This window comes from Microcaecilia unicolor, chromosome 3, assembly GCF_901765095.1.
Source record: "Microcaecilia unicolor chromosome 3, aMicUni1.1, whole genome shotgun sequence".
Classification (NCBI taxonomy): Eukaryota; Metazoa; Chordata; class Amphibia; order Gymnophiona; family Siphonopidae; genus Microcaecilia; species Microcaecilia unicolor.
The window spans coordinates 119381930-119526108 of record NC_044033.1 but is presented as its reverse complement, the minus strand read 5'-3'; the positions used below and the strand labels follow the sequence as shown (position 1 = coordinate 119526108).

The 144179-nt window shown below is 42.9% G+C and overlaps 1 protein-coding gene across 1 annotated transcript; it reads left to right on the top strand.

Moving 5' to 3' along the window:
* Positions 1-79472: 79472 nt before the first annotated feature.
* JAG1 (jagged canonical Notch ligand 1) lies at positions 79473-142547 on the top strand. Its single transcript, XM_030196331.1, has 26 exons — positions 79473-79863; positions 80333-80638; positions 104840-104891; positions 111763-112014; positions 112493-112553; positions 122082-122212; positions 122450-122569; positions 123210-123323; positions 123936-124049; positions 124687-124800; positions 125239-125285; positions 125980-126153; positions 126533-126683; positions 127960-128124; positions 128777-128890; positions 129478-129591; positions 129709-129822; positions 131147-131263; positions 132940-132967; positions 134768-134853; positions 135994-136107; positions 136202-136311; positions 137079-137315; positions 137560-137691; positions 138105-138255; positions 140601-142547. Exons 1-26 carry the CDS (start codon positions 79786-79788, stop codon positions 141059-141061), a joined length of 3657 nt encoding a protein of 1218 aa, XP_030052191.1. The 5' UTR covers positions 79473-79785; the 3' UTR covers positions 141062-142547.
* The last annotated feature ends 1632 nt before the right edge of the window (positions 142548-144179 follow it).

Sequence of the window (144179 nt, the reverse complement as noted above, 5' to 3'; positions counted from 1 at the left end):
CACTGACCTAGGGGAAAAGATCTTCAGGGAAGCGAGTACCCCAGGGAGCGAGAGAGAGTATCTCAAGGAGAGACAGAGAGAGAGAGAGACGAGTAAAAAACCTTGAGGGAACCACAGTGGAACCAAGAAAGGTCACCTCTCAGAAAAGCTGCTAGCACATGACATGCAAGGCACAGACTGAGCCTCTCACACACTCAGCCTGTCGGCAGGGTTGCCAGGTGGAAAATTTTTTTCCCACCCAAACCAGCCTAAATCCAGCCCAAAACCCGCCCAAACTCAAACCCCGCCCCTGACAACCCCCACCCCAGCGTCATCACCCCCACCCCCGCCGTCATCACCCCGCCCCGCCATCATCAACCCCGCCCCCGCCATCATCAACCCCACCCCCGCCGTCATCGACCCCGCCTCCCCCGTCATCGGCCCCACCTCCCCGTCATCGGCCCCGCCCAGAACGTCACTAACCCGCCCAAAACGTCACTAACCCCGCCCCCGCGGCCTAAAAAACGCCTAAAAAAACGCCCAAAAGACAAAAAAGAAGCCCAAAAACCCGCAATCCGCCGCGGGCAAAAATTTCCCACGGCGGGTCGCGGTAAACCGCCCAATTGGGCGGTAAAACTGCCCACGTGGCAACACTGCCTGTGGGGGCAAAGAAAGAGGGCTGGCCTTAGCTCAGAGCTAACAACAAATAGAAACAAGCTCACAAAGAGCCAATCACTGGACAATGCAACTGTAAACAGGGGGGGAGGGGAAGGGGAAGCCCCAGTAAACTGTTGTCTATAGAAATAATATTCCTATTAAATATACACAATAATGCCCTCTGCCCCCATGAATATGGGGATGGCACAGGGGTACATAGTCCAACATGTCTCATGTTTCACAAACTGCTTTATCAAGGATGAACCCCCTCCCATTTAGCCAGACACATCCTGCCGACAGCTTTACTCTGTCAAGATGACGGTCCAATGACTACCAATGATGACTTTAGTGCTTAATTTTTGGTGGTATGAGTTTGATCCATTGAGTTGCACGGCTGAGGTCTTGCTAAACCTATAAAGTTGTTATGTCTTTTTTAAAATCCAATAAATTTAATAGTGGTGGATAGTATATTGTTGGATTTAAATACTTTTTTTGCCATCAAGTTTGAGTTTATCTGTACCTAAGTTTTAAGCACGTATATACCTAATTAGGCTATTTTTCTGTAAAAGAAAGTAGGCACATGTATTACTTTGTAGAATAGACTCCTAGCAGATAACCCTGTTATAGAACTGCACTCTATGGTATCGATTCTGTAAGTGGGCGACTTCTTATAGGCTCCGTGATGACACATCTGGGCAGCCAGATTCTCTTATAGAAAATTAGCATAACTGCTATTGGTGTACCTTACATTTAAGTGGCTACAGTCAAACCTGCCATAGACCTGGTGTAACTGCGGCTATTACACATAGCTCTGATATCTCTACCATGATATTACTATGTATTTGTCATACCGGAGCTAGCGATCGCCAGCACAGTGCTATGTAAGCCACATTGAGCCTACAAATAGGTGGGAAAATATGGGATACAAATACAATAAATAAATAACTGTTAAATAGCACCGATAAAGACATGCATGGTCCATCCAGTCTACCCAGTAAGATGAACTCATAGCATGTGTTGCAATGTAACATATATATATTCTTGATCTTCATCTGTCTTGCCATTTTCCAGGAAACCCTTTGAGAACTTAAGGAATATATATTTAACAGGATTCAGATAAGTTTGTTTCCTCTTGTCCTTTTTCCAGTGCATTTTCTAGTATAAATGTGGCTGTAGTAACCTCAGTTACACAAGATTCAGAGTCATACCAATAGGTTCTATATTGTTTGGACACACACTTCACATTAGTATTTTGATTAAAATTGTAATTTCACATTTTAAAAAACGGGGTAACACGCTAGAGAGTCAAATATGATGTATGGAGCATGTTAGTGAGCCGCTTTGCGGCCAGACTCACTAAGATCAGCTCTACTGTGGTAAACAGCCCGTACTGAACCCTCTGTGTACCCCATCACTAAATTATTTAGAATTAATTTTCGATTCTATATATTGTCGGTGTGTGCCCTCACAAACCTGTTGAAGACATTTTGGGATTGACTTGCTATAAGTGAATTTGATATTGTTTCTCCCATTGGACTTCGTTTCTTTACATTGCCATTTTCAGGGTGCAGACCATAGAAGTCCGTCCAGCACTGGACATAACTTCCTAACTACTGGAGTTGCATTCAAAGCCCACTCCAGCCTATCCAGATCTGTCTAGCCATAATCTGGACAAAGACTGGAGAAGTCTGCCTGGCACTGGTGTAATTTCCCTATTATTGCAGTTACCATCTATGCACCGCTAAGTTTTATTTTGATTCCATTCTTTTTGCATATAGGAATCCTTAGTGTTTATCCCATGCATTTCTGAATTCCATCACTGTTTTCATCTGTACCACTTCCCATGGGAGGGCATTCCAGGCATCCACCATCCTCTCCATTAAAAAGTATTTCCTGAATTACTCCTAAGTTGACCCCCCCCCCCCCCCCCCTCCTCTCTATTTATGTCCTTTAGTTCTACCATGTCCCTTTCTCTGGAAAGATTTGTTTGCATATTAAAAACCTTTCAAATTTTTTAAACATCTGTATCATATCACCACTATCTTCCTCCTTTCCTCTAGGGTATACATATTCAGTTCCTCGAGTCTCTTTGCTCCAAACCTTAAACCATTTTTATTGCTTTTTTTCTGAACTGCTTTGAGTCTTTTTACATTCTTATCAAGATATGGCCTTCAACTGTTAGTTACTGGGAGCTCTGCTTATGTCCTGCCCATGCTCTGCCCATGTGTACACCCCCTTACACTTATGGGTATTCTTATAGAACAGCACTTAGGGTACTTACATGCATAAGTGCTACTTTCTATGCATTTATGCATGCAAAGGGCTGTCACGAAATGCCTAGACACCCTCCTGGAGTTACCCTGCAATCACTTAGAGAGTCTATCCCCAGCACAGCTCAGGTCAGCCTACACCTGCCGCTTGTGCTCTAAACTAGCACCCTCCTCCCACCGAGTGGGTCACAACTGCTTCTGGACAAGTCTCCCACTCTCAAATTATCCCCAGTGATTTCTAGGTCACTGGAGCCACACTCTCAGTGGTCCCACAGTTACCAGAAAGCACTCACAGACCCAACACACAAACCACCATGATTATCAGTCCAGACAGGCAGAATGAACAAACAAATGTGTTTATTCTCACACTGAAACAATGAACAAAAATGTGCAATTAGCAAACAATAACAGGTAACTGAAATATGAATCAATTATAACACTAACTAAACATCTATATACTGTCTAAACAGTACCTGGGAAGGTCAGGACATATAATTCACTGAGCTTCAGCAAAGAGATCTGTTTCTCTTTCCTCCCAGGCTAAAACTAAAGTAACAGCCAGCATCTGTTGGGTAGTTTCAAACTCCAGGCCAATCAGAGCCCAGAACAGTCAAGTTTCAAATAAAAACTGGTTACATCACTACAGGCACTTCCTATTATCTATGTGCCAACTAAACGAAAGAGAAGTTGGTCCTGTGTAACAGCTTTAAGCATAAACATGCACCATCTGCTAGCTAAATAGGAGAAATACACTTTAGCACATAATCAGTGCAGGAAAATATCCAATACAATTTACAGGCTTAAAACACACTGTTTCTTCACAAGCGGTATGTAACTTCAGGTACCTAGTTACAGAATATCCTTCCATGCCTTTTCATCAATATTTGGGCCCAATGTCCAAAGCCATTTAAATGGTCAGGAGAGGAACCTGGCCATTTAAACAGTTGCCTGGGGCTATCTGGCGGCACTTTTAACTGGTTAGTACTGCTAATATCCCCACATGTCAGCCATCCTCTAATGGAGATATGATAGAAGTCTGTAAAATAATGAGTGGAGTGGAATGGGTAGACGTGAATCGCTTGTTTACTCTTTCCAAAAATACTAGGATTAGGGGGCACGCAATAAAGCTACAAAATAGTAAATTTAAAATGAATCAAAGAAAATATTTCTTCACTCAACGTATAATTAAACTCTGGAATTTGTTGTCAGAGAATGTAGTAAAAGCAGTAAGCTTAGTGGGGTTTAAAAAAGGTTTTGGATGGCTTCCTAAAGGAAAATTCCATAGACCATTATTAAAATGGACTTGGGTAAAATCCACTGCTTATTTCTAGGATAAGCAGCATAAAATGTATGTACTTTTTTGGGATCTTGCCAGGTACTTGTGACCTGGATTGGCCACTGTTGGAAACAGGATGGCGGGCTTGATGGATCTTCGATCTGTCCCAGTATAGCAATACTTATGTACTTATGGGCTAGGTTAGGGGTAGGCGAAGAATGGGTAGAGGGCAAACTTAGCCAGTTAGTGGTGATTTTCAGTCTGCTAACCACTAAGTAACCACATAAAGTTATGAAAGTAAAAAAATTGTCCAGTGAAGTTAACCGGGTGCCAGTCTGAATAATGGCCGGCAGCTAGTTAACTTCTGAGTGACCGCTGAGACCCAGATGTTCAGTGCCTGGAGCTGGGCATGCTCTGACACTGACTATCCAGGGTCAGTTCAGCCCACGCCTGTGAGCAGCTCAGATGCCGCTTACTGCTGTGGGCTGAATATCGGGCAGTTTATATTTATCATTATTATTCTGATGACTACTATTTCCCAATGTAATCCAGCCAAAGAAGAATGTGTAAAAGCAATGAAGAAATCGGATATACATTATTCCTTTAGGAAGTGAAATAATGCTTCAAGGTGCAGACTTCCACAACCAAGAAGAAGTCAGGCAATGAAAGGAGGAAACCTATCTGAAGTTTTCCATTCACAGGGCTCGACTCATCCACAATCAGGAAAACTTTGCCAACTTTGGTAGATTTTTTTAAAACCACCACCTAGGTTTCTCAGGAGAAAGAAAATATCTTTCATTCTCAGGACTCTCTGTGCAGAGCAATTAGCACATATGTAAATGAATGATATCAGTCCTGGGAAGTAGGTCCACTGCAAGAGTTAAGGGCATCACTGGAATGTCTATAGTTGACCTTTCTCCTGCTTAGCATAAATATCTTATTTTCTGGCTGAGTCATTTTATTTTTAGCCCAAGTTTCAGATTTTTTGACTGCTGAAACTTGGCAAAGCCTAAATATCTCCAGCTATTCCTTCTCTAGAAGTCAACAAGAATTTAGGTGAATTTGCACTCTGTTATAACAGCAAGGTGAACAGGGCTTTCTACTTTATGACAATAAACATTGCAAATCCAAGATGCGAGTAACGAAACAAAGGCACTGCAAATTCTGCAAGGAAACTCAGGGCCCCTTTTACCAAGCTGTGGCAAAAGGGAGCCTGCGCTGGTATCAGCGTGTGTTTTTGACACACGCCAAGGCACTCTTTTACTGCAGCGGGTAAAAGGTAGGTCTTTTTTTTTTTAAGAAATGGCCATGCGGCAAGTTGCCGCACGGCCATTTCAGGGGGGAGTCCTTACCACCACCCATTGAGGTGGCGGTAAGGGCTCCCACGCTAACCCAGCGGTAACCATACCTCTGGGTACACACCGGCTCTCCAAAAATAAATATTTTTTGTAGCACCAGATATGACATGCACTGGGGGTGGGAACTACCACCATGCTGCTATGGTAGCCCAGAAAGAGAGTGGGAAATGGACCAATGACTCCAGGAGAACGGGAGATGAGATTTCAAAGAACCCGACAGTAGCCTACGTTGTGCTTACCGCCGCTTTGTAAAAGGGGGCCCTCAGTGAAGCTTTGCATCAGTCATGTTTCTAAATCTATTTGCCTACTACTTTATTATTATTGAAAGAAAAACAAAAGAGAGATCTCTGTCTTTCACTGAACTCTGACAGCAAGCATGGTTGAGTGAGTCAAGACCTGGGGTCACCTTCTAGAAACAAGACTGCAAAAAGTCACGGGAGAATTTCCAGTCTCTTACCTGTTCATCAGCAACTGCTCATGCATATTGCAACTACACACACACATGCATGGACGCACACACACACACACAAGATGATTTCTAAGGATGTTGTAGAATATTCAAGCATTACAAGGACCTGCACAGATGAATGCATTCCAATAAAACACTATTCTGGATCCAGAGCTCTCTATATACTTTTTTCTCACAGTTCTCTCTCTCTCTTTAATTCACGAAGGCCACAGTCTCTTCAGGGCAGGAACAAGCAAGAATTTAGAACAGAGCCAGAGAAAGGTGCAGATAAAACCACATGTTTGTGCTGAAAAAAGGCCAAGACAAAGCTGAATAGAGATCTGTAGATTTGTTCCTAATGCTCCAAAGTCCACACATCCCTGTTTATCATATAAGCTAAGTGGATGACTTCCAGTTGAGGAAAAATGAGGCAAGCTATGGTTTGAAATGGCATAGATAGGTTACTCTGGAACTGCTACTCCTTTCTTCAAAAGCTGCTTTCTTTCTAGACAACAGTATTTACTGACTGAGGGCAGTTAATGTAAGTTATCCTATTTAGTACCTGCTTTAACATGTTAATACTCATTAAATGCAGAATTTGTTACTTAATGTTACTATATTAAAAACATGTTAACTCATGTTTTCAGTTACAATCTCTTAAGCATTGTTTAAAAAAAGCTAAGAATGCAAGCAAAGCTGCTCATTAGTATTGAAATTGCTTAACACAACCTGTGATAAAATTTTGCAATCCATGATAAGCAGGGCCGATGTTAGTCATGCAGGGACCCAGGGAAGAAACTGGGAAGGGGCCCCCAAAGCCTTCCTGCAAGTTATGTCTCCTTCAGCTTGAGGCAGATTGGGGCTCCTTGTGACCCCTGTGGTATGGAGGCCCAAGGCAATTGCCCTGTTTGCCACCCCCTAACACCGGCCTTGATGATAAGCTTTGGATAGTTAACAATCCCCAAGCTCACAATCATATACCCCAAGTATGCTGCCCTACAGAAGATACACTCACTTCCTAGCCCCAACTAGAACCTCACAAGAGATACAACCCCAGTATGAAAACCAACCTCTGTCAATAAAGCACACCCACAACATGAAGAACTCAAAAGATCTCCCATGATTCCAGTCCCACCCCTCTAGTTCCATATGCTCCCTGTAGCCCCCTCTTACCCCTTACTCCCATAGGGCTTGCTCAGATATCCAATGGCAGGATCAATGTCCAGTTGCTCCTGAGTCCTGCCTCACCAGAGGCAAAATTGAGCTGGTCAGCCTGATGCTCTCCTTTGCCCTTCTTAAGATTACAAGTCAGGGGATGGTGTGCTAACTTACCCATATGTTTTGGGAAAGTTAACTACATCTTTTGAGGTGGGCATAGTTAACTTTCTGAGACTTAACCCAGATTGTGATAAACATTACAGCTCAACTTTTTTAATATTAATGGACTGATCTACATATATTTAGATGCAACACACAGTTCATTATTTTTGTCTCACATGAATCTGATTTTGCAATAATAAATTTGGTATTTAAAGCAAGTTAATATACCAACTCAGTTTAGTAATTAAGCTGTAAGGCATCCCTCCCATTTCTGTATATTTCGGAAAAAGACCTTGCCAAATCAGGCCCTTAGCAACTCTAGCCCTGCCCTAGATTGTTGATTCCACATGTTAGTTTTCTTCACTATTTGGGAATTACTAAGATATTCTTGCATTTTGTTCCAACATAGGCAACTGCTTCTCGGGATCCAGTTGAAAATAATCTGGCTTTCCTGGCCAATACATTTCAATCAGTGAATGAGCAAACTAATCAGCCAGATTTAAAAAAAAAATTGCAGTATATATAAATATGGAAAGAAAATATTTTTTCTACTTTGATGGAAAACGAGAATTCTCCTGTAAGTCTAACTTGGCATAGACAGAGTAAACTTTGAAAAATAGCTTAGAAAAACTTCTTATTTATAATTGATGGAGGTTGGGCGAATGAGGCTTTGATTTATCAGCATTCCTCTTTGAATCTTTAATAGAGCTATTCATTAAAAGTGGAATTAATATAATTTGTTTTGAGTGAGCCACTCCTTTATTGATTAGATTACATTGACTCCCCATTAAAGCCAGGATCTCGTTTAAGATATGTACCTTTATATTCCAGATATTGCGTGTTTCCAGATATTGCTGTTTTCTATAGGGGTTATCCTTAAAGAAGCTATAAGTGAAACATGTGCCACGTCGGATGTTAATTATCCCTAAGCCAACACTGCAAAAAAAACCGCCAATATTTCAGGTGCATACAAACATTTCTCTTTAAAACAAGCATTTAAAGCATTTAAAATGCTAAGGGGCCCTTTTACTAAGCTGCATAAGGGCCTATGTGTGTACAGCATGCGTCACATTGGCACTACCACCTGGCTCGCGCGGGAGCCAGGTGGTAATTCCAAATTTGGTGCGCGCCAAATCCCACGGTAGAAAATAATTTTCTACTATCTACTACAGGCCGCTTACCCGGCAGTAAACAGCAGTTGGCGCGCACTGCATGCTTACCGTACAGGGAGCATGTGAGACCTTACCGCTAGGTCAATGGGTGGCGGTAAGGTCTCAGGCTGAAAATGGATGCATGCTGGTTTCAATTTTAGCGCACATCCATTTTCCGGCCCCTTAAAAAAAGGCCCTTTTTCCTAGACGCAGTAAAAAAAATGGCCCAGTGTGTGCCCAAAAGACATGCTCATACTATTGCAGGCCACATTTTACTACGGCTTAGTAAAAGGGCCCCTCATAAAATAAAAGCTTGTTTAAAGGTATAAGGAGAAGGTGTAGACTTATGATTGTGGTGTATAATTCGTTTTGGTAAAGTATAATACCAGACGTGGCACTTCTAAGGTCATATATACACAGTCCTATACACCCAAGCTCCTATCCACTCTTATTTAAACTCAATCAACAATGTTTTAGGGAGTAGTGTAATGGATCTGTCAGATCTCCATGTCACCACCATTCAGGCTATATACGTGAGCCAGGCACTTTCTTATGGTGGGCATGTATTCGTCATTGATCCAATATTTTTTAATTTTAATTCTTAATCTTTTAATCTTTAAATTTTACCCTTCAATTTTTTAAGGATTTCATAATTCAAAGTCCATAATAAAATTTACTTAACTTGCAAGAATCTTCAGTTCTTCAATTCTTTTATCTTACTGTCTTTTTTTCAAAGTCATTTCTTATATCAGAGATGTTCATTAATCCGACATGAACTCATGTTTCGCGCCACTTGCTGTCTCAAGGTACATCTCCTCTAAAGAGCTTACGGAGCATCCAACGCTCTATTCACTGTTATAGGATTGTGTATATATGATACCTCCTCCTTTGAGAAAAGATTGATACCGAAAATAGTGACTTCTAAGGTCATTACACCAGATCCCTTAAGCATTATCAATGCCTGGAGTTCATATATGGTGTGGTCGAGATTATATGAACCATTTAATAGAAATAGCCATTTAATAGAAATATCTTCACAGGGACCCTCTCATACTTTGTTCACCAACTTTTAAAAATGTGGTATATAAATCAGTACTTTCTGCCGATTTCACTTATATTCATTACATTAGTTAATATAACAATAATCAGTTGATAATCTTGTCTCTTTTCTCTATTGCAAATCTATCAGTATGTACACTATTCGTAGTTTATTTGCTAATCTGTTACTCTCAGCCACTTCGTCATACTAATTCACAATTGTTGAAATTCAAACTCTGTACTTTTAATCTAAACTGTAAGCCACATTGAACTCTATTTTGTTTTCGGTATACTGTGGGATATAAATGTCATAATAAATAAATATATAGTACCATGGCAGAGTAAGGCATAGGCAACTAGACATATACCTAGTCAATATCAACGTGATTTAACCAGCCAGAGACTGCTTCTGGCCGGTTAATTTGCCTGTCCGAGGCTAAACGGTCATTTTCCGCAGCACTAAACCAGTAAGTGCTGCTGAAAATAACGGTTAGCACCAAATTCAAATCGGTTATTTTGGGGGCTGTTCCAGGTGGCAGAGTCAGCACTGGCCTCTTAAGTGCCAATTCTCAGCACTTAAGGGCCTCTTTTATCAAGCCGACCTAGCAGTTCCTGGTGCGGTAATAGCCGACAAAGCCATTCACTTTGAATGGACTCCATTTGGCATTGCGCATGGCAACCGCTAGCAAGGCTTGATAAAAGAGGCCTTAACCAGCCAAAGGTACCTACATCAATAGAACCACATAAGTCCATCCTATCTTTATGTGGTAACCCATAGCCGGTTAAATGCTGAATATTGCATTTAACTGGCTATGTGTTAGCTGGCTCTGAAAACACAGAAATTTAATGCCAGTGCCCAGACATGGCTGAGTATTGAATTTCTGGGGGGGTTTTTACCAGTGGCAGTCAGCAAAATGCTGTTCATCAGCAGCAGAATATTGGGCCCCAAATGCTTAGGAGGGGCCCTCTTACATGTATAATTCAATAGCTTCCAAGGGACATTTTTGCCTGGTAAGTGGAGGGATCATAAGAACTTAAGAGTAGCCATACTGGGTCAGACCTAGCACAGTATCTTGTTTCCAACAGTAGCCAAACCCAAATCGTGACAACATTCCATGCTACAAATCCCAGGGCCAGCAGTTACTCCCCATGTCTGTCTCATAGCATGGGGAACTTGTCCAATCCTTTTTATTAAACCAGATACACTACTGCTGTTACTACATCCTCCAGCAAAGAGTTCCAGAGCTTAACTATTCACTGAGTGTAAAAACATCATCAACAGAATGATATGAAATGGCGTATTATTGATGTTATTTACGAAGGGTGGAAGGGGTAACCTTGAACAGAGATTAAACTATAGTGAATAATTTGGGATTTTTACATTGAACAGAATAACCCCACAAGGATTAAATGCTGAGTTAGAATGGATGACGTTGATCTAGCCGGGGTATCTTGATTGGTGGAATGGTTTGATCAATTGCTATAAATCAGCTGCTAAAAAAAATGCCGCCACCATCTTTATCGGGTAAGAATCAGACATTTCCAATATGGTTGGCAGCTACATCTCTTTGGTAAGAATAATTTTTAAAAGAACTGAACTACAATTATTACCAGTAGGACTGGGTTTCAATGTGTTTTTTCTTTTTAGGGGAAATATCCTTGAAACAGCCGAGCGGCCAAACATGATGTCTTGTCGGACAGCTAATTCCCCTTGGAAGCAATCTATGCAAGCTAAGTGCACTACTTAAGTTTGTTTATATATAAAGAATGGCTATCTTATGACAGAAATTTTGACATGCTAACAGAAGTAATATAAATACAAAAAATATATAACCAATAAAAGTTTTAAGAAGACCGGTGACAATAGGAGCATTGAGGCCAAGATTATAGAAGAGCCCCACAACTCCGGTGGACTGAGGTCTTCTAAACCAAAAAACTAAATTGTAGATAGCACAAGCCTTAGCACAAGTTTTATGTAACATAGAAATATATAGGCGTCTCTAATGTTTATCACATGCTTATTTTTAGTGCACGCTAAAAACGCTAGCATGCCTTTGTAAAAGGACCCCTCAATTACTTTGTCATTATGAGATGCTAGCTGAATGCAGATCTAGCAGTTCCCATACGTGTGCATTGTGCAGAACCAGAAGGATCAACCTATACTGGGATGGGTATTGAAAAAGCAGGACTGGGCTAACATCATATGAGGACTTGGCACTGGGATCTTAACTGTATTTTCCTGGATTTAAATTTTCTCTTAATGAATCAGTTATGCAAATAAAAAAAACCCCAGGCTCTGAAAGACTTTTTATGCAAATGTATTTCCCCAGGTATAGTTAGATGACTTTCTAAAGTAGTGGAAAAGAACAGAAGTTAATGACTGCATGTCCTTGCGATGCTCGAGAGAGGGGGATACGCCAACTAATAATAAATGAAGTTTTACATGTTTTTCTTGTGTTTCTACAGCCTGCATTTTCTCATTAATTCAACCTGTGTTTTACTACTTATGTAAAGCATTCTTTTTGTGGTTCATTCTAAAGTAACATCTTGCATGTGACCATATGTAAAAGTGCATTTTATGGTCCTGGTAATCGCAATGTTTTTCAAACTTTATTGCTTGAAGGCATAGAGGGAGCTGAAGCGGAAAATCCTAGTCAGTTTCTGATCATTTAAACTAGTTGATTGCTATTGAGTAGATTCAGTTCCTGTGCTGGGACTTTTGCCTTTTATGTAGATTACTAAGATAACATCTTTTCACTTAATTAACCCTTCAGGGGGCCTGTGAACAAGACATCGTTAGAGGCTAAGCCAATTATGCCTTAATACCTTATTTATCGGTATTAAATAGCACATATCTAATCTAAAGATAGCGCCATTACCCACATAACCATACAGAAAAAGAGGCTGAATTAGCAGACACATTTATTTATTTATTCATGACATTTATACCCTACATTAGCCTGAAATAGACTCAAGTTCAATGTGGCTTAAAAACAATTGTCGGATTTAACCTGGCTACTGAATAATTCTGGGTTATTTCCAGTCCCCGAGACACCCCCAGACCAAATGGAGGTATCTTGAGCACAGGAAACTCCCCAAGGCTGCTTTTAATACATTCACCCCATATATCTGAACTCCTTACTTACCAGAGCTGTGTACTAGCTCATAAGTAGCCAAGAAACACATACTAAATATAGTTAAGAGTATAAGAAGGTATCTTTATTTCTTAGGCACCAAGTATAATTACAATTAGCCATTAGTCTGCAGACACAATTTACAGAACATTATTTATCATGAGAAATACCATTCAATTGGTTATAGAAATATAATTCCCCAGTTGCAAACAGGTGCTATCTGGGTTTTAGTCTTTTATGATTTCTTTTACCAATCAAAGGTGTACATGGGAAAGCAATTGGGTAATTTGCCAATTCTGAGGTGCTGCATTTGTTTCCCATGGAGAGAGAGTAGCCATAGCCACCCCTCTCTAACTTGAAGCAGGAAGTACACTGATTTTTATAGGTTTACTCAGGATATGAATAATATGACAGTAAACACATCTGATTGGATCTAGTTTATGTCATGGTTAACACTGATTGGCTGTGTTAATGAGTAGCTTTATCTCGTGAACATGTTCTCATCTTTAGCTTGCTTAACCACAACCTTTTGCAATTCCCTTGCACCTGGCTGTTCTGACCATCATATTGCTATATCTTCCTGAGGAGCCATTTTGTACTGTTTCTCAAAACCAACTGTTACCACCAGGTTGAGCAACTCTGAAGTTCAAGTCAGAGACACAGGCCTGTAAGTTTTTCTCTCATTTTGGATCCTGAACCAAGGTCAGGCCTGGGCTGCCAAATAATTATATACTACTGCCGTCCATATGCACAAGTTCCATCATCTTTTTCCAAAAAGTCTGTCTAAAGTGAACAGTATATTTCATATTGACTAGCCTCATGTTTGGATCAGAGATAGCAAAGCAGCGTGCTGGCTAAAACCCCTTAAGAAGTTTCTTTTGGAAAATAAAATATTAATAGGAGAGAAGCACTGTTCCCTCTAAGCTGAGCGAGAGTCCTCCAACTGCATTGTTGCCAGTAGGGGGTGGTGGTTCAATATTGTGTTTTCAATCATTAAGCACATGTAGGTTCCCTGGAGTCCTGCAGAGCTTGCCTGTCCCTCATTATTGAAAATGTGATACTGAAACAGCACCACCCACTGGCAGAACTGTAGGTGGAGAACTCTTGCTCAGTGGTGGAGATGAAAACGGTAACGGAATTCAAATATGCGTAGGATAAACATAAAGGAACCCTGTTCAGAAGGAATGGATCCTCAGGAGCTTAACCGAGATTGGATAGCTGAGCCAGTAGTGGGAGGCGGGGCTGGAGGTTGGGAGGCGGGGATAGTGCGGGGCAGACTTATACGGTCTGTGCCAGAGCCAGTGGTGGGAGGAGGGACTGGAGGTTGGGAGGCAGGGATAGTGCTAGGCAGACTTATACGGTCTGTGCCAGAGCCGGTGGTGGGAGGCGGGGATAGTGCTGGGCAGACTTATACGGTCTGTGCCAGAGCCGGTGGTTGGGAGGCGGGGCTGGTGGTTGGGAGGCGGGAATAGTGCTGGGCAGACTGTCTGTTCCCTGAAGAGCATAGGTACAAATCAAAGTAGGGTATACACAAAAAGTAGCACACATGAGTTGTCTTATTGGGTAGACTGGATGGACCGTGCAGGTCTTTTTCTGCCGTCATCTACTATGTTACTTAGAGAGAACAGTGCTTCTCTCCTATTAATATTTTTATTTTCCAAAAGAAACTCCTTAAGGGGTTTTAGTCAGCATGCTGCTTTGCTCATATGCTGTCTGTGGACTAGGGCTACAAAAGACAAGAATCACACTTTGCCACTGATCCTGCCACCATCCTCATTGTCTTCCTATAAACAATGCAAGGCTTTTAAAATTTTTAAGTGTTTAGATTATCTATGTGACTGAGTCTATAGAACACTGTGCCTCACCCTTAAGAAAGTTCCTTCTATAACTATCCAAGACCACCTTAAGAGCACAAGTCCTGCCCTGGGAGGAAGTGAGCTGGGAAGGGTGGAGTTGAAACCAGGGAGTTTAAAGGGAAAGGCCAGGCACAGGCAAGAGAGGTCCAAGGAGGAAGAGGAGAAGACCCAGCGTATGTTCTGACTGAATACATCCTGAACATTGTGAGCGGGCTGAGGTAAGCCCTTGTTTCAAACTATGTTTTGTAAGTTTGCTGGAAGTCTGGCCGAAGTCAGACCTGATATGTAGAGTAGAACTGAAAGGCTGTATTTGGGGCGTGGCAACCCCATAGCTGTGGACTGTGTTTGAACCTGCCGTCAGAGGGTGGTTTACTGCTGTTTGCGGAAACCATTGGGGTTTTCCACGTTCTATGCCTCGGGCTCTGTGAAGCAACAGGCCCGAGAGTACATGACAATAAATACTACTAACTGTATTAGTGAATCGCAGGGATTTGCTTTCGCTTCTACTACTCAGTTCTGTGAAGAAACAGGCCTGGGAATTTCTGTTCTTGTGAATAAATGCTTAATTTTGCATTCTACCTTTTTGTCCAGCTGTATTATTTCCTCCAGCCATGCCCAACCCCTGCTCATGATCTCACAGTCAAGTTTAATTAAATATATTCCTGACCCACTCATCACTAAGGGATGACTTAATCTCTTCATGTGATCCATTTCCTTGAAATCTCCACAGAGAAATAACGTGCACATATAGGCCTGGATTTAGTCTCCTACTTATTCTTATCATCTCTCTGTATCCATAATACTATCATTGTAATCTCTCTGGTTAATTTGTTAGCCACATTGAACTGGTTTAGGGATATAAGTACCAATAAATAAATTAATAAAATAATAAAATTCAGCACCAGAAAAAAATGGTGCTCGGTATCTATATATATAAAAGGCAAGACCAACGTTCTATGAAGCCTCCAGCCGGAAGTGTGAAGCGCCAGAGATATCCGGTTTCCCCATGAGTGAAGGAAAACAGCACAGCACGAAATCCCTCTCTCTGTAACAGTGAAGGACTCAAAGGGAGAGGGGAGAGAGATGCCCTCACTCTCTCTGTAACACAAACACAGAACAGCAGGAAACTTAACACTGAAGGACTGGACTCCAAGGGGGGAGGGGGAGGGAGAGAGGGCAGAGGGCAGGGACACACACACTCCCACATGCACACTCTGAAGAAAACCTTGCTAGCCCCCGTTTCATTTGCATCAGAAACGGGGCTTTTTTACTAGTTATTCTATAAAATGCTGGGACATACACCTGCTGAAACCACGTGTAATTCCTGGTGCCCAATTTGGGTACACATTCCTGCTATGTTCAAACAAATGTTTGAAGCACCTCTGACCCACCCATGCTCCTCCTATGGCCATGCTCCCTTTTCGGTTGCATGCCATGGGATTTGGGTGCCCAGTGTCATAGAATAGTGAGCAGCCAGATGCACACGCAAATCCTAACTGGTAACACCAGTTAATTTCAATAATTGGTTGTTAGTGGCCAAATTATTACTGTTAATTGGCTTGTTAACCAATTAAGTTGTGTGCATATCTCAGGATTGCGTCCAAATTTTGGCGTGCAAATTTGGGTGACCTTTATAGAATCCAGGGGATTTGGGACAAATGGAAACACAGAGAGTACTTTTATAACAGGGCACTTAGGGGCCCTTTTGCAAAGCTGCGGTAAGCACTATCACATGTTTAGCGCAGCAAAAAATGGCTCACCACGGGGTGCACCAGTGGCGTAGCCACAGGTGGGCCTGGGTGGGCCGGGGCCTACCCACTTAGGGCTCAGGCCCACCCAACAGTAGCACACACATAGCTGTAGCTGGTGGGGATCCCAAGCTCCACCAGCTGAAGACTTCCTCCTGATAGTAACGAAAATGCTACATTCCACAGTACAAGCACCTGCACATGCTCAGTTTTCAGTGCATGCCTGCTGAAGACTGCCAAGGTAGAAAGAAACGTGAAGTGGAGGGAATGCTTGGTGCCCATCCACGTCTTGCCTAGGTCCACCCAAAATCTGTTGTCTGGCCACGCCCCTGGGGTGCACTGAGGCATTCTGCTAGAATGGAGTGGAGAAATAGCCTAGTGGTTAGTGCAGCAGACTTTGATCCTGGGGAACTGGGTTTAATTTCCACTGCAACTCCTTGTGACTCTGGTCAAATCATTTACCCCTCCATTACCCCAGGTACAAAATAAGTATCTGTATATAATAATATGTAAACTGCTTTGATTGTAACCATAGAAAGGCAAGTCCCATCCCCTTTCTCCCTAATTTGGGGATGTGCGCATGCTAAAAAATAACATTTATTTTTAGCTCTGAAGGCAGAGAGTTGACATGTTTTACGCTAATCTGTTAGCGCATGGGCATTGTCTCACATTAACTGATTAGCACAAGTTTAGTAGGTGAGTCCTTGGTGGAAATAGAAGCTCAAACTCTAATGGCCATGCACTAATGGGAAAATTAGCGTATGGCAATTAATATGAGAAAGAGGAAAATAGGTCATTTTACCCCAGCAGTAATAATGGCCTTAGAACACAGGGGAATGACCCGCATAAGGATGTGCTAAAAGCCACTTTTTTACTGTTTATTTATATATTCTCAGTGATTGCTATACTGCAAGTTGTCCATGGAGGTGGCTATGCAATTTACAATTCTAAAAACAGCTGAGGGAAGGACTAAGAAACATAAAAAAAGAGGTGACACAATCAGGAGGGAGTGTTTAAAGCCTCTGTGAAAAGGAAGGTTTTTAGCAAGGGTAAGATGTTTGAAGGTGAAGATGAGGTGGAAGAGAGTTCCAGAAAGAAGGTCCCTGAAAACTGAAACTAGCTTCTCTAGAGATAGTAAGATGAATCGAAGGAAGAGAGGGAACTAATAGAAAGTTTCCAGATGAAGAACGAAGAGAACGGGAGGGTGTGTAAGGGGTAAGCATAGATGAAAGATATTGGGGGTCAGAGAGAAGGCAAGACTTAAAGACCAAGTCAGAGAGAAGGCAAGACCAAACAAATCTGTTTAAACTTAATCCTGGAACAGACTAGCAACCAGTGTTGTAACATAGTCAAAGTGTTGTTTGGTAAAAGGGCCCCTTAGGCTGCCCAGGTATATAAGTCCATATCTGGCACCTATTTTTAAAAGGCAACATATACACTTACACATCTTTATAAAAGCACCCAGGAGAACAGAAGCACACAGTTGGTTACAGTTTTTATTTGTTAAGTTTTAGTCACACTGATGATGATATAAGGTGGTTCAACCGGCTTCCTATTTGGAGGTTCACCTCTGAAGTTCCATACTTCTTTCTATAAAAATCTGTTAAATGAGAGTTTGGTAGATACATAGTGGTAAGTGATATTGATCAAGAGATCTACCATAGTATTTTGTACAGTGATATATATGCCATCGGGATACTTAAAGAATATTATAATTGTTAATCATTTATAGAGTTTGCTATACCGCTTAGTTGTAATCAAATGTCAGATGATGAGCCCGGTACTCGGACCAGGTTCTGCTTGGCAGCCGGACAACCCCGGGTTTCACCTGCACTGACTGCCATTCCCCAGAGGTTGAGCCCCTAGGTGCGGGCGGCCTGCAGGACTTACGAGACGGAGCTGGAAGCGGGGTGGTGAATGTATCGGCCAGGTAGGCAGCAGGCAAGAGAGTGATCCAGGTATAGGCAATGTCAATAGGCAGGCAGCAAGCAGGGGAGTAATCCAGTAACAGGCAATGTCAACAGGCAGGCAGCTGGCAGGGGAATAATCCAGGTACAGGCAATGTCAATAGGCAAACAGACAAGAGAGTAATCCAGGCACAGGTAAAGTCAATAGGCAGGCAGCGGGTCAAGAGAGTAATCCAGGTACAGGCAAAGTCAGCAACGAGGGACAAAGTAGAGAAGAAGTAAACTACTGAGCAAGTAACACCTACCAAAGTAGAAGCCAAAGCATAGAGTCCAGGAAGAGCTCAGCTGATAAAGTGCTGGCGTCTGACATCAGCAGGGACCAGCAGGGAGGAGGAGCACAGCCATAGGACAAGAGCAGGGGAAGGAGGAACCAGAAGACCAATAGGAGAGAAGCAAGGGAAGCCAGACAGAGAGAGAACAGACAGGTGCATGGAAGCAAAGCAATCAAGGAGCTTGGAAGCCAGACAGAGAGAAAGAGCAGACCCAGGTGCATGGAAGCAAAGCAATAAAGGAGCCTGCAGCCATAGAAGAACTACACACACATGGCTCAGGGCTGTTCCAGTCAAGTGTGTGTGTCGACAGGACCCTGTGCAGCCTGAGGACACCGCTTGCGTTGAGGTAGGGGACATGAGATCAAATCAAAGCAGCTTACAATTAAAATTAATAGGTACAGCTTGTAGGAAAGAAAAGAATCTGAAACTCAAAACACACCGCTTCACACACACTGTGTACTACAATGGATGCAAGACACGCTCTAACCCCGCAGTATCGCTTGTAATTCTTCTTTCTTTTTTTATTTTTTTATTTTTTATATTGTTTTCTCTTTTTCTTCTTATTATCTTTTTAAGTGGAGAAAAAGGCTTCAGTATCGCCACCCAGCCAGCCAGAACTTAACCGACTATAAGGCATAGGCACGGCACACCATCATTTCGCCACAAAAACTCCACAAGAGTCAATCTGCGCATGAAGTACTGCTAAGCATCTCATGTATCCATAGCACACAGGATTAATATCTGTACATTAATTTCCTTTACAATTGAATAATATGTGACTGCTGCCAGTTACTTAACTTAAATACTCATCGAACTGGCTCTGTCATATCCATCTTCACCTAACAGGGAATTCCCGTTTCGCTGTCGCTACTTCAGGGGTTCACTATTCTTGTAAAGATTCACATATTTCTCATCAGTTGCCGCTCATGGACACAATAACACTCCTGTGTCGCCTCTGCTGCACTCCAAAGTTCCTCGTCTTTGGGATTCTGTCAGGTACTTGTGACCTGAATTGGCTGCTGTTGGAAGCAGGATACTGGGCTAGATGGACCATTGGTCTGACTCAGTGTGGCTATTCTTATGTTCTTAAGTGTGTGTTTTTATATGCTTATCCATAATTTTACAATACAAAGCAGAGAAACATCCAAGACTAGTTCAAAAAATGAGATAATAAAATAGCAAAGGAAATATTCAAAGGCTTAGTCCACATCTAGAAAACTGCAGTAGGTTAACAAACGAGCTAGAAGTTCAAAAAGGAAAACAAAAACTCAATAAAGCAGAGCAAACAATACAAGTATTATCATATATCACTCCAATAACCTCAAACTATAACATTTCAGGAAACCTGCTCAGTAAGTATCGGTTTATCAGAAAGAAATAATTCTAATTTAGAAGAATCCACAAAGTGTAGCTATTGTTCCCATACTGAACCAGGCACGTGCAAGGAAATTTAAGGAAAACGTTGCTCCCACAGCTATAACTATGGGTTTCAGCTGTAAGAACTGCTTTCTACGTAATTGCATCTGCCTGGACACATCAGGAAACATATAGATTTGCTGACCACAGAAAGGGACAGATTTTTTTGAAAAATATAATTTAGAAATAGTGTGTATGTGTTGGGGGGAGTCAGTTTCAGAGGAAAATTTAACTGTGAGGATTCCAGAAACTGGGATAAATCTAAGCGTTCTACAGGAGTAGACACAACTTGATCCATTTCACCCTCTCCTCTTATCTGGATTGAGCTTCTTTGAACACAATAAATTGAGAAGAATCATAAAAGATCTACAGCCACTACTCAAGGAGGATGAATTACTGAAAGAGATATTCCCAGTCACACCAGTGCTTGCCTTCCGATAGCCACCTAATTTGAAACAGAAATTAGTGAAAAGCAAACTCCCAATACAAATTCAAAAAGAAGAGAATTCAAATCAAATGGTCTTGTTTCTCACCAGCGGTGGGGGGGGGGGGGGGCTTTCACTCACTTGCTGGGATATGCAAAAAGAAGAGAATGGCACACATCCCTGCAATATGCCTAGCTGCAAACTGTGCCAATACATCTCACAGGATTCTACAATCACTCACATCGGAAAAACATTCAACATAAAGGGATCCTTTACATGCTCATCCTCGAATGTGGTATACATCATTCAGTGCAAAAGTCTGAAGGGTGCTATATTGGAGAAACAAGTCAGATGCTAAAGATGAGGCTTAATTTACATAGATATAATATTAAACATTCCAATGCTAACCAGGATGCCACCTCGGTGGGACAGCACTTCACAAACCCAGAACACTGCATCAATGATCTTATGGTAAGAACACTAAAATGAAATTTTAAGACAATCCAGGAACATAAGACGTTTAAAGTCAAAATGATGAAATATTTTGACACCCACCAGACAGGACCCAACAAAGATCTACTGCTTTGTCACCCTCTTATCAACCATCCATCTCTCCCTGACTCTCATCCACCCAGCTCTACCTGTTTCTCACCTAACCTACCCGTCCCTCTTCCTGCAAGACCGTCATTGGAATGCTTTTGTGTTTCACTTATATATTCTGATATTTGTCATCATTTGCTAATTTCCGATCTGAAGAAGGGTTACCTTTGAAAGCTAATCAAAAGATGTATTAAGTTAGTCCAATAAAAAAGGTATCATCTTACTTTCTTTTCTCTGTTTTGATTTATTTCTCTTTATTACCTTGAACATAATATATACTCTCAATAGTTAAAATGTCTGTATGAGGGTACACAAGAATATTTTTTAGATACATTTTCAGAAGCTTTGAAGAAGCCAGATAATGAGTTTCTGGAGAATTAAGAGGCATATTTTCAAAGCACTTTGGGAGGCTAAGTTCCATAGGTTTCTATGGAACTTTGGGAGGCTAAGTGCTTTGAAAATGAGCCTCTTTGTATCCTAAGATTTTTAACTCGTTGCTTATTTTCCAGAGCTTCCAAGTGTGAATGAATCAAGCAACTGTCCTTAAAAGCAGAAACTGCAGTAGACTGTAAAGTAGCAACAAATTGTTCAGTCTTTTGTAATGCTGTTTCAACTTTCATAAGTCTCTGATCCATCTCTTTCATCTTAACTATACTTTCTTGAGAGAATTTACACAACAAATGAATCGTCCCTTCAACCGATTGATCAATCCTCTTTACAACTTGCCATATATCTTCAAGTGAAACCACTTTATCAGATGTAACAGGAACTTCCTGAGAAGAGTCAAAGGAAATTTGGACTGCCATTGGCAAATGAGCTAAGGCTCCCTGCAAGCGGAGGTTCCTAAGGATTCTTCATTGAAAGCAAGAGTCGAATAGAGTCTGCATACACCAGAACAGACTCATTTCCGACTGAAGAAGTCATACCTGGTTGAGGAGGTGGAGTCCATTCAATGGAAGAAAGTGAAGCCTCAATAGGAGAGGAGGTGCCCAGTAATCCAGGCATTACCGCAACTGAAATAGGAGTCAATACTGATCCATCGGACCTCATACCACAGAAGACCCGACACTAACACCTTGGGAGCCCTGGACTTTCCTCTTCTTACCTATCACTGGGAAGATACTCTCCTAGCCCTGCTCCTGCTCCTCTTGGCTCCGAAGGAACTCCAAAATGGGTGTGGCTTGCCCCTTTGGTCATGCACCAATGGGCATGCAAACATGGGCCGCATACTGTGGATCTACCCTAATGATAAGGGACTCCAGGACCCAGTGCCGATTTCAGAAGGGAGAGCCTGTGAAGTGCCTGCTCAGCTGTTCCAGAGATCACTCACAGTGGTTTTCTGCAGCTCTGAAGAACTGCAGCTCTGTCCTGATGATAAGGGACTCCAGGATCCAGCACCAACATCAGAAGGGACGGCCTGAGAAAGTGCCTACTCAGCTTTTCTGAAGATCACTCATAGCGGCTTCCTGCTGCTCCCCTTATGTTCTTAAGTGTTGGGCACACCCCTAACCTGCCTATTCCCCTCCTACATCCACATCCTCTTGTAGTTAAGTGCAATAAAATTTGCACACTAAGGTTACAAAACACCAACTAACTGCAATTACGCACATAACTGCAAATTAGTGCCAGTTATCATAAATTAACTCTAATTATCACTAATAATTGGTTGCTAGTGTCAATTAGCAGATAATTTGTCAGTTAAGTTACGTAGGGTATTCTATAACCTGTATGCACAATTTTGCAAACTAAGCGTAAAATTGTGTGCTCAAGATTATAGCATGAGGGGTAATTCCCCTATAGTTTAGCCCCTTCAATATGCTACTAGAGGAAACTCTTGAAAACATTCATGAATATACAAAATACGAATAAGATAGTGGCCTCCCAACTTTTCAAGTTTTGGCATATTTTGTCTATTCATTAATGTTTTTAAGAGTTTCCTCTAGTAGCATATTGAAGGGGCCAGACTATAGGGGATTATCATACAAACGCATAGATTATATGAGGGAGGACAGACTGATTACAGGCCACATGGGATATGGACATTATTCATGGTGTAGTAGTATGATCATGGGGGTTGAATGGATTCATCCTTTAATCTGATTTAAACTGACAGCAAGAACTAACACCACTTGTGAATCCAATTATGTAGTGTACTTGATGCAATGCTCATGTGATCTAATCTACATTGGGAGAACTTCTTGGCCATTAAACATAGATTAAGTGTACACAAGTCTTTTATTTTAAAAGAGGTTATGACAATTGCTCTAGTAGCACATTAGAAGGATAAAGGGCAACATCCTACTGACCTCAGATGGTGGGTCATAGATAACATTGAGATGGGGTGGAAGGGAGGGAAGGAACAAAGACCACCTTTTGAATTACAAAGAACAAAAATGGATTTTTATGCTAAATGCCATTACTCCTTTGGGGTTAAACATGGAGATTGATTGGGATTCACTCATATGAGCTTCCATGGTGAACTGATTGGCTGGGAGGGTCAAGTGTCAAATTTAAACAAGGCGTCTCAGTGAATTAGGTGCCATCTTGAAAAGCATTTAAAAGGGACATCTTTGGATGGTAGGCGCCACTTTGATAGAACATGCAACAATGAGCAGTAGTTTGCAGTGAGAGTGGGAGAGTTGGAAAGGTACGAGACAGAATAAATTATTTTAGTATTGTATTATAAATATGATTTTATATGTTGCAGGACTGAACCCTGAAGCAGCATTGGTTGTGAAACATGGCCCATGTCAGCAACTGGTCCATCAAGATATGTTTATTTCAGAGATAATTAAAGTGTGAAGAGTCAAGCCAAAATGTTTTAGTATACGTATGGTCTTAGAACACAATAGTGTATTTGAAAGCAATAAAGAGCTAGTGATGATTCTGGTGAATCACAGAGGTGAGTTCCCCTGTGAAATGAGTCACCAGCTGAGGCTCTGTTTGGAGAATGTTCCTTCACATGCATAAATAAGGGCCCTGTTTACTAAACAGCATTATAGATGCGTTAACGTTTTTAACGCACGTTAATCATGCACATGCCTACAATATCCCTATAGGCGCCTACATGGTTGGCACGCGTGCTAAGTGTAGGCGCTCTAAAAACACCAACACCTCTTAGTAAACAGGGCCCCAGGTGTACTAAAAATTCAGTAGAAATACAGCATTTGGATACTGAGAAGATTAGATATTGAGGGGTCCTTTTACCAAGCTAAGGTAAAAAGGGCCCTGCGGTAGCAGTGGGGGCTGTTTTTGCCATGCGGCAGGGCCCTTTTTACTGCAGCAGGTAAAAAGCCCCTAAAAAAGACATGGGTATGCAGTAAGATTATTCTTACTGTGTGGCTATATGAGGGGGGGAGCACTTACTGCCTCCCATTGAAGTAGCAGTAACGGCTCCTGCAGTAACTTGGCAGTAATCAGGCAGCGCACGGTGCTGCTTGATTAACGCCGGGTTAGTTCTGTGCTAGAAATTACAGAATTATTTTCCATAGTGCCAGAAATGGCGTCTGCTCAAGGTGGAGCTACCACCAGCGGCCACGTTGGGCTGGCGGTAGTTCCAGGTTGCCACATGGCAACCCTCTAGTAAAAGGGGCCCTGAGTGAGCCTCCACTTAAGTTAATGGATTACAGTTAAGTGTGGTGATTCTATAAATTGAAGTCATATTGAAAGATAGAAAGACAAAGATAGATAAAGGATTTTCCACATGCAAAGGCTTTTCAACACACAGGAAAGACCTTCTATAAAATATCCTTGTAATATGCACACATATAAGTACATGTGCCAATAAGATGATGAATACTTATACACATACCATATGTTCACAGGATGCATAATTTGAGCAGAGAAGGGGCAGCATTGCAATTTATTTATTTATTATGATTTATTTACAGCCCTTTTGAAGAAATTCACAAATTCACCAAGAACAATCTGGACATAGGCAATAGACAATGACAGCAGAGAAAATGCACCCATGCATTTCATGAAACATATCAGTACATAAATAGGGGACATGTACACATTTCTACCTGCTCTGAACCACATGCAAATGTGTGCATCTGCTCTTACACACTATTGAGGCTGGATCAGGGAACCTATTATAAAGATACATAGGTACCTGGTATGCCTTTATAAAATAGGCTTCAAATAGCCATCCTTTCAGACTTGTCACTCAGGTTCCTTGTTATAAAATCAGGCCCTTAAGAGGTAATAATCAAGCTGCTGACACTGGTAAAAATTCCATGCATAGTTTGCATCAGTAATCAGAGCAACACTGCATGGATTTCCATCTGCTTTCCCATAGATGCTCTTTCCAAGCAAAACAATGAGGATAGTTTTAAAAATTCAACGGGTTGATATTCAAAGTGATTTAACAGCCCAGAAACGGCTCCTGGTCAGTTAAAAATCTTGTTCAGGGCTAACCGGTCATTTTTAGCAGTTCTTAACCAGTTAGTGCCATTGAAAATGTTCAGTTAGTGCCCAATGTCAAAACCAGCTATTTTTGGGGTGTTCTGAGGATGGAGTTAGAACTTAACCGCCCAGCATAACCACATAAAGAGTACCGCATAAAAGTCAGGCCTATATTTATACGGTGCCCCCATAGCCTGTTAATTATTGAATATTGCACTTAACCGGCTATGTTTTAGCCGGCTCTGCAAACCCAGAAATTTAATGCCGGAGCTTGGATATGGCCCGGCATTGAATTTCGTGGCTAACGCTGGTGGCGGTTAGCAATCGACCCTCTGGTCTCCATGTATTGATGCCTTTCTGACCTAACGCTGACCCAGGAAGCACTTTTGCAAGATCTGGGTAAAACTATATGTACTGCAGAATTACATACCTACATGTACATTAACAGAGAATAGGCAAAATTCAAAAGGCCCTGTCCATGGGTTAAAGACTGTTTTGTCTTGTTCCTGTGAAAATGGTCTGCATCGTTGCTGTAATTTATCAGTTTCTTGTTCCTTCCCATATAACAACTATCTTACAAACATATGCAGTAGGCATGTTAGTGTAGCTAATATATACATAGCAAGATGCCTCGAAACAAAGGGATCAATATTCAACCTGCGGCAGTGAGTGTTTCTCAGACCACTGCCAGCTTTATACCCAGATTTTCTATGCCAGGCTGTCAGTGCTTCCAGCATTGAACATAGAGACTCTCTGATACTTGGGGCCAGAGGGCATAACATTGGCTGAGGAAGGATTTGTGTGGGATATGAATAGGTAATAGAAAGATTGGGAGATAAGTGGAAAATGGTGTAAGGGAGGTTAGGGAATTATATGAAGGAAAGGAATTGGGTGATGGGGAGAAGGTTAAAGGAAAAATGGCTTCATAAGGATGTTTGGGGTGGGGCTTGAAGCCATGGATAAGAATCTCTAATTGAGCTGGAAAGTGGTTTCTTGTTTTGGGAAAAGGGATGACGGTGGGAGGTTTTTTGCTGGAGTTTTTGTCCCACCCTGCTCACCCATGTGGCTTAGTGGTAAGGGATCATATGAGAAGGGGGTTGGGGGTCGCAACTTAGCAGCGGGAAGAAGTATGTTCATATGCAAAACATTTTGATATAATTTTCAAATGTGGAGGACAATTGAGGCCTTAGCAAGGTTAGCCTCATGTATGGTACCACCAGGAGACAGCGGGTCGTGGAGGGAAGTTATGGGGAAGTTATTATCGAAGGAAGTAACTGGGCAGCTAGTGTGTCACCATCTAGCTGCAAGGGTTTGGAGAAGTTTGTTGTGATCTGTCCTGTTTCTGTTATAGGTGAGCCCTTAGGTTCCCTGAGGCCCCGCAAGACCTCAGAGGACAGCCGCGCACCCCGAATCTTCACCCGCGGCGACCGCCGTTCACCAAGGGTTGAGCCCCCCAGCTGCAGGTGGCCAGCAGGACTGCTGGAACTGCGGGGTGACGGCCGGCCTGGCTGGTAGTCAGCAACACAGTCTCTGAAGGGCAGCTAGCAAGGACGGCTAGCACTGAGGAGGAACACAGTCTCTGCAGACAGCTAGCAAGGACGGCTAGCACTGAAAAGGAACACAGTCTCTGAAGGTGGCTAGCAAGGACGGCTAGCGCTGAAGAGGAACACAGTCTCTGAAGGTGGCTAGCAAGGACGGCTGGCCTGAAGATGGAACCAGTCTCTGAAGGTGGCTATCAAGGACAGCTAGCCTGAAGAGGAACACAGTCTCTGAAGGTGGCTAGCAAGGACGGCTAGCCTGAAGAGGAACACAGTCTCTGAAGGTGGCTAGCAAGGACGGCTAGCCTGAAGAGGAACACAGTCTCTGAAGGTGGCTAGCAAGGACGGCTAGCCTGAAGAGGAACACAGTCTCTGAAGGTGGCTAGCAAGGACGGCTAGCCTGAAGAGGAACACAGTCTCTGAAGGTGGCTAGCAAGGACGGCTAGCCTGAAGAGGAACACAGTCTCTGAAGGTGGCTAGCAAGGATGGCTAGCCTGAAGAGGAACACAGTCTCTGAAGGTGGCTATCAAGGACAGCTAGCCTGAAGAGGAACACAGTCTCTGAAGGTGGCTAGCAAGGACGGCTAGCCTGAAGAGGAACACAGTCTCTGAAGGTGGCTAGCAAGGACGGCTAGCCTGAAGAGGAACACAGTCTCTGAAGGTGGCTAGCAAGGACGGCTAGCCTGAAGAGGAACACAGTCTCTGAAGGTGGCTAGCAAGGACGGCTAGCGCTGAAGAGGAACACAGTCTCTGAAGGTGGCTAGCAAGGACGGCTAGCCTGAAGAGGAACACAGTCTCTGAAAGTGGCTAGCAAGGACGGCTAGCCTGAAGAGGAACACAGTCTCTGAAGGTGGCTAGCAAGGACGGCTAGCCTGAAGAGGAACACAGTCTCTGAAGGTGGCTAGCAAGGACGGCTGGCCTGAAGAGGAACACAGTCTCTGAAGGGCAACACTCCGAGATCCACTGTGTCGGCTTCTGACATCTGAAACGGAAGCACTGGACCCTTCCTGTTCCGTTGTTTAAATCTCCCGCCAGTCCATCCCCTCCCTGGAAGAGGAGCCAATCCCCCCGGCCCTGGCAGGCAAGGAGCGCCTGGATTGGCCAGCCTGCCTTGCAGGCGGAGTCTCCACTTCAATGCGCCAATCCGGCGTGAGTAGGCGGAGCTTGCTCGCTGGTCCGCCCCGGGCCAGGGAGACGACGACGACGGCGCCGCCATCTTGGCCAGCGTGTTCCCCTCTCCGAGGCCGGCGTTCGTTCCAGCGGGTCGCCGGCCTCGGGCCGACCCGCGGCAGCGCCGGCCCCGTCGGCGGCTCGTCTCCGCCGCCCTGGACCCCGCGAGCCCCGCCAACCATCGCCCCCCCCCCCCCCCCGCGGGAGCACAGGTAAGGACCCGGGACGGGACATGATCAATTTGTGTGTTAAAGAATTTGTTGTTTGTATGTTTAATAATAAAAAGCTGCTTCCAAGGTTTTGCCAATTAGAATTAACTGTGTTATGGGTTTTATTGGAATGTTTAGTGAATTGATGTGGCAAATGGGAGTGTGAATGCCAATGTTACTGGCTTATGATGAGGTGCTGGCTAATATATGGCCGGTTAAGTCGATATTCAGAACTTATCCGGTGATGGGTTGCTTGCAATAACATAGGACTGTGTTTTATGCTGTCACATTTATGTGCTTACTTTGGCCGGTTATGTGCTAAATATCAGCATTTGACCCAAGTGCTGACTCTGCCCCGGAACACCCCCCAAAATAGCCGGCTTTCACTTAGATGCTAACCACTAATTTTCAGTGGTGATAACTGGTTAAATGCTGCAGAAAATTAGCAGAGAGACCTGAACAAGCGATTTAATCAGTCAGTAGCCATTTCTGGCTAGTTAAATCGTTTTGAATATTGACCTGAAATTTGATAGGCCCTTTCACCTTCTTCATTTCAGATGAAAAGCAGCACTTTCCACCTCCAAATAGACTATACTCCTGATGTGTTAAACTGACATGAGTTTATAAAACATAAGAAGTTTTCAAGGTATCTCCATACTTAATTTAATCACTTTGGCAGCCATAGCAAAGTTCCAACTCAATCTGCTCTTCAGGTCGAGTTAATAAATCTTGTGCTGACAGAATTCCCATTTAAAACATTCCATTTTAGGTAAGGCATCCATCGTTGTTTTATACGTTCGCTCTTGATTTTATTTTCTCTTCTTTTTATAATTTAGATTCTTTTTATAATTCAGAAGAACTGTAACTATCAGCAACTCGTTAGGAAGCGGATTCGACAAGACAAGATCGAAGTGTCTTTATGGAATAAAATTTTACAAGATCTCAAAATATTTCATTTCAGAGCCTTGGCTGCTGTACAGTATTTAGTAACACAGAGCCAGTTTTCTTTGTACAGATTAGTCAACAGCAGGCTCATTTGTCTAGCATTTCAGAAAATATTTTCCCACGTTTATCCTACTGAAGTTTGAAGGGTGTAGCTGACAGCATAAATGTACCCTAAGGTGAAAATCCCTAAACATTTCCCTTGGTGATCTTTGAGTCTGGCTATTAGAAAAGCACATGCCTCCAATCAACAGGCCTCAGTGGACCTGCTAATTATGCCCTAGACTTTTGCAGGAGCAATAAAATGACATTTGTGCAGCTTGACTGAAAAGTTCGCATTTCTACAGTGGTGGCACTAATTTGCAAAAGAGCTGGAGTTTTATACCTTATGCCCACACAGAAAACAAACAAAAAAAGCTTTAACAAGAGGTACTTGTAGATATTCCTATAAATTCTGCTCTAGCAAAGTGAGTATTAAATGCTGAACTTTCTCAATTGGAGTAATTTTTCATGCTTGTAGTAGTAAGTGGGGAATAATGGGGGGGCCTCAGTTTCACATTAGGGAAGTTGTTTCTGTGAACTCTATGCAAATGGATAGTAAATTTCTCAGATAATAAATCAAGTTTCCTTATGTTGTTGTGGCATCTCTTGCTGAGACCTGTAGAGATGCTGGCTGCCCCCTCATTCAAAGACAACAGGCCTTTACCCTGCAGGATAGGATCTGTACAAATCCTTCTCTAAGCACCAAAGTCCATTAGATTTTAAGGCTTCTATAAACAGCAAAAGCACTCTGGGTAGTAGCCAGCATCCTGCTGGGAAGGGTACATGGTTTCAACCTCACTGACATCTGCCACACACACAAAGAATGAGAACTGATCAGAAAAGAGTTATGACTTTCCCATCAGCAGGGCCAGTGTGGTCTTTGTTCTGGAGAAACAAACCAAAGGCCCCTTTAGACCTACATTGTAATGAAAGACCAAAAATAAATTGATAGCGTTATCAAGACACTAGATTCCATAGAACTTTACATCAGAAAATAATTCGCAATCACCATTGTTCTCAAATCAATTGTATTGTAAATCCTACCTCTAAGCCTGTGTGACTTTAGTGCATGCCTTCTTTTAAAATGTTCTTTTTAATTTAACCTCTGTATGCTGAAAATGCTTCTTAGGCAAACAAAACATTAAAAACAGGAATGATGTTGCTTTCCCATGCAGTCTTTTATTAATTTTCAGCACTGAGAGGCTCAGCATGCAACACTGCTCTTATTTTGATAACAAGAACTGTATTATTGTAAGTGACAAACTAGCTTCAGGGTAGTAAGATGTCAGGTTTTTTCCTGAGTTAATATTTTTTTCCGACCTGGCTCCAACAAGCATGGGAAAAAGCCCAATAACTGCAAGAATGAATGTAAAAGCACAAATATCAAAGAGGATATTGAATTAAATTTAAGGGGAAATAAATACTTTCAATTTTATATAGAATAAACCTTTTTAAGCTAATACTTTTCCATTTTTATTTCCTGTGGGTACAACCTGATCTTAAGATGTATTGCAAAAAAGTAGGTGTGAATGAATATGAATGAGATCTGTTTGCATACAAAGGAGGCAGTGTATGAAAGTACTCCTGATGTACATATGTTGTAAATATCCTGAAAGACTAATTGGCTTTGTGAAGAATGATGATTCACAATCAAATTTTTTTTTTCGTATTGATTTAGCTGTAAACCAGTGATTCCCATTACCAACTAGGTTTTCTGGATATTCAAAATGAATATTGGTGAGTTATATTTCCATATATTATTATTATTATACTAGTAAAAAAGACCCGTTTCTGACACAAATGAAACGGGCGCTAGCAAGGTTTTCCTCGGCTCCCCTGCAGCCACCCATGTCCAGCGAACCTCCTCTCTCCCCTGCCCTCCCTCCAGCCACCCATGTCCAGCGAACCTCCTCTCTCCCCTGCCCTCCCTCCAGTCACCCATGTCCAGCAACCCCCTGCCCCCCCGCAGCCACCCATGTCCAGTGACTCTCTTCTCTCCCCTGCCCCCCTCCAGCCACCCATGTGCAGCGAACCTCCTCTCTCCCCTGCCCTCTTTCCAGCCACCCATGTCCAGCAACCCCCCTGCCCTCCCTCAAGCCACCCATGTCCAGCGACCCCCTGCCCCCCCTGCAGCCACCCATGTCCAGTGACTCTCCTCTCTCCCCTGCCCCCTCCAGCCACCCATGTCCAGTGACCCTCCTCTCTCCCCTGCCCCCCTCCAGCCACCCATGTCCAGCGTCCCCCTTCCCCCCATGCAGCCACCCATGTCCAGCGACTCTCTTCTCTTCCCTGCCCCCCCTCCAGCCACCCATGTCCAGCGACCCTTCTTTCTCCCCTGCCCCCCCCTCCAGCCACCCATGTCCAGCGACCCTCCTCTGGACATGGATCAGCTGTGAGGCATTTTTCCCCCGGGTTCTGAAGTTGACATCATAATGGCTACAGTGATGTCAGCCTGATCTACGGAGCCTAGCAGACCAACTCAGAATGAGCCACGGTTCCAGGTAGCAAGTCAGAACGTTGGAGGTGAGAATTATTATATAGGATATGGGTCTCTAGTTTATGGAATTGTATCTCAAGAAGTTTTTTAGGTTAATATTCAGTGTGATTTAACTGGATAAGAGGGATCCAACCTGCAGGAGCTGCCTAAGGTAAGATGCTACCTGAGGCAGGGATGAAATGCTGCCCTCACCCCTGGGCCACAGTCTGTCATCTCCCTCTCCCTCTTCCTTCCTCCACCTCCTTCCCCAAGTTTGCCTTGTTTTCCCATTTTCCAAAACCTGTTGCCGGCACCAGCCTCTTCTCTACTGTGCCCCCATCTCTGAGGAAACAGGAAGTTACATCAGAGAGGCGGGCCACTTCAGGTGGCCTAATGGTAGGGCTGCCACTGCCTACCTGGTTAAATCGTACTGAACTGGTTTAATCCAGATTTTCAGCAACACTTACCTGGATAGGGAGTAATTCTACATAGGGTACCCTAAGTTAGGCACCTAAAATTAGGACACTCAGCTAGTATTCTATAAAGGCATGTTTGCATGCACAAACTGTTGTAAAATACTAGTGTAAGGCCAACTTTAGGCACAACCACTTGTGCCATGTATGTGGCTGGTGTAAATGGGTATGCATAAGCTGAACTTAATTAGAAGGCTGAAACATTTGTTATCATTTGCTGACTTCAGGACTGTGTTACAGTGTGTTATTACTCCTTTATTTGATTACTGCAATGCTTTGTATCTTGGCTTACCTACTTGTACAATTCGTTCTCCACAAATAGCTCCAAACGCTGCTGCTCATTTACTTACAGATTCATTTCGCTTTGCTCATGTTACACCAGTACTTAAGGAGTTGTACTGGTTGCCCATTCATTGGAGGGTTATTTAAAGTCTTGACGTTGATTTTCAAGGCTTTGTGCAACAATGTTCCAGTTTCTACTGCTAGTTCTCTGAGAATTTATCGACACTCTCGAACTTTGCATTCATCAGATAAACTTTTACTTGACATCCCTTCTTTTCACCAAATCAGATTATCTGAATATCATTATTCCATTTTATTATACGGAGAGTGCAAAACAATGGAACTTGTTATCTCTTAACTTACGAAGTATGACTTCACTTTATCAATTTCATAAACATTTGAAAGCATTTCTTTTTATTCAAGCTTTTGTTGATGGTTAGTGAAGAGTTTTTTATTAATATGCAGAAAATTGATTGATACCCTTGTACTGTGCAAGAGTCCATTTCTCACGTTGAGTGTGAGTATGTGTTATTACTAATTTTATTGTAATGCAATGTTGTGATCCACCAAGAGTTGTAGGATTGTATGGGCTAGAATTTTTTTAAATAAATGCTGCAGTTGAGTGTGCAAATGGAAGTATTCTATAAAGCATAGGCTAACATAATGGGAATGTCCATAACTCACCCCTCCCTTGAGAACGCCCCCTTTGCAGATATGTGCAAGAACACTTAGCTGCCCACTTCTAGAATAGCACTTAATTGCCCTTATGCGCATACCTGCCATTTTATCCCGCTTTGGTGCCCAAGTAGATACGTGGAATGCCCTCCCACGGGGAGGTGGTGGAGATGAAAACGGTAATGAAATTCATACATGCGTGGGATAAACATAAAGGAATCCTGTTTAGAAGGAATGGATCTACGGAATCTGAGATTGGGTGACAACGCCGGTAATTGGAGGGTAAAACCGGTGGTGGGCGAACTTATACGGTCTGCGCCCTGATCGTGGCTGAATAGATATGGATGGGCTGGAGTGTAAATTTTAAGAGGCTTCGATGTTAGCTTCAGAACTTTTAGTACAGGAACAATGCTGAGCAGACTTTTATGGTCTGTGCCCTGAGAAAGACAGGGACAAATCAAACTCGGGTATACATATAAAGTATCACATACCATGTAAAATGAGTTTTTCTTGTTGGGCAGACTGGCTGGACCGTTCAGGTCTTTATCTGCCATCATTTACTATGTTAAGTACCATTATCTCCCATTTGTGTGCCTACAGTTGGGCACCTAACTTAGAATGCCCTATATAGAATTACTCCCATAATGTCACTGAAAATCAAAGCAGACCACCTCGGCATTATCCAGATAGTGCCAGGGTGGCCCAAAGGTAGAATCTGAGTGGAGCAGGGGGGTTATCCATGCACTGCCAATATTCAGCTACAGTACCAAGAAAGCTACCACAGTGGTACCCAGATAACTCCAGCCACCTAATCCTCAGATATTCAACGCCCTATCCAGGTTTGGCCCAGTGCTGAATATCCAGATATAGAAAAGCCTGTGGCAGCCAGTGTTTGATATTGACCCGATTGTGAATGTCCTGAAAACCCAGCAGGCTGTGGGGTCACTAGCACAGGTTTGAAACTCACAGGTTTAAACAGAAAAGTTAATCGATTTTCTTTTTATATCTACTTTCCCCTCAGACTATACTGAAGAAGAAAATAATTAATAACTAGATATTGTAATATGTACCATGTTACTTATGTATATTTAGCCCTCAACTCCACGACCATGCAGGGTCCTTTCCTGAAGAGATAGAAACTTCTCTTAGGCTACTGCAGGTGAAATCAGCACACAAGGCTAGTTTGGTGATTCTCAGTATCAAAGGTAGCTTTATTGACAATTGCATAAATGAACACTGAAGGTACATAGCCCAACCATGAGATATCCTACAGATCAGATACTCAGGTTCAACTAACGTTTTTCTACTTTCATAGGCTGATAGGTTCTGAAATATAGGCCAGGAAAGGAAGGCTGCTGTAAGTCATTCCTCACTATTTTCAGAAGGTTTCATCATCTCTCATTCTGCACCTATGGAAAACCTCTATTGAGATAAGGTCCTAGGAGTTTCTTTGTCTTCTACCTCCTAGTTTCAAAACGTAAATGGAAAGAAGCTGCAGCTGAGATAAAGTAGCCTCTACCTCGTGTATCCATGTATTAAAAGTTTGTGCTGAAATGTGACTTAACCCTTTACTTTGATTTGAGGCTTTCCGCACACATTGGTGATTACTAAGTGATAATTAACTAAAAAGTGATTCTAAGTTAAACATTGATTTCTTTGTACCTCCTTTTATTCATGTCTTAGTCGACCTTTCACATCATACACTGAACAAGAAAGGAAGAAAAACATGCTAGAGAAATGTTATTTGATTTGATGGTAGAAATGTGAATTCTTGTTTATTGGACTTTATTGTAATAGAAGCTATTATACAAAGAAATAAATATTTTCCTTTCCTAGCAGGAAGTTAAAGTTTACAAGCTGAATGCTTTGTGTATACCCATCACCTTCCAGAAATTTAAAAAAATTAGCAATATCAGAATCTGTTATCTTACATCAAGTAGTAGTTATTCCCCTAATTCTAAAAAAGTCGCCACAAATTGCATGTGCAAATTTGGGTGTGTGCCCAATTTGCGCATGTAATGTACTTGAATAATGAGCTCATTAGCACCAATAATTAGCTTTTTAATAAGCAATTATTGGTACTGATTAGATTTAATTGGAAGTTACACATATAAATTTAGGCACAGGATCTGCACCTAAATTTTATATAAAAAAAAAAAGAGCACGGAAATGGGCGGGTCATGGGCAGAATGGGGGTGTCCCTTGCATTTATGCGCATTGTTATAGCATATGAGAAATATGCTCCTAATTTAGACATGTACACTTGTACCACATTTCAGTTGGTGCATATGGCTGCACCTAACAGGCACAATTCCCGGATGTCAGCGCTATTCTATAAACCGCGCCTAACTTTAATTTTAAAGAAAAGTCAGAGCTGCAGAGAATGGGGAAAGATCTGTAGTGGGGGAAAACATGTGGAGCATTCATCATGGAATTATGTCCAGTTTGCGTCTATGTGTATGTCTGTGTCTATATTTGGTTTGTATGCTTTTTTGTGTTGATTTGATATGCCACTCAATACACTAAGTGTCAAAGCAGTTTACAATGTGTGTTGGTGTATATGTCTGAGTTTTGTTTGTGTGTGTGTCTAAGAGGAGTAAGGTGGTTTGAAAGGAGCAATCCCATATTTCTACTACTACTAATCATTTCTATAGCGCTTCTAGACGTACACAGCACTATACACATGCAGGTACTTTCTCTGTCCCTAATGAGCTCACAATCTAGTTTTGTGTTTTGGGGTTTGTTTGGGTTTTTTTGTACCTGGGGCAATGGAAGGTTAAGTGACTTGCCCAAGTTCACAAGCAACTGTAGTGGGAATCGAACCCAGTTAGCCAGGATCAAAGCTACTCCTCCTTCATGATTGTTATAAGTCAGCGAATCAGTGTTTCTATGATGCAGAAACAAGAACTGCTCCTCCTGTATGCATCAGGTCATTTATGAAGAACATTATTTCCATAGAACCCTTTGTCTGATCTAGAACCATTTCCAAACTCAATATGTGTTTTCATCATTTTTCCATTTACACCAAATTTAGCTCTACTCTATTACCATTTTCAGAAAGTTATTTTGCTCCCAGATAGACCTACAGAAAGATGGACAGACATTCTTGGCATCTGATGTACAATTCTTTTTCAATGTTCCATTCGGTCAGAAAGAATAAAAAGGCATGCTTTCTAGTACTTGTTGATCTGACTTCCAAGCTCAGATAGGGGTGTATCTGGTCAGACAGATGAAAAGATACAATGGTCTAGAAAATAATATACCATAAAAACTAGATAAAGAATTTTAGATGGAGTGATATTTCAATGGGAGCCAATGCAAGGTCCTTAATGTAGAAGTGAACCTGTCAATGTGTTTGGCACCTGTCAATAAACAGTATCTGTCACCATTAAAGAAATCATGCAAGTACTGTAGTATATTAAAAAGCTACAATAGATTCCCAACTGAAGGGCCCATTTACTAAGCCACGGCAAAAAGTGTCCTGCAGCAGTGTGAGCGCATCTTTTGGGCGCACGCTGGGCCAGTTTTTGCCGTGTCCTGGAAAAAGGGCCTTTTTTTAAGGGGTAGGAAAGTAGACGGGTGCGTGTCCATTTTCAGCCTGAGACCTTACCGCTACCCATTGACTTAGCAGTAATGTCTTGTACACTACATGGCATAGGTGTGCAGCGTGTGTACACTGCTGTTTACCACCGGGTAAGCGTTGTGCGGTAGAAAATAGAAAATATTTTCTACCATGTGTTTTCAATGCACGCCAAATTCAGAATTCCCACCTGGGGCACCCGGTAGCTGGGCAGTAATGCTAATTTGATGCATGCTGGATGCACATAGGGCCGTACGCACCTTTGTAAAAGGGCCCCTGAATCCAGCATTAAATCACTAGCCACACAATGTAGCCTCAACACAACATTGCAAAACATTCTGGACCGACAACCAGTTGGCATCAACTGGAGCCATAATTGCAAACAGTTTCTAAGATGCAAAAGCTTTATTAAGGTTTCATCCAAAATGAAGTCAACCAATTAGTAGATTCCTGTTCGGGGTTTATTAAGCTTTGAAAAAGAAGCAGTACGGTTGCTGTGTTAGTCCACTTGAATATGCAGAAAAAAACTATCACCTTATATTTCTGTGTTTGCTGACTGCTTATGCTTGTAAAGAAAGTTGCTATACCTTAGTAGCCAGGGAGAAACAATTCCAGACTTTGATAATTGAAATATTGATACAAACCTACTCTGTGCAAGTGTAAAGAAATGGACTTAAGAGAGCACAATGTATTTTCCATGAACAAGGGCCAGTAAAGTAGGTAAATCTTAATATGTCTGGGTCTTGTGAAGCTTTGGAGCTTAGAATCTTGGATTATAAGCAATTGCATAGCTAGGATTGAATGAACCCTGAGTGGAAAAATTAAGATGGGCTCCCATAATACTCTCTCTCCCAAGGTAATGGGGACCGGGAGAGAGGGGAAAATCCCCTTCAGAGCTTTAGTGAGAGGGGTAGGGGTGGAATGTGTGGAAACTGAGGGGTATTGAGTGTGTATGGGTGGTTTCAGGGTTAGAGTGTGTGAGGGCTAGGAGTTTGGTGTATTGGGTGGGGTGGCACATGTGGGGGTGTAGGGAGATATCTAAGACAGCAGGGGTATATGGTGTGTCTCTGCTGTGGGTGACATATTTGAGGTGTGGGAATAGGAGCTATCTCCCAGTCCTGGTCTTCACTGCCCCCTCCATGAGGTCAGGCAACCAATAACACAGTTGAACATCTTGGGCTGCCATGGGGCCAAAGTCTTGTGATATGAGCTGTGAGAAGATCTTCAAGTATCAATCAATGCAGTCAGAGATTAAGAAAATATGGCAGAAAGATATAGAAATACTCACCATCATATTGGGTGCTACAGGCTTTATTAAAATGAGTGCTATAGAAATGATAAGTAGTAGTAGTAGTTTTCAAGTACACCTTGACAAGTGTCTATACATGCTATAACTCTTGATCTCCAGAAGCTCTCATTGGTATGATGCAAGTACTATGGTGAGCATTAGCAGTCAATCTGAGAGACCAATATCATACTCCACATTCCTTAATGTAGGAGTGAGGTTCATTGCTATCATGGTATGCGCAAAACTAACCCATTTGTAGACATTGCCCCCAAAACAAACCTTTATAAAATAACCCCAATATAATTAGTTTCCATTCTAGATTATAATAGTTACCTGTTTGGGAGGGACTAGAACATAAGACAATATGCTATGCCAAACTAGGTCAGACCAAAGGTCCATCTGGACCAGCATCCTTTCTCTGACAATAATGAGCCCAGGTTACATATACTTCACAGGAGTCCAAGGAGTAGATCCATTGCTTGTTGTTCACACCCAGGAATATGTCTACATAGCTAATAATGATTTATGGACTTTTCCTCCAGGAACTTCTGTAAACCTCTTATTAAACCCAGCTTTACTGAATCCATTGACCACATCCTTCAGGAATAAATTCTACCACTTAATTGTCAGCTGAATGAAAAAATACTTTCTCTAACTGATTATAAATGTGCTACGCATTAGCTTCATAGAATTTAGCCTAGTTTTAGTATGAATGGGAAAGGTAAACAGCCATTCGCTGCTGCCTATTACACCCCATTCCTGATTTTACAGAGCTCTGTCATATCTGCTCTGAGTCATCTCCAAGCTGAAAAGGGGGAGTTGTTTCATTCCTTTTATCATTGTAGTTGTCCTTCATCATACCTTTTCTAGTTCTGTTACATCATTTTTTTTAAATATATATATAGGATATCCAAAATTGCATCCAGTACTCAGGGTGCAGTCATACCATAGATTTATATAGAAGCATTAGGGTTCTCTTCCTGCCTTTCCTAATAATACCTAACTTCTATTTGCATTTTTGTCTGCAACTTTACACTGAGCCGAGGATTTTAATTTATAGTCCACAATGGTGCCAAGAACCTTTTTCAAGGTGGTGGCTCCTAATATGGAACCCAGCACTGTGTATCTATAGTTAGGATTATTTTCCCTGTATGCATCACTTTACACTTTTCCACATTAAGGGACCCTTTTACCAAGTGGCGTCGGCACGTGGGATTGCCATGTGCCAAGGCCACCTTTTACCGCAGCAGGTAAAAGGGCATTTTCCCAATAGAGGCAGTAAATAGCCATGTGCTACTTAAAAAATTGGCACGTAGCCATCTACTGCTGGAGCCCTTACCGCCTACTCTTTAGGAGGTGGTGAGGACTCTGGCAGTAACTCAGCGGTAATTAGGCAGGGCGCAGCTCTGCCCAATTACTACCAGGCACACCTACTCCACACCCACCGATTGGAAAAAGGGAAGGGAAAGGGAAATGGGACTTGATATATTGCCTGAGGTTTTTGCAACTACATTCAAGGCGGTTTACATATGTTCAGGTACTTATTTTGTACCAGGGGCAATGGAGGGTTAAGTGACTTGCCCAGAGTCACAAGGAGCTCGGGCCTCTAAAGTACACTTTTCCACAATTTACTTCTGCAATTCATTTATAATTTAACAACTTTGAATATTTATGTGTCATCTGAAAATGTAATGATCTCACTCCTGTATACGTGTATTTAAAAGCACTGGTCCCTGTACAGAACCCTGAAGTATTCTACTATTTACTCCTATCCATTGGGAAAAATAATTATTTAGTCCTAATCTCTATTTCCTATTTTTAAATCTTTCTCCAATCTGCAATAGGACATTGCTTCCTATCCTATGACTTTTTAATTTTCCTCAGGAGTCCAATATCTTCTGAAAATCCAGATACATTATATCAACTGACTCATTTTTATCCACATATTTATTCACACCTGCTAAAAATCTAACAGATTGGTAAAGCAAGACCTCCCTTGCAAAATGCAGGTTGGTTCAGCCCCATTAGGTATTTTAAGCTATGTCTATCCAAATGGCCAATAATTTTGTTTTTCAGAAAACTTCTACTATTTTGCCGAACATCAACATCAGACACATCAGATTACTATAGTAGTAATAGGTCTACAATTTCATTTTTTTAGTTCGTTCAGAACTCTGGAGTGCATACCCTCTGGTCCTATTGATTTGCTATTCTGCGTCAGTTTGTTCTATTACATACTCTTGGTTCACTGTGCTTTGCTTCAGCTTCTCTGAATTAGCACCATTAAGAAAGTTTCTTGTATGTATATGTTCTCCATATCATCCTCAGCAAGGACTGAAGCAAAGAAATCGTAGTTTTTCTGCTATGACCATGTCCTTCCTGAACACCCCTTACCTCTTGGGCATCTAGTGGCCTTATCTTCCTCACAGAGTTCTTGCTTCAAATACACTTGAAAAAGTGTTTAGAGTTTTTGCCTCTATAGCATGTTTTTTTTTTTTTTTAATTCTTTTTCAGTCCACCTCATTGTCAATTCTCATGCACTTTCCTATTTTCTTCATTTGGGTCTGCTTTTCATTTTTTGAAAGATGTCCTTATGGCTTTAATAGCCTCTTTCACCTCACTATTTAAAGAGGATTGTTCATGGCTTCTCTGGGATCAGAGAGGAATGTTGGGAAGGCAAATTTTAGATGATTTTTGTTTTCTGACCATCCCTTGAACAGGAAAAAAATAAGACATAGGAAGTGCTTAGATGGAAGGGGGTGGCCCTTTTGACCTAAATCACTATAGGCCCTATTCAGTGAGGGTTTTCTTTTGTGGTCTTTTTGTGCAGAAGGGAAAAAGACATTTTAAGCCTCTCTTTAGATAAAATTCTCCTTCGTGGGCTTTTCTTGCTTTGTTTTGCCATTAACATACCATTTGGGGTAGGCATGAAGACACCTTTCACCCAAGCTTTTTGTTCGGACTTTTTGGTTTTTAATTCAGCCACTTCCAAATTGCTTCTCATCCACCTCTAATTCCATGAATAAGAACTAGTAGAATAACTCCATTCAAAGAATTCAGTCTCCATGCACAAGGCTAGCTTACCTGTGCTAACAGGTAAAACATTCAAGATTCAACTGCTAAGAAAAAGGTACTTTCTCTATACAGTACAGGAGTGTGGTAGCCGTGTTAGTCCACTCTTAAGGTTATCAATAGAAATCAAACAAAATAAAACATGGAAAAGAAAATAAGATGATACCTTTTTTATTGGACATAATGCAGTACAAAAATGCATTTCCCTCAGCAGGTAAGCTTTACTAAAATCAATGTTAAAGCTGGGAAAGTACTCACAGAGTCATTATCAGATCACCAGATTTCCACGTTATCAGTTTTACATGCCATTAAACAGCAGATTAATTCAGCTAAACTCAGCAAACACAGAAAGGGTCCAGTTCGGGGCCAGTGGAAACACTAGATGAACTAGGTAACTGCCTAGAGCAGTGATGGCGAACCTATGATGATGCCTTCTTTCTTCCCTTCCCCCTCCCACCTGCATGACAGTGGCATCCAGTCTGGACATGGAAACACAAGAAGTAAAAGGGAACAAGAGGGTATACAGATGCAGTACAGCATAGCTGCACAGAAGTTGCATGCTTGCAGAGGGCAGCTCCATGTTCCCAGCATGGCTGCAAAGGGTGCAGGATATTTTATTTGCAGCAGCATCTTGCTGTTGACTACAATCCATCCTTCAAGTTATAAAATAAAAGGCCACTCACATGCATAGCTTAATTTAACAATTGGCTGTAATTAGAGTTAACAGACATTTATTGGCTATTATTAGTAATGAGAGTTTGGCATACAATGATGTCATTTGGAGAACCATAGGAGTTAATATTCCGCTAGATAATTCCAAATCATATTTGTTAAATCTACTCTTATCTTTAATTATCAAGTTGACTGTAACTAATTGGAAGGATAACTCAACAGTGGGTTTCAGTCACTAGTGAAACATGATATATACTACATATAAATATGAATGTGTGGCTGCAGAATGGAATCAGCTGCAGAAATATTGGTTACTATAAACACCATTTGCCAATATGCTAATGATACAACTCTGTTCTAAGAATTGGCATAAATATAGCAACCTGGGTCAGACCAATGGTCCATTTAGCCCAACATCCGGCTTCCAACACAAGTACCTGGCATAAACCCAATTAGTAGCAACATTTCATGCTACCAATCCTGGGGCAAGCAATGACTTCCCTCATGTCCATCTCAATAACAGACTATGGACGTTTCCTCCAGGAACTTGTCCAAACCTTTTTTAAACCCAGATACGCTAACTGCTGTTATCACATCCTCTGGCAGCAAGTTCTAGAGCTAAACTATTCTTTGAGTGAAAAAACATTTCCTCCTATTTCTTTTAAAATTATTTCCATATAATTTCATTGAGTGTCCCCTGGTCTTTGTACTTTTTGAAAGACTGAAAAATCAATTCACATTTACCCGTTCTACTCCACTCAGAATTTTGTAGACCTCAATCATATCCTCCCTCAGCCATTTCTGTTCCAAGCTGAAGAGACCTAATCTCTTTAGCTTTTCCTCATATGGGAAGAGATCCATCCCCTTTATCATTTTGGTCGCTCTTCTTTGAACCTTTTTTAATTCCACTATATCTTTTTTGAGATATGTTGACAAGAATTGAACGCAATAGTGAGGTCGCATCATAGCAATACAAAGGTATTATAATATTCATGGTTTTATTTTGCATCCCTTTCCTAATAATTTCTACCATCCTGTTTGCTTTCTTTGGTCGGCGCTGCCACATACTGGACAGAAGATTTCAGTGTATTGTCTACAGTGACGCCTAGATCTTTTTCTTGAGTGCTGACTCCTAAGGTGGACACCAGTATCAGGTAACTATGATTTGGATTATTCTTCCCAATGTGCATCACTTTTCTTTTGTTCACATTAAATTTAATCTGCCAGTTGGATGTCCATTCTTCCAAATGTGTTCACTTTGTCTTTGCTTTTAATTACTAATGTGAACACTCAAAGAAAAGAATCAAGGACAGAAACCCACAGTGGAGCTGGAAGGGTCGGAGAGCAGCAGCTGCTGACCTTCATGGGGTTAAAATAGTAAGGTAGTAAATGTTAGCAGATAAAGACCTGCATAGTCCATCCAGTCTGCCCAACAAGGAAGCCAGAGCTGAATCTGGCACTCTGCACAAGTTCACTTCTTCATGATTTAACACTAATATACTTAAAGGGGCATTTTCAATATGACGTCTAAGTCCAACTTTGGACATTTTGCTAAAGACATCCAAAATTCAAGTGGAGAATATAGCCATTTTACTACTACTACTACTACTACTACTATTTAGCATTTCTATAGCGCCACAAGGCGTACGCAGCGCTGCACAAACATAGAAGAAAGACAAACACAAAAATGTCTGTCTTTTTTTTAACATGCCTATTTGCTAGATGTTTTGTGCTCTGTGCGTTTATCTTTTTGTTCCATTTTAAAAAAAGGCCAAGTGAAAAACACACAAAATTAAGCCATTAGGATGTAGGAGGAGCCAGCATTCTTAGTAGACTGGCCATACAGACATCCCAGGAGAGCAGTGGAGCACCCTAGGGGGCACGGCAGTGGACTTCAAATAAATGCTCCCAGGTATACATCTCACCACTGCTCTCTTATCTTGTCTGCTAAGCCCCCCCAAAACCCACCCAAAATTCACTACCTCTAACTGTACAATACTACAGTAGCCCTTATGGGTGCAAGGAGCACCTATATGTGGGTCCAGTGGGTTACTGGTGAGTTTTGGAGGGCTCACAGTTTCCACAAGTGTAACAGGTAGGGGGAGGTATGGACCTGGGTCCACCTGTCTGCAGTGCACTGCACCCACCACTAGACTACTCCAGGGACCTACAACAACATAGAAATCTATATATTTTTTGTAAAATTCACCCATATTGTGACTACAAGTAGTGCACAAATGCCCCTTCATGAATTTACACTTGCTGTAAAGGTATAAATATACTTCATATGTGTACATGTTCAATCATTTTCAGTATTTATATACAACTTAGACCTAAGCAGTTTACAGTTTTCATTTTACAGGTATTGGGTCTGTCCCTAGTGGGCTCACAATCTAAGTAGTACATTGTACTACTTTTGTATCAGGACCAAAGGAGGGTTAAGTGACTTGCCCAGGGTCACATGCAGCTGCAGAGAAAAATGAACCTGGTTCCCCAGAATCTCAACCCACTGCTGACCATCAAGAAGTAGCGAGAATCGAACCCAGTTCCCCAGGTCCACAACCTGCCCCACTCCACCCAAACTACATACCCAAGAATGCCTGTGTGCAATTGTATAAAAGTAGGCTCTGTCCTTCAATGCAACTATTTTTATTCCAGTCTACCGAGACACAACTTTGTAAGAGTCTGTTTTTCATGTGCTGTACACATAGAAAATGCTTTATAAAAGTGATCCTCTTTATGCACACTGTGGGAAACACAGAGCTCCCTACAGCAAAATGTTTTATCCCAGGACAGATTTATAAGAGATGACTAAGAAAGCGTGGCTAGGCAGATTCAGCCAGACCAGTCATCTTAGCTCTCAGCTCAGTGAGAAAATGAAATGCATAGATCTCCGGGCCTCCCGTATCCACCATAGCTTTTCTGTTGCTGTGAAAGTGATGACTTCTCTGTGTTGTTTGGCCACTGGCTCCTTCCACAGGATAGCAGAAGAGATGACTGGCATCAGCCACATCTCTCCATGCATACTGTAAAGCGGATCCTCTTTTCTCCTGGGGGATGCAGCTCTTCCAAGAAAAAAACAAACCAACCAAAAGAAAAACACACTCCTGTATGGCTCCCCTTTTTCTCAAAAACAAATATAATGAAGCTTTTTATTGAATAGGAGGAACGTCCCTCCTTCTCTCAATTGCTTCTCCCAAAACACCAAATAATGCTACACAGGGTAGGCTTCAACCGCTGCTTTCTCTCTTGGTCCCCTGGAGAGTAGCAGGAAAAGGAAAAAAAACACACTGCTCAATTCAGCCTTGTTTCTTTAACCCCAGCTCAGTCCAGTCAGGCTTTCAAATCACAGTTCAATTTTAGCCAAGCTTTTAAACACAGCTCAGTCCATCCAGGCTTTCAAAACACAGTTCAATTTGAGCCAGGCTTTAAACACAGCTCAGTCCAGCCAGGCTTTCAAAACACAGTTCAATTTGAGCCAAGCTTTAAAACACAGCTCAGTTCAGCCAGGCTTTCAAAACACCGTTCAATTTGAGCCAAGCTTTAAAACACAGCTCAGTTCAGCTAGGCTTTCAAAATACAGTTCAGTAATGGCTTTGCGCGGGCTCAAAGCCTAGGGTCCCACCCTCTTGGTCAGTCAAACTCCTACCTGACCTCCTCCCGCTTGACCCGGCTTGGCCCCGCTACTTCCTTGGCTTTCGCTGAGCCAGAGCTGAAAAGTCCATCGGCTCTTCCAGGGTGTTCTCCGATTCAGTCAACTCCATAGGGCAAGGCTCACTCTCTGCCTCTCTCTCCTCAGGAGCCCAATCCATATTCTCCTCGCCCCTCCCTTCTCCCAGCTGCTCACCCTTTCTTTCATTAAAGCTCTTTGGTGGCTCTTCTTTCTCCACCCACCTGTTCCACCACCTTTTCCACCAGGTTGGAGAATCAGCCTTATTCCTTCCCCTGCGGCCCTCCTCTGGAGACTCCTGGGAATGCACATAGTTTCTCTTATCCCCGGTCTCCCTTGGGGCATGCTGGGAGTTGTAGTTCCTTATTTCTAGTTTTTTTCTGGGGAATGCCTGCCTATACCGGGGGTATTCTGGCCTAACCCAGGGTTCCTTTGGGGCCTTTCCTACATACTCTTTACAATACCCAGTCTAACAACCATACTTGCCTACACTCCAAAGCTTTCCTCAATTCAGATACAGTTTTCATCTCCATCACCTCCAGCGGGAAGCCATTCCACAAATTCACCACCCTTTCTGTGAAGAAGTATTTTCTCGGGTTACTCTGAGTCTGTCCCCTTTCACCTTCATCCTATGCCCCTTCATTCCAGAGCTTCCTTTCAACTGAAAGAGATTCACTTCCTATGCATTTATGCCATGGAGATATCTAAATATCTCTATCATATCCCCCTTTCTTCCAAAGTGTACATATTTAGATCTTGCCTATCCCCATACGCTTTATGACGAAGACTACTGACCATTTTAGTAGCCACCCTCTGGACCAACTCCATTCAAAAAGCCAGCACCGCACTAGCAACTTAAAACAGGTAGGGCCAAGGAACTGGACAAGACGTGGGCAAGTTGGAGGTATGGTCAGGAGTGGCTGCTAACGGGCAGCTTGTTACTGTGCACTAGCTGTCACGATTATTTATAGGGTCACCTCAAGAGAAGGCGGTACATGCAGAGTCACTGCTGGCAATCCAGTAGTGTGGCCAAACCCTAACCACAATCAACTCTTCCCTGCTCCACTTTTGTTCCCCACTCCCCATCAGATTTCTCCCGCTTTGATCCTCTCCCACCTCTGATCAGCACTCCTTCCACTTTGATCTTCCTGGATCTGATCTCCCCACTCCAATAACCCCAGATCCACTCCTCCTATCCCTCTACCTTTAATATGATCCCTCTTCTAATCCCCCACCCCCAATCTGTTTCTCTGATTCCCCACCCCTCCATCCGATCCCCTCTTCTGGCCTTAAAAACCCCAGTTTGATCCTACAATTCCCCCTCCCAACCCAACTCTCCTCCACCCACCCAAAGGTCTTACCCAGAAGTAAGCTCTGGCGGTCCAGTGGCAAGGACCAAGAGCAGCCTCCCTCTGCTCCCTTCCCATCTGGTTCCAGGTTCAAAATGGCATCACTGACCCCTAGCAGTAGTCTTGCCGGGGGTCAGCCTTCCAGTTAAGTTAGTTCCCAGGGGTGAGGGAGGGTTGGGAACAGGTAGGAGGAGCTTGTTGGGGTTGGGGTCAGAGGATCAGATTGGGAGTGAGGAAATTAGAAGGGAGAATCAGATAGGGGGTTTTGGGGAATTGGAGGATCAGATTGGGGTGAGGGGATCAGATTGGGGATTTGGAATATCAGAATGAGGAATCAGATCAGAGGATGGGAGGGTCAGATAGAGGGGATGAAGGATCGGAAAGGGGAGATCAGTGCTGGGGGCAGTGAAGACATAGCACTGGCACCTCTGTCATGCTGACAGAGCTCAGGCTGTGTAACATTCTTAGGCTAGTAGAGCAGAGGGCCCATGCTATCAGCACAGGCATGTAATGCAGTGCCCATGCAGTGTTTGTCCTATTCAGTAAATGCAGGGCACACCTCTTGAATTTACTGAACTGGCTTTGCACCTGCCCCCAGTTAATTTTTGCTGTTAATGCACAGTAAGTGCAAAACCCTACCTCGCCGCACTTTAGTAAAACAGTCCCTTTGTCTCTGTTTCTAGGAGGTAACGCTTACCCCCTCCCCTGTTGGTTATCAATGCCATGCTTCCATCTATCCTGTGCCTCAGTACAACCATGTAGCACAAAGTTCCCTCCACACACACACATTACCCAATTAGAACAAACTTCAAAATAACTGAAAAAAATGTTTATTGTGCTCATAAAGCTGAGATGAAAACAGCACCAAAGGTGTCAAGCATCATATCTCATGAATTTGTAATCATCACACAAGTCCTTTTATATTTCTTTTTTTATTTCAAAAACAAACTAATTCATAGGCAATCAGTGATTCAGACATATGGGTAAGCTAAAAAGGAGCAAGCCTGTGGCAGGGCTAGGGTCAGGTGGGCAGGGTTAGGATAGAGGTGGAATGGAGCAGGGCAATGCAAGTTATAATCCTTGGGGTGGAGGGGTGACACCTATGTCATCAGTAAATGGACAGTAGGTCACTTTCGAACACAGCAGAGAAGCAACCCTCCACTGTGTCACTCTGGTGCAGCTACATCAGCTGCTTCATTGCCTCCCTTAGGCTCGGGGAGGCTAAACATTCCCAGCCCCAACTGTGAACTTCCCCAGGTCCCCTCCCTCTCACTGCCACTGTTGCAGGGCCCATTGTGTTATCTCTATCTCTACCTATTGTTATAGATAGAGCATTTCTTCCAAGAATGTTACTTGTTCAAGCACAAACTAAGATATCCATCCTAGAGTCCTATATGTTCCATCTTTGCATATACCCTACGTTGTCTATTAAAATGTTTTTTTGTATTGCGTTGACAGTGTAATGTAGCATACTATGCCTTACCTTGTCTGTAATTGTCTACTGCTTGTGTTTGACTTATTCTTGCTGTACACTGGCTTGAGTGAATTCCTTCAAAAAGGCAGTAAATAAACCCTAATAATGTGCACATGCCAATAAGCAATGTCCTTTTCCAATTTCTGGATAGAACTTTAACAAAAATTAGGATGTCTTCGTAAAGAACTTTACCAAAAATTAGTTACTGGATAGGCAATAAAAGGGAAATCCTTTTTATATGGAATAAGATTTGCCAGACAACTATACAGATTTTGTGGCTCTGTCTACATGTCTAGGCAAGAATAACTCTAGAACATTTGACTTCTATCCCAGCTCATAGAACGGATAAGGCCCTGGCCTACAGAAAACCTAATTAAAGCCGTAATCTGTTCCACTGCATTGTTGCCAGATTGAGTGATCTAGCATTAGACTATGCCTGAATAGTGAGCGGTAATAAGACTGATAGAAACAGCTTAAGTAATTGGATTGCTCTATGGTATTGAATGTCTGACAACAAAAGATATCAATCTCTATTCTACCACTGAATCTTTGTTCCTGCAATGAATTCATTTAGTCATGCACACGGAAGCTTGTGGTCGCTGCAGGAGAAATGGCAGGCTGGGGACACAAAAGGAAGGCCATCTGATGATGAGCATGGGGAAAGCGTCCAAGAAGTTAATTACGGTGGACAAAAGGAGCAGACTATGACTTGTTGATCATTACCATAATCACATTACTACACTTTTCTCCCATTCCCAGCAGAAGACGTTCCTTCCATCCAACCACTCCACATGCATCAGACTGTACCACCTGAGGCACGAGCACCTGCTCTCCCGCTACTTATGAATTTTGCATTTCTTTAGTCATTTGCAAGTTGTGCCTGTTGCCAATGTCTTCTTTCTTTTGGCAAACACCAGATAGTGGCAAGACAGAAAACATAGTCGAGCTCTGCTAGGAATAATAATTGTTGTCACTTATCAGATGCACTGCTTACATATTGAACATCTCTTGGTGCATTCAGCTATGTTTATTTTGCAAGGTAGGGCAGAACAAAAACAAGTGTGCATTAATCATATAGTTCGATAGAACATGTTTACAACTTTAAGAGAAAATTTTTTATACAATGCTATCTAATTTTCAGGGAATATCTTTTAGAATGTTAAAGCAAGCAAATAATCTGGCATGATATTTTGTCAGCCTTCCTCTCTCATGGGTCAATATATTCAAAGGGCTGCAGTGTTTACATATTTTACACATACTCTGTGCTAATATCCACAGAAGCAGCAACACTGACTGTACATATAAAGTAGCCAGCAGTGCAATACACAGCCAGCCAGCCAGCCAACAATATTCAGCTGCTCTCCATATAGCTGGTATAGATAAATTTAGAACAGCCTTTTTGTGGGACTATAGGTATGTGGATAGTGGCTGACATCGCTGGATATCCCATGCTCCATCCTGTCCAGAGGCGGCCTGTAAATCAGCAGTACCACCTGAATAAGACACTTATTTGTATTGTGGTTGCCACCAATGGGGGTAATTCTATAACTGTGTGCGTATAAATAGGCAACCAGAGGGCTCCTGACTGGTACAAGCATAACAGAATATATACATACTAGTAAAAAAGGCCCGTTTCTCAAAGAAATGAAACGGGCACTAGCAAGGTTTTCCTCGGAGTGTGTATGTTTGAGAGACTGTGTGTGAGAGTGAGAGAGTGAATGTGCGAGTGTGTGTGTGTGTGTGACAGAGAGAGAGTGAGACTAGGTGTGAGTGTGTCTGTGAGAGAGAGAGTGTGTGTGTGAGATTGAGAGTGTGTGCCGGGGGCCCCCCTTCCTCCCAGTTCCAGTGTCCCCCCCTCTCTCCGTGTTCCAGGGTCATCGTCCCCCCTCCCTCCCTCCAAGTTCAAGGGTCACCCCCCCTCCGTCCCTCCAAGTTCTAGGGTCGTCCCCCCCTCCCTCCTTCTGAGTTCCAGGGTCGTCCTCTCCCTCCCTCCCTCCCTTCAACTTCCAGGGTCGTCCCCTCCCTCTGACTTCCAGAGTTGTCCCCTCCCTCCCTCCCTCTGACTTCCAGGGTCATCCCCCTCCCTCCCTCCGACTTCCAGGGTCATCCCCCTCCCTCCGAGTTTCAAGGTCCCCCTCCCTCCCTCCATCCCAGTTCCAGGGGCGTCGTCCCTCCCTTCCTCCCTTCCAGTTCCAGGCCCCCTCCCTCCAATTTTTAAAAGTCATCTTCACTTACCAAGTCAGGGTTACGGCAGCGGCCAGCAGCGGTAAAACTCATGCAGGCTCGGCCCTTCTCTCTCTTTCTCAGCTGTGGTCCCGCCCTTGCAGAAACAGGAAATGAGAGCAGGACCACAGCTGAGAGAGAGAGAAGGGCCGGCCGCCATAACCCTGACTTGGTAAGTGAAGATGACTTTTAAAAATCGGAGGGAGGGGGCCTGGAATTGGAAAGGAGGAAGGGAGGGATGACGACACCCTCATGCGTGTGACGTGCCCTTCCCTCTCACTGTTCCGCCCTCGATGCCATCACGTTTTTGACGCAAGGGCGGGACAGAGAGAGATGGTGACAGACTGACGAACCTTATGAACCCTTCACTTCAGTGTGCCACAGTCAGCTTCAGAACGTTGGAGGTGCTTTTTATTATAGTAGATGAATGTGCTTAGATGTGAGCATTTACGCCAGCCGTGTTAAGTGAGTGTGCCAATGTGCCAGAAATATTGGCATAACTTCTAGGATTATAAAACTTATGTGTGTACATAAGTACATAAGTGTTGCCATACTGGGACAGACCAAAGGTCCATCAAGCCCAGTATCATGGTTCCAACAGTGGCCAATCAGTACCTGGCAAGATCCCCAAACAGTACAATACGTTTTATGCTGCTTATCCCAGAAATACGCAGTGGATTTTCCCATTTTAATAATGGCTTATGGACTTTTCTCTTAGGAAGCTGTCCAAAGCTTTTTTAAATCCCGCTAAGCTAACTGCTTTTCCCATATTTTCTGGAAATGAGTTCCAGAGTTTAATTACACGTTGAGTGAAGAAATATTTTCTCTGATTCATTTTAAATTTACTACTTTGTAGCCTCATTGCGTGCCCCCCCTAGTCCTAGTATTTTTTGGAAAGAGTAAACACATGATTCACATCTACCCATTCCACTCCACTCAGTATTTTATGTACCTTTATCATATCTCCCCTCAGCCGTCTTTTCTCCAAGCTGAAGAGCTCAAGCCATTTCAGCCTTTCCTCATAAGGAAGTCATCCCATCCGCTTTATCATTTTCGTCACCCTTCTCTGTACCTTTTCTAATTCCACTATATGTTTGTTGATTTGCGACGACCAGAATTGCATACAGTATTCAAGGTGCGGTTGCACCCTTCCCATGTGTATACTAGAGAGTTGCACAGGGACAAATTTCAACCATCTTCATCCGTCCCCAATGGAATCTAACACATACCTATTCGTACCTGCTAAGATCCATTCCATCCCCACCCACCCCTGTAATTAATCTTCTCCATCCCTACTTGTACCCGCAAGAGTCGCCGCTATTACTTACTCGCTTGCAACCCTCCATTTCCTCCTGACCCAAACAGCTTCCCCTGATTTTTAGGACGTTATTCACTATTCACCCAGGCCCTCATGATCAAAAGCAAACTCTGGCACTAGAGGCTGTTAACGCCATACTAGCACCAGAGTTTGCAGCCGACCCATGATCAGAGCCCTCGAGCGCCTGAAACAGCGCACTTGAGGGCTCTCAGCGCAAGTAGCATGCAAATGCATGCTAAACAGGGCTTCTAGTGCAATTAGCTTGCAAATGCATGCTAATTGGCGCTTAACGCATTCATCCCCAATGATCAGCGACCAGTGCGCCAAAGATTGGGTCGCTGGCCGCAGCAAAATCAACGCCAGCTCCGAGCTGGCGTTAGATTTTGCGGATCATTGGGGAGGAATGGTGAGCCCTGTTCAGCATGCAGTTGCATGCTGGCATGCCCCCCTTCCCCCCCCCAAGGCAAACGCGAACAGGGGCTGGAGGTCCGGTGGGTCTCCAGCCCCCGAAACCCCCAGAAATCATCGATCCATCAACAGGGGGGTGGGGGGGCTGGAGGTCCGGTGGGTCTCCAGCCCCCGAAACCCCCAGAAATCGTTGCTCCATCGGTGTTGTCCTTAAATTCCCTGGTGGTCCGTGGTGTCGTGACACCCCCCTGGCCCTGTCCCGGCCCCCTCCCAGCCCCCCTACCTTGTGTTGGAGGAGGGACGCAGCCTGCCTGCCTCCCTCCTCTTCCAGTCAGTCGACGCCCAAAATGGCGGCGCCCAGCACCGCCCACTGCATTCCAGGATGCAGTGGGCGGGGCTACAGACCATGTAAGGGAGCGATTCCACCGGACCTCCAGCCCCCACCCCCCGTCGATGGAGCAACGATTTCTGGGGGTTTGGGGGGGGGCCTCGTTGTTCGGGCCTCGGGGCAGGCTGTTTGACAGGTTTGGGCTTTTGACAGCCCAGACCTGTCAAACAAGTGCGGGAGGATTGTGCTGAGCGCATGCTCAGGCGCAATTCTCCCGCACTTCAACATGATAATCAAAGATAATAGCGCTGCTTAGATTTGTATGCATTATCTTTGATCATCGATGCAGAAAAGCCCTGCGCTGTCCTGGCGCTATTTTTAGGGTGCTGTTTGGAACAGCGCAGGGCTTTTGATCATGAGGGCCCCAATGAGCGTTCCAAGCTTCAATCTAATGCTCCAGCTGCATCTCTCAGTAAATTCCAAGCCTCATTCTGGCATCATCAGAGATTTTGACTACATTCCTGAGCGAATCCAGTGACAACTTCTGCCGTCCCAGCGGGAATCCCTCGGCAACTTCTATCCCTGCAGGAATCCCACACATTCCGCAAGATTCCTGTGATCTCCATTCCTGTGCAGCTTTCTAGTATATACAAACATTTGCAAACTACATGCATGTAGTTTTACACTGTGTGCGGAAACAAATGGTACCCCTTACATACTTTCAAAATACTTTGCAATTGTTTAATCACTTAGGCCCCCCCACACACACACAGCAAATGGCATGCGCCAGGACTGGAACTACCGTCACCACCCGCATTCGGCAACCGGTGGTTCCATATTAGCGTGCAGTAAGCCCATGTTGGGCTTACCGCCGCTCTGTAAAAGGACCCATGAGTGATGAGGTCAGAGAGGTATCCCAGATAAGCCCCATATTATCATTTTGTACTGAATGTATAAAGCACTGCAAAGAGAAGAGAAACATGAGCATGTTTCTAGATGGCTATAAATAAGGTTTTTTTATTATATTATATTATATTTTATTTGATTATAAACCACCTTGTGTACCAAAACAAGCATGCACAGTGACTGAAAACAGAACGGGGCACCAGACAATGTGCGACCAGCTTGGGACAAATGCTTTAGCTGCTGGCGGCGGGGCGGACGTGGCAGCGGGAGGGCGGTGGCGGGTCAAAATATGCCCCACCACCACCTTGGGCTCTGGCCCCCCTCCCGTCGAGGTCTGGCTATGCCTCTGCCTTTTACTAAGCTGTGGTAAGCACTAATGCGCGCTTACCGCAGGGTACAAGGCACTACCGCGGAGTGCACTCAGAGTAAAACAGTATATAGTCAGAGGCATTTTGGACATAGAGTTGGGAGTTTGGCAGATTATAAAGTGAAACTGCAGCAGGTGAGGCAAAGGGACACAACAGCAAAAGAAGGATCATGTGGCAGATGTGGGCGAGATGACGGATTTGGACGGTTTGCACACATAGAAAATAAAAGTGGAACAGAGTTTAAGATATTAGACCCAAGAGTTATAGAGGAGACAAATCAGATTCCAGAGGTGCTCCAATTCCAGGAATTCAAAAAAAGAAATTTCCAATCAGTTTTCAGATGGCAATGGTGAGCATTTAGACCAGCAAGCAAGAGCTTCTCCTGCTTGTTTAAACCATGCTGAATATCCACCCCTTTAATTTTAAAGTAAAACCAGTTCCCATAAAATTACATGGATTGGTACAGCTGACACCAGCAATCACAAGGACTGACTGTTGCTTCGGGCACGAGCAAATATATTCACTGGAGAGAATCATGTGATGCACAGTTGCTTGCTGGGAAATTTAGCAAACAACTCTGAAATTCTCAGCCAAATCAGAGAATGAGGCAACTGGAGCATCTCTGAAGGCAACACTCTCTGCATGTGACTAGAAAATCCTACAAAACAGGAAAGAATGTTTACTCCAGACTCCACATTTCTCCTGGTATTTGTTAATTTATTTATTTATAAAAAATGAGATAAACCTCCATTCAAGTCAATAAACAAATCAAGGCAGTTTCCAGAAAATCATGACAATAATATAGAAAAAAACTTGAATAACATAAAAACAACAGAGAATCCATTTACAGTCATAACATACATTATGCTATGCTATGCCATCCAACCATATCCCATTATTCAGGTTCAAAGCAGGTTACATAAATTCATAATTCATATATAACATAATACACCTCACCACATCTAACATAGATTATTCTAATGTCAAACTTTTTTTCAAAAACTCTTTTCTGAAAAACTGCATAAGAAGAAGTTAAGTGAATGTCTAATGATAATAAATTCCAAGCTTCAACCACAAAATAACAATAAGATCTTTGATGTACCCAATCCTAATTAATGGAAAAGATAATGGTAATCGATCATAATTACGATTTCCAATCTGTCTAACAACATCGTAATTATATTAGGAAAGTTCTCAGGCATATCCTCATGCAAAGTCTTAAAAGCCAGGCAACACAAGTTAAACTTAAAACATAGATCCACAGGGAGCCAATGTAGATCCAAAAACAAAGGAGTAGCATAATCAAATCTTAAGCCCTGATATATCACACTCTCAGCTGTGTTTTGTACAGTGAAAGTTTCCTTATAAATTTTACTGACATTCCAGGAGTTGTAGTAATCTAACAAGGACAAAACAGTAGATTGAACAAGCACTCTAAAATGTTGCTGAAAAACCAGGAGAGAACTAAGCGCAATAGTCTCAATTTAAAAAGTGATTTTTGTATTACAGAATTAACCTGTTTTTCCAAATTCAATGAAGAATCCAGAAAAACACCCAGCACTTTAGAAGTTGTTTTACATTTAAAGCGGTTTACAATGTATATACAGGTGCTTATTTGTACCTGGGGCAATGGAGAGTTAAGGGGCCATTTTACTAAACCGCATGTCTACGCACGCCAAAATGGAGTTACCACCCAGCTACCGTGTGGCTCTTGTGGTAATTTCATTTTTGGCACGCGTCCAATAAATAATTTTTATTTTCGGACGCACGTATGCCAAGTGGCATTTGACGCATGTAGGTCATTACTGCCCGGTTACCACGTGAGACTTTACCGCTAGGCCAATGGCTGGTGGTAAGGTCTCAGACCCAAATGGATGTGCGGCAGTTTTCATTTTGCCGCATGTCCATTTTCGGCAAAAATGTTTAAAAAGCATTTTTTACAGGTGAGCTGAAAAATGATTCTGCACTACTGCAGGCCATTTTTCAGTGCATCTTTGTAAACGGGCCCCTCATGACTTGCCCAGAGTCACAAGGAGCTATAGTGAGAATTGAACCCAGTTCCCCAGGATCAAAGCCCGCAGCACTAACCACTAGGCTACTCCTCCACTCCAAAACCAGAATAAGTTCTTTCTGTAAACCAACCCATAGTAATTTCGATGTCTCCATATTAAGTTAATGCTAATATGTCTGTAAACCAACCCATAATATTTGGGCTTCTCCATATTAAGTTAAAGCCGATATGTCAAAGACCACTGTCTAACCTATTCAACAACCCCAGACAATCTAGTAAGAAACAAGTTCATAACTGGATTGGCAGGAATCAGCAAAAATATATCATCAGCATAACTAAGTTGCCATAAAAACTAATCAGAAACCAAATCTAAGTGAAGTCTTATACAGATTTCCCATCATCTCTCTTCTCACCAACTCAAAGCGAAATGCAGCCTGATAACATCAGGTCTTAAGTGCTTTCTTAAAAGCAGTGAAGGAGTGCTCCTGATATAAATATAAAGGTGAAGACTTGCAAAGAGACAATGCCCTTGAGTACCTGCCTTATTCCCAATTTATGCCCATGGTAAACTCCACAGACATTGTTTCTTTTATAAGAGACTTGCAAAGAAGAGCTAATGTTATACGTGTGCTAGGAGTACATTTTTAGGAACAAAACTAAAGAAAGCATGCAATGTTTGGCCAGGCTTTTCTAATGCAAACAGTTTGCCTAATCTTATTCATTAGTCATGTGTTAGGCCAATGTTGCAAAAGGAAGGACAGAATGTTGAGGTAAAGTTCAATATATAAGATGAAAGATTTATTTAACAAGCAGAAGAAGATAAATGAAAACACAAATAAAGGTGAACAGGATATGAGTTTTCCTGTACAGCTTAGTTTATTTCCCATAGTTATAACAAGAACTTCGAAATGCATCTCCAAAACAGAGTTGTGGACCTGAATGCCCAGATCATGTGTGTTTTCAGCAACCTTGCATTCGGTCTCTCTGTAATATGAAGAAACCTATCCGTTTACAAAAGCCCTCTCATCCCACTGGACTTGTTTGTTATTTTATGAGTTTCTGCATCATTTGCAGAGTTTGCTTTGATCTGCATTCCTCCTGGATGTGTGGTTTCCTTTTCAGCCACCAAAAGGAAAACTGTTTTCTTTGACATTTTGCTTATTTTGAAACTCTGTTTGCCCGGTGTACCTATTTTTAATCAAGATAGCCAAAACACAGTTGCTTATAGAAGCAACTTTCCACCATTGGCCGCTCTACCGAGGAAGCCTGACTTTTAGATAGAATAAATGTGGCTTCCTGTGAAATCAGCCCTTCACTACTTGATTGCTACTATCCTCCCCCCCCCCTCCTCCACCTTACAAGGGGCATGAAGGACTTAGAACACTAGAATTTTCAACTGGATTAATTCTTTCAAAAGCTAATAGCTCTGCAATGAGCAGGGACACAGCAGCTGCTCTAATTTGAGAATAAAAGAATGCAGCCTTTGTTACAGGGTCTCTATCTGCTATTGATCTGAACCACTTTCAATCCCTCTTTGGTTCTATTCAGAGCAATATTATCTGCACAAACTGTCCCTCAATATGCTGTGCTCCTTCAGGATGACAGCCTGAAGCCTGTTCTACTGCTACCTGTTGCAGTGAAAGCCATTGTAGACCCAAGGCCCAACAGATGGGTCTCACAAGTATAACCAGGCCTGCTGAGGTCTGTCTGCACCTCCTCTTACTTTTGTGATACTCACTGGACCATGCACATTAAAATACTATGAGTTCAGAGATTCCATAACAAATGTTCCTATAGGGTGTGTAATGAGTTAGGATTGTACATGTGAACACATGGTTAGAGTACAAAGCTGAGACCTAGGGAAGCCCGGTTCAAATACCATAGCTGCTTCTTGTGATCTTGGGCACGTAACACTCCATTGCCTCAGGTCCAAAATTAAATTGTAACCCCCCCCCCCCCCCCCCCCAGAGACAGGGAAGAAATTACCTAGTTTACCTAAATGTAACTCACCTTGAGGCTTGAGCTAGCTGTGAGATAAATCCAAATTTTAAAAACGCATGAATCATTAGAAAGAGTCAATGGATCTGAGGAGAAATTACTAGGCCTCAAAGATATCAAAACTGCTGTGAGATTTTTAAAAATGTATCAAAACAGGCTCAGGTCAGATTCAGCCTGCTTGAGCAACAAGAATATTGCCTTAAAGGAGGGCTAGTGTTAGCAGGTGACAACCAAGGCAATTGCTCTGGGCCTATATGTCAGAGGGGGCCCCAAGCCTGCATCAAGGAGGCCTAGACTGAAGTTGGGCTTTGGGCCCCCCTTCCCCAGATAAAGATCCCAAGAAAAAGGGGAGGACAGAGTCTGAGAAAGAGAATAGGCAAGGTCCTGAAAGACAGGGAAAGGCAAAGCCTTAGAAAAGGAAGAATGGGGACTAGGTGAAGGAAGAACAGACCCTGAGAAAGGGATGGACAAAGCTAGCTAAAAAGAGGATATTTACACCAAGGTATCAGCTATGTAGGTTATTGAATGCCACTAGTGTTGAGCAAACTGCTTCTCTGTGTTCAGATAATAGTAATTTGTTGGCTCATTCTAAGGAGTAGAGGTCTAGTTGCATGGTTAATAATAGCAAACTGAGAACCATAGAATCCTGGTTCAAATCCCACTGCCACTCTTTGTTTTCTTAGGCAAGTCACTTAACCCCTTACTGCCTCAGGTACTGGTAAGCCCTGAATGTAACTTACCTTGATCTACTACTGAAAAAGGTGTGGGTAAATCCAAAACACCTCCCCTGTGTGAGTACTTGCTAACAATCTATAGTTACCATTAAAGTTAATGAATCATTAAGGTTATTAAATATGCAAACAAAACTTGTAATATTCTTAGATGTGTGTTTTAGCTCACTCCTTGTATAGGGGAGGACAGGGTGGTGTATAACTGGGGTGGGGAGATGACATAGAAAACTGTTTTGGTCATCATTTGTCTGTTGTTGTACTGTTGTACTTACTAGGTATATACTACCTTGTATATTGAAATGGTTGTTGATGACTGAATAAAAAATATTTAATCATAAATTTGAAAACAAAGCTGATATTTAGCCAGTAACCCACCAGACATTAATTTCTCTACTGAAGTAATGTTGTGATCAGATAGTTCTAGGTTTACAACCTGTGGACATTTTCAAATGATTTGGATGAAAAGATATATTAAATTAAAAGAAGGAGAATGGGACTCAATATACCATTTTTCTACAGTTTTTGCACCCACATCCAAAGCAATTTATCTGGGGTGATGGAGGATTAAGTGACTTTACCCAGAGTCACAAGGAGCTGCAGCAGGAATCAATCCCAGTTCCCCAGGACCAAACTCCGCTGCACTAACCACTAGGCTACTCCTCCACTACAATTCTACCTCAGTTTTCCAAATGTCACTTTTCATTCATATTTAGGGGTAGATTCAGTAAATTGTGCCCAAAGTTAGGTGCTGGTATTCCACAAAGGGCGCGCTGAACAGAACGACCTTTACAGAATACTGGCTTAATGCATGTAATACCCCATGGTATGGGTATTACTAAGACAAGCAGTTTAGACTTTTCTAGAGTTAGAGTTTTCAGAGGCCCTGGGGGCTGGGGGAGGAGGGAGGTCCCTGCCAGTGGGCTAGAAAGTTGCGATGTCCCTGGGTGGGAGGAAGCCAGTGCTGAAATAAGCTTCAGAGAGAAAGTGTTTCCCTGTGGAAAGTGGCAACAAAGGTGGTGTAAATGCTGACACCTAACTAATGGCAGTTAGGTGTATTAACGACACTGTTCTACATCCCGTCTAAATCCTGGAAATGCCCTTGACCCACCTGTTCCCTTCCTTGGCCATGCCCCCTTTGGAGCTGCGTACAAGAGACGTTTGGCACTCAGTTTGCAGAATAGGGGCGTCAGTTACATTCAGGCCACCGGGGGGGGGGGGGGGGGGGCAAAATTCCCCAGGCCCGGCCTCCAAGGGGGGCCCAACGCTGGGGTCTCTCTCTCTCTCCTGCTGCTGACAGACTTTGAGTGATCATGTCCCAACAGGAGCAGGAGAGAAAAAACTCTGATGCCGGGCCCCTCTCCAGCGCTGCTCTTCACTCGCCTCTACCGCTGTGCTATGCGACTGCTTTTCCCCTCAGGCGCATGCTCGGTTTTGAAACCGAGCATAAGCGACAAGAGAAAAAAGCAACCGCAGGGGCAAGGCAGGCATGGAGTGAAGAGCAGCGCTGGATTCTTCCGCTGGTGGAGCCTCGGGATCCCTGCCAGCTCCAAGGTATCTCAGTTGCAGCAGTGGTGATCCTGGGAGGAGGGGGCAGCAGCGGCGACAATCCTGGGGGGGGTGGAAATCTGGGGGGGGGCAGTGGCGATCCGGGGGGGGGGTCAGCGGCCCTACCCTGGACCCAGGCCAGTCTCTCGGTGGCCCTCGTTACATTATGATTGAGACCACAGTGCTTAAAGATCCATAGACCAAAAGGGAATATCAATTGTTAATGAACACCACCTGTTAGTCAGAGTATGTGGTGTATTGTATGGTATGTCCCTGCCAGAAGGTCTATGTGGGACAGATATCACAACATTTGAGTGTCCATCTGGTGGAGAACAAAAGCACAATCAATACTCAGAAGACAACATCTCCACTGGCAGTTCATTGTGTAGCTGCAAATCACACTTTTGAAATGCTATGCTGTGTAATATTACAGCAGATAATACCATCTTTTAGAGATGGGGATAGTCGACGTGTTCTCCTACAGCGAGAACAACAATGGATCTTTCATTTTAATTCTTTGACCCCATCTGGATTAAATGCCAAAATTGAATGGTGTGATTTTTTTCTAAAGCATCGCTTAAGCTACTGTTTCTTTAAGCCGGTTTGGCTTGCTGATTGGTGTATTTGTGCGATGGCGTCTTGTGGTTTGGACTGTGGCTGCCATTTTGCTCTATTAAGGTGAAATGGAGCTAAACTGAAGTAAGCATCATTTTGAAAATGGTTTATGGAGCTGTTTTTGTGACTTTATCTCATTTTATTTTTATTTTTCAGATCCACGACTGTTTGACCCTGAAGCAGCTATATCGAAATGCTGGCCACCATCGGTCATGGTCTGTGTTGGATTTGGAGAAAGACATTATGCAGCTAAATATTTCTAAGTTTTGAAAAATTGTAGAAAATTTATATCATATTGGGAGGTTTTTATGCCGATGATGAAGAAGTCCTACTCGACCAGCTAATTGTTAACTGCTGGGAGCTTCTTGAGGTTTTTCCTTTCTTTTGCTTTTTCCAATGTTTACATTCCTTTAAGAGAACCTACATTTATAATATTATTGTTGTTTGATGATTTGGCTGTCATCCCAGTGTGTTGCTTTTTAGTTGAATACTGCTTCAGCTTTAACATAGAAGAAGTTGCCCTTGCATGAGATCCAGTCCCTAGTAGGGAGGTTTAATTTTGCTGCATAAAGTGATTCCAATGGAGCGTGTTTTTTTCACACCATTTAGCGCTCTTATCAAAAGATTTGTGAAAAAGGCATCATAAGGTTCACCTTTCAAAAGGGGTTTGGGAAGATTTGCAATTGTGGCAGGAGGAGTGGCCTAGTGGTTAGGGTGGTGGACTTTGGTCCTGAGGAACTGAGTTCAATTCCCACTTCAGGCACAGGCAGCTCCTTGTGACTCTGGGCAAGTCACTTAACCCTCCATTGCCCCATGTAAGCCGCCATGAGTGGGAAAGCACAGGGTACAAAAGGTTTTTGGTTTATTTTAATGGGGTGAGAATGTGGCCTCCAGTATCGAATAGTGATTTACAGTTATTCACGGATGCTTCTGGCAGCTATGGATTTGAGATTTATTTCCAGGATGCATGGTGTGCTGAGGTGTAGCCAGAGTGGTGGAGAGATCAGGGATGGTGTGAGAATGTGGCTTTATTAGAATTGTTTCTTGTGTGGGTAACTGATGTTATGGGGTAGCCATTTATACAACCAGAGAATGATTCTGTTTAGTGACAACAATGCAATTGTGGAAGCAGTGAACAAACAATCTGCATGTTGTGCCTTGATGGTGGAATTATTGCTCTGTATTTTGGGGAGATGCTTATCTTACAGCGCTAAATTTTAAAACTCTATGTTTGATTTTCAAGGCCCTCAGACAAAATGGGCCAGAGTACTTAAAAAAGTTAGCCCTTTACATACCTTTGAGACTTCTAAGGTCCTCTCAAGAATCATCACTATCTGTACCCTCATCAATAGAAATTGTGCGATATGATACCTGTCAGTGAGCCTTCTCAGGAGTAGCCCCACGCTCTGGAATTTACTCCCAGAGGGGCTACGTATAACTTGAGACTACCTCAGGAAGTAGGTAAAAGCCTGGCTCTTCTCCCAAGCCTTTAATACATAGGGTGGCTGACTATACACTCATTCTGTACCTGAACTAGCTGCTACACACACTGTAGCTTAGATCAGTTCCTTATCTCTTGCTATATAAAGAACTTGCCTTGAGTTTAGCTAACCATCTAATTATCCCAACTGACTCTGTACCACGTATCTTGTTCCCATGACATATCTGCACTTGGTCCCTCAGCTATATAGTAAACTGTATTGTAGAAAATCATTAGCATCATATCTATGCTAGTTGAATGTTCTAATGCATGCTTATTAGGTGTATCATTAGTATTATGTTAACATTGTATTATATCTCTGGTATTTGAATTCCAGTGCTGTTAAATATATTTTTGATACTGTTTCACGGTAATTCTATTATTAGGTTTCAATTTACTGTTTTCAAGTTTACCTCATTTATTGTATTTATGTTTATACTTGGTTATTTTACTATTGTTCTGCTGTTAACAAAATTGTAAGTTTTATGTTAAACTGTACCTGCTGTACACCGCCTCGGGTGAATCTCTTCATAAAGACGGTTAATAAATCCCTATTAATAAATAAATTTTGAATAGCAGCTTGGGTGCTAGGCATATTCCTGGGATTCATAATGATTTGGCAGATGCTATCTCTCAGTTTCAGTGGGCTCAGTTTCATGCGCTGGCTCCGGGAGCAGGTCGAGTGTCGACGAAGATACCTGCCTCTTTTTGGAAGATTTTCACTGCAAGTCCCACTTGGGACAGAGAAAGGTACCTGCATGTAACAGAGGTAAACCGCTTTGGTATTTCCACAGCAAGGCAGTATATCAAATGCATGACAAATGTAGAACATGTATTTTGACAATGATTATTTATTACACTTATATTTTGCTGTTCCAAATCAGGGGCAGACTGACAGTGACCTGGGCCCTCGGGCAGTGAGGGTGGTCCAGCCACTGCCTGCTGCCTTCCCACTGCCACCACTGCGCTGCTGCACCCCCCCCCCTACTGCCGCAGCTGCCACCACCCTCTCATATACCACAGTCCCCCAAGCCTCAGTGGGCCATTCCTGGTCCTACCTTGAAGGGCCCTGGTGGTCTAGTGGCTTCTTCAAGGGCAGGAAAGAACCCCACTCTTTCCTGCCCACTATTGCTATTCTGCCTGGTGCAGCTGTTTTTTCAAAATGGCGGCTAAGACTTCCCACAGGGTCTCGACTGCCTCAGAGAGTTTTGGCAGCCATTTTTAAAACACGGCGGCAACAGGCAGAATAGCAGCAGCGGGCAGGAAAGAGTGTTGTTCCCCCCCCCCCCCCCCCCCCCACACACAGACCACCAGGGCCCTTCAAGGTAGGACCGGGGGGGGAGGGGTTGTAGTATGCGGTGGCAGCAGCGGGCAACCAGGCAGAGCCTCTGGGCCCTCAGGTACTGCCCAGTTACCAGAATGGTCAGTCTACCCCTGTTCCGAATAACTGATATAGCAGAGCAGAATACATCAGAAATAATAATAGGAAAGGTTTTAACTTATGTTCTGAAAGCGGAAGACCACCCTCTTAATTGTATAACACTGTGCATCCAACTTTGCAACTAACGCACAAAGTTGCACATGGAAGTTACAGAATAAGGGTAGCTGCACGCATAACTTACGGTCCCTTTTACTAAGCTGTGCTAAGAAATGGACTTGGCACATCCTTACATGAGTTTTTTTCCCCACATATTAAGCCCATTTCATGTGCGGCCAAGATAAACCTTTTTGCATTTGTTTCATTTATAGCTGCCCACTACTGTTACCATTATCATGCAGACATTAAAAAAAAATTAATGTGGAAGCCTTTACCACATCCTATTTAGGTGGTAAGGGTTCCTGCATTAACCCTGTGGTAAACAGCACACACTAATGTGCACACACTAACTGGTTACTGCTCCCACATCCACTCTCTGCCCATTCTCTGCCTCTGACACACACCCTCAAAAAATACAAAAAAATAAATTCTATATAGCGCGACTTAAGTTGCACAAGCAAATCTAGTCATATTCTGGATTTGTGTGAGCAACTTAATTAGTTAACAAAACCAATCAGCGGCGAAAATTGCCACTTTACAAGCAATTTTTGACACTAATTTGCATTAATTAGAATTTACACGCAGAACTCTCTAAGCGTATTCTATAATGTGCTGCACGTAAATTCTAAGTCGCAAAGTTGAAAAGGGGGCGTGGCCATTTGCTTGGAATGGGCGGGTCGTGGGCATTTCTCAAATGCATGGTTATATTACACCAATGATATTTAATTAAAACGTCTTTATATTAACTGGTGGTCCTGTTCCTGAAGGTTTCCTGCTGGTCTCACTACTCCTCTGTTTCGCATGCTACTTAACATCATCTCTCATACTGTCACCCCCTCCATCCGTCATATCCTCAACCTCTCTCTCTCCACTGCAACTGTCCCTGACACCTTCAAGCACGCCGTAGTCACACCTCTCCTCAAAAAACCATCACTTGACCCTACCTGTCCCTCCAACTACCGCCCCATCTCCCTCCTACCCTTCCTCTCCAAAATACTTGAGCGTGCCGTTCACAGCCGCTGCCTTGATTTTCTCTCCTCTCATGCCATCCTCAATCCACTTCAATCCGGTTTTCGCCCTCTACACTCGACAGAAACAGCACACTCTAAAGTCTGTAATGACCTGTTTCTTGCCAAATCCAGAGGCCACTACTCCATCCTCATCCTCCTCGATCTATCCGCCGCTTTTGACACTGTCAATCATGATTTACTTCTTGCCACACTGTCCTCATTTGGGTTCCAGGGCTCTGTCCTCTCCTGGTTCTCCTCCTATCTCTCCCACCGCACCTTCAGAGTTCACTCTTATGGATCTTCTTCCACCCCCATCCCGCTATCTGTCGGTGTTCCCCAGGGATCTGTCTTTGGACTCCTTCTCTTCTCAATCTACACCTCTTCCCTGAGCTCCCTGATCTCATCTCATGGTTTCCAGTATCATCTCTATGCTGATGACACCCAGCTGTATCTCTCCACACCAGACATCACCGCGGAGACCCAGTCAAAGGTATCAGCCTGCTTATCCGACATTGCTGCCTGGATGTCCAACCGCCACCTGAAACTGAACATGTCCAAGACCGAGCTTATCGTCTTTCCACCAAAACCCACTTCTCCTCTTCCTCCACTTTCTATCTCAGTTGATAAGACCCTCATCCTCCCCGTCTCATCTGCCCGCAACCTCGGAGTCATCTTTGACTCCTCCCTCTCCTTCGCTGCCCATATCCAGCAGATAGCCAAGACCTGTCGCTTCTTCCTCTTTAACATCAGCAAAATTCGCCCTTTCCTCTCTGAACACACCACCCGAACTCTCGTCCACGCTCTCATTACCTCTCGCCTTGACTACTGCAACTTACTCCTCACCGGCCTCCCACAGCCATCTATCCCCCCTTCAATCTGTTCAGAACTCTGCTGCACGTCTTATATTCCACCAGAACCGATATACTCATATCACCCCTCTCCTCAGGTCACTTCACTGGCTTCCAATCAGATACCGCATTCAATTCAAGCTTCTCCTTCTTACCTACAAATGCACTCAGTCTGCTGCCCCGCACTACCTCTCTACCCTCATCTCCCCTTACGTTCCCGCCCGAAACCTCCGTTCACAGGTCAAATCCCTCCTCTCAGTACCCTTCTCCACCACCACCAACTCCAGGCTCCGCTCATTCTGCCTCACCTCACCCTATGCTTGGAACAACCTTACTGAGCCCTTACGCCAAGCCCCCTCCCTGCCCATCTTCAAGTCTTTGCTTAAAGCCCACCTCTTCAATGCTGCGTTCAGCACCTAACTCTTACCGTTCAGGAAATCCAGACTACCCCCAATTTGACTGCCCCTATCGGACTGACTGTTCACTTGTCTTTTAGATTGTAAGCTCTTTGAGCAGGTACTGTCCCTCTATGTTAAATTGTACAGCGCTGCGTAAACCCTAGTAGCGCTTTAGAAATGTTAAGTAGTAGTAGTAGTAGTAGCATGTCTAAAGTTAAGCACGTAAGTACAAATTACACCAGTATTCTATAATGGCAATTGTGCAGTAGTACTTAGGGTGAACAGCGAATATGGGCCCAGGCTAGGCCTTCCAGTGGGCAGGAAGTAAAGGTGAGTCTTTACCCGGGCAGTGCCCATAGCGAGTGAGCATGGTTAGCCCTTATTGGGCTCTTATGTTTTAAACTTTGCCAGCAAGAATCGCCTGCCATTGGAGGAGGGGTGACTCCCAGAGGTGAGAGGGTGGGATTAGCAGAGCCAATATAAGGCCGGCCCCCTCCAAGAGCCTACTCCTCTGAGGCAGCTTGCTTTTCTGAATCTGTCTAGTATTTCCCAGGGGAGCCTTAATTAGTTCCATTTCTGAGCCAAAGCACAGAAATGAGGTTTGAGGGTTCAAATCTCACCTTTTCCACTGTTCCATAAACCTGATGGTTAAAGTGGAGCTGTGGCCTGGTGTTTGAGCAGCTGCCTTTGAGCTGGTGTAAGAGCAAGCTGCTGATTCAAATCTTGCTTTTGGAGCTATGATAGTTGTAAGAGTTGACATGGATTCTGCAAGGCTTACCTTGCTGGAAGGTGATTCTGTCACTTAATCCCTAGACTGGGTGAGTTCTTCTGTGGACTCAATCTCTTTCAAGAAGTCTGCAGAGGAGCTAGGGACTTCCTTCCCCCTCCCTCCCCCCGGTGCATGCTCCTGTCAGTACCTTTCCTTGTGCTTTTTCTTACTCAGGGTTGTCCATTCCCTGCTCTGAGCACCCAGTTCAGCCCGGCTTTGGTGCAGGGCAGTCACAGGCAGACAGGCCTGGTCCCCTTGGCCATGTAGCCTAGGCCTCTCCTCCATGTTTTCATCCTGAGGGATTCCTCACCTCCATGTGGCTCAGGTTCCACACTCCCGTTAGTAGTATGTGGATGGGAGCGCACCAGCATCAGATCCAACACAGCAGCACCCTGAGCCTTGCCTCTTCTTTTGTGGCCCTGAATAGCGCTGGATAGGTGGCTGCTTCTGAATTTAAGGATCACAGGTTCATGGCTGGCTGGGGCATCAATTAATAAATGAAATTTAAAAAAATTTTAATTTTAAAAAGCAAAACTAGATGGGAAAGTTTTGGTCCTTCAGGGAGGGCCGCATGGGTTAGAATGGGAGAGATATATTCTGATTGCATCCTCCCTACTGGTTGCAGCCACAGTGCCCCTCATCGGCCCCCTCTGCCCTCTTGGTGGGAACCATCCAGATACTGAGAATGTTATGATTGGGGCTACCCAGCTGGCCCTTGGGAGGGCTTCAGTTTTTAGAAATGTCCAAGGGACCAGGATATGTTGTGCACTCTCACTGCTTCCGCTTCTCATTCCTTTTGGAGGAGGATCCAGGTGCTGACGCCTGTGAGATGGACTGTCGATGGTCTGGAAGACCTGGATCCCTGACTACAGTGGCTCCTTCTGCTGTGGTTATACATAATCCAGTTACTATTCCATCTGCTGTGGCTGCTGCATCATCTATGTCGCTGAAGTTCCAACATCAGTCCTGGGTGAGTTTGGGGCTCTGTCCCTCGCAGATACAAAGGAAACCTATACAATCTATGTCTACGGAGGCTGAAAAGGAGAGGGACAAAAGAGTGTCTTCCTCTTCTTTATCCTCATTTTCTTCCTCCTCTAGTTCATCTTCCTCTTCAGTCTCATCTTTCTTCCCCAGAGGGTCTCAGGTCTGAAGGGATCTTCTGTCAACTCAGGGTGGATCCGATGGGAGTTTATCTGCCTTGGTAGCTATGACTGAGCTTTGGGGCTATCCCTATGTCCACGCGGACAAAAAAAAATTGAAAGAGGGTCTGTATATCTAGGTAAACACACACACACACAAAAACACAATCCGAAACTCTCTCAGCCAATTCGGTGACTTAGGTCTCCAGGAATATGGTAAATTGGATTCATCCCTTTCTACACCTGGTGAGCATTTGGGGTCCTGAGGATCCGGCTCATTACAGATCTCTCCTTTGCTATGCCGATACTATATTGAATGCTTACCAGCGTTCTGGAGGGTAGTGTTGGCTATATAATGATAGGGAATGTAGGGATAAATGGAGAAGAGCCTCCACATATCTTAAAGTACTCAGGAGGTAAACCTATGGTTACCCACATGCAGAAATCATCTTTATGTCTGTGCCACCTGTGGTGCTGGTCTCCTTGCCTCTAATGCTCTAAGAAGGCAATCTCTGCCATTGCAGTATCTAGTATGTGCCTTCAGTTCCTTTTATCTAAGGATAGACTGTGGGGCCTACTATGACCATAACCTATCTTTGAGTCAAGATTGACTCGATTGCCATGGTGACTAGACTACCATTGGATGGGACGACGGGTCTTTGGGACCCGGTTTTCCGGGTCCAGGCAGCTGCTAAGGTCCCTTTGTGGGTCTTTTCAAGCCCTTACAGGTAGCCTCCATTTTGCATGTAGAGCTATTCCATTGGACCGAGCTTATCCACCATTTGTCAGCTGCAAAGGTGAGGATTTTCCAAGTCACATCATTTTGTGTGGCTGTCAGCTGGCATAGAAAGGACTGCAAGGTCTGATTACGTCCTTGTCTGAGTTCTTTGGTATCCAGCCATGGCAGGAAATAGATGTTTCTAACGCAGACTTGGAACGTTTCAGATGCAGAGGGTTGAGTTCGGTCTGAAGGGTAGCCTGGTGTCAGTGCAGTGACTGTAATCCAGGAGACTGAGGTTCAAATCCCACTTCAACTTTGGTTTTGGCCTCTTGCCAGGGCTCAGGGTGTGCTGACACATGGACGCCCAAGTAGGACAAGTCCAGCTGACTAGGTACATTCTTTTTCACGAACTCTCCCCCATATGTGTGGCTTGTGATATCTGCCCAGACAGTCTTTGCAACAGGTGGGTCCTGTTCTGGTGGCGACCGAGGGATGGTCGAGGTGATCAGCAGACAGGTAGCTCATTGTTTGAAATTTAATGCATTACTTAAGAAAGCTGATATTTACATACCCAATGCTGAATGCCTCTTTTAGAGCCCGCTATGTGCCCAGTGTGCAGTGCCTTTCTCTCGTTTCCAGCTGTCTCATTTCTGCTTTGGTCTCCTGAGCGGCTGCCAGTGGAACGCGATGCACCGTGTCTATGGAGCATGGGAGGCAAAGTCGATGCTAAAACACTTGGAGCTAAGACCACTCGAATGATAACTTAGCAGGTTTTCATAGTATTGATTCCCTGCATCTGTGTACAGATGGGGTGGGCAAATCTTTGGACAGTCGGCTATTGCACTACATCCTCTACGTCAAATCTCTTGAGTTTATATGGGGCAGAGGGGTACCATTTGGCTGTTTTTTTTCCCTTCTTATGAAGAATGATGACATGAAATGCTGGGTCAAAGGATTTCTCATACAGCAAAGACTTAGCAAGTGCTTGGGTTTGGAGCTGTGCCACCACTTCCAGATTCCCAAGTGCCCATTATCTACGAGACACTCAGCCTTGTGGAACACTTTGCCTGCTGTAGCGTTCCTAAGTTTGAGGTGGATCTTTTCGAGCGGCATCTTGTTTGGCATGCTTTGCTGCTCTGTGTGTGGGTGTCTTGGTACCAGTTACTGCTCAATCATTGGGGGTCTTTGTTTTGGCCAAATTCAGTTGTCAACTGACATAGATTGTGTTACGATAGACAGATCTAAGAAAGACCAGTGTTGTGAGGGCCAGGTTTTGGTCTGTCGCCATTCTGCTGGTCTGGTGACTTGTCCTCACCTCTTTATGTCTGGGTATATGGGGCGCAGATCTCCCTCCCCTTGACCTTTATTTGTGCACAGGAACAGCTCTCTGCTGTCCATAGTGTGCTGCTGTGCTCAGAGGTACTGTTTGATCTTTGGACTTTGATTTCCTACATTTTATCCCCCACTCCTTTCACATTGTGGTTGAGCCCAGAGTGCAGAGGCTGCAGGATTGGGCTAGGGAGTTGTCAAGCTCATTGGCAGAGGGAAGTCTATCTCTTTTCAAGGGTATGTCTGGGGCCCTCAGTACTTCTGAGTGCTTTAATCCTTTATTTAAGCTAGGTGCAGCACCCTTTTGTTTTTTTCTTTCTGTGTTTTTTCTGTTCTTTCTTTCTTGCTGCAGTTCCAGTGGGTGGCCATATTCATTTTAGATCCTAGAGCACTCCTACATATGTTTGGCAGCTTGCAGAGCTGCGGACAGGCCTGTTGGGCTGCACCTGGGATTGGCTGACTGAGGAGCTTGTGGGGAGACCGTTATGCATTGGCAGGACCTGGACCTCTTGATGAGTTGATGTTTATTTCAAGCAATTAATCAACTGGGTCGCAGACAATTTGAGGATCCTAGTGGAATGGGTCCTGTATACCACGTCTGTGGGGTTGGACATTATCCCTCACCATGCTGTGTTCAGGATTAATTGGACCGAGGTGTAGTGAAGATATATTGGCAGATTGTGTGATGGTTTACTGAACATGGCTGCCATTGGTTTAAGCAATGGGCACCAGTGGGCTGTTGTCAGGTGCCTTGGTTTGTGTGGGCTTGATGATGTCCATTTGTCTGGCTGGGAATGCGGTTGGAACAATGTGGAAGTATGGAGCTAGTGCTTTGCAGTGGCGTAGCCACAGGTGGGCCTGGGTGGGCCGAGGCCCACCTAGTTAGGGCTCAGGCCCACCCATCAGTAGCACATGTTTAGCAGTAGCTGTTGGGGATCCCAAGCTCCGCAAGCTGAAGAGTTCCCCCGATGGTAACAACAACGCTGCTCTCCACAATACTGGCATCTGCACATGCTCCGTTTTCAGTGCATGCCTGCTGCAGACTGCTAAGGTGGAAGGAGGCATTTTCCCTCCAGCTGAGATATTTTTTTTGGTGTGTATGGGGGAGGGAGAACACTTGGTGCCCACCCACTTCTTGCCTAGGCCCACCAAAAATCTGCTGTCTGGCTACGCCCCTGGTGCTTTGGCCTTCAGCTTTGTTTTCTGGTGGGGGGAGGAGCTGCCCTTCTAGTGTTCCCCTGGCTTGGTGGGGGAAGGGTACCTGAGCTACAGCCTGTGCACAGAGAGGACCTTCTGAACAGGGCCTCAATGTTCACCCAGCACTGTACATTGGGCTTGCAGCTCAATACAGACATGGAGATCCACATCTTGAAGGTTTAACCTTGCTGATATGGCGGTTAAGGAATTGTGGATTATAATTCTTTTTCTATGACTCCTTGCTGTTAAACAATGGTGGGTAGCCAAGTGTTGCTACTGAATAAATAATGCTACTTGTTTTTATAGCATGGGTTCTATATTTTCACCAATAAACAAAGCTGTGGCCTGTTTTATACCAAGCACGTTTGTGATCTCAATTATTGATGTACTGATATTACATGTAGTTGCATGTTATAATTATAACTGAAGAATAGGAGGGTGATAGGTCTTGTATCCCCCATTAAAGAATCCACACTCCGTGCACAGCATCCTGGTGCCTAACTTTAGGCAATCTTTTGAAAAGAACCCCCTTTAGTCATTGATTTAGTTTACAATGTATTGTTTTCTTGAGGGTAAAAAGGAGTCTGTTCTCTGCACAGGGTTTTTTTGCATAGGTATTTTTCTATTGAACTTTGGACATACCAGTTAATTAGGACATTTCCTTATTTATTAAACATGTTTGTATTGGTATACAAAATGTTAAATGAGCCTAGAAGGGTAATTTGCACTTAGATGATAAAATGTCTTGGAGAGTTCATTCAGCTTTGTATGCTCCTGAGGTAACTGTTAAGCTGTGCAAATGAGGTCAATTGATGGAATGTTTGTCCTTCTTCCAAGAGTGTATGAGTTAGCTCTGAAATAGCACAGCCATCATATTATAAGCACATAAGTATTGCCATACTGGGACAGACTAAAGGTCCATCAAGCCCAGCATCCCGTTTCCAACAGTGGCCAATCCAGGTTATAAGTACCTGGCAATATCCCAAAACAGTAGAATACATTTTATGCTGCTTATCCTAGAAATAAGCAGTGGATTTTCCCCAAGTTCATTTTAATAACGGTTTATAGACTTTTCGTTTAGGAAGCTAGCCAAACCTTTTTTTAAACCCCGCTAAGCTAACTGCTTTTACTACATTCTCTGGCAATGAATTCCAGAGTTTAATTACACATTGAGTGAAGAAATATTTTCTCCTATTTGCTTTAAATTTACTACTTTGTAGCTTCATTGTGTGCCCCCTAGTCCTAGTATTTTTGGAAAGAGTAAACAAGCATTCACGTTTACCCGTTCCATTCCAAGCATTATTTTATAGACCTCTTTTCAAACCATTGAGAACCCAACTTGGTGAATGTCTACATCTGGGATAGGATGGTTCATTGAACAAGAAGGGCCAGATTGTGTAAATGGTGTCTAAAATCTAGACACTCCGAAAAAAGTGCTTAGTACTATTCTATATAACATGCCTAAAGTTAAGCACGGTGTACAGAATAATGCATAGAGCAGGGGAACGCGCCTACATTTAGGTGCAGCCAAATACCCACACCTAAATGTAGACATGTTCCCCCAAATTCTATAACATTGCATGTAAATTTGAATAATGCCCCAACATGCCCACACTCCTCCCATGGCCATGCCCCCTTTTCAGCTATACGTTAGAATTTACATGCGCCTCTTTTTAGAGTATGCCTAAAATGCAGCACACATAAATTCCACTTATTGCCAGTTAGTGATAATAAGTTCTTATCAGCCAATTATCATCACTGATTGGCTCATTACTCAATTAGGTAACATGCGTAAATTGGGAATGCGCTCAATTTAACGCACACAACTTGCCACATTTACATAGAATCCAGGGGGAAATGTATAAAAGAAACAGAGACATTTAGCAAAATGAATCACAAGCTCTCAAGATGCTAATCTCACTAATATGATAGACTAGTAAAAAAGGCCCATTTCTGTTTTAAAGGAAATGGACACTAGCAAGGTTTTCCTTGGAGTGTGTATGTTTGAGAGAGTGTGAATGTGTGTGTGTGTGTGACAGAGAGAGAGTGAGACTGAGTGGGAGTGTGTGTGTGAGAATGAGAGTATGTGCCAGGGTCCCCCCTCCCTGTATCCACCCAGCGATGCTCTTCTCTCCCCTGCCCCCTCCCGCCACCCAGCGAGTCTCCTCTGTCCCCTGCTCCCCATCCAGCCACCCAGCGATTCCCCTCTCTCCCCGGCCCCCCCCCCCTCCAGGCACCGAGCGATTCCCCTCTCTCTCTCTACAGCTCCCCTTTTTTGGCACTGTCTATCTAGTTAAAACAGCTTTTGCAGCAGCTCCTAGGTTTGCTTGCTTTGAGTGTATGGCAATGATGGCTGCGTGGGGGAGTGGAAACAGAGATTAACCAGTGTGCTTCCTTGCTTACAGTGGACTTGATTGGTTCACTTCCACTCCTGTCTATTAAACGTCTGCTTGCACGGCTGGGGGTGGTGACCTGGGGGGGCGTGGCATTGCGGCGAGGGCTCCTCCACCTTTTAAGACACTACGCGGCTGTCAGTTGATGATCCCCCTTCCATCAGTTATGTGATCGTGAAACCAGCACTAGCAGTACGGAGGGAGAGCGGGCGGTCGGTCTCCGCCAGTCCACTTAAGCCTTTTGTTTTTACCTCAGCGGGGAAGGTGTTCGAAAATGAACACCTTCCCCGCTGAGGTAAAAAAAAGAAAGGCTTAAGTGGACTGGCGGAGACCGGCCGACCGCCGGCTCTCCCTCCCTACTGCTAGCGCCAGTTTCCCGATCCCATCAGGAGAGGAGAGGGAGGGCGGGGGGGGGGGGGGGTTGAAGGCGGCTAGTGTGCGCAGGTGGTTCGGGAGGTTGGCAGCCAGTCTGGAGCGATTTCTAGGCAGGGGGAGGAGTAGGGAAACACACGTGTTTCCCTACTCCTCCCCCTGCCTAGGTCGCTGTTTGTTGCTGTGCGTCGGGCTGGTGACTTCAAGCTGGGTGTTGGAGGTGTGCGGGGGACGGGTTCAGACTTAGGCAGCGGCGACTGTGTTCGGGGTGGTGTGCGTTGTCCGTTTCGCCAGTCGAGTGTCAGTGGTCCGCCCTTGACGTCATTACATTGTGACGCAAGGGCGGGGCACACACTCATGGGGAAAAATTCTGATCTAGACCACCTTGGAAGTTGCAGCTTCATTAGAACATTGGGGTTGCGAATTATGTGCGGAAGGGGCATGGCTGAGGGCAGGTCTATGAGTAACAGTGAGTGGTGCATGAGTGACAGTGAGTGGTGCTGACAGCCTAGCCTACCAACAGTGCAGGGCTTCAGTGTTTCCCTGCCACAGACAGCTTCAGAATGTTGGAGGTGAGAATTATTTATATAGATAAGCAATGAAGATTATTGGACTGAAAGGCTGATGCAGAAAGTCTATGCAGATGGTAGCATGACGTCAGCACACAATTTTCTGGAACACAATGCAGAAAAGGGTTTTGCGTCGAAGCTAATCCTGTATACAACCTTGTGGGAGACACAGCGCACAGCAAATTCAAATCAGTGAGGTTATTAGCTATTCCTGCCCAATGCGCAGAAGACTTTAAGGTGAGCACAATGCAGGAACTCGAATGCCAGATCCGAAGAGGTGTAGAAGGTTTAGCTCATTCTTCTGTAGTAGCGTTTCTGAGGATTTAGCATCTCTGAGGATTTAATCCCTGCTCTTTTTTTTTCCAGCCAGTTTACAGGCCCTACCAACTTTTATGTGGCCTCCAGGAAGAGAATGAGTAAAAAAAAAAAACAGAACAGGGAAGGTTATAGTTCTGAACACAGGTCTAAGCAAAAAAAATATATATATTTTATTTATTTTTCAGCACTTGATATACCGTAAGTGATCCCTGAGGTGACTATTATAGGCACTTTGCACTGTCCCTAATGGGCTCACAATCTAAATATATATTGTACCTGGGGCAATGAAGGGCTAAGTAACTTGACTAGGGTCACACGGAGCTGCAGGGGGAATTGAACCTGGTTTCCCAGGATCTCTACCCACTGCAGACTGTCAGGCAGCAGTGGGAATCAAACCCAATACAATAGTAATTGTACTGGCACACATCTGCGCATGAGTTGGAATGCTATTCTCTGCATAAAATACCAGCATTGCAAAAACTATGTGCACAGAACAGTATTTCAGCACATGTACAGATGTGTACCAATATGCTTTTCTGCTCAGATATATGCACAACACTGCTTGCTCTTAGCACAGAACCTTGTGTGCACGTATCCAGTGTTCTCTCCCTGATTAGCGCACCAGTTTTATTTTTTTTATTTTATTTGTTGCATTTGTATCCCACATTTTCCCACCTATTTGCAGGCTCAATGTGGCTTACATAGTATCGTGATGGCGGTCGCCAATTCCGGTATATACAAATACAGAGTGATATTATGGTAAAGTTCAAAAGTGACAAACATATTAGGGAATCCGGGTTCACATATTAATTTCGTTGTGTTGCAGGGTTCAGGCATTTAAGTTGGATCATTAGGGTATGCCTTTTTGAACAAGTTGGGTTTTTAATGATTTCTGAAAGTTTGATGGGTCGTGCGTTGTTTTCATGACATTTGGTAATGCGTTCCATAGTTTCGTGCTTATATAGGAGAAGCTGGATGCATAGGTTGATTTGTATTTGAGTCCTTTGCAGCTTGGGTAATGGAGATTTAGGTATGTGCGTGTTGATCGTTTTGTGTTTCTGGTTGGTAAGTCTATGAGGTTTGCCATATATCCCGGGGCCTCACCGTAGATGGTTTTATGGACCAGAGTGCAGATTTTGAACGCAATACATTCTTTGATTGGGAGCCAGTGCAGCTTTTCTCTTAGAGGTTTGGCGCTTTTGAATCTCGTTTTTCCAAATATAAGTCTAGCTGTGGTGTTTTGGGCAGTTTGGAGTTTCTTTATGATGTATTCTATGCATCCCGCAGAGATTCCATTGCAGTAGTCTAGGTGACTTAGTACCATTGATTGAACCAAATTGCGGAATATTTCTCTCAGGAAGAAAGGTTTTACTCGTTTGAGTTTCCACATTAAGTGGAACATTTTCTTTGTTGTAGATTTCGCTTGGTCCTATTTGCATATAATTTGTTTACTGCATCGGCAAGAAAAAAAATTGGGTGTTACATTTATGTTAGAAGCTTTGCTCTCATGACTCTAATGCAAGCTTTCTGCACTGGCCCCTGTGTGAAGTCCCTTTCTTCTTGCCAGTCTTTGGGATTTCCAATCTTTCCCTACAGTTGGCTTGCCACAGTGTATGACTTGTAGACTTTACTGACCAAAGTAGGAGACAAAAAACACTCCAAATTACACAGGACATTCCCAATAGCCGAAAGGAACAATAAGATGGCAAGCATCATCTTCTTATGGCCATTATGTCTACTTCTTAATTGGGAAGCAAAGATCTTTCTCACCACATATCAGCTAAGCATACAAGCCTTCCTTGACTATACTTTGCCCAGTAGCTGGTAGAAGAATTTTATTCACCAGATACTAAGGTGAGCTAAAGGGAATTATTTGCCCAGGTGCTGGGCTTCATTCATTCAGCTTTGGAGTAACATCAGCGGACTGATGGGTAAACAGTATCCTACCAAACTCCTTATGGCTCTGAATATAAGGTGACCAAGACCCTTATATTGTCCTTGTGTGCTCAGCTGCAAAATAAATAAGACCCTTATCCAGACCTTGCAAGTAACAAGGGAAAAAACAGAGTTTGTCAGCTGGACATGTGGTCTATAATATACACTCCTTCCTAGTACTGTTTCCAGTTTAACTAAGAATAAAATGATTTAAAATGAAGCTAACAAAGCTCTTGGGTAGTGATGATACTTTTGTAGGTCTAATAGATGTTTTGTGTACTCCTAAGGTCCCAGCATTATCCCTTTGTAGCAAGAACGTCTATTTGCAAACATTAATTTACTTCATAACTTATAGAGGCATCATCTCCCCCCAACTGCTTTTTTTAAATTAATCGTATGGTAGTAGGTTAGCCCCATGCACAATATTGTCGGGGGTCTAGCCTGTAAAGATGTTATGCCTGTTTATGATGGGTTTACCTCAAGCAGTTAATCAAGTAAGTGGAACCTTGAACCTTGCTTATGAGTGCATTTGCACTCAACTGGGTGCTCATTTTACAAAGGCACATTTTTGGAGGGGTGCAGGGGTGAACTGGAGGATAATGCATTTCTCCTCACCCCCAACCATACACTGGGCATACACGAAAAGTCCCTGCCTCAGCGGCAGGAGGCACATCATGGACTTCTGCATTATAGAAGCAGAAAAAGGAGGAGGGGAGTGGCTTGGACACTGCATTTCTTGTGGGGCGTGGGCATCCCTACCAGCTGTTTATGGGGGTGCTGCAGGTTTGGAAAATAGCCATGACTAAAACAAATAATTTCTATCCAGAAACGTTTGAAATTGAACAATACATTTTTAACAAGCTTTTGAAGGCAGAGTCGTCTTCTTCAGGCTGGTTGGTTGCTTATTCTCAACTTTAACTCATAGCTGACCTAAAGAATGCAGTTCTGCTTTTGAAAGCTTGTGAAAAAGTGCATTGTTGGTCCAATAAAAAAAGTATCACCTTATTTTCCTTTCACTTTGTTATATTTCTAATTATTACCTTGAAAATAGATGAACCTGGCAACCACACTACTTTAGCAAAAAAAAAAAAAAAATTACAATACCAGCTCTGACAATAAATAATGTCTGCCTTCTGCATATCAGAGGACAGCAGACAAAAACCAGATTGGGTGTCCAGACTACACAGTTTGGATTCTTCTGCTTTGGTTCCCACCTGCATATTAATTCATAATACCAGCCTGCACCGTCCCCCAGCTCCTATTTAGAAAGCCAAAGAGCAGCAACCACGCTTACTATTTGGTGAACTGACACAGCTAATAGAGAATTCCAATTTGGTGTGAATCCTTTTCATATGGCAATGCCAGCGGGAGCCTAGCACAGGCGGCTAGACTAACGCTTTGATCCTGGCTATGCCACCCAGCTAGCTGAAGGTGACACCTAGGGGTGCAGTTCCAGCAGACTGCCTGCTGCAGACTGCTGTCAGAGGAGCTCATTATCGAGTGCTGGTATGTGACTGTAGCTGTTACACAGCCCAGCAACGCTCTAATCTGATTCCCCGAATGTTAATTCAGCCGATTAGACTTTACTGGCTCTTAACTCTTAAAACATCTGGGCGGGGGAGAGCGGTGTTTGCCCTTTCGATGAGCAATTGAGGAGTTTAAATCTTGCTTCCTAAGGTTCCCACGACGTGTTCCTTACTCTTTAAGGGAAGAGGATAACTTTGCTGGAATGCAAGTAGAACAGCTGAAGTTAAACATACACTCCACTTAATCCGTTTCCCTTCAAGATTATTTTATTGGGTGCCACAGAGCAAATTCCACTTACTTAATTTCGCATTTCAGAAGGACTGGTATTTTTCTAAGGATCTTCTTCGCATAGATAATGCTCTTTGAAATTAAGAGACCGTCTTTAATTGCCTCGTGTTTTGTGTTTTCACGCTGTGCTGCAAGGAGTTTAGCTCGACTGGATTTTAAAGGGCGACTCTCTCTAGCATATGGCTATGCTGTTATTTTAGAACAATTATAAGCACAGTCTTTTGGCTGTGTGTTTTCCTACATAACTTTAACAGCTACCACACGCATTGTGAAGATGCTCTAAAAACATGCTTTCGGTTTTCTGAAAATTAAAGCTACTTTCAATGAATTCATTTCGTAGCCAATGCTGACTTTTTAAGGATCTTATATAGGGTATTAGGGTTGGCCTGAAAAACCCTGAAGCTATAAAAAAAAATACCTGGTTTATTCAATTCTGCTACACATCCATGGCGTCTTGTTACAATACAAACCACATTTTCGGCGTACTTTCTGCATTCCCAATTTTTATTTAGCAAATTACAAATACATAGGGAAAGGAACGAAAAAATGTCAATCGTAAATCTGAAGTGGTCCCGAAAAAGTTAATATTCTTCCTCCTCCTCCCCGCCTACCAAGTATTTCTCCCGAGGCTCTTTTCTTTTTTTTTTCCCAAGGCTTCCTGGTTAGACACACAATCTAGAGAGCTGTTCTGCCTACAAAAGCTGCGCTTTGCTTCGGTCTTGTTATGAGATCGGATTTTGCCTTTTTACCTGTTAATCTCTTACTTCCCCTTTGCTACCTGTGTTGCTCACCTCCACCCAGCCAAACCACATCCACACCCGCTCCCTTGTGTCAGCCCCCACCTCAGGCGGCTCATGAAGGGGCGCGGCCTATGCCATGTACCCGCCCCACTTCATAAATATTAAATAGGCGCATGCGCCGATCGCAGCTCCTCCTGTTGCTGAGCGTAGATGAAGCAGTCACTCCTTAGGGTTCGCAGACGGGCTTTCAGGTCCCACTGTCTGATTGTTTGTTTGATCGAACGGTTGCAGTAGATTTGCCAAAAAATAAAATAAAAGGATCGGAATAATAATAACCCCCCCTCACCCCCGAAGGGAACAGAATAATAAAAGGAGGCCGGCTGCTTTGCATTCAAGATCAGCACGCTATAGAAAAGCTTTGAAAAGTGTGTTGTTTTTCACTCGTGCATGCTCAAATCGGTGGAGTATATTAGAGCCGTGAAGCGGCCGCATCCTTAGTGTGTGTCCGAGCAGCGATTGCAGGAAGAAGGCATGCGTTTACGAAGGGGACCAGTCTTTGCCGGGTTTCCTTTACGACTTATCACGATTTTGCTATGTTTGCGGGCGAAGGTACGTTACACTTTGTTGCTTGTGGTTCGTTTCTGCAAAAATGACTTTGCGAGCGGTGACACAATCGTTTGAGCTTTCAACTTTCTTAGCGGGGTTTTTTTTTCTTCCTAAGGTTTAGTACAACTGTAATTTATCCTAGTGCACCGCGTGCCTATGCATTCCGCGCGGTGCTGCATTCTATTGCTTTTTTGCAGATATTTTATTTTTGCAACACTTTTGTAGTAAAACGTACTACATTTTCAGGTGCTAGATTACTTTTGCCGTGGAAAATTCTAGCACGGATATGTAACAGACCTCTTACATTCTGGCAGTAATTATTCTTTAATAGTTTCCCCTGGTTTATTCTAAGAATCATGACAATGTATTTTTTAAAATCTCTTTATCCTTGCTTGCTTTTCACTTTAGAAGCGTCTGGTAACTTGGCCTTGCTCATTTCTTTGCTTTTTTTTGTTTTGTTTTTTTTAAACAGGTGTCTCTCGCATCAGGCCAGTTCGAGTTGGAAATCTTATCCATGCAAAACCCGAACGGTGAGCTGCAGAATGGGAATTGTTGCGATGGCCCCCGGAACCCCGTGGATCGCAGGTGCACTAGGGACGAGTGCGATACTTACTTTAAAGTTTGCTTGAAGGAGTACCAGTCCCGAGTGTCGGCGGGTGGGCCGTGCAGCTTCGGCACAGGCGTGACCCCAGTCCTCGGAGGAAATACCTTCTCTTTAAAACACAACCGGAATAGCGAAAAAAACAGGATTGTGCTCCATTTTAACTTCGCCTGGCCGGTGAGTTAAGGGACTGCCGCAGATTTGCTGTGTGCTGTCCTGCTCGGGGCTTATTGAGGGTGGACAGGACTTTGGAGCTAGATCGGCCTGTGGGGATTGTAGAAAAACAAATTGTAATCCTACAGCCTAATAAAAGGAAAAGCCGGAGCAGAGATTTTGTTTTTGGTGTAGTGTGTACATCTGCAGTTAATTGATCCAGGTTTTTAGTCTCTCTTTTGTGCTTCTATGAGGACACAGGCTTGCTGATCAGTGACTAGACAGCAACATGCAAATTAAATGACGCTGTTTGTCGAAGGACAGAGTTGGTCATAGGATCTAAAAAGTTGAGTTTATTAGTAGGCAAATAGAAACAAAACGTTATGGGGACCTTCTGGTAAAAAGATCTTGTGCTTCCCGAGGTAGAAAGCTTATTTATATCGTGGGAAGTTGGTGTTGCGCAGAGTGAGGATACAGCGCGCATTATTGGCTGTTCTCGCCAATTATAGGCGGGCTTTCTTCCTACTTTGCGAATGGGGTGGGAAAAAGACACATACACACCCCGTTTCCAGCGGCGGCCAGATGTGTTTCCAGGCCCTGCAGAGAAGGCGCCGGTCAGCCATGTGCTTTTTAGCAGCACCTGCAGGGGACTGGGAAAAGCACAAGGCGCTGCTCAGTGTGAGTGCCATCAGGTGGGGTTTTATGGATTTTTTTTTCGGGTGTTTAATGACTCCCTGGAAGAGCTAAGGTCAGAAGGTTAGGCCTTCCCCCAACCCTTAAAATCACAATAGACATGATAAATTAGACTAATATTAGCTTGAGGGGGAAGGGGTGGAGAGTCAGTTTATCTGGCATGTGGCTCAGTTTATATGCTGGCTTCTCCTATTTTATCCCTATGGGAAAACTCCTGGATAAGGATGACCCCTGCAGTATAAATGACTTTTTAAATTGCCTACTGTATTGATTTAATTGCTGAAATCGTAGTTGCAGTTTGACACTGGTAAGTGAGCCACTGCTTTTGGTATGTTGGCTTGCCAGGACTCACCAGCAGCCTGGCACTATCACTTTGTGGTCAGGCATAAGCTTGCAGCTCAAGTGATCTGATTTATATGCATATCAGATGATCATTAAAAGAGCATAGAAAGCAATGTGTTGCGGAAGAAAAGAGGATACCTTGTGCGCCTTCAGTGCGTCAGGCTGATTTCCTGAACTGCAGTTTGGGAAATAAGGTCTCATTTGAGGAAGATTCCAGCACAGAGCACAATAGATAAAGAATGCTTTTACAAAAGCATTCTGTGCTGGAAAGCAAGAGTCTGTTTTGCTTGAAAATAGATAAAGTGCTTATCAAATGTGCCATCAAAGTGAAGAAGGAATTTATATAAAATCCCTAGTATTTTTGAAGTGCTGCCAAAGCCTCTAATGTCTCTGTTGTGGCATTTGACTCTTATCAAGAGCAGGCTCATCCAGGATGTCTAAAGCAAATGTTTGGGTTAAACTATGTTGCTTTAAACTCACAAGTCTGCCTTCATGGCATTTAAAAAGAAAATTCATTTCACTGGTGATTTAGTATGTCGGACTGCTGTAAAATGTACAAGTATCTTATTTTAATTTTTAGCTGTAAAAGTGGAAAGTGTAGAATTGTTGGGGTATTAGTGTTCTGCACCTCTCTCTTTGGCTGGCTAGTGATGCTGTCTGGTCACCAGGAAAAGTACCTGATGAACTGCTTTTGCATACTGCTAAATTTTGTCTTATACAGATATCAAGTATTTTTTCTTCAGATCTGTGGTAAAGTTCTAAAGTTGGGCATTAGATGTGGAGTGTCGGGAGGATGTTGAAGGGGAAACGTAAAGGCTTTCCTGAGTCAAGGCCAGCAACAGCATGCTGATTTATGTTAGTGGTTATGGTGCCAGGCCAATATCAGAATAACCAACTTTAAGTGCCAAGAAAACATTGATTTTTGCTGAGTAGTTAATGCTATCCAAGAAGACTGTCGCCTGCAAAACAAGTAGCACTTTTGGACTACCCATTTCCCCCCCCCCTCCCCCCCCCCGTGAAAACTGGAAATTTCATTCAAGTGCAACTGAGCATTCATGGTGGGTGAATGTGACTATTTCTGTTATCCTGTCTGGTCTTTCCTTGGTCAGACTTCTTTTACATTCAGTGGTTCTATAAAGGCTTTGTTGCCTTGACTACCTTTTGGCATCTCTTCCATGCACCTTTGGTTCAACTGTTCATTTCGTATCCAGGATTCTGTGTATCAAAAGAATGTAGGAAGCCTTCAGGTTTTTTTTTTGTTTTTTTTTTACATTTTGAAGGAGAGTTTGGTGAATGTACTTTGATTAATCTGTTCCGTTAGGTGTTGGTGGACTGAAATTCAGTGGGTTGAGAAGAAATAGTGGATGTGTAGGGGAGTGTACTTGGTTCTGCCATAAAGAGCAGTAACACATTTCCACAGTAAGGGGACGGGATGGTTCAAAGGAATGGGCAGAGCCTTTTGCCTCCAGGATATAAGTTGCTGTCCTAGCTCAAATGGCCTGTATGAAATAAGCTGGTGGTCTTACTCCATAGCAGAAGTGTTCACAAAATGACTCTTCTCAGGTTTCTGTGAATTCTCCTACACACCTGGTCACTAATCTTACAAGGACATGAGAGAACTTAACATTCATATTAGAAGTGGTGTATGCAATGCACTTTTAGGCCCACAGTTTATATCTGCTTTTATTTGTAATGTAATCTGTGTGGGAATCTCCAGCTTTTGTACGGTTTTTATTTATAATATTAACCAGATTTGTAATATCACACACATTAGTATCAACATGGGGCTACCATTAACAAGGTGTCTGTGTTATATAGCACAAGTCCCAATTTATACAATGAAACCTCGTTACTAATAACTGGGAACAGTAAAATACGTCTTAAGAGTACCCTGTGTTAACTCCTCCACTAAAAGGGAGGGGGAAGTTATCTAAGTTTTGACTTAACATTTGATAAACTTGAGTATTTTAACATGAGGCCTTCATTGATAAGATTCTTTCATTGGAAGCTCATAAATTTAAACAAAAATTGCAGTTCACAGGACATTGAGACTTGATTCTCTAAGGCAGTGGTTTTCACTCCCAGTCTTCAAGGGCCTCAAACAAGCCAGGTTTCAGGATAAATGTAATGAATATGCAGGGGAGAGAGAGTTGCATGTCTACTGCTCCCAAATCTCTCTCGCATATTTATTAGGGACATCCTGAAACATGGCTGATTGTCAACCCTGTAGGACTGGGAGTAAAAATCACTGCTCATAAGGTGTTTTCTCTGGTTCTGTGTCTAAGGTGGGGGGGGTGGGGAAGCTTAGCAAAGCAGGCCCGTAACCAATTAACTGCAGACCAGATTGTATGTATATATTGGTAACCATTTATTGACTGACTGTAGAAAATCTTTTTTTCTGAGGTTTGGTCCATTGTGGTAGATCATAACAGGCTTTGTTCATAGGGTCTTCGCTCCTTGTGGCCAGCTCTTCCAGCTGGTCTAATTTAAGCTTCAAGTAGCTTATTTATCCTGATAAATTTAGGAATAAACTGATTTCAAGCTCCTTACTAGTGAGCGGAGCACTTAATACTTGTTAAAAACTGAGAAGGCTGTAAGTTAGAGTGCTGTGATAAAACTATTTTTTTTTAACTCTGGCTCTTTGCACTGTTGGGTAATTAGAACAGTGACTTGTTACATCTTGCAGGTTTTACTTTTCTTTTTAATGCCGCAGTATGCTTAAATTGTGTAATACTTTATTTTAGAGGCCCTTTTTGAATGGCATGTCCTCTCACCTTAAGGGGTATTTTTGGCATAGTTTTGTGTGTGTGGCCTTTTACTTCATGGAGGACATTGAATACAATCATTTTATCATTCAGTCAACATCATTCTTATTCACCACTAGTTAAGACATTATCGCCTGAGTTATCAGTGGTTTCCTCCCTTGCAGTTTGCATTTACAATTTTAACAATTTCAAACCCACTCTGCTGGCCAAGTTCCCAGAAAAGTTAAGCTCCATTCATATTCTGGGCTCCACATGGGATGGAGAGGAAATGCCCTCTGATGTTCTTAGGTGAGGCTGCAGCACCCTCGAATCAGAGAGACACATTGGAACATACCTGTTCAGCTTTTTTTTTTTTTTTTTTTTTTTTTAGGGGGTTCGGGGAATAACATTTTATTCAGTTTTCCTAATTTTTATAAAAACAGATAATAGAAGTTTCCTGATTATATTCAGAATTTATTTGTAAGCAAGTGTGTGTGTGGGGTTTTTTTTGGTGGTGGGGGGGGGGGGGGGGGTTTAGACCGATTTTGGGGTGGGAGAAATGGGAGCTGCCAGATCTTCCCACCTCTGGTCTTTTAGCACAAATCAGAGTTATGCTGAAATCTGACATGATCCTTCATTTGCAGCTAGCTAAGACAGGGCTTCCCAAACCTGTTCTGAGGACTCCATAACTAGCTGGGTTTTCAGGATATAAAGGATATCTGCTCTAAATGTATATGAGAAAGTTGCCTAAACTTAGTCTCCAGTGCATGCAGACAATCTACTTGCATTCTTATTGTGGAGAGTATGAAGCTGCCTGGCTGTGGGGTCCCAAGGATAGGTAGGGGAAAAATCCTTTGATCAAGTCTTCTAATTTTTATATATCCTTTCCTAACTTGTCTGCTCGTTGCAGCTACAGCCTGGGGTCACCTACTGGAGCTGTGCAATCCTGAGCCCTTAATCCAGGCAGTAAGCATGATTTAGTTTGGGAATCTCCCACGGGAAGTAGATGCTAAATCTCTATCCCCAGTCTGTCACAAACATGGAAATCTTAACCCAGAAATCAAGCCTTTTGTCTTTACATGGCACTGAGCTACCTCAAGGAGTGGTGTGGGGGAGGGGGCAGCCTGCTAAAACTGAGAGGTATATTGCCTTGCAGTGGCAGAAGGAAGGAAGTCCACTTAAGCACATCTGTAATCTAGGAAGTACCGGTATGTCTCATCATAATGTATAGCATAGCCCCTTGAGGGTTCCCAATATTTCAGAAGCAAAAGGCAAATAAGTTCGTTGTAGAGATCTCTACATTTTCTCAAAACTCAGCCAGAATAGACTTACTGCCCTGCAAAGGCAAGAAGTCTAGCTTGATTGGCTGTGAATCCCCTTCTAAATTGCAGGCCTGAGCCTCAGCATGTCACAGTGCTGAACAGTAAATGGTTTTGTGGTTGTAATTTGAGACTTCTTGCAAACCAATATTTATTTTTTTCCCCTGTGGAAAAAAAAATCAAGCAGTGGATCAGTACTGAAGCTATCCCTAGAGCAGATTTACATTTAAGATTGCAGACTGTGGGTCCGACTTAAATATTTACCTTCATTTTTTTTTTTTTTAGGGGAGATGGGGTTAAGCAGTGTAAAGTTGAAAAAGTATGTAATAATGTATACGTGCTCATTTTCAAAGCACATAGACTTTCAAAGTTACATATATGTGCTTTGAAAATGAGTCTCATAGTGTGCGTGACTTGAAGAGTTTAGATGCAGGGTGTGTGGCAGGAAGTGCTAACTAGTGTAGGCCCAAAGGCCTTAGAGTAAAGGTTCACTGCATTTGTGCTTCCCAAGTGTATATCATGGTGCTAGAAAACCCTTTTGCATATTTAATTCCTTAGCACTTCTATAAAGAGGAAATGTTGAGCAGTGAATCTGCCTGGATATACTCATTTTTGAGTTATATCAATATTCCCTGTCCCTTTAGTAAACTATACTATGGGGCTCATTTTCAAAGCACTTAGACTTAACAAAGTCCATAGAGTGCTTAAGTCTAAGTGCTTTGCAAATACGCCTTTATAGTGGCACATGTCAACATATCCTTTTGGAAGAAAAACAGCATCACAGAATGAAATCGAAAGCATATGTGATCAGATGTCTTACGTATTATTGAAATCGAAAGCATGTGTGATCAGATGTCTTACGTATTATTAAAATTGATAGCCCATCTTTCTCAGGTGCCCCAAGTGGAATATAATCAAAATAGTATAAATGCCTCTTTCCTAACTTGTCTGCTCATTGCAGCTACAGCCCTCACCCGGGGGTCACCTACCGGAGCTGTGCAATCCTGAGCCCTTAATCCAGGCAGTAAGCATGATTTTTTTTTTTTTGGGGGGGGGGAATCTCCCAAGGGAAGTAGATGCTAAATCTCTGGCCCCAGTCTGTCACAAACATGTAAATCTTACTCCCCCCCCCCCCCCCAACTGTCCACCCACCATTGCTGTATCCAGTTAACATAACAGAGCAATTCATATATTAAAGGCCCACTACTCCTCCCCTTCTCTCACTAAGGAGTGACATGGACTGCATCATAACCTTCAGCAAACATCACTAAATACTCCCGCCCCCAAAATCTCTTGCTAGCTAAATGAATTTATTTGGCCTAGGGAAATGACATCAGTGGGAGGGGGTGGGGGCCTATGATCAGTACAGGAGCATTGGAGCAAGACTAGGCAGTACAGTCTTTTTTATTTCATTCATGGATCCATGTACTTCTTTGCCTGCACTGGCCAGATAGTGGTGCACATGGAGGGAGAGGTTCCACTTTCTCTGCCCACCCACCCCTCTTGCCTGACATACAGTTCAGGTACAGGTGATCTCTTTGCTGTTAAATACCTTGTGACCAAGTTCAGACATGATACAGGGTCACAAAAGCCAGTTACAGACCCATTGAGTGGATCATTAAAAAGCCATCCCATGTGGCTTTCTGTGACTGTTATTTCTCTGCATTGGTTGCCTTTCGAGGCCTGAGTGCTTTTTAAATCAGGATGTATGATTTTAAAATTTGTATATGGTCTGGCGCCATCCTATATGGGTTCAATGATACTGTTATCTTCTAAGAGATTTCAATTGCAGTGTCACAATTTTATATTTCCCATGTGTCGGTGGTCTTAAGTATAAAACTAAGCATGCCTTCCTTAGCGTCCCTCCGGACCGGACCAGGATTGGACTGATGGGTTGTGCTCTCCTACCAGCAGGTGGAGACTGAGAAAAAACTCTGACTCTAGAGAGCCAATAGGAGCCCTGGCCATGTGACCTTAGCCTCAGTATTTTCTCAGTCTCCCAGCAGGTAGGAAGTGAGCCCTTTAGTCTTTCTCTTTTAGAGGTTAATAATAAGAACAATAATGCTGCTGCTGCTGCTACTTCTTCTGTGCCTAGGAATTCTCTGTTAGACGCTGGTCAGATAGGGATTTCTTTTCCTTTCTTTCTTTTACACCCTCTGGGGGTGTTAAACTTGGGTGTCCCCGAGTCCCTCCCCCCTTCCTCCCCATCTCCCATACGTAGCTGGGAAGGGCTACCCTTTGTTTAGAAAGGTATCTTTCTCTTGAGTCCACTTTTATTTTGGAAAGATTTACCTTTTACAGCTGAGGAGTTGGACAAATTAGGATAACTGAAAACATTCCAGAAGTTTATAAAATCACTTTTTTTTTTTTTATAGGATAGATCCAGGGTTTTATTTTTTTTTTAATATTTTGAGTACATCCTAGGGTATCCCCAGTTTATATTGTAATCTGCCTAGACTTTCAAGGTAGGGGCAGAATATAAGCACCTGTATTTATCTGCATTCAGGCAGACTAATTGAGTAAGCACAATATATTGCTCTCGAGCTGGTGAAATTTCCAGGTGGTTTGAAGACTGGGCATCAAGCTGGCATGTGTTACCCCAGGATGAAGGAAAAGAAGGTCCACCTTCTGAAAAGTTGACTGCTGCTCTTGTTCAGGTGATGACAGCATTGAGCCACGGCTTCTTCCACTTCTGCTACTGTCCTTCTCTCTCTCCCCCCCCCCAGCTTTCTTCCTGTTCCAGGAGGAAGTGAATGTTCTGGGCAGCCACCAGTACTCCGGGGTGCCCTTGCTGCTGGCCTGCTCTTTCTGGTGCCTGTCCTGACCCAAGGAAAGGTATCTGTAAGGGGGAAGAATTAGTAAGTCTTTGTGGTTAAATTCTTCACTAGCCAAAAATTGGCATTTTCATGCTCCTGGTTGGAGGAGTATCCTAATGGTTAATGCAGCAGGCTTGGATCCTGGTGACCTGGGTTCAATTCACTCTGCAGCTCCTTGTGACCTTGGGCAAGTCAATCAACCCGCTGTTGCTCCAGGTACAAAAACTTAAGCTTGTGAGCCCTCTATGGATAAAGTACCTGCACATAATGTGTACAGTGCCGCATACGTCTAGTAGTGCTATAGAAATTATTAGTAACAGTAGTATTCCCTCTGTCAGTGAAACAGTGTATGATAACAGCATGTGGTAGGTCCCAGTACCAGTAGATAATGGTTAAAGCAGGTTAGGGAATGTGGGTACTTATCTAGAACTGTTTTTGGATTTGCCAGACAGTCAAGATTGCACAGTAGTAAATGGAGGAAACAATTTTTTGGTATTCTGTTTTTCTGTGGGTATGTGTGGAAATGAGATTTTATTAGGCCAGTTTAAAAGTTGTTGCATGGTACATGTTTAAGCATTGGCTGTGATGCCACCGCATGTGTTTAGTTCAGAGCTGTGTAGTTCAAAGGCTCTGCTCATCAGCTGTACAAAGCTGAGTGATGTTCCGAGGATAAGATTGTAAAGAATACGAAGAGAAACGGTTAGTGATTTGTGAATGGTCAGGCCTTTAGAGCCCTAGACCAGATTACCCCAGTTCTTGTACACTGGAGGTAAATAAGTAGAAAGGCCTCTTGTTCAGGCTTGCTCTGGGTGAACCTGACTGTTGTGCTTGGCTGGCTGCTCGGTATTCTCTTATTAACCTTGCCACCCTTTTGTAACTGGTGCATTTAATGATCGCTGGGATGCTTTAAACAGGTGAAGTAACGAATGGAGAAGGGAGCTTTGATTTTTCGTTGAACATTGACATTTTGGTTTTGTGTTCTTTGGGTAAGTGAGATTTCATGAGGGCATGAGACCCGTTAGTTAATTAGCATTTAGCTTGGATGTTGCACTCCCTTTGCAGTTGGGATCACTTTGAAAAATTGAGATGCAACCCCTTTGGACAAACACAAGCCAGGTTTCAAAATATACCCAATGAATGTGCCTGCTGTAGTTATGGACCTCAAATCTACCAAAAATCTTACCCATACAAAATTGTTTATATTTTTTTAAACCTCAGTAGCGTCACATGGGGTCAGTGTACAGCATCTCCGTTCTTTACACGCTCACTTCTTCATCGGTTCTTTTTCAAATCCCTTAAATTTATCTCATATATATTTTTTCATTCAGTAGTCATCTTTATAAAAGGTAAAATTTACTCATCTTAATAAAGTCGGCTCGAGGTTTTCTCATCCAACATGGCATGTTTCACCTCCAGATTTATCAAGGATATCCCCCTTTCTTTACCTCTGACTCATGTTGCAGACCCAATAACTTCACTCTGTCAAGATGAGTCGGAGGTATTGAAAGGGGGATATCCTTGATAAATCTGGAGGTGAAACATGCCATGCTGGATGAGAAACCCCCGAGCCGACATTTAAAGATGAGTAATTTAATCTTCTTGTAAAGATGACTCTTGGAATGAAAAAATAAGTATAAGATATAAATTGAAGGCATTTGAAAAAGAATCAATGAAGTGAGTGTGCTGTATGTTGACCCTGTGCGATTCTACTCGAGGTTCAAAAAATATATAAATTTTGTACGGGGTAAGATTTTTGGTGGATTTGAGGTCCAGAATTAATAGCTGGGCATTTGTGAAAGTTTATGGAACCCAAGTATGAGTAGTTTATTCGTTGGTATCATGGCTAATAAAGTGAATTTACTGTTATAGCACCTTGGGTCTTTAGCAGCTACTTCCTCTTCCCCTTCAGTCTATATAGAGTTCTCTTCCCAAGGACTCTGTCCCCTCAGAGTCCAAAAAAACAGGTCAGGCTTTTGCACAGAACCCACATATCCCCAATGACCATATGCAATGCTAGCAATGAGCTATCAGGATGCATGGTCACTTTTAAAGTTTCCAAATACATTGTTTGGTTTAATGCATGCTGGCCTTGTGGTTAGAGATTTACATTGTAGTCTGGCCACCCAGACAGAAGTAGTGACTTCTAATATTATCCAAGAACAATAGTGTGGTCACACTGACTGCATTGAAGATTACAGAACATAATGGGGCCCATCCAAAAATAATGCTCCTACGGGACAAGCAACAGGAAGCAGCAGTAGACTCGACATAACCCAGCTCACAGGCCAGCCATGGACTGTATTCACACAATGACCACTTCAGCACATTCTGTGTTTGTGCAGGACACTCCTTCCAGCAGAAGGGCCCTGGTATATTGCATGTAACATCCACATAGTTTGAATAACATTAGCTCGGAGTCCTTTGTTGTTTGGCAAGAGAGGAAGGTAGCTGTATCTTAGAGTTCTTGACTTCAATTGCTGGCTTGGTTTCTTCTGTAAAGAGGAAGACATTCCTGGCAGCTGCTGAATTTAAAGAATAGGATGTAGAATACAAAACATAATCATGTCAGAATGTTTCTCTCGCACCAGGGCCAAAAAAAAATCTAATTTACTTGTGATGGTCAAAAAACGAATGCATGTCGGTTGTCACTTGTCACGTGTGCACATGTGTAAGAAAAACAAGCTTAAGTGGTGGGATTAAAGCTGGCCTTCATTTTGGTTGGGAGGCAGTAATTACAGACTTCAGAGTGACTTTTAAGTAAGTGAGACTGTTTGCGGTGTCCTTTCTGAAAGGAGTACAAGTCCAGGATAGGTGCATCTTTTTAGCAAGCAGTGTAAACCGGTGGTACTGAGGTCTCCAAAAGGAAGCCTTCGCACCCTTAATGACCCATTGCATCTGTAAACATTCATTAGCCTTAGGAAGGCTAGCCCACTGATGTAGGGGAAAAATATTTATTTTGCTGAATTCTTTATTGTGTTTATGGTAAAAAGCATAGAGTTCTCCCTGGTTGAAAGAAAAACACATCTTATGTTGAAAACCTGTTGGCTTATGGATTGGGGTGATCAGGTCTCCTTATAGAAGGCGGGCAAATGGCTTAAAAACAAGCAAGATGGGGCACACAAGTCATCCTTTTTATCTGTTTTTCCCCACATGCTGCCAAACAAATGTCATACATGAGGCAGAGCTAGGATTTATTTTCCGAAAAAAATATATAAGAAAACATAAGGGCCCTTTCACTAGCTGCTCAGCACAAGTACAGTAACTACACCAGCATGACTGCACTAGTTAGTGCATTAACTTCATACCATGTTAGGGGGGGATGGGCAGTGACTACACATTGCTGTTAATGGACGATATTTTACCGCATGCTGTCACTGGTGCAGAAAATGGATGTATGTACAGCCTCCATGCTATCTGAAAGTGTGCTTACTGTGATTTAAGGACCTCCATAAGTTATATCAGAAAAAGGCATTAATCTGAGGGGGGGGGGGGGGGGGGGCTGGTATCTGCAAGTTCACAAAATTAGAAAAAGATCAAACACAAAAGTGGTAGACCACAAAACTGTACAGACAGCAATAAACGCAGTGTATTTTTTTTTTCTAGTGAAAAAGGTGCCGGTACTCAAATGGTAGGCCACCTTTTAGGGGTGGGGTGATTACTGAGGGATCCACCTCACAATAGCCAGGTCCCCTGCAACCAGTTACAGAATATATTACAAGACAGAATTGGTGTGTAGAGCTTGAGCTCTTTCATTAAAACTTGGGGACTATGGGTCAATTTTAGCAGACAATGGAAAAGGTGCCGGGACTCAGTACTCCCTCAAAAAAGCCCTGTAAATGCATGCTAATGAACTCGAGTGTCTCTAAACCAGCAAGAGGCCTAGGATCTATAACGTCTTCTTTAGGATACCCCTTGTCAAAGAATAACTTGGGATCAACAAAAACAAGTCTGTCTGAAGCTTTTCATGTGTATGATATTAAGAGATATATATTGGGACTGCAAATTAATCACAGTTAACTCAATGCATTAATTATGAATGCAGTTTAAAATTAATCATGTTGCAGCATCTCCTGTTTCCTCCATACATCTTTTTGCCCTTCTCCACTCCCAACTCCTGTCCTCAGTGCGATCAGACATTTTTATCCCCACCTGCAATTCAACATCACCCCTGCCCTGCTGGTTTACCTTATAGGTGGGCTTCTTTTAGTCCCCGGCAGTGTTGCATATACATTGCCTGCAGCCTAGTCCAAAGCTTTCACTATGACTCTTCCTGCCTATGCAGAAACGGAAAATAATGTTGGGGAGGGGGGAGAGATGCCAAATTCTGGATGGGGAAGGTGGGAGTAAGCTGCAGAGCTAGAAGGGAAGCTGTGTGAGCTTCAGCAGCCATGAGAAGAGCTTGGTGTTGCTCACCACAAACTTTGTGTTGCTTCTCATGGGGGTGGAGGGGAGGAAGAAGTACTGGACCATAGAAGAGAGGGAGGAAAGAGAGAGCGAGATTGGACCTGGGGAAAGAGAGGGAGAGATGTTAGATCTGGGGGTCAGAGGGAGGGAGGTTCAGCTCTTTAGGGGATGGGATTACCACCTTTCTGTGGTTAGTCAAAGCAGTTTACATGTTGTGTACAGTGATTTTGTACCTGGGGCAGTGGAGGGTTAAGTGACTTGCCCAGAGTCACAAGGACCTGCAGTGGGAAATGGATATCAGTGTTTTATTGTAGCGCTATAGAAATGATAAATAGTAGTAGTAGTTTTAATTTTTAATTTATTTAATTGTGATTCTAATCGAAATGCAGCCCGTATGAAAATGGTGTTTTAATTTTTTGGAAGAATTTTAGATGAATCAGATTTTCATATGGGCTCAGACTTTCTGCATTGATGTATAGAACAAATTGATAAAATAAATATAAAAAAAAATCTGAATTAAAACTTCAAAATCTGTCTACAAGGAGAGAGAAAAGGTGACAGCTATGGCCTGGTCATCCTGTTCTGCCAATTTCAATAATATCAGAACCGAGATCCAAAATATTCAAGCCTTAGTTGTCCAAAGATGTTTGCCAACAGGACTTAAGAAATCATAAATAAAGTTTTATGCAAGAACATGCTTTTTTAACCAGGGCTTCATAGTGGTCTCCTAATTTGAACCTGTTGTGTCATTTGTTTCAACAGAATACATAATACACTTATTAGGAAACTTACAGAATTGGCTTTTAAACCAACAGGATGTAAGCTTCCAAAACTGAAGATGTTGGGCCACATACTAACATCATATCATCTTCAGCCCCATTTTCCAAGAAGATAACTGGTCACAACTGCCTACCCCCAGTAGAATGCATTGGAATGTAGGAACTATTCTAAAAATCTGGCTTGAATATCGTAGTAAAACATTGATTCTATAGCAGGACTAAATAAGACAGGAATTTTTGATACTAAAAAGTCAGTATTCGTTATGAAATGAAAGGGTGGTAATATATTCTTTACAATCTGATAATGTCACCACTGACTGTCCTCCAAAATACTACACAAAGGACCTCTTGGAATGCATGTTTCTTCAAGAGCCGCCTCTAGAGAAACAATGAGAAACACGGTATAGGACTTTAAATACTGATTCCTGAACAGCCTCTATAGGGAGAGGTACTTTCAACCCTTTTCTTAGGCCAGACAGGAATCAGTCAGGCCTTGCACAATGAGCCAGATTCCTGTGGTAGGCCTAAAGTAGATAAACATAAAACCTGGAAAACCTTCTAATGATCTTCGGCATTCACAAAAGGACGAGCCCCTTAGGGTATGTACTTATGGCCATTGCAGCAGCAGCAGCAAATTGGCTCTTGTCTGCACCAGGCTTACTGCTCCAGATATCGGAATTACTACCTGAAAGCCCCAGATAGGGGGTTCCCTGAAGCAAAGGGAGATATTAATCCACCTTTACCTGTGCGGGCACACACAGGTTGCACCTCTCCCAAGATAATAGAATTTTTACGAAGGGCGTGCAGATGATATGTTACATCACTTTCCCTACTCCAGAGCCTTCCATACTTCTGATCTCCTTTCTCATGTACAGTATCTCTCCTCCCACTGCTTTGCTTGGGTCCTGATCATCTCTCTTCCCCAATCTCACCAGTTTCCTTTCCACCTAGTACTACTGCTTATTTCTGTAGCACTGTAGCAGTTGATATTAACCAGGTCAGTATCTGAATCCTGTGGCCAGCGTGCATTTTTAAAAAAATATTGGCTGTAGTATTGAAATTTAGCTGTAGAAGCAGTAGCAGTGAATATACATGTAGACTGCTGTCCACTGCTGGCTGTACAGTTAGCGGCCGTTATGCATAGCTATATGGAAAACAGCTGAATATCAGCCATCTGTAGTGTTGGGTGGAACACATTTGCTCTACCCTAGTATTATGGGGCTGAATATCAGCCATCTGTAGTGTTGGGTGGAACACATTTGCTCTACCCTAGTATTATGGGGCTGAACATTTATATAGCCCTAAAAGGTGTATCCAGTGCTATATAGACACATAGTTGAGATGTTCCCTGCTCCAGGTAGCTCACAATTTAGTTGGACAAGATAGAGACAAGTACCTCATCTTCTGCTATAGTATAAACCAGTGACTTTCAACCCAATTTATCGAGGACCACCGGGCCAGTTGGGTTTTCAGGATATCTGAAACGAATATGCATGAGATGTATTAGCTTGCACTTCTCCATTGAATGTGGATATTCTGAAAATCTGACTGACCAGGAGGTCCCCGAGGACTGGGTTGAAAACCACTGGTATAGACTAGTGTCTGAGATTTGGCCTCCCTATGGCTTTCAGAACCAGCGTTGGGTTAATTGCAGAATTGCTGACTGCTGGGGTAGACACAGCTGCTTAACTCCTTTAAACGTGTAGTGTCTGGATATGTTGCTGAGGGAAAGCCTTGCACTTGTCCTTGAACATGCTAAAACTGCAACTCAGACCTTTGACAAACTGAGGAACAGCATGCTCTCAAAACCCTTTTCTACAAATGCCAGGATCATGGCCACGTCTCCCCGATGTGCTACAGGCTCCACGTACTGACATCAGGCCTCAAATGCTTTCTAGACCCTTAACGTGCTACAGGGAGGTAGAAGCCCTCTGCGCCTTTAGGAGTGTAGAAACCACAGCAGAGGCATAACTCTGGGTCATCTTGCTCCTTTTAAAGGTCCAGGCTGTAAGCAGGAAGAGTTCTGGATTATCCATGAGAATGGTACTTTGCTTCAGGAGACTGGGCCTTCTGGGTGATTTTTGCAGTTGGTGTACCAGGGGTGCTGCGGCCAATCTGTGCTGCTAGGATCACTAGAAAGAGATGCTGTGCAGTCTTGCACACCACATGCCCAATTAGAGGCCACAGCAGAAGCGCACACATCAGCTGCTTCTGTGGTCACCTCTGAAGTAACACATTGATGCCTTGGGTGCCTTGCTCCTTTTGATGACTGAAAAACTTGGGAAATTTGATCTCATGGTTTCTCAGCAGAATGCGAGACACCAGTGGGCTCCAAAACTTCGTTAGAATTCAAAAGGCTTGATAACCCAGTTACCATTTGCGTGGATCTATGGTGTTTTCGACTGCATGAATAGCCTGCACATTCTGCAAGCCTGCAGTGTAAACCACCAACATGGCTACTAAGTGCTCTTCTAACCACTGAAACAAAGGCCTGATCTCTGCTGACCACTTTGTTCCTCCTTACTTATTGATGTAGGCCACTTTAGTCACATTGTGTAACACCTGAACTGCCTACTCCAGCTGGAGGCAAAAGGTCACTATTGCCAGCTGAATTGCCCAGGTCTTCTGTCTGTTAATGGACCATGCCATCTGGCTCTTTCAAATACAAATATCTGCTGTTCCTGACAGTGCACCCCATCCAGAGACTGGCATCTGTTGTGAGCATCACTAAAGTTGGGGACTCCAGGGACATCTGGAGTAGGTGCTAAGATTGCCAGCACCTTCAGTACCTCCTGCCTGCAGCAAAAGCTGAACATTGTAATACTATGACTGCAGAGACCACCTGTAAGAAGAGAGCACTGCGGGGGGGGGGGGGGGATACATGTTCGCCTCCATGGACCCTGACTCATGAAGGAAATCTCAGGCCCTTAGGGCTAGCTGTGCCACTAAGGCATGGAACTGAGAACCTAACCTCTTACGCCAGTCTTTGCCCTCCTTGATATTGAATTTCACGTTTGGGTATCCCAGCTTAGCCTCTCCAGCACTCGGGGCTCTCTGGCTGTTGCCTTCTCAGCCTTGTCCTGTGAAATGGCTCAGATCAACCAGTCCAGATAGGGTTGTACCCATATTCCTTCCCTGCATATAAACGCTGCAACCACTGCTAGTACCTTCAAGAAGGTCCTGGGGCAGTGCCCAAAACTGAAAATGCCTGCAAAGAAACTGCTGGTCTGGGCAAATTGGAAAGTACAGATATGCACCTGCCAGATTGAGAGGTAAAGAATTTCCCCTGGTTTGACCGCTGCAATAATGGACCACAGTATTTTATTGCAAAATTTCAAAACCTGCAGTGTTGCATAGACACCCTTGAGTTCCGGGATCCGACGGAATGTCCCTCTATTCTTGGGAATTATTGAAATAAATGGAGTAGCTACCCTGACCTTGTTCCATTAGAAAGAGCAGCATGATAGCTTCCAGCTGTAGGAGAAAGGCAGTAGTCAAGATCTTGGCATTCTTTTGACAGCTGAGCCACAGAGACCTTAAGGACATTGAAAAGGGGCTCTGAACTCCAAGGCTTTAGCCTCACTGTACCACCATGATTGCCCACAGATCTGAGTTAAAGCGGCCTCATTCCAAGAAAAACTGGTTAAGACAATCTCCTACCTGTCAGTCCTTTACTGGAGAAGGCTTCCGGATCAAGACTAACACTGGACAGCAGAGGGAGAGCAAATCTCAGATTATTATGTAAGCACAAATTTCTCCATAAGTGTTTGGGTTAAAACAGTGGATTTATAATTAGAAGAACTAAGAAGGGTTCCAGAGGAGATCCGGGAAATTATAGACCGGTGAGTCTGACGTCGGTGCCGGGCAAGATGGTGGAGGCTATTATTAAGAATAAAATTGCAGAGCATATACAAAAACATGGACTGATGAGACAAAGTCAGCACGGATTTAGTGAAGGGAAGTCTTGCCTCACCAATCTAATGCATTTTTTTGAGGGGGTAAGCAAACATGTGGACAATGGGGAGCCGGTTGATATTGTATATCTGGATTTTCAGAAGGCGTTTGACAAAGTGCCGCACGAAAGACTCCTGAAGAAATTGCAGAGTCATGGAATCGGAGGTAGGGTATTATTATGGATTAAGAACTGGTTGAAAGATAGGAAGCAGAGAGTAGGATTGCGTGGCCAGTATTCTCAGTGGAGGAGGGTAGTTAGTGGGGTCCCGCAGGGGTCTGTGCTGGGTCCGTTGCTTTTTAATGTATTTATAAATGACCTAGAGATGGGAATAACTAGTGAGGTAATTAAATTCGCCGATGACACAAAATTATTCAGGGTCGTCAAGTCGCAGGAGGAATGTGAACGATTACAGGAGGACCTTGCGAGACTGGGAGAATGGGCGTGCAAGTGGCAGATGAAGTTCAATGTTGACAAGTGCAAAGTGATGCATGTGGGTAAGAGGAACCCGAATTATAGCTACGTCTTGCAAGGTTCCGCGTTAGGAGTTACGGATCAAGAAAGGGATCTGGGTGTCGTCGTCGATGATACGCTGAAACCTTCTGCTCAGTGTGCTGCTGCGGCTAGGAAAGCGAATAGAATGTTGGGTGTTATTAGGAAGGGTATGGAGTCCAGGTGTGCGGATGTTATAATGCCGTTGTATCGCTCCATGGTGCGACCGCACCTGGAGTATTGTGTTCAGTACTGGTCTCCGTATCTCAAAAAAGATATAGTAGAATTGGAAAAGGTACAGCGAAGGGCGACGAAAATGATAGTGGGGATGGGACGACTTTCCTATGAAGAGAGGCTGAGAAGGCTAGGGCTTTTCAGCTTGGAGAAGAGACGGCTGAGGGGAGATATGATAGAAGTGTATAAAATAATGAGTGGAATGGATCGGGTGGATGTGAAGCGACTGTTCACGCTATCCAAAAATACTAGGACTAGAGGGCATGAGTTGAAGCTACAGTGTGGTAAATTTAAAACGAATCGGAGAAAATTTTTCTTCACCCAACGTGTAATTAGACTCTGGAATTCGTTGCCGGAGAACGTGGTACGGGCGGTTAGCTTGACGGAGTTTAAAAAGGGGTTAGATAGATTCCTAAAGGACAAGTCCATAGACCGCTATTAAATGGACTTGGAAAAATTCCGCATTTTTAGGTATAACTTGTCTGGAATGTTTTTACGTTTGGGGAGCGTGCCAGGTGCCCTTGACCTGGATTGGCCACTGTCGGTGACAGGATGCTGGGCTAGATGGACCTTTGGTCTTTCCCAGTATGGCACTACTTATGTACTTATGTAAGTGCCGCACATTTAAGCTACAGAATCTGATAGATGTGGTCAAGACAACATAATATTCAAAAGAGGACAGAACATGTTCTGGAGGAAAAGTCCATAAACTTATTAGCAATAGCCTTGGGAGAGCCATTTCTCATCTCTGGAAATAGATTTACATTTTGGCATCTGTTGGGTACCTGTGACCCAGACTCGCTGCTATTGGAGATGCTGGATTTAATTTGGTCCGGCCTGCATGGTTTTTCTTATTTCTCATCTGCATGCTATTTAGGAAAAGGGCAGTTCTGAGTGAAGATGGCAGCAGTGAGGCTCTAGGAGTCTCCTAAGATGAGCCAGTAGGATAGGTAGAACTCTGTTTTATTCTCATCTTTTCTCTCATGTTTTCTGTTTCCCACTTACACGCAATAGAAGAGTATTGTAATAATCATCAGAAAAGCAATTCTGTAGGTTGCAGGATCTGCAGAATGTAGTAGCCATGGTATTGAGGAAGGGTGGGCGTGGACCAAGCTCTACCTTGCTTAAATTGAACTGGCTGCTAGTGAAGGTGAGGGTTACGTTTAAGCTGTTAAGATTTTACATCATTTTGGCACCAGAATATTGAAACCATTTAGTAACGTTCTTATCACGGAAACTATGCCCAGCAAATGAAATTCAGCTGTCACTAAGTGGAAGAAGCATTAAGCTGAAGAACGGATGGTTTAGTTTTGTAAACCACTTTGATTGTACCCATTGAAAGGTGTTCATCAAATATCAATGACCATAAATATGAAGAGAAACAAGACTAACTTAGGTAGTAGACAGAAGCATGGAATTCCCTACCAATTAAATGAAATCAGTGATATAGCTTTTTCAGCATAGTTTACATTAAGATTGCTACTACTACTATTTAGCATTTCTATAGCGCTACAAGGCGTACACAGCGCTGCACAAACATGGAGGCTATCTGCCAAGAGCAGCCAAAATACCAAGATTGAATATATAAAGCTGTTTCTTTGGCTTCCTAGAGTAGTTGGACGTTGGAACATTAAATGATTGGGAGTAATTAGGTTGTTTAGTAAGGAATCTGCTTTAAACATATTGGTTGAAGCTAATGGATACTGTCCTTTCAGATCAGGGGCATGTGCATATGCTCTCTGCCTGTGGCTTCGCATCTCAAAAGCATACATTCTTACTCTACCTCGGAGGTTTTCAACCCAGTCCTGGGGGGATATCCTGAAAACCCCCGACTGGCTAAGTGTGCCTCAAGGAATGGGTTAAAAACCCCTGCTTTGCCTGGTGACAAAGGAATTGGGGAGAGGAACGGACACAGATCCAAGAGTGCAGGGTACTTCCAGGGAGACAGCTGGTCTATTATATGATAATGCTTGGTATGGTTTTACTGACCAGAATGCATGTATTTAGGGGGTACACTAATTCCTCCCCTCCCCCCTTATGAATATGTGCGTTGGGGTCTACATGCCTTTCTCACCCGTGCATTTCCTTGCCGGTATACTGTATGATTTCTTTCTCCTTTTTGTCTGTATGTGGAGAAATCTTGATTTGAATTGCACAGAGTACACCTTTGATAGCAATTCTATTTAGCATGTGTACTTTGTGAATTTCAGTTGTGACCCCTGACGCCTTGGTGCGTTGAAACATGGACCATGTCGGGTCCTTTGAATAATCAATAAAGCGTTTTCTCAACAACACCTCCCACGTTGGTTTTAGTCTGTGGTCAGCCTTTACTTCTCTTGTGCTGTGTGGGGTCTACATGTCTCCATGGTTTTCTCTGCTGAAGTGACAGCACATACAAAAAAACCCCAATCCTGCAAAATCCCAGAGGTGTGCCAAGAACAAAAGCCAGAAGAATAAACCTCTGGAGATGAGTAATTTATTGAGCAGCCAAAATACCATTTTACAGCATGGAGAAATAAAATTGCCCCTAGATAACGCTGCCCTTGTACGCAGCTTAGCACATTCTACAGAATTGGTGGAGTATGTCCTAACGTCTCTGCATAATTCTTCCCCACCCCACTTTTCTTTTTCCTGACTGAGCTGTGTAGGCATAGCTTTAAGGCAAGTTTTATTTTGGATATGGCAGTTAATTTTGTGTTTGAAGCAGTGTGCATTCTACACTCATTCCTAAAGCCCGTTTCTTGGGTTGGTATCATTCTTACCTGTACCTCAGTCATGGCCAGATCTGGTTGGCCTCTTCACCCAAATACAAGCAAGAATTCTGTGCCAAGAGCAGCCTTCTCTGACATATTTGAAGATCACCCCTGGGGGGGGGGGGGGGGGTCTTAAGATTGGTTGCACTTAAAAGAATGTGGAGGCTCATTCTCAAAGCACATAGTTTTACAAAGTTACATAGGTTCCAATTCTACAGTACTTAATTGGGTATAGCTTCGGCATTGCTTGTAACTGGTATCAACCCTTGCTTTGAAATAGGGTACGTGGTCTCTCCTTTTTGTGCTTATATTTTTAAAGATGTGCAGAGGTCACTCCTGGGCATGGGAAAAATGAAACCTGCAGTGCAAGTATTTTTTTTGTTAAGATAAAAACAGCAATAAAGGGAAGCTGGGGGATAAGGGGAGAGCAACAGAGTTCCAGCCTTTGAAAGGTTTGCATGCTGTTGTCATTAGCTTCTGTGCACTTTAAGATAGAGGTGTATCTGTGTATTTTTTTTTAAATTGAACTCGTATGACTATTTGTCAAGGTAGGCTTCTTATCTCTGATGTGCTGCTGACAAGGACAGATGCCTGTAGACCTTTGCAGCAAAAGGAGCCCTGTAGCCTGCCAGATAATTCAGTCCCATATGTGTCTTTCTGGTATATATTTGAAACGATCGTGCAGAGGTGAAACTTGACATGAAACTAAGCAGCTTAAGTTCTGTAAATGTAGACAGTCCCTGACTTGATCCTAATGCTGAGCTGCAGTGGGAGGGTGGCTAAACTGGGTTCAGGCTCAGGTGTGTGAAAATCTGAGTGCAGGATGGGGGTGGGACAGCTTTCACCTTGGCCAGCTGAGGGTTGTGTCTCTCTCCCCCCCCCCCCTCCCCCCCCCCCGGGAATGTTATGATTGGGGGGGGTCGTGGGTGACATAGGGAAGCAGAGACTTAGGATCTGCATTGTGGATTTGCATGATTAAGATACACAATTTTCCCAATTCTTTGGGTGAGAGGAAAGGGGTCGCTTTCTTTAATTGGAACTTTGAAGTCTGTGGTTGAAGTAACCTCCAAAATCATGATGTAAATACCGAGAAACCTCCCTTTACATTTAAAAAAAAATTATAATCAAAAGTTACTTGTTAATCTGGCCACACCGCTTTTTCTGTTTCGAGGCAGCTTGCCATGGCTTCCTTCTTTTGGATATGAACATTAATCTTAACCTTTCTGGGACTGAAGGGGTGTGATAAGGAAGAAGGGCAGCATTTGGAAAGCGACGATGGCATGCCTCTGGATGCTGCCACTCCCTAGCTTGTTTGGGGGGAACCCTTAGAGCAGGGATGCAACCTTAGGACTTTTAGGGGCCATGCCCCTGGTTCTGCAGGAAGTCTGTCCTCCTGCAGCACAGCAACTTCATATGAAAAGCAGTAATGGGTCTTGGCAGATAGCCTCCATGTAGATGGTTAGATACATGCCCGAGCTTGCCTAACTTTGCTTACTCTTCTAAGCATTTTCCCACAGTTATCAGTGAACACAATGGAATCCTGCTCTTTGAATATGAAACATATTTAGGCTGTATTCCAAGACGGCGTCTATCTCAGGCTGTTTTCATTCAAAGACTGCATGCTCTGTCAAGTCATGAGAAGCGAGTTTGCAGTAACTCTTTGAAATGGGCTTTGTGCCTGTACCTCACAGGTGTTTATTCTTGGGCTGTTTTGTTTCTGGTAGCAAAATGTTTAATCACTGCATGCATTTCATACAAATGGCATGCTATCTAGATTTGGCCATGCAAGTAAGTGTGTGTGTGTGTTAAACCAAATCTTATGATTCCATGTTACACTATCACAGGATCAGAACTTATCCACACTTTGAGGGGGAAAACATCCTCCCTTTTTGTGTTCATATGAATGGAACTACCTCGCTGCAGGTTTAAGTCTTTTTGTAAAACTAGCTTATGGCATGAAGGCCGTCTCAAAAGATGAGATGATGCTGTTAAGGACTAAAAAATGAAGGCGGGAGCCCTCTGGTTCCTGTGTTGGATACTAGACCTGCAATAGAAATAAAGGCGGTAAGAGGGTGGCTGGTAGCTTCCCAGTATGGAGTGGAAGAATAGCCTAGTGCAGTGGTTCCCAAACCTGGCCCTGGAGACACCCCAGCCAGTCAGGTTTTTTGGATATACACAATGAATATTCATGATCAAATACCTGGGTTATCTTAGTTGAACAATGATGTATCTACAATACCATCATAAAATCATTGTAATACATATTTCACAAATACCAATAAATCATAATTCTATGTCAAATTTTATTCAATAACAAATTTATAACATATAAATGCAATCACAGCAGTCTGTATTATACTTGTAGTCCACAACAGATGAAATAACTGTTCCTTGAAATAAATATCACTTATCTGCTCATAGATGTCAATCAACTTTTTGGAAAAATATCTCTCTCATTATTCTAAATTCCGCTGAGCATTCTTGAGTTGAAAATAGCTGCCAAACAAACTTCCACAGATGCAGAAGCGGGTCTCCTCAGACACTGCTCAAGAACAGCATGCAGCGTTCCAATCGCTTTAATCTCCAAACCACACTATTAGTCTCAATGATTTTATGGTGAGAGAGATTTGTATGCAGTGGGAAGCAGTGCTTGCAAATATTTCATGAATATTCATTGTGGATAGCCCAAAAACCTGATTGGCTGGGGTGCCTCTAGGACCAGGTTTGGGAACCACTGGTCTAGTGGTTAGAGCACCAGACTTGACATCCAGGGGTGTGGGGTTCAAATCCCAGTACTGCCCCTTGTGATCTTGGGTAAGTCACTTAACCATCCATTGCTTCAGATACAAAAATTAAATTGGGAGCCCTCCAGGTACAGGGGGAATACCTAATGTAGCTCACCTTGAACTACCACTGAAAAAGTGTAAGCAAAATTCAAATAAATACAATTAAATGAAGTAACTATGTAATGGATGCTCTCGATTTTTGGAATGTTGAGGTCACATTGGCAGATTACCGCATCTGTAAACTTGACACACGTATATTTTGGTGTTCAAACAGCTTGGTTGTAGCCTTTGCTATAGAAAGCACCTCTGCCTGCCCCCCCCCCCCCCCCCCCCCCCCCGAAAGCTTACCAGGATTCTTCCCCTGTTTCTTTCAGTTACCTGATACTGGTGGGAGCAGTGATGGTCTAGTGCAGACAAAGCTTTCAAAGAGGTGGTGAAAAGAGCAGAATCTCCAGGGACTGTTCTGCTAAAGCTTTGCAATGCCCCTCACTGCTAGAAAGTAAATGCTTACTTTTATCTAGCCAGCCTTCAGTACAGGAAATTAAAAAAAAAACAAACCCTTTTCATCTATTCTGTGTGCACCCAAATGAGGTTAAAATTAATGACCAGTAGACCATAAAGAGCTTGAATATACACTAACTCTAAGCAGGATAATATTGGCAATGACCAGCTCAAGGTGAAAGGTCTGTCTTCAGTCACACTGGAATAGGGTGGCTTAAGGGAGATAGGAGAGGATCAGGTATAATCTACTGACTGTGTAAGTTTAAACTGGCATAATCTCGAGAGGAAGAATTTTGAGTCTAGCTGGGCCCCTCTGACCCCATAACTATTGTAAGCAATGTTTATTTTTGTTTGTAAGACTGTAAATCTGCTTCGCTGAGGTGTTAACGTTCCTTTCTTGTGTTTTGCAGAGATCGTACACCTTGCTTGTGGAAGCATGGGATTACAATAATGACACCAACAGTAAGTGTTTGTAAATTTCTCACCTTCATTCAAGTGTTGTTCACATAAAAGGCATCTTGCCCACTTCATAAACCCTTTCCTCTTCTTGGATTGAGGAAGCATTATATTTTCACTCGTCCAAGCTAGCCTACAGCTCTAAGAGGTCATTTTATTCCCATCATGGCTATAAACTAAAATCTTCAGTTTTTGCTATAGAAGTTTTTGTTTGTGAATATTTAGTGAACCTGCTAATGTCAAGAATTCACAGCTGCATGGGTAATGATCTTGCAGTTTGTGATTCTAATTGGTCAGTTTCCCTCCAACCTTTTTATTATTCAGGTTTCAGGTCTTCAGAAGTAGGAGAGCTATCAAGGGAATTGTGAAGGTCATTTCTCTAAATTTTGGCAGATTTCTCTTCATGATTAACACACTCCCAACTTGCAGTGGGACTGATCATTAACAACCTTAGAATGGCTTTTTTTTTTTTGGGGGGGGGGGGGGGCGGTGGTATTTGCTTTCTCTGAAGCTGGACCGATTCCTTTGTTATACTTTGCTGACAGGTGGGACTTGGGGGAAGGATAGCATATAACTTAAGGCAGAACATGCCTGCCTTGGTTATAAAAATATTTGTGTACGGTTGAGGATTAATGGCAAGTGCAAACCGGGGTCTCGTAAGACTGCATGGCCTGTACCTGGAGTGCAGCTGTACAGTTGTGACCTGCATTTCACTACAGTTGTATTCTTTAGAAATAAAACTCTTCTCCTTTTATAGAAAAAGACAGCTTTTTTGTGGAGACTTCAGCATAATTGCAACACTAAATCCTGCGTGCCCTTTTTATTGTAGCGAAGGAATAGCGCAGACCAGCATGGTGGAGTTTTAACAATTTATTCACCACCACAAAAAGGCGTAAAGTGCACACTACACACACCTGATGTGGCCATGTTCCGGCTGCATTGGGCCGAGTACAAGCGCTAAAATCATAAGACCATAAAGATAGGTAATGTAATCCAAGAGGTGTATGTATATATAACACATCATGATCATTAAGACACATTGAACCCACAGCAATTAAGTCACAGGTCACCAGATAAAAAAACAAACAAACCCAAAAACATGAATTACATACCCAGAAGGTACTGTTCAGGATGTTCACCTGTCAGAATCTTTTGCCCCTTTTATTGTAGAGGGGAATGGAGATGTTGTAGAAATCGCAATAAACTAGATAGGGGTTCTGTGGTGTATAGAATCATCCATATGGTATGATCAAAGGTAGAACTATGCACACCTTGGTGGACCATGTACTAATTATACCCCAGGGAATTGTGCCTCAAAAAGTGTTCTATCAGTGAAAAATAAAAATGGCTAATATCCCAAGTTATATACAGTTATTTAAGGTGGAGGTAGAGTGTAAGGGATGTCAACAGTGTTGGGATGTGCGCACACAATATGAATTGGTTAGTGTGGTAGAGTATGCGACTGACTGTATGATTTGTGCCATATGTAAAGTATGTGAGGGCAGTGGCATGTGCTTTGAGTGTGTACTGTGTGGATAGTGAATGATTAGTGGGTATGAAGTGTTTGGGTGTGAGATTATCTTCAAGATGTAGTAGGGAACTGTTGTGTTTTCCAGTAGTTGAGTGGAAGGGAGTGGAATGCATGAGTGGAGAGTAGGTTACAGGTGGGGCTTTTTTGGATGGGGTGTCATGTAGTTGGTCTGTGTATACATTGGTTAGGGATTGAGTGAAGGGGTGTGACAGTGTGGAATTAGCTGCATGTGTGTGACCTGGTGTGGCTGCAAATGAAGAAATGTTCTTATTTGTATCCTTCACTCACTGCCTCTCCCCCACTTTCTATGGTTCCCTTCCTACCCTAAAAGACCTTGATCAGCTGCTCTGCCATTCTCCCCCACCCCTTCTCATTTTCTCTATCATACCTCACCGGTGCTCCTTTTCCCCACCGTGTGGAAACACTTTTTTCCTCCATTAGGCCCCTCTTCTTACTCTACCTCAAGAGACTCCACTCTGCCTCCTCTCCATCAGGCCCTTTCCTTCCCCATCCATCTCCATGTGTTTTATCCCCCCCTTCCCCTTACCAATGAGGCACCCCTGACTTTTCAATCACCTCCCATATCAAGATGCTCTTATTTTCTCCTCCTCCTACACAGGCCCTCTCAACTCAAGGCAAATCCAAGATATACCCCTTTACCAATGATTGGTTTCCCCCCACCCCCCATTGGGCATACCTTGCAGTCCAACACCACTCTCCTCCAGAGGTCTTCACAAGGCCAGTAGAGTTTAGCAACTCTGTCAACTTAGAGTTGTGCTGAAATCAGTAGAACTGCAGTCAAGCCCACTTCTGCTTCCCTTATTGTGTTGTGCTGGATCTGACTGCTTCTGCTCTTGTTACATAGCACTGCAATTTCAGCTTCCTGAACCCTCCTCCACCTAACAGTGGTGGTACATAGCAGACTGATGGTTACCCAAGCCAGTCAATCTGCCTGCTAGCCTAGTTCATATGGCACCAATCTCTTGGACTGCCTTTTCCTGCTGGGTTGTGCTTCAGTTTGTTCAATATTATATGATTATCCGCATGTTTATGTGGAAAAAGTATGAGTGCACATATCTGTATAATTCCCCAGGCTGTAACTAATAAAGATGGCCCAATAAATCTCGTATTTAGAAATGTTGAGCAGCACTGACCAGCAGCCTCCACAGAGCAGGCAGAGTGGACATGGACTTGTATGGTCAAAAAAAGTTAGAGAATCACTGAAGACCTCGCCAGAGGCTGGAAGGACTCTGAGTGGGTAGTAAGTTGTGCACTTAGCAGGGCCTGACTATCCATGCTTTACCTGCTGCCTCTGGATTCCCACACCCACGGCTCAATCTGGGAAGGAGAGAATCGTGTGACGCATTTTAGTACTGATAGAGCCCATGTGCTGTGCTGGTCCGGCTCTGAGCTTCAGGCAAAGAGGACTCTTGTTTTGGCATACTCGATGAGGTCTGAAAGCACATTGGTTTGGAAAAACTGCAATTAAACAGTCATGAAATTAGATAAGGTCTTGAGTCGCAGATAGTCCTGTTCAGTTTTCCTTTTTTGTGCTTGGGCAACATCATTATTGGCAAGGGGCCTTAACTTAATCCCTAAATAGAGAAGCATTTTGCAGACCAAATAAACAGACGGAACCATTAACTTTTTTTTCAGTCTGGGAGATCAGCAAGACTAGCTGTGCAACAGATTGATATGTCTGAAAAGATCATGCATTTTTTTGTAAATTCTAAGGATGACACTTTCTGTCTTATTGGCATTATCCTTCATAATTCTTAAGGAGCAAGTGAATGACTAATTCTGGAGCTTTTAAGCTGTGTAGTGACGAATTATAGGCATTTTTAACTGGAGCCTTTAAAGTAGCTATACTAACAAACATATCAACACCAGTAAAAACTAGTAAGCAAAATTTTAGAATGCTCCTCTTTTTGCTAAATTGTAAAATCAAAGGCCATGTCAAAACTTTTGCTGCTTCTGCTTTAGAACAATAACTGGTGGATGCGGCTGGTTAAACTGGGTTCTGTACAGTAAGAATAGAACGTGCTGCAGGTTCAGAGTAACCATAGGAAAAGAGATGAGACTAAAGATGCGGCCTTTTGAAATAAAGCATACTTTTTTTTGTTTGTTTTCTCTTAATTCTGTAAATATGAAAACAAGATCTGCTTCCTGTTTATATTTTTGTTTTTATAACAGCCAAAGAGCCAGGGGGGCATTAGAACCAAGAAACAAACCAGCTGATGTTTTTACGTCTCTAGCTGGTGGTGCTGCTGCTGTACTTCTGACTCTGGAAGCCCACAGCAGGGTCCAGCCAACAACACAGAGGCCCAATTCTGAAATAATGTGATTGGCAAGTGGCCACTTGGCTCTACCTTTTTTTGTTCTTATTGTGGCTTGACCACAGTATGGGACTTGTTTTTAAAAGAGAAAAACGTCAAAAAGTCATGAGGTGGCAGAAGGATGTTTTTCTCTCACAGTCCAAGTTGCAATTTTTGACACCCTGATTTAGAAGTTTTGCTCTACTCTTTGCCCAAATTTCAAAGGGGCATGCTGGGAGCGTGCGTTTGGGTAGGACATGGGTGGCACAAAAAAATAGACGGTTTTCTGCAATGATGGAACAAAATGAAACATCTAGGGCCAAAATTAAAATGTTTTTGGCTAGACCTATTTCAGTCACAAATAAGTCACAAAATATGCCCTGAATGACCAAATGAACCACTAGAGGGAATAAGGCATGACCCCTCCCATCCCCCAAAGCTGTGAAAGAAACAGTACATACCAGCCTCTTAACAGCTTCAGATATTAAGGTCAGTCCTATTAGAGTAGCAAGTAGGTCCTTGGAGTAGCCTAGTGGTTGGTGGTGCAGTGGACTGTGGAGAAGGGAACCCAGGCCCATATCCTACTCTAACTGGTACTCTTGTGGTGGAAACTGTGAGCCCACCAAAAACCTATAGTACTTACATAGAGGTGACACCTGCAGGCTATTGTGGTATACAATTGTGTATAGTAGGCTTTTAGTGGGTTTTTAAGGGCTCATCATACAATATAACGGTGAGATGTGTACCTTGGACCTTTTATGTGAAGTCCACTACAGTGCCCCACTGCTCTGCTCTCTGTCTGTGTAGCCAGTCTACTAAGAATGTTGCCTCCCCCCCCCCCCCCCCAATAGAAAACAAAACATTCTAATAGCTTGTTTTTATTTGTGCTTTTCGAAAATGATGCTAAAACATAGATGCACTGAGCAGAAAAACACTTAGCAAAAAAAATGGCCGCAAAAAGTGGCCATTTTCAAAACAAAAAGTTGGATGGTTTTTCTGGTTAGAAAATTCCCATATTTCGCTACTGGATTTTTGGATGTGTTTTTTTTTTTTTTACCCAAAACATCCAAAATCTGTTTTAGATGTCATATCGAAAATGCCCCGCCGCAATACTTAAACTATGAAATCTTATCTATTTGGCCACTTTTAACCTTTCTAAAACACAGCATGCTTTTTATAAGGTGTTCCTAGTAAATGTTCATGATTTTTAAGACAAAATGGAGAACATTAGCGATGCAGTTTTCTAATTGTAGTTTCATTCGTTTGTGTGACTTGAGTATATACTGTGAGAGCAGAAACTTGGAGTAGCTGCTGTGTTCAAGCCCTTGGTTCAGAGGTTCTGAACCCAGATTTTCAGGGTATCTGCAAGAAATATGTGCAAGATAAATTTGCATGCAATTCCTCTTTGCTATGCAAATTTCTCATTCATTCATTTTCATTGCAGATGTCCTGAAGGCTTGACTGGGTTGAGAACCACTGCCGTAGTGTGTGGGTAAAGCAAGTGGTCCAATGATTATCATAGTATTGCTGGATATGCTCCCTTCATGCTTATCTGTCTTCTCTTTAGAACTTGTAACCTTTGCATCAAAGACTGAAGTTGCCACCTAGTGGTTAAAGCAGCAGACTAGGGAGCCAGGGTTCAAATTTGCTTCTTCTACTGATGTTCCTTAAGACTTTCGGCAGGTACAACTTAAATTGTAAGCCATCTTGGCCAGAGAAATAATTTGTGTGCCTGAAACTTAACTCGCATCAAGTATGGATTTGGAAAGCCGAGTAAATCTGAAATTCAGATCTGCTTGGAATAAGATTCATACTTCTAAAAAAAATTATGGCTACACACCTTGCCTTAAAAACTTCCACTGTGTTTTTGCAATAATTGTTCGTGAAGATTGTCCACGGAACACCCAGATTAATTTAGATTGTAGTGATAGATACTAAGTAGGATTCAATCCTTCTAAGTGTTCTTGCTTTAATGATCTGCAGTCTTGTTCTTTCTAAATGAGTTGTGGACTAACAGTGCCTTTTTTTGTGTGTGGTGTAAATTCTTCAGTTTATATTTCCCTTAAGGAAAGCTTTATTAAAACACCTGATGGAATTTTATTTTGCTTACAAGCATTGCTGTGTTTCCAAGGCTATGTCTAATATCTAGAACAGTCTGTCCTTACACTTTTCAACTCCAGTGCAAGGATTTTTTGGCTGCTTTATGATAAATCTTCACTGTACAGTTAAAGCACTCCCAACAGCAGGTCGTAAGACTGTGTCAGGTCGTTTAAGTCGCAAGGCATACATGCCAGAGTGAAATACCACAGATACATAACAATGTTCCGGGCCAATGCGAAATATTATTTTGGGTCCTAACTTAAACAGATGCAGGGTTTTAAGCATACTGGAATTTTACAGCACAAGCTGTGGACTGGAGCTCTTAAGGATGCTTTCTAAATTGTGAAATGCTTTCGAGGAGAGAAGGCAAATTGCAAGGCAGGCATAGTCGTTTGTGGTTTACGTAAATCTACCAGCTTGCCATGCCTGAAGCTCTGTTAAGCGTTTGAAGACTAGCCTATAAAATGACTGCTTTGAATACAATCCTTTTGGGCAGAAGGGACCAAATATGTCATTGTGGCCTTCTTCACTGAAGACTGACAGTAATGTTCATATTGCATTCCAGAAGCAGAGTGCATTGAGTGGGGCACTGTATTTCCTGTGTGTTCTGTTTTTGTTGAACTAGTTAGCGCTCTAGAGTTTTGTGTCTTCTGCGGCAGCTATTTGTGTTATGGCGGAGAAAAGCAGCTTCCTTTGGCATATTTAACCCTGTCAAACATCTCTCTATCTATATTATATGTATATGTATGTATATGTATTTTTTTAAATTATTTAAATCCTTGTCTGCATGTGTTTAACATGTGCCAGGTAAAATGGCAGATCTTCGGGGAAATGTATAGCTGTGTATCTTCATGCACACAAGAAGCCCACGTTGCAGGCTTCTTGAGCTAACATGCTGTTCGCATCACTTAAAAATAGTTTTTCTTTGCAGCGCACGATATCATTGAGAAGGCATCTCACTCTGGCATGATCAATCCCAGCCGTCAGTGGCAAATTTTGAAGCAAAATGCAGGCATGTCTCACTTCGAGTACCAGATCCGGGTCATCTGTGATGAATACTATTATGGATTTGGTTGCAACAAGCTCTGTCGACCAAGAGATGATTTTTTTGGACATTACACTTGTGATCAGAATGGCAACAAAACCTGCTTAGAAGGCTGGATGGGCCTTGAATGCAACAAAGGTATGTACTGCTAAATAACTTGATCCATGCATGATATATACAGGAGAGGTAAGCTCTGGATAGCTGATAGAACATCAATATTCAATAGCTATTTAGGAAATTTGATAAGGCAGTGTTCTGAAAATATTGTCTTGTATATTTTAGCTTTATAAAGGATATTGATCAGTTAATGGAAAGTTAAACTAGCTAATTCAATAATGAGTCCATGCAGTTCTTGTGCCACTTGCTTAAGTTAACAGATGATCTGTTGGTGAACTACGATGGGATGTGCAGTGGGGGGGTAGATCTCTGCTATAAGTCACCAGCCTAAGTCGCTTTCCAGAAGAGTGCACAAGAGGGACCTGCTAAGTCTTGGATTTGATAGGATTACAGTGCTGGTGGGGGATTAAAAGGTTCCCACGAGCGTGTGGCCTTAAGACATGCAGCAAGCTAATTTTTTTTTTTTCCTTTGCCTCTTCTCTCCCCTCTCTCTTTGCAGCTATATGCCGGCAGGGTTGCAGCCCCAAACATGGTTCTTGCAAGTACCCAGGGGAGTGCAGGTAAAACCAGAAACTTTATTCAAAATCACCTTAAATTCCTTGCAGCTTTAAGCAGTCAGTAAACCGTAACCATAATGGTTTTTCAAAGTTCTGATCTTTTGTACTGGACACTTTAAAGAAGACAGCTTTTTATGGGTGGTGGGGGGGGGGGGCACATTACATTAGCAGATTGTGATTGGCCTTGAGTCCTCGCTGGTTAAGTGGAATAGAAATGCTGGAGTCAACGAAATTTAAAATTGGAGACCTTAAGAGTTTGTCTCGGTTTCTCATGAAGCTGGGCAGTCAACTGGGGAAGAGATTGTAACGCCGGTTCTGAGAGAGTTTTAAAATTTAAACATGCGTGTGCTTTTTGGGTCAAACTGCAGTGCCAATCAGACAGTTTTCACCAGGATTTCACAATATGGTATATATGGGTTTCTCCATTTCCTCCCCCACCTCTTCACTCTGTGAATAGGCAGAAGTCAAGCATTCTTTCGAATGGGATTAGTCAAATCTCATTTTGGATCCTTTACTGTTAGGAGCCAGGGTCTGGGTGCTGAGAGGTTAATAGCTGGGCTCAAATGTTGTCAGACTGTGCTGAATGCAGAATTTCACTGCTTGCTTTGAAGCAGATTCCATTCTGGCTAAGCAACAATGAAGAGTGGAACTTGGCTATACCTTTACAATTTAACAATTAAATTATTGGAGCCTCTGGATTTATACAGTTTAGTTGGCATTTATAACAGAGTTCTTAAACTGGGGGTGTTTGTACAAGTTGCTTTGTTGAATCTATGAAAACTTTCATGTGGATGATTTTTTAGGGAAATGAGAAGTATGAATGATTAGGCAGGTATTTTTAGTTTTTGGTGGGGGGAGAGATGATGCTGATGTTCCTTCTTGAGATATGCTGCTCATATGGGAGGCTGCCTCGATAGATATCAATCCTCTGTTCTTGCTGGAAACGGTGGCATGCTTCCATCCCCTCACCCTTAGGTATCTGGCATAACTGAAACCATAGGAGCAGTGTGTGGGACTTTAAAATATTTAGGGCCCTGTTTACTAAGCTGCGCTGTAGGCGTCCTAGCGTAATACACCTATAGGGATATATGAGTGTCTCTAGTATTAGCGTGCACTAAGAACACTAGCACGCCTTAGTAAGCAGGGCCCCTAATGACAAAAAAAAGCATTTAGCCCTTTGTTTAAAATAAAATTTTAAAAAGCAAAATGATTGTGATGAAACTTTTTTCTTTGGCATTTAATGGGGATGGGGTGTGGCACTATAGGCATAGTTAATTTTCATTACAGAGGTGCATTTTTATGTATGGGAAGTATATTAAAATATATAAAACAATATATCACTCATGACAGTATACATTCCAATATGCATATATATCAAAAATATTTTCATATATTTTATCACCAGATTTGAACGTCATGTGATTCTTTGACTTTTTTTTCAATAAGGGTTTAATTTGAAAGTCTTAAAGTGAAGCGAGGATGATAGTGATACTGTGTCTTCGCTATAGGTAGTGGTTTGCTACTGTACAGGTGTTGGGAGTGTTTGATCTCGACCTTTTTAAACATTTGCACTTAATTGGTAACTTATAAGTGTATCAATGTGTGTGCATAAATGACTTTTCCAGAGGATACAGAGCAACATTCTTTCCATTACGTAGCTTCCCACTATTCCAGGACTTGTGGTAGGTATAGATATGTCCCTCCACCTGCTGGAGATAGAAAATACTGAAGAGCTGGGATGGTTCACAAGGATATGTCTCGCAGTTCAGTTCTGAGAACTCTGTCTCCAACAGGTGGATGGACAGTAGTATTCAGCCTCTGAGGATAGGGCTGGTCCAGTTGGTCAGCTGGCTGTCAGTTGAACTTAGCAGGTTACTATCTTTAGCAGAGGCATATCTGGAGGTCTTCAGATCCCTGTCTTGCTCACTCATGAACCTCCCTCCCCATCTCCCTCAACCCACTCAGCTCCTGCATCAAGCATAAACTGCCAAAAAGAAAATAAAACCGAACAGAGGCTCCCCGTGGGGAGCCTTCTGGAGGTGGTGCACAGGGGGAGAGGGCCGGTCAGCAAGGAGTAAGTGTGAATATTTATTTCCTCAAAGCTGAATTGAGGGGGGGGGGGAAGGGGGAGCATTCACAATGAACTCTGAGGGTGTGTGGTTGGTTTCTGCAGGTGGGGGGACTTGATATACCGCCTTCCTGAGGTTTTTGCAACTACATTCAAAGCGGTTTACATATATTCAGGTACTTATTTTGTACCAGGGGCAATGGAGGATTAAGTGACTTGCCCAGAGTCACAAGGAGCTGCAATGGGAATTGAACTCAGTTCCCCAGGATCAAAGTCCACTGCACTAACCACAAGGCTACTCCTCCACTCAGTGTCAATATCTGGGCTAGGGGGGGGGGCGTCTAAGGCCTTTCCCATGCATTCAGACATTCAGGATCTCATTTCAGCGGAATGGGTCTCCCCAGATGCAGGTCTTAAGACGAGCTATAGCTCTGCTGACTTTATCTTTTGGTGCCTGAGGAAAAGGAGAAAATCCAGCTCCCCAAAGTGGATTCTCTCATGGCGGTCACCAAGAAGACCACCCTTTTGTGTAGAAGGGGGCATTGCCCTGAATGGTATTGTATAAGATAGGAAGTTGGAGAGTGCCTTAAAACAGGCGTTTGAAGTGGCCTCCCTGGGTCTTCAGGTTACCTTTCGTTGTTAGGGCATGCCTGAAGCGGCATCGGAGGCCTGGGCCACAGGAAGGTCCCTCATACCACCCAGTTAGCTGGGTTAGCCTATTTAGCGGATGCTATTTGATGTGCTCCATGCCATGGCCCAAGGCATATCTTTTGGAGGTCACAGCTCAATGGCAGCTCTGACTGGGCAGCGGATGCAGCTTCCAGATCACGCCTGGTGAAGTTGCCCTTCATGGCAAGTGACTCTTTGGTGAAGATATGAGCAACCTGGTTGAAGAGCTGGGAGAAACTAAGCCCCAGCAATTGCCAGAGGACAAACAAAAGTCCTCTTCTGGGACCTCCCACAGTAAATTTAGGGATATAGCAGGCGCTGGACCAGGGTGTCAGCAATACGGGCAGTAAGCTCATTTTGTCTCAGTCTTGCTTTCGAGCAGAAGAAAGCCTACTTCTCAGATGGCTCGGGTATCCAACGCCTCCCGATTCTCACAATGATCTGAGCCTTGCTCACTACAAATTAGAATTTTCCTGCCCAGTCACTTCTCTCTTCTTAAAATCTCCTTGTCAGGCTTAGATACCAAAGTGGCAGCCGTTCAAGCCACCATAGATTTAACAGACCATTGTACCAGTTCCACAGTCCAAGTGGAGACAGGGAAGATATTCCATCTGTTTCATTGTTCCAAAAAAATAAAAGGCGCCTTTCACCCAGTGCCTAGACCTCTAGGGCCTAAATCGTTGTCTTAGGGTCTCACACTTTCGAATGAAGACCTTACGTTTTGTCATTGCCTCAGTGCAGCCGGAGGAGTTTCTCATGGCTGACCTGAAAGAGGCGTATCTGCATATCCCCATCTGGCCTCCATCAGTGGGTTCTTCATTTTAAGGTCCTAGGTCAACACTTCAAGTTAGGGCAATGCCCTTTGGTCTCGCCACAGCGCCAAGAACATTTTCCAAGGTCATGGCGGTGGCCACCTTCCATCATTGGCAGGGCTTTAGGGTACATCCTTATGTGGATGATTGGCTCATTTGTGCATTCTCATATCCGGACAGTGAGGGGGGGCAACTTCTGTGGTCATTGGCCTGCTTCTGTGCCTGGGTTGGGTGATCAACCTTGAAGAGCAGGCTTGTTCTGTCAGTCACTGGAGTATCTTGGGGTGCTCTTCGACACTATGTGGAAGAGAATCTTCTTCATAGATCACATAAATCTTGAAGCTGGTGCAGTAAATTTGGCAGCTTCTCTGACAGACCTGCCCTGAGTCTAGGACTGCCCAGGTGCTTGGCTCCATGACAGTGGCAATGGAGATGGTGCCCTGGGCACACATGCATTCAGTACAGGGTCTCTTCGGAGCTGCTGGTCTCCAGTCTCCCAGGATTATGGACTTCGCCTGCCATGGACTTGAGCGGCCATGTGGAGTATGTGGTGGTGGCTGTTGCAGCGGAATCTGGCTATCGGAGTTCAGTTTCTGATAACTCATTGGAAGGTGGGTACTCCGGATGCCAGCTTGTTGCATTGGGATGCGCATTACCAATATCATCTGGCACAAGGAACTGGAACATTGGAGGAGGCATGGTGGCCTATAAATCGCTTGGAGCTCAGGGCAGTATGGAAGCATCAGTCAGGGTGTTCTCCGACAATGCAACAGTGGTGGCATATATCAACAAACAAGGGGGAATGTGCAGTAAGTGGTTGGCATTGGAGCCTGACCTTCTGTTATGGTGAACAGAGAAGCACCTCCTCTCCTTGTTAGTGGCCCACATAGCTGACTCTCTGAATGTGAAGACGGATTTTCTTAACAGGGACTCTCTGGATCCAGGGGAATGGCAGTTTTCCAGTGTGGCGTTTAGCTAATAGAATGTTGAGGGAATGCCACATCTAGACTTGAAGGCAACAAAGCAGAACACCAAGGTGCCCAGGTTCTTCAGCCACTGGCGGGAACCGGACTAGCTGGGACTCGATGCCCTTCTCCAGACCTGGCCCGAAGGTGACCTCCTTTGTCATTCCTTCATGGCTGATAATGGGCCGCATTCTGCAAAGGGTTGTGTTGCATCAGGGTCCAGTGACTCTGGTCTCCCTGGATTAGCCAAGAAGGCCTTGGTATGCAGATTTGATTTTTGTCAGCTAGACGGGGATCCTCTCTGGCTAACTCAGGGTCAAAGTCTGCTGAGGCAAGGTTTGGTATTCTTGAAGGATTCCTACTTTGGTCTTACAGCCTGGCCATTGAGAGGGCTCAGCTGAGAAGAAATGCATATTTGGAGTCGGTCATCATTATTTTGCTACAGGCTCAGAAACATTCTAGTTCCTTTGCTTATGGCAGATTATAGAGGACATTTGAAGGTTTGTGCTTGAAGCAAGGGATCTCCCTGTTTTCTTCAGTGGCTCATATCTTGTTTCTACAGTTGGGATTGCGGAAGGGACTGGCAGGGTCTCTGAAAGTGCAGGTGGAAGCCCTGGAGTGTTTCAGGGGCCACCTGCAGAGATGGTCATTGGTGGCTCACCCGAATATCATCCTGTTCTTGAGAGGGGCGGGTTGTTTGCAGCCTCCCTTTCATCTTGCCTTGCCTAGAGTGGAATCTCAATTCTGGTGGCTATTGCCTTGGTGCGTCAGGTCTAGGAGCTCCAGGCCCTTTCATGTAGGGACAGTTTTCTCTGTCTTACAGAACCATGAGTTTCCCTTGTGGTATCAGTTTCTTATTAACCAGTCAGTGAAACTTCCCTCCTTTTGAATTGAAGACAGGGAGGCTGTTTTTCTCTGTGAGGCTCTTCTATGTGCGTCGGGTTCTCCTCGAGTATCTGAAGGTTACAAATGACTGTTGGAGATCAGACAGACTTTCTCTTTAGGCTTGCTAGCAGCATCCAAGGCCACCATTGCGAGGTGACAAAAAAGCCTTTGCCTCTGTCCACATGATTATGTGAAAGAAGCGTCCCTCTGCTTTGCAACTCATTCTGAGGGGTCAAGCTACCTCTTGGGTGGAGACCACTTCGATCTCCCCAGTGGATATTTGCAGAGCAGCAACGTGGTCAACATTGTATACGTTTGTCACACATTACAAGGTGGATGTGTCAACTCGTTCTGACGTTGGGTTTGGAGCTGCAGTTCTTCAGGCAGCAGTGCCAAAAGACCACCCTCTCTAGGGGATTGCTTTGCTTTTGAACATCCTACAAGTCCTGGAATAGTGGGAAGCTACATAATGAAAGCAGAAATTAGGTCTGATTTATTTTCTTTCCATTACTGCTTCACACTGTTCCAGGAGCCTTCCTGTAGTTTTGCAGTGGAGGTGTTGAGTGGAGTAGTGTTGTAGTCTGGAATCTGTTTGGAGGAACTCTGCACCTTTCTAGAGGGCTTCTCTGGAGAACATCCCTGCTATGATTTGCGTTGGTATTTGATAGTTCAATTTTGTGTTTTGCTGCTTGAGTTCTGTTCTGTATTGCTTGTCTATGTAAATACTGAAGAGCTGGGTTGGTTCACAAGGAAGGAGTGGAGGAGTGGCCTAGTGGTTAGAGCATCTGTCTTGATATCCAGAGGTGGCTGGTTCAAATCCCACTGCTGCTCCTTGTGATCTTGGGCAAGTCACTCAACCCTCCATTGCCTCAGGTACAAACTTAGATTGTGAGCCCTCCTGGGACAGGGAATTTACCCAGTGTACCTGAATGTAACTCACCTTGAGCTACTACTGAAAAAGGTGTGAGCAAAATCCAAATAAAAAGGAAGATCTTCCTGAGCCGTTACGTCTAGCTCCATCCCTGGCCACCTTCAAATCCCGGCTAAAGGCCTACCTGTTTGATGCTGCTTTTGACTCCTAACTTGTCAGTTGCTCGTAACCTTGTCTTCCTCTCTTCAATAGTCTCTTCCCTATGTGTCCTTCTGTCCGTCCAACCCTTATCCTTATTGGTCCTGTCTGTCCTGATTTAGATTGTAAGCTCTTTTGAGCAGGGACTGTCTTTTCTTCATGTTCAATTGTGAAGCGCTGCGTACGACTGGTAGCGCTATAGAAATGATTTATAGTAGTAGTATAGTAATCTTAATTCTGAATAATCTATCTCCACCTGCTGGTTGATGGACATAACTATACCGATAAGTCTTATAATAGTGTGAAGCACTAATGGAAAGAAAATCAGGGAAGACCTAATTTCTCCTTAATATAAATATGGGGTAAAACAGACAAATTAAAACGTGTAAAAATTATATATATGCTACTGTATGAGTGATATTACTTTCAGATATGTGAAGTAGTTTATATCATGTAATTTTCATATATCAGTTTTCTTTTGGAAAACATTATAAAATACAAACATAACCAGTTGGTGTGACGTCCTTGGGTGATCTATGAGCAAGTCAAAAGAAATATCTGTTTTTAAGAATGTTGCCAGTCTGTCATAGTTGCTTGTGCATGTGGGGTGGGGGGGGGGGGGGGGGGGGAGTGGTTTTGCCTAATTAGCAGCCGCCTGGATTGAGTCCGACTTGGAAGTATAATTAGCAGTATTGAAGTGGTCCAGATGCTAAATCGTCAGCTGAGGCTAGCAGTAATGATTTTGTGCTTCTGTCATCAAAACAAACGGGCCTTGTCAGAGGGTTTTGCAGTATCCCAGGCTGAACAAGAGGCTTTGTTAGGCATAGGAAGGAAGGAGCTCTTTCTCTTTCGTAAAGTCTCTCACCTCCCACTCACTGCCCAGACATGCACTGGTGCTCCTATTTACTTAAGGTGCAACTTTCCCACGCTTCATTTGCATATAGAATTTTTTTTTTCCTAAAACAGGATTGTCTTGATAAGCTTAAGTATAGTAGTGGGGCCTGTAAAGCCAGTACCAAAATAAAAACAGCAAACAAACCATTTCAGGATGCTTTTACTTCATAAGATGTACGTCCTGTAACCTGAATATAAATGTAATCAAGAAATATTTTTTTTTCTGTTTGAAAAGACATCACAAGACCAGATGTTCCTGGTCACATGCATAATTTAAAACATCTTTTCCCCTCTTTTGTGCCAATAATTGTACTTGTCTGTTGACTGCCAAAAAATACCAAATTTACTTATGATTCATTAGCTAAGCAAAAACACTTAATTTCTCATGAGAAAAATTGCTGTTTGATGTTCTTCAACCGGGGCCTCACTCCTTTTGAGAGCTTGCAGTGCCCTTTTGAGGTTATCTGCACCTGCTCAGGCATTTGTGCATGATTTAGACCTGGTCTGGTGTCTGGTATTTCAGCTGGCTGTGCAGCCAAAGGATGAGACCTTTTGGACTGCCTTGGTTCTGGCATTTTTGGCAGCAGGTGCTGCTAGCAGGACAGAGAAGGGTGTTACAGGGTGGGTTTTGTTTCACACCCTTTCTCAGTGGTCTGATAGCAGCATTGACTGGGAGGATGTGCTGATAGCAGTTGTGCCTGCATGAAGGGTTTGATTTTGACAAAGAAATAGGTTTGAAGCTTGCGGTATTGTCTGACTTTGGAAGGTAGCAAAAACTTCTTTAAAAAATCATTTTCCCTTTTTAATCTGATTGAAGTGTGTTGGCAGGGGGGAGGGGGAGAATCCCAGCAGGAGGGGTTAAACTTATCACTAGCTCTGGGTGATTATCCCTGAGAGCACCACAGGTTTCTTTTCCCATGAGATGAATTTGCAGGGCAGGGAGCAGCATGGTGAGAATGTGGGGCCTGTCTTGTGTTAGGGTTTGTTCTTAATTCAGTGACTGCTCAGGGGTAATTACTGCTGATTAAGTCCTGGGCCTCACTAGTGACACACAGGTCTCTGATGTACATGGGTTTACCCCTCTCTAACAAAAGGGCTCCCTAGCAGCCATGGTGTTTGGAGCAGAAGTTTCCTTTGGTAGCTAATTTTGCTAGATTCCCTTTGGGGTGTGACTTACACAAAAGTTAGTTGGAAGAGGCCAATTTCTGTGTGTTGTAAATAAGGATTATTATCCATCCTTCCCACAAGACCCCCAGGATTTGCATTTATTTTTTTCTAAATGTGTAATAAACATCATCTTCCATGCAGCAGAGTCGCTAATTAAATGTTTTAGCAGCGCATACACAAGGTTACTGCAACTTAAAAAAAATATATATATATCCATAAAACTCTGCTGGTGACATATTCAACCCAGAAATTCTCATTGGACCTTTTAAAATTTATCTGCATACCCAGGCTAAGTGTAGTACAAAGCTAGAGTGAGCCATAAAACTTGTTGTTGATTACGATGTTAGTATAGATGCTTTGGTCGCAGTTAAGACCTGGTACTTGTGACCTGGACTGGCCACTGTTGGAAACAGAATACTGGGTTTGATGGACCTTTGGTCTATCCCAGTATGGCAACGCTTATGTTCTTATGACCTTTTCAGTGCAGGTGTCATAATGTTGTCTGGCCACAGTTTTATTACCGTCCTCCTGTCCACTCTATTTATTCACGTTGTGAAAAGACAAACACAGAACAGTTAAAATGAGTTAAAACTCTTGAATCCACTGAGGTTTTTCATGGAGCCATTGTTTAAAATGACTCCCCCCCCCCCCCCCCCCCACCCGACACACACATTTCTCATTCATTCTGACAATGTGTAGAGATTTGATTTGTAGAGTACACCCACCCTCCCTGTCTCCTTTGTACGAGTCTGAGAATAGAGCGGTATTGTGCTTTATGGCACCATGCTGGGTCTCCCAGAACACTTACTCTTTGTAAGAAGTCTGGCTTCAAGACCCTGGCAAAATTTCTGATTGTTTACAAAAAGTAGTCAGACCCCTTGTATATCAGAGTGCAGCTCTAGATTTATTTTCAGAATCATAGTTTTTCAGTTTTTGATTTTGGTATTTGTTGAACGTGTGTGTTGTAAATTTTTATTATTTATCTTTTTTTTTCATTGCAAGGTGTCAATATGGCTGGCAGGGCCAGTACTGTGATAAATGCATTCCACACCCTGGATGTGTCCATGGCACTTGCATTGAACCATGGCAGTGCCTCTGTGAAACCAACTGGGGCGGTCAGCTCTGTGACAAAGGTATGCTAATCTTCTGGATAGCAGGGTATGGTTTTTTTTTTGTTTTTTTTTTTAATATGGAATGTTTTAGTAACGGGAAGATCTGCATTGCTTTTAGCTTTGTGCCGGAGCAGTATTGAAGTCTGAATTTTGACGTATAACTTTTTTTTTTTTTTTTTTTAATGCCAGTTTGCATTGATGTCTGGGTTAAACAAAAGACGTGTGCGTTTCATTTGATACGGATGCTCAATTTTACAGATCTTAACTACTGTGGAACTCATCAGCCCTGTTTGAATGGTGGAACCTGTAGCAACACTGGGCCCGACAAGTATCAGTGTTCATGCCCAGAGGGCTACTCTGGACAGAACTGTGAAATCGGTGAGTGAGTACGTTGACACATGCTAATTGGTGTTTTTTTTTTTTGCCAGTAATATGCATTGTAAGTGGTGGTCATGTTGCTCTTTGGTTGGAAGAGACACTGAATGTTTTTGTGTTTGTTCTGCTTATTTTGGAACACTGAAAGCCACAGTGCTATAAGTAATATAACTTAACTATTTTTTTTTTCCTGACTGGGCCTCTAAAGGAGAAGCCTGGTCATGATATTTTGGGAAACTTAGACCTTCAGGGGTAGGGAAAAACATTTGAATACTGTTACTAGTGTGTGCCTTGAACTACTGAAAGGCGTAAGCTAAATCCAAATTTTTAAAAAAGTACATTACATTTAGAAAAAATGTAGTTGTAGCTCATGTGCGTTGACCGCATGACAAGAAGTCACTTAAATCGAACCTTCTAGTAACATTAGTAACTTTCTCAAATTTGGTTTTAACTCAACCTAATTTGATCAACATACCACATCTGCTTAGTGAAAGATTTCCTGCGTTTGATGCTGGTAAAGCGAAGGACTGTTGAGAGTAAGATGCGTTGCCGTGTGTGTTGGTCACATTTTTAGCATGAGGCGGGCTTTGCAAGGAATGAAGACTTTTAATGTTCAGCAAACTAAGAACTAATTTTCTTACAGCGGAGCACGCGTGTCTTTCCGACCCCTGTCACAATGGAGGGAGCTGCTTAGAAACGTCTCTGGGCTTTGAGTGTCAGTGTGCGCGTGGCTGGTCTGGTCCAACCTGCACTTTTGGTAAGTGTGTATTTTTACTAAGCTGTGGTAAAAAGTGGCCATAGTTTACCCTTACTTGGGCCTTGCCCACATGCTAAGGCCATGTTTTAACATAGCCGTAAAAATGGCTCTTCTATTTTTAGTACTAATGGCCCTGTCCTAATGTTGCAGTTAGCCTGCAGACATTTTGTAAAAGTACCGCACATGTAACACCACCCATTTTGTAGGCAGTAAGAGCTGTACCAGCACTCTAACCAGTTAGTGCGTGGTAACGGAGCTGTTCAGTGCAGGAATGCCCACTCTCCACCCTGTAATAATATCCCCTTAAATATGTTTTAGCTCCTGGTTAGCACGTGTAAATTTGGCAGTTACGCTGTTTTAAGCTGTTAGGCACGTTAGCGCCTAATGCAGCTTAGTAAAAGTGGCCCTATTAGGATTTATTTACTGCCTTTTTTTGAAGAAAACCAATGATTTCCTCCTGTTTTCATGTTGTGTATATTATTTTTAGCAGTTGTAACTTGTGCCAGCTCTCTCAAACCATTTGTAAATGGTGTTTTGACTGTGCACTTCCTAATACTGCTAGAAAAATCTACATGTTAAGCGTGTTAACCACAGTTCTGTCCTTTAAAATAGATATTGATGATTGCTCTCCAAATCCCTGTGGCCATGGTGGAACATGTCAAGATTTAGTTGATGGATTTAAATGCATTTGTCCCACTCAATGGACTGGCAAAACATGTCAGTTAGGTAAGTATCACTTTGCTACATATTCCTTTTTTTATTGGTCTGACGCACAAACGGTTATATTTCAGAGCTAAACTACATCCTTAGGTTGTCCTTATTCCTAGTTTATCAGCTGAACTATTTAAACTTTGAAAGTGCAGGTTCATACAGTAAAATCAACTCATCCTACATCTTAAACTGAATACGCAAGAGCGGTTTCACAGGCCGTTTGGCTCTGTGGGAAAGCTGCTGTATCTTTTCAGTCCTGTCAACTCCTCCAGACCAAGAAGTTTACAGCTGGGTCCCAGAATGTGGATGATCTCATGAGGAATGAGCTGTCCGCATTCTTCATGCTACCGACTAATCTGGCTGACCACCAGTGCAGCAGTGTTCACGAAATGCTCGATTGACTCTGACTTTTTCATGCATTCAGGGTTTTAATAAGCGGGTGTACAGGCAGGCAACTCTTTTAATCACAAAGAAGAAAGGTATAGCCAGTGTGTAGAAACAGTGGGAAAGGAGACTGGGAAGCAGGTCATGTGGTTGAGACACCAGAAGTGTTACGCAGTACTTGAGCTAGTATTCAAGAAAAAAAATAGATACGGAACTGGTTATTAAAATAGATGTCTACTTAAAATACTGTGAATTTTTTCAATTTTAGATGCTAACGAATGTGAAGGTAAACCCTGTGTAAATGCCAACTCCTGCAGAAACCTAATCGGCAGCTACTATTGCGATTGCATGCCCGGCTGGGCTGGCCAGAACTGTGATAAAAGTAAGCACATAGGTCTTTCTCTTTGGTATCAAGGCTGAACATGGCTGTGCAACATTTAGTCTATTTTCAGTTGAGCTCCAGGTTCGGTTAAGAAGGGAAAAATCTCAGCTGATGTTTTTAAAAAGGGAGTAGTCTGTCTGGAATGAAAATATACAATTTTATCACACTCATTAACCCATAGCTTGGCCATATTCTGATAAAATAACTAGAACAATGATGTGAAGTTTTTTGCGGCCTGTGCTAGAAGAATTGTCTACAAGTTCCCACCCATTTCAATAACCTTATCTAAAGGAAAGCATGCAGGAAACTTGACAAAAGCTTTATCTAGCCAGAGTTATGGGGCACTTCAGTTCCTTGGATTATGTTTGAAATGTGTATAACCTCTTCATAATCAGGTCTGCTCATTTCCACTCATTTCCAAACTTGTCTTTGGTACAGATGTCAATGACTGTGTGGACCAGTGTCAGAATGGAGGAACTTGCAGGGTATGTGTCGTGATGAAAAGATAATGGATAAATGATCTTCATGTTTTAGTTTCGTGTGGGTTTATTTTTATATATGACTTGGGGTTTTTATGGGTAGCAGAATCTTCCACTTCCGTTCTATTTCCTGTCCACCCCAACAAGTGTGGAAGGAAATTTTCAGTCTGCCTGAAGAACCTCGCTTTGACTTTAATATGTATAATAAATTCAGAGTAAATACAAACAAGAAATTACAATTGTCAATCCTTTTTGAATGGATTCAGTGTTATTACACGACACACTATAAAGGGAGTGGGATGGGATGCAGAAATCTGAAACATGTAACAATGTTTTGGTGTCCCCAGTTAAAGGCCACACTTCCCAAATATAAGAAACTAGTCCACTAAGAAGCTTAACCTACCCTCAGACTGATTTTTCTTTCAGTGAGGGACTGGGTAGGATACTCTCCACAGACTTGAATTGCTTTAAAGTCCAACACTGAAAGCAACTTCTATACATCAAGCCTGTTTTTGTTTTGGACAGTTTTCACAGTTTTTAGTATTTTGATTACCTTGTGCACGCTGTACAGAAGTGTTTTTTTTAATAAAGCTGGATAAGCAAAGGAGGACCTTTGAATTATATTGGCAGTTTTGATGAAAAGAGGGTGGGGGGGGGACACTCCATTGTATAATTTGTCTCTAAACTTCTTTCCCCCTAGGATTTGGTTAATGGTTATCGCTGTATCTGTGCATCCGGCTATGCAGGAGATCACTGTGAGAAAGACATCAATGAATGTGCAAGCAACCCTTGCTTGAATGGAGGTCACTGTCAGGACGAAGTCAATGGATTCCAATGTCTGTGTCCTGCTGGTTTCTCAGGAAACCTCTGTCAGGTGAGCACTGGTGAAAGGCAGACCCTAGATAACTGGCCTTCTACCAGCTAAAGATTTGTTTTCCTCTTCTCTGTAATGATTTGTACACCGAATACCTTGCATCCAGTGAGGCATACTCTTAAGTCCTTCTCTCCTTGTCAGACGTTCACAGCTGTCCAGGGCTCTTTAGCTTTTACTGATGCAAATGTCGTGTCTTGTTCCCTTGTCTTCAGTCTTTTTCCCTGGCAGTTTACTTACATGTACATTGTATGTCATCCTTGGTACATGGTTAAGAGCAACAGCTTGGTAGGTGTTCAATTTCTCAACTTGGTGCAGCGAGATCAATAAATAAACTTTTTTGACTCAATCTGTGTGTTTTTTTTTTCTTTACCCTTCACAGTTGGACATAGATTATTGTGAACCCAACCCTTGCCAGAACGGAGCACAGTGCTTTAATCTCGCCATGGATTACTTCTGCAACTGCCCTGAAGACTATGAGGGGAAGAACTGTTCCCATCTGAAAGACCATTGCCGCACCACTCCTTGCGAAGGTAAGGCTTTAGGGTTTAGCAAGAAACATGGGCTCGCTGCTAGGTAGAAACCACCACCTTCAAATTGTAACATGCATTATGCGTAGTCCAACATGTGCTTTGCAGAGCCCTACCCCCCCTCCCCCCCCCCCCCCCCCCCCCCATGATCTAAAAGTTTTGTTCATTCTTCCTGAATAGTGGTGAAGGCCCTATATAAGAAGCAATTTTTCTACAGAGAACATAAGTCTATCATGTAATGAAGTGCATTTTCAGAGAAATTAAACTTTTTTTGTGTGTTTTGTTTTTTCCTCAAAAGCTTTGGAGTTTCAGCAAAAAACAAAAGAATCAAGGGTTATATTCACACGAATGCTGAAGTCTGGACCTATATAAATTAACAAAACGTAGGGAAAAAGATTATACCTATCAGCTGATACCAAAGATCTTACACTTGCGTACTCTGGTTATATGGCTCATATTAAGACCACAGATAACTATGTACTCTTAGGCCATCTATATCTTTTCAGTGCAAAGAGTTCATAAAATCTGTATGTAAGCTTACTCCTATCATCTCCCCACTCCCCCTGTTAGTTATCTCAGCTCACACGTTGAGTGGTCTATCCCTTAATCCACCTTCAACTTTTCCATTAGATGCATGTCCTATGCTCTCTTCAGCCACTCAGTATCCAAAAGCACCTGGTGTAAGATGTAATAGCATATTTGGCTCAAGGGTGGGTAGTAGGGACGGACAGCCAGAAAATGTTTGTCATGTCGTTTCCAGAAATGTTCAGTTCGATCATTGTGGGGGGGGGGGGGGGGTTGTCATGAGGTCAAAGTTATGTAGTGTGCACGCTTTTTCAAAAGTGTGTGTTTGGAGAAAGGGTGCACTCTTCTGAATGAGTGCGCTCTTTTCCAGGTTAAGTGTGCACATGGTGCACTGTTCATACATACACGATGGCTCACTATCAAGAAGAGAGTGTGCACTTATTTGGAAATCATGTTTTTTGGGGTTTTTTTTGTTTTTTTTACTCTTTGCTTACAAGTTTTAATGACATGGAATACTTCCCATGTCATTACAAATAGCCCATCCCTAGTGAATAGGTAAATTATAAATGTCAACCCACTGTCTCCTATCCACAAAAATATGGTTGTGGGTTTTTTTTTTTTTTAAAGCATAAAAATATGTAGTGTATTGTAGCCATGTGGCGCATGCTATAAAGACAACTGTTGGTTGCCCATGGAGATCAGTATATTTTTGTTCCTAGTTGAGGAAAGTGATGCATTTGTCTCTTGTCTCCAGTCATTGACAGCTGTACCGTTGCAGTGGCTTCAAACAGCACACCAGAAGGGGTTCGCTACATTTCTTCCAACGTTTGTGGTCCCCACGGAAAGTGCAAAAGCCAGTCAGGGGGCAAGTTCACCTGTGAATGCAACAAAGGCTTCACTGGCACCTACTGTCATGAAAGTAAGAAAACCAGTTTTGTCCTATCTTTTTAATGTACTGGACAAAATTTCCCTTGATAGCCAGTAGAGAGCACGGCCTTGCAGTGAGCTAAAGAATTTTACCTTGCCTCTCAAATGCTGTAGATTTTTCTCCGTCACCATTAGTAACTGTGCTGTCAATGTTATGGCTTGCCACTAGTGTTTTTCTAGAATGTGCAAATTTTCATTGCAGACCTGTAATTGTGACAAACTATAATGTAGAGAGAGTTTATACTTGGTCACGGGTTTTAGTCCCATACAAATTCTGCTTCTACTGGAATGGTTTTATTCGTATTTCCAAGTTAGAGAATGGAAATGTAGCACAGATTTCTACAGCCATTTTTAACGCTTGTATGCTTAGAATACCATTGTTCATACTTGTGTTACTGTTTGGCAATTTGGGATTTACATAGCACCTTGTAGCCAAGAAAGATCTTGCACATGATTTTAATCTTGGCAGTCCCACCACGCTCAGAGTTTGTAGATTTGCTGGCAACCAGGATTCATGAGCATGTTTTCTTTTCGAGGTCAGCTCCAGCCTCCTTGATAGCAGCATTTTGGCAAATTGATTCAGTGTTGTAATAGACTGCAGTCTTCCTCTTGGGTTTTTTTTTTCTTTTTCCCCCCTCTTGTAGATATTAATGACTGTGAAAGCAACCCATGTAGAAACGGTGGCACTTGCATTGATGGTGTTAATTCCTACAAATGTATCTGCAGCGATGGATGGGAAGGAAATTACTGTGAAATAAGTGAGTACCCTGCACCTGCATAAGACCAGCAAATCACTTCAAAGCACATAAGGGGGGGGGGGGGTTCCTTCTCTGAGGCCTGCAGGAGTCTTGCTTTTAATTCCCTCACTGTACTTGGTGTCATAGGGGGCTTTTGCACCCCAGTGGATTGGGGGGGGGGGGGGGGGGAGTAAAGTACTTGAATTTGTAAAAGAAAAGAAAAAGCTCTGCACATGTTTCATAGCCTCATCCCTAGTACTGCCCCTTTTTCCAGTTTATAGAAGTGGGGATAGGCATCTTCCAAAAGGATATTTCCCCTGGTGAACACCAGTTCACTTCCATGAATACCTTTCAAAATTACACCCAGAGTTCTGTAGCACGATGCCTGAAGAGATTGTATCAAGGTGATACAAAAGCTTGCACTCAAGAACGCTTGTCCATTTTGTTAAAATCAAGGTTTTTTTTTTTTTTTTTTTTTTTTTTTTAATCCATAAAATTAGAAACAAGATTTGCTGTTGGTGTAACTGCCTTTAGATGCTGTATTAAGAATTTAGTAGTTAAGACAAGATAGAGGAATTGCGCTGAGTGACATCCTGTTGCTTTCCTAGACATTAATGACTGTGGTAAAGGTCCTTGCCACAATGGAGGCACATGTCGGGACTTGGTCAACGATTTCTACTGCGAGTGCAAGAATGGGTGGAAAGGAAAAACCTGTAACTCTCGTAAGTTGAAGTACATTACCCCAAAAGTGCCCCGTGTAGAGGTCTAAACTGCTGAATCTTGCTGTGCTTTTTAAGAGGAGCCATTTTGATCTAATTGTCGGGATTGGTTATTCTTAGGTGATAGCCAGTGTGATGAAGCGACGTGTAACAACGGTGGAACATGCTATGATGAGGGTGATACTTTCAAATGTATGTGTCCAGGAGGATGGGAAGGAGCTACATGTAATATAGGTAATTTGTAATACTCTCTCCATTTTAAAATTATTTGGTTTCCCTTTTATGTAACCAGGAATGTTGATTCTAAATTTTGAAAGTAATATGGTCCATTCAACCTTATTTGGATGAAGTAAACCTTCTGATTGTTGTACAGTCTTTTTCTGTGTGTTAAGAGTATTGTAATGTTCTTTGATATTTTAGCAGAATTTTGGAAGAAATTGCAAAAGCTTCCAAATTCAGCTATGCAGCTGCTTTTTAGATAGACTAGATCTTTCGATTATGACAGAATTTAAATTTCACTAATACTTCCAAACCATTATCTCGCTTGCTGGTACTATACTGATACATTGTAAGCCACATTGAGCCTGCAAAGAGGTGGGAAAATGTGGGATACAAATGCAATAAATAAATAAATATATCCGAGGGAGGACATTACGTTGTGAATCTCAACATTTATTTTTCTTTTTTTCTTTTTTTTTTTAACTTCCCTGTTGCAATAACATGAGCTGGACAGTGGGCTTTTAGGGTTATAGGCCCAGCTAGGTAGAATTATAAGTACATAAGTGTTGCCACACTGGGGCAGACCAAAGGTCCATCAAGCCCAGCATCCTGTTTCCAACAGTGGCCAATCCAGGTCACAAATACCTGACGATCACAAAAAAGTACAATACATTTTATACTGCTTATCCCAGATATAAGCAGTGGATTTTCCCCAAGTCCATTTTAATAATGGTCTATGGACTTTTCCTTTAAGAAGCCGTCCAAACCTTTTTTAAAACCCCACTAAGCTAACCGCCTTTACCACATTCTCTGGCAACGAATTCCAGAGTTTAATTACGCTTTGAATGAAGAAACATTTTCTACGATTTGTTTTAAATTTACTAGTTTGTAGCTTCATCGCATGCCCCCTAGTCCTAGTATTTTTGGAAAGAGTAAACAAACGATTCAAGTCTATCCATTCCACTCCACTTATTTTATAGACCTCTACCATATCCTCCCTCAGCTGCCTCTTCTCCAAGCTGAAGAGTACTAGCCACTTCAGCCTTTACTCATAGGGAAGGCGTCCCATCCCTTTATTATTTTTGTTGTCCTTCTTTGTACGTTTTCTAATCCTAAGTACTGAAAACCCAGCATTCTTTATCTTTTAGAAGGGGGTTTGAAAACTTTGCAGTGAAAGGGCTATAGGGTCTTCATATGATGATCAGTATCATTTTCTTATCTGTTGCTTGGTTTCATTATTTCTTGCTGTGTTTTGTTATAAAACCATTTTCAATGGATATCTTCCCTAATAATGAATGTTATAAAAAATGTTATAAATAGTATTACCTTTTTATTACAGCTCGAAACAGTAGCTGTTTGCCAAACCCCTGTCATAATGGTGGCACCTGTGTAGTCAGCGGTGATTCTTTCACTTGTGTCTGCAAAGAAGGCTGGGAAGGCCCTACTTGCACTCAGAGTAAGTATCTTTCCCCTAAACTTTCAAGTGTTGCCTGATGAGAGCATTATAGACTCATCCTGCCACCCTCTGAGACTTCAAATTGAAAGCAGCAGGAAGAAAGTGTTTGATGTAGGCTTTTAACATCACCTGAACCTCTTGTTTTAATGACATTATACAACACAGTCCTGACCTGGGCATGAGAAAGTTGCACATGAGATAAATGGATACAGATGTAGTCTCGATGTTCCCTTGCATTTTTGTTCTACCAGCTGCCCATCTGCTTTCACTCACTTTCTTCCTGTTGAGACCTTTTACGAGCATCTCTTCCTGCATTCATATGTTCGTAGTGGGCTTTTTAACAGCCTAAGAGATTTTCAGCATGTCTTTTGCAAGACTTAGCTATGTTCATTTGTAACTTAAGCTTAAATCCAAAGCTTTTATTCCTTAAGTGGAAAAAGTCCACTAAATGTTGGTTGGGGTGAGGTGGCACAAAGCCTTGCCTGCTGCCCTTATTGTGCAGGATGGAAGGGTGCGCATTCACTCCTTGAATTCTGCGCAGTTGCTGTCTATGTATGGCTAGTGAGTGTGGCCACTTCCTAGTTAACACAGCACTGGTTATTGCCAGTCACCCTCTTTAGCAGGTGGGGCCACTCATGCCTTCCTCTTTGAGTGTGTTGGATAGTGGTGTCCTGCATGTGTGCACTGGAAAATAAGAGGCACAAATACTGCAGCAAAGGTCCAGATGTCAAAGTAGCAGACAAAATTTATTTTAAAAAGCAATCTTTGGTTGGTAACGAGGTGTGTTTGTGTACTCCTACCACAAAGGCGTTTGTCATTGCCCAATGAGTTTCGGCAACTGAATTGCCTGCATTCAGTCTTTAATAGGAGCAAGTGGCACCTTGAAACGGGATACTCACAGGGTCTTTAAAAAGGTGCGCTAGTGGGTTTTTTGGCGCATGCTAATGATATCGCATGCTAAACACTAGAGATGCCCATAGTGTGCCTTTGTAAAAGGAATAAATAATAAAGGAACCCTGATCAGAAGAAATGGATCCTCAGAAGCTTAGCGGAGATTGGATGGCAGGTCCGGTGGTTGGGAGGCAGGGCTAGTGCTGGGCAGACTTCTACAGTCTGTGCCCTGAAAATGGCAGATACAAATCAAGGTCAGATATACATATAAAGTAGTACGTGTGAGTTTTATCTTGTTGGGCAGACTGGATGGACCATACAGGTCTTTTTCTGCCGTCACCTACTATGTTACTATGTAAAAGGGGCCCTCAGTACATAAAGACTGCCTGCACTGGGCTCTTTGAGGCCAGTTTGAACTGCTTCAAAACAGAGGAATGTCGGTACACACTGGCCTCACATTGAGTATGCTGTCTCAAGGTGTGTCACTTGTTACTGTTAAGACTTAATGTGCCCCTGATGCAGGATGCCAAAATATGTTGGGCAATGACCAAAACACCTTTGCAGTAGGTCAGGTCGTAACGCACCTCATTACCGAAGATTGCTTCTTCAGATAAAGTTTTGTCTGCCACTAGTTTGGTTCTTTTTTGGCTGATACTTTTTCTGACATTTCGACCTCATGCATATGTGCCCACCATGTGGCAAACTGTTTTCTGTAGTAGGATGTGATGAAGTGCTGTGTTTCGGAGATTGGTTTAATTTTTTTTCTCTCTCTACCCTCTCATCAGATACGAACGACTGCAGTCCTCATCCATGGTAAGCTTTTCAGCTTGCATATCTGTCTTTCCAGGGACTCTGTTTCTTTGTTATATCGTCCTTGTAAACCATGTTGGGTGTTAAAAGAACTTGCTGTAGGGAAATAAATGTTCAAATCCTGGAGAGCTTTTTTTGGCTTTTCATCCTGCCTCCCCTCCACAGTAGGGTGATCTGGCTCTCTTTGGGGTGGCTTCAGATATTTAAGATCTGATTTGTACCGAGGTGTTTGCCTGTAAATCAGCTTAATCGGTTTGGCAAAGGACAGCATACAATGTCAAATTGTCCAATTTTTTTTCCCAACACAACTGAAGTTGGAAAGAATTATGCAACAAGATCTAAAAGTCTGGGGGCAACAAAACTGAAAAGTTAATGAAAAGACATGTTACGTTCAAAAATAGACTGGATCAAAAGTTCCAGAGAAATAAGCCCTCTTCTCCCCCCCCCCCCCAAAAAAAAAAAAGTCCAGTGCATTTGTATGGGAGAAGGAGTTCAGCTTCTACAGCATCAAAACTTACTACAGCAAAACATAGCCGTTAGGGAAGTCCTTTCAAACTGCCTTACACCTGCTCATTAATCTTCTCCACCCCAGACTCTACCTTGGTGACCCACAACTGTCCTGCTACCATCTCCATAAGCACAAGACATGCACATTATACACATGACACAAGGATTGTAAATTTTCCTATCCCTGCCTGTCTTCAGCATAACTAGCAGCACAGCCTCGGAGCACTGGAAGGCATCTTTAGTCACAGAAAGGGAGGAAGGTGAGCTAGGAAAAGCTTTTGTGTTGTAGAAATGAAGTTCTGCATGTGGGGAAGGAGGGAAGATAAATGATGCCTCCCACCCACATCACAAATACCCCAGGAAATTTCTATGGAAGAAACAAGTCTAACATCCACAGCATACATACACTGGTTCACTGTAACATAATATTAAAGTACTTTTCAAACTGCTTTCCCCTGTCATCTACTCTAGACTTGCAGAAAGCCAAAACAGGTAGATATAGATCCACATACAGATACCAACACAACCGTGCACACATGCGCAAGACCACATACAAAACAGGTAAAATATAGAAAAGAGACAAAACACTAGATCTGCAAAGCACGGACAAAGCTCACACAGAGGTATGTGAGTGCGCACACTTAGAAGGCTGACTAAGTTTCAGCTTCAGCACTGAAACCAGCATGAAATTTGTGTTTAGCTTTGTGTGCATTTTCAGCTGGAAGTGAAGCTTTATGCCGGGTCTCCCATCCCTCCCCTACCCACCTCGCCTACCATTATCACCTGGTGGTCTAGTGGGTAGCTCCAATCTCAATCTAAGAGCTATTTTGGTAGCAGAGAGGACATGGGTAGGAGTGATTGGGGATCACTACCACTCTGACTACCCACCAGGGTATGGATGGTAGGCTGAGGTGGGGGGGAATGGAAGAAGGGAAAAAGTGAGGGCTTTTCCATACAGGGGCTGGGTGGCTTAGGCTGAGCCCTAGCAGCCAGTTTGGTCTCTGTTTCAGCCAAAATGTGGCAAATATTCGGCTGCAGATTCAGTTTGTTGCACTCACGTATGTGCAGAGGGGTTAGAAAGATTTCCATGAGCCATGCTCGTCTTAGTTTCTCCTCAGTTTTTTTTTTTAGTACCATGTAGCAGCTATTTAAATATTTTCTGATGATTGTTTCTTAGTATATTTGTGTGTGTCGTATGTACATTTGTTATGCTGAATTGTAGTTTACTCAGGAATAAAGTGACAGGCACGTATAAGGTTGCCTTAAGTTGGCAGTGTTCTTGTCTCCTTTCTTTAGTTACAATAGTGGAACTTGTGTGGATGGGGACAACTGGTACCGATGTGAATGTGCTGCAGGCTTCGCTGGGCCCGACTGCAGGATAAGTAAGTGCTTACGGTCATATTGTCGAGCAGCAGCCCAGTTGCTAAGCATTATAAAGAGAAAGATGTGCTGTTAATAGATAATAGCCAAGTACAATAAAAAAGAAAAGAAAAAAAAGCAAGCCAAAAAGCGCAAGTGGACCTCCATGAACAGGACAAAAGGAAGGGGTGCTTCTAATAAAGAGCTTTCTTTTATCCTGTTCCTGTTGGACCACTTGTGCTTTTTGGCTTGCTTTAATAAAAGTAGATAGGCAAGCTTCCCTTTTCACCTTGCTCCCAAGTGTAACAGCTGTACTGTAGTGGGCACAGATGTTAATGTAGCAATCTTGTGTCATAACACTACATATACTCGATTGCAAGTAGATACTGTGCAGGAACAGTGCAATGCTTTTGGGGTACTTTGCAAGGCTTGGTACTTCCTGCTCCCATTCCCCCACCTAATGAGTAATTCTTGTGCCTGTCTGCATGGAGTTTCCCTTTGAACATGAGGTTGGCCACAGAGTGGGGCTGCCTTTTGAGCACAGGCCTCTCAGTGAAAGCCCTGAACATACCTTTCCTTGCCTGTCTTTTTTTTATGGGCAGATGAAAATACCTTATGAGCATGCAGGAGAGAGGGCAGTTTTCCACTGAGCTCTGAAAATGAACCCCCAACACACACACACAAAAAATCTTAAAGCATAACTTACAAATTAAAATTGTCCTATCCCTTTATATAATATGTGTGTTGTCTGCGAATGGTGGTTGTCTGGTAACTGCAAGATGGTGTCAGAGTTCAGAAATCCCCTTAATTGCCCTTCAGTGTGATGGTCCAGAGCGTGCATTCCATGGGCAGCACAGTATTCTCTTTGTTCAAGAAGAAGAATGTCACCTAAAGTAGATGTCTATTAATAATCCACCCAGAGACCCTGAGGTACCTGTAATAGCAAACTTGGAGGCAAGATATTGACCATGAAAACTGGAATTCTACTGGTTAAAGTTGAAGACCAGATTTCTAGCTGTTCTGAGATGTGCCTAATCTATATTATGCAAATTAGTCGGCACAAATGTGCATTTTTAGCTCTTTGCTGAAGCGGCAGCTTCGATGGATTGTATAAACGTATCTGTTCTAGCAATTCTGTCCTGAATATGGATCTCTCTCCACAGATATCAATGAATGTCAGTCTTCCCCCTGTGCATTTGGAGCTACATGTGTGGATGAAATTAACGGCTACCGTTGTATTTGCCCACCGGGTCGCATGGGTCCAAGATGCCAGGAAGGTATTGCAGAGTGGATCTTGGCTTCAACTTAAGAAAAAAAAAAAAAAAAAGGAGGAGATGAGGGGGGAAAACTAAAATTTACTGTACTTTTTAGTTACAGGAAGGCCTTGCATCACTAATGGCCACATAATGCCGGATGCAGCTAAGTGGGAGGACGATTGCAATGCCTGCCAGTGTCTAAATGGAAAAGTTGCATGTTCTAAGGTAAAGGTCTCTCAGTGCCTGTAAAAATAAACCTTTAGTTTTGTTTTTTTCCCAGTGGGGTATGCTGCTTGGATTTGCCTGGTAAACTGTTCAAGAGCCCAGGCTTAGTAAACTAACAGTTCTTTACAAAACAAACAAACCTCATTCCAGCCTTTCTGACATGCTCACTCGCTCAAGTCCTTAAATGTGATGCTGTCTTTCTGTTCCGCAAGCTGTGCCAACCTTTGCTCATCAGGAATGGCCTAGCAGAAAAATGCTTACAAGTGGTTTAAGTCTGATTTCAGACTGGGCTTAGGAATGCCCTAGGGTAGAACCAAGGGTGTGATGAAATAGGAAATGAGTGCAGGAGGTAAAATTGGGACCGGGGCAGAATAGCAAAGAGAAAATGCAAATGTGGTTGCTGGGAAGCAATGCTAGTAGTTGGCATTGCCAGAGAATGTGCTAAAAGCGGGTTAGCTTAGTGGGGTTTAAAAAAGGTTTGGACGGCTTCCTAAAGGAAAAGACCATAGACCATTATTAAAATGGACTTGGGGGGGGGGGGGGGGGGGGGGGGGGGGGGGGGGGGGGGGGGGAATCCACTACTTATTTCTTGGATAAGCAGCATAAAATGTGTTGTAATTTTTTTGGATCTTGCCAGGCATTTGTGACCTGGATTGGCCACTGTTGGAAACAGGATGCTGGGCTTGATGGACCTTTGGTCTGTACCAGTATGGCAATACTTATGTACTTTTGTTTTTTATTGTACTGATCATTATTTGACTTTGTAGGTATGGTGTGGCCCTCGATCTTGTTTAATACATGGTAAACCTCATGAATGCCCAAGTGGACAAACCTGTGTGCCCATTAAGGATGACCACTGTTTTGTACCCCCCTGTAATGAAGTGGGTGAATGCTGGCCTTCAAGTCCACCACCTGTAAAGACAAAGTGCAATTCTAACTCCAACTATCAGGACAGCAGCTGTGCCAACATCACTTTCACCTTCAACAAAGAGATGATGTCACCGGTAAGCCACTGTAGCAAGATAAAATGCTAGAAAGTTCTCGGCTTGAGAAAATCATGACATCTTAAAGTAGGTTATGCGACATGCATGTATGAAAGCTAGTTAGCAAAGGTTCTCGGCAACTCCTCCCACCCAATCCAGTGCACGTTTTCATAGGCTTACTTGAGTTGGTAAGGCAAATTTAAGTGAGCTGCTACTTATTTTGGGTTGCCACAGACAATTATCGTACGTATGCTTGGATTTTCAGGGTCTTACCACTGAGCAAATCTGCAGCGAGCTGAGAAATCTTAATATTTTGAAGAATGTTTCAGCAGACTATTCCGTCTACATCACCTGCGAGCCTTCACCCTTGGCAAACAACGAAATCCATGTTGCCATTGTAAGTACATTAGGAGGCTTTCTTACATACTGTACACACTGGTTTTTCTAAGTGTTAGATACATAATCTACAGAATTACTGTAATCCAGGGATGGCAAAATGTTAGCTAGAAGCTGTCTCAAAGAGCCTTTTATCTTAAACTAAAATGTGAGTTTTAGTTTAGGGCTCAATGTGAATATTTTTGTGATGCACACAAAATCTGCTCCAAGTTGAGAACTGACAAGGCTGTCCTTAGTGTTTCACTTCGCTGCGCTACATTGTGCAAGAAAAAGAAAACTTATGCAAATAGCCATGCCTCATGGGGCCATATTTTTATATGCAATGTTTGTGTTTGGAACTTTAAGTAGTAAAGTTCTTAGGCTAGTGTTCATCTGAGGAACATTGCCAGATTCTAATGTTTGTCTGCTCCTCAGTCCACTGAAGATGCTGGAGAAGATGGGGGCCCAATCAAGGAGATCACAGATAAAATCATTGACCTTGTCAGCAGACGTGAAGGCAACAACACATTCATTGGGGCAGTTGCGGAAGTCAGAGTACAAAGGCGAAACACAAAAAGCAAGACGGGTGAGTTCCCAAAGTTTTATCTTAAAGCTTCTGCCACCTCCGAGACTGTTTTGTAGGTATATCCAAATAAAGTTTCCTTATACAAAATTTAAAAAAAAATGTTTTGTGGATTACACAGTCAAAAAAATTCCTTTTCTTCAGTTCATAATTCACAAATAAACTTCATAAACGTTTCAAAACTTTTCAATTCTTCAATACGGATTAACCAAGTACTTAGCTTTTTCAAATTTTGAGTTGTTAGACTGCCAAGAGTCATCTCACTGAATCGGCATCTGCCAATAGAAGGTATATCAGCAGCTGTTGTATCTTAAGTCTGACAAAGCACTAGCTTAAGTTAATATTGATTCATTGGTGCTACTAGATAACATGCAGGACTATTCAGGTACATTCAGTAGTCTGTCTAGTTCTTGCAGAGCTTAGTTTTCTCAAGACACATAACAAATTGGGGGTTTCAGGAAATTTATTTAAACTGCATCACTACTGCAAAAAAAAAAAAAAAAAACCAGATTTGGTGATTAATGCTAAAGACTTAGGGGTCCTTTTACTAAGCCACGTAAGCGTCTACGCAAGCCCAACGTATGCCAAAATGGAGTTACGGCCCGACTACCGTGTGGCTCTTGCGGTAATTTCATTTTTAGCGTGTCACTTTTTTATATTTTTTATTTTCAGGCGCCTAGGTCATTACTACCTGGTTACCGTGTAAGGCTTTACCGCTAGGTCAGTGGCTGGTGGTAAGGTCTCAAACCCAAAATGGATGTGCGGCAATTTTCATTTTGCTGCACGTCCATTTTTGGCAAAAATTTTAAAAAGGCCTTTTTTTTTTACAGGTGCGCTAAAAAATGGATTGACGCGCGCCCAAAACCCCACGCCTACACTACCGCAAGCCATTTTTCAGCACACCTTTGTAAAAGGACTCCTTAGTTTAGGAACCTTCTCCATGCAGCTGGTACAAAAGTACAAATTTTAGTGGGACCTAGTGTGAGAAGAGAATGTAAGACATCCTATGCTGATCATGTGCCAGTGTGAAAGTGAACAGATTTCGAAACTAGTTCATTTCCTTGAACTTTGGACCAGTTCTGTGGGCTTTCATTCTGGGATCAGTAGTCTTTTACTTACGATGATGGATCCTATAGAAAGCTGTTAGTTGGGGCTTTTAAAAACCACACCTGGCTGGGTGCTGCTTGGTGGTAAATGAGCTGCTTCTGGGCTTTGTCTCTGGCAAAAGAATGGGTCAGAAACATTGTTGAGTGATGCATTAAAGAAATTCTTCACGGGGGGAGAAAGAGGATACTGAACAGTGGAAGAAAACTTCAGTACTGTTATTAATGATATCAAACTGTTCATATTAAATTCTCATGTTTTACAGACAAAGCAACTTTAAAAGTATTAAATGGCATGATGTTTCTTAAAATGAGTTCAGGAAGAGAGGTGGTGAATAAAAGCTCTATATTAAGTTGTAGATTTAATGGGATTTTTTTTTTGTTCCATGTGATATATTTGTAATGTTCACAATGAAAACAAATCCTTCATGAAAGTAATACAGAAAATAGATTTCTACTTTAGTATTGATTACCATAATTTTACAGCTTGACCTCTACAGCCAACATTTACCCTTCTACAGAGGGTGCTATTACCCACATGCCATTCCCTAAAGGATAGTCAAAAAGAATCTCACAATCGTTCTCCCTCACGGCTAAGCCTGTTATGCTCACCCAAAATCTGCTTACGTTCTTAGGCATCTTCCGTTGCAGAGTACTCTTGACTTTTGGAAAGAGAGAAAAAAAGAGCCTGTATTCTGTGCCTGTCCCTTCCTTCCTTCCTCCCTGTCATGACGCTAAGGAGAGTCCCCATAGGCCTGCCTCAGAAGGCAGGAGTCAGCAGAGGAGGGAAGGCCCTGGAACAGGCCTATGGGGAATCTCCTTAGCATCGTGATGGGGAGGAAGGTAAGGGAGGAAAGAGCAAAGGAAGGAAGGGGAGAGGAGATGCCAGACCTGTTGTAATCGTGCTATAGAAATGATTAGTAGGTCATGGACGTTCCTAAAATTTATGCGCAGTGTTAACCCGTTCCGCACCTAAAGTTAGGCGTGGGCGTTTACACTGGGTTTTCATTGGCATAATTTCCTGTGCCTAAATTCTAGTCATGTGGATGGGCCTAGGCATGTTTTGTAAACCATACCAAAGCTTAGGCGTGGCTTATAGAATACACCTAAGCATATTTTTGATCGGTGCTGATATTTTAGGCACCATAAATAGAATTAGGTCCATAATGGTTTGATTTCTGTAAGGAAAGCTTGTTGAGTTTGACTTGGGGGAAAAACTGATTTCCACGTTTGCCTGTCTTGTAGATTTCTTGGTTCCCTTACTGAGCTCTGTATTAACGGTGGCTTGGATCTGCTGTCTGGTAACGGCCTTCTGTTGGTGCCTTCGGAAGCGGAGAAAGCAAAGCAGCCATTCCCACACACCTACAGAAGACAACACCACAAACAACGTGAGGGAGCAGCTGAACCAAATCAAAAATCCCATAGAAAAACACGGCGCCAACAGTATGCCTATCCGAGACTATGAGAACAAAAACTCCAAAATAGCCAAAATAAGAACACACAACTCGGAAGTAGAGGAAGACGACATGGACAAACACCAGCAGAAGACCAGATTTGTGAAGCAACCAGCATATACTTTAGTAGACAGAGACGAAAAACCACCCCAGAGCAGCACACCTACAAAACACCCAAACTGGACAAACAAACAAGACAACAGAGACTTGGAAACAGCACAGAGCTTAAATCGAATGGAATATATCGTATAACAGGCAGCAGTGCTCCCATGCAAGGGCCTTTACCTGTTGTTAAAGGCTCTGGGTCTGTAGGTTCTTAAACTGTTGTGTAATATTTGAGTCTAAGGCTATTATTTACTTAGAATCCCTGTGTTAATTTAAGTTTTGACAAGCTGGCTTACACTGGCAATGGTAGTTGCTGTGGTTTGGCTGGAATACCGAGGCTGCATTTCACATCTCTGCAAAACTAGTCCAGAATGCCCCAATGTAAACTCAAGACGCAGCTGAGACATCATGGAAACGTTTCATAAGATACTGCATAGCCCTGTTAGCTCTCCTTTTGCTTCAACTTCTGCCAGGTATCCTGAATTATACAGTCTTAGAATAATACATTTTATTTATATTTATTGAATCTGATTTTTTTTTGTATATTGGTTTTATAGTGACATAACTAGTTCTGTATTTGAAAGTGCCTTTGCAGCTGAGAACCACAACAACTATCAATTGAGATTATTTATTTTTTTTATTGTATTTGTGTAAGGGGGGAGACCTCTGTCAGCAGTTGCTGGTAAAATGAAGAATTCAAAGAGGAAAAAGTGTTTGTATAGATATGTAAATATTTTTTTTATTAATCACTGTGTATATTTGATTTATTAACTTAATAATCAAGAGCCTTAAATATTCCTTTTTTATTTATATGTATGTTTAGAGTGATGTTTTGATAGCTTTGTAAGCTCATGGCCTCTTTATTTTTTTGTTTATTTTCTTGTTACATGTTGCCTATATGCCAAAATTGAGGTGTTGTAAAATTAAAAAAAAAAAGTTTTTTATTTTTAATAGGAAAGGCTTTCACGCCTTGATGCTGTTTTTTTTTTCCTATTTTGTTAAATGTTCAGAAACACCTGTAAGTATCACGTTTAAGACTATTTGTAAGTACCGACTAAGGCAAAGTTTATAGACTTAGGCTAGATCAAATTTTATGCTGCTTTCGATTGACAAGGAACCAAGTGACAGGCAGTCTGCTGCAAAGCAGTTTAAGGGAACAAAGATGCATCAAACACATGTGATTACATATAATGATAAATATCAAATTAGCTCATGAAACTGGAGGCCCAGCAATCTTGTCTTGTAAATTGATTTTTGTTTTTTCCTTCCACCAGGGATACGTAATACTGAACCACTTTGTAGATTTGATTTTTTTGATGATCTACTGGATTTTAGGGAGTATTCTGTTAAAGAAGCTAGTTGTGGAATACTTGAACAGTAAACTGTCCAAAGTGAGATCACTGTGTTGATTTGCCACAAATTACACTGCCTGCCTTAAGTGAGGATTCAAGTGCTGTTACCAGGGGGAAATTTTTTTTTCTTGCAGGCTTATGAACATAGTAATCTCGTTGGTTAACTTCAGAGATCATGCAGATTCCTCTTTTCTTTTTTTTTTTTTATTGTGACAGTAGCGTTACGTCCCTACAAAATGTCCTTGATTGTTCATTCCTGACAATAAATTTTTGAAAAGTAATATTTATTAAACTTTTTTGTACGAAAACCGGAAACATGTGTTGTCCTACAATTTGCTGCTATTTTGTAGATACCTTTTTCACCTAATGCATTCTCAATTCCGCTGTCTGCTGGTGATGTCCAGCTTTTGTGTATCAATCCTTGAGTCTAGGCCATTTCTTGTATTGGAGGATATGCACTATTTTGAGGGGTTTCCCCACATATGTGCAGAGCCTGCACTGCTTAGATTTTGCCATAGAGTTGACATGTAGGGAAACAAAAAGGCCAACTAATCTAGAAGTCTGACAGAGACATAAAGCCAAGTATCTCCAGCATCTGTGAAAACATGACTTTGAAAAGGGATATTGGCAACATGCGAAATCTTGGCAATTCAGGTCTGAATTGGTGAAACAGATGAGTTGTGCATCATGTTATATGAGAGAGAAAAATCAAATTCAGAATACGTACCCTTTAAAGCTAAGGGTTTACTGAGCTTAAGCAGTATATCTTCTCGGTGATTGTGTTGTGAAAGATAATACCACTAAGTCTGTAATTGCCAGGATAGATCAGATTTAGTGTTCTGGTCATCTTCAGGAATGTATGCTCTTAAGTTATGTTTCAGACCTTATGTTAAGACTAAGAACTGCCATACTGGATGAGATGAAAGGGCCATCGAGCATAGTGCCCTGGTCCCAAGAGGCCAATCCAAGTCGGAAGTAGCAGGCAAGAACCTAGAAAGTAGCTACATAAATTCCATGCTGCTTACCCACAAGGATAACCTGTTTTCTTGCCCCCGGTTTGCCTTTAACAGGATTAAGGACTCTTCCTCCAGGAACTTGTCTGTCTTCTTTTTGAAGCAGCTATATTAACTGCTTTTACCACATCCTTTGGCAATAAATTCCAGACCTTCATTATGTGTTGAGTGAAAAAATTGTCTCCAGTTTGATCTAAATCTACTATTTATACTGTCAGTTTCATGGTCCATCCCCCTCATCTTTGTACTTGAAATTGTAAATAACTTGTGTTTACCTGTTTCGATTTCCACTCTTATCTTCCTTCAGCCATCCCTTCTCCAAGCTGAAGAGCATGAATCATTTTTTTTAATCTCTCAAAGGGGTCCTTTTACTAAACTGCAGTAAAAAGTGGCTTGCGATAGTGTAGGCGTGGGTTTTGGGTGATTGCAGCAATATTTTTCAGCGCATGTACCAAAAATGCCTTTTTAAATATTTTTTCCCGAAAATGGACATGTGGCAAAATCAAAATTGCCACGCGTCCATTTTGGGTGTCTGACCTTACCACCAGCCATAGACCTAGCGGTAAGGAATCTGTACAAGAAGGACCTACGCACGTCCGAAAATAAAAAAATATTTTGCAGACGCGCACCAAAATGAAATTACCGCAAGAGGCACGTGGTATTCGAGCGGTAAGTTAATTTGGGCGTGTGTAGAGCCTAACGCAGCTTAGTAAAAGGGGCCTATAGTGGAGTTACATAAGTATTCCATACTGGGAAAGAACAAAGGTCCATCAAGCCCAGTATCCTGTTTCCAACAGTGGCCAATCCAGGTCACAAATACCTAGCAAGATCCCCAAAAAGTACAAAACATTTTATACTGCTTATCCCAGAAATAGTGGATTTTCCCCAAGTCCATTTAAT

Coding starts and splice junctions, on each gene's coding strand:
- JAG1 (XM_030196331.1), top strand. CDS start 79,786: ATGCGTTTACGAAGGGGACCAGTCTTTGCCGGGTTTCCTTTACGACTT. Junction 129,823..131,146: donor AGGAGCTACATGTAATATAG/GTAATTTGTAAT, acceptor TTTTTATTACAG/CTCGAAACAGTAGCTGTTTG. Junction 132,968..134,767: donor GACTGCAGTCCTCATCCATG/GTAAGCTTTTCA, acceptor TCCTTTCTTTAG/TTACAATAGTGGAACTTGTG.